Source organism: Carettochelys insculpta, chromosome 4 (assembly GCF_033958435.1).
Source record: "Carettochelys insculpta isolate YL-2023 chromosome 4, ASM3395843v1, whole genome shotgun sequence".
Classification (NCBI taxonomy): Eukaryota; Metazoa; Chordata; order Testudines; family Carettochelyidae; genus Carettochelys; species Carettochelys insculpta.
Genome location: NC_134140.1, coordinates 1,537,829 through 1,663,375, shown reverse-complemented (window position 1 = coordinate 1,663,375; position 125,547 = coordinate 1,537,829). Strand labels below are relative to the sequence as shown.

The window sequence follows — 125,547 nt, the reverse complement described above, 5'->3', positions numbered from 1 at the left end:
GACCCCGTTCCTCACACATTTGGGCCTGTATCATTCTCGTATGTGACGTTAGCAATACACACGCTATGTCTGTCTATCATTTTAAATACGTTCATGAGGGCTAATAATGGTGTCTCTAGCACTATGATGACTGGGCAACCAACCTGATGGCTTCTAAATGACTTTGTTTGACCTGTAGGTCTGGAAAGTGGTTGGTCTAGAAAGCCATGTGACCCTACCACTGGTATGGACCTCCATTTGGGAATTCAGGAATTTTGGAATTTTTCCATGCGGTGGGGGAGAATGCTAAAGCAAAGTGTCCCTGTCCTGGAGGAAAGGCTATTTAAGCAAGGGGAATCTTTCAGCTCCTTTGTCTTCAGCCAGCCTTGGAAACGGCCAGACACCCACTAAGAGGGAGAGAGCACTTTATGGTGAACTGGAAACCCAGGTCAAGATGAGATTTTTCCTGTCCTGAAGCTTTCACCTGTTGTAAGAACTGCTGTTCTTACGGGGTAAAATCTTATATATAACTAGATTCTTAGTGGACTAAGAACTAGCTATGTGTTTCCTTTGGTTTTAATCATTCACTTTGATCTGCCTATTTTTTCTTATAACCACTTCAATCCTACTCTTTTTCCTGAATAAAACTCTTTTGTTTATAACCAAGCCCAACGTAAGTAATTATTGTCTGGGGATGGCTACCACTGTGCTTCCCTAATGAGCCCTCTTTGTGCAGATCTTTTGCACAGAGAGATGAATTTATTTACAGTTTCCATCCCTTTTGGGCATTGATTTCCAGGGGGCTTGTGTGATGGAGTAGTGGGAGGAGTGCATGTGTGAGACTCAGGCTGCATGTGTGTGAGACAAGCAGAGCAGCTCCCAGCAGGTAAGGATGACCCTGAAGCTATAACCTAGGCTGGCAGGTGACACCTCAACCCTGAACAAAGAGGAGGGTGGAGCGGAGCTGGTTTTGAATTGGAGGTGGCAGTTAGAGGCTGGGCGGAGAGGGAGCTGGAAGGCAGCCAGCCTGAGGAGTGGAGAAGCTACACTCCAGAGGGGCACCCCTCAGGCTCCTCTCCCCAGGACGGGTTGCAATGACTGTATCTGACTGCTGCACTGATGCTTCTGTGAGAAACTGGGCTTCTGTTGCCTAATAAACCTCCTGTTGTACCTGCTGAGTGAGAGTCACTCCTGCCAGTGGACGGAGTGCAGTGCATGGGGACCCCTGAACCCCACTACACTGGTGTTAGAAGTGGGATGAACTGCAGCCATGGATGAGCTCCCGGCGGTGGCTGACTGAACACAGGAGAAGGAAGGAGCCTCACAAGAGCTGGAGGTGCCGGAGTTGGAACAGAGCAATTCCTGCATCTGCTGCTGGTGAGTGGATACCCCAGGAGACAGTGGGGAGATGGATTATACCCGACTCCTGAAGGCAGAGCTAGCGGGGCTGTGCAGAGAGAGGGGCCTGACCATGGGGAAGACGACCAAGGCCCAGCTGATTGCCCAGCTGGAAGTGAATGACCGATCCGGGGGGCCAGAGCCTGTCCCGGCAGGAAGTGTCCGGTCACCCTCGGAAAGCATTCCCGATTCTCTGACAGGAGCAGGGGCTCGACACCGTCAGACAGACACAGTACCCACCAGGTTGCACTCAGCTAGCGGTGGTCCATCGCGGGCAGAGTCCCCCGCCGCAGAGCTGCGACGGCTGGAGCTCGAGGTGTCATTAAAGGAGCTGGAGCACCAGGAACGGGAAAGAGAGCGTGAGCACGAGCGCCAGCTACAAGCGAGACAGCGGGAGGAGAGAGAGCGAGATTGGGAGCATGAGCGGGCCATGGCAGAGGCGAGACGCCAAGAGGCCCCAGCTGCGGTAAGCGGGGAGAGGGCCAGACGGCTCGGGGTGGCCAGTCACTTGGAGACGCGCGTGCTGGCCCAGTGTCAGGACCCAGGGGACATGGACGAGTTCTTTACCGCCTTTGAGCGAGCCTGTGAGTTGCACGAGGTTCCCCCAGCCAAGTGGCTCCGTCACCTCACCCCCTTGCTGGGCCAGAAGGCCGCAGCGGTGCTCAGCCAGCTGGAGGGGCTGCAGCCTGGGGACTATGAACGGGTCAAACAGGCCCTGCTGCATAAGTTCGGGCTGACTCCGGAGATGTACAAGAAGAAGTTCCAGGAGGCGCAGAAGAGGCCAGAGGAAACCCATGTAGATACAACCGCCCGCCTGAGGCAATACTACCAGAAGTGGGTGTTCGGGATGGGAGCCCAGTCCGTAGAGGACCTGATCGAGCTGGCGGTCCTGGAGCGATTCTACGAGATGTGCTCACCTGACTGTGGGAGCACGAGAACCTGGTGGCCGGGCCTCACTCGCAAGGCAGAATGACCATACACTCCATCTTGGAACACTATCATACAATGGCGGGAAGGTCTGAAGTCAGGCCAGGAGAAAGAAATCAGAAAGTTGACAAGTAGTTGGAGAGTCCCCAAAGAGAACATCCTGACAAGCAGATAGTAAGCCCCCAAAGAGAACAGCTGGGGCTAGTAGCTGGAAGCCCCCCCAAAGAGAACATCTTGGTTGTACAACATCAGAGGGTCCCAGGGGAGGTTCAGAAAAAGACCAAGGACAGAGGAAATCTTGTAACATGTTCTAACAGGCCGGGAGGATAGAAAGCCCAAATTAGGTAACAAACGCTTTAATTGGCCAGGTATTGAACCCCCAAGTAAGAAACAGTATAAAAGGTGATTTAGCAGGAATAAGGGGGTGGGCTCCTGGACACAAGGCGGAGGCTAGCAACTTCCAGTCCAGACAGCAGAGCCCGGCCTGATCACCCGGACGTCACCACCACGAAAGGTCCCAACCAAGCCGTATCTCTGACTTGAAGGGCCGCTGTAACGTAGTTATTGGTGAGATGTGGGAGCATTGGATGTTATTGGTAAGTCACATGTAATTATATATAGTTATATGTAACCTAGTATTTAGCTTATGCCAAATAAATAACTATCTATCTATATATATATATAACAAGTGTTAAGTAATTGTAGTTACGAATAAATGAATAAATCACTATTGGTAAATACCACTAGCTGGTCTAGCTGGGTCTGTATAGAGAATTATTGGGACTTAGAACAGCCACAGGGCATTGTGGTGTTCACAATCGGAGTGTTATTGTTCCTGGTACTCATAATACTGTGGAAACCTAGGTTTTAAAGTGAATACACTGAATCACATATTGCTGCTACACTATATCAGGCTGCTATAAAGGTGGGGTGGTTGGTCCTGGGCCACCCGACTCCCCCCGCTGTATCACACCCCACGTGCACCCACGGGACCCGGAGTAGGTCGGCACATCGTCACTGACCTGAGGGTGCGGCTCGTGGACCGGAGGTCTGGGGATTCACACAATGCAGGGAAACTGGCAGATGACTTCACAAACAGCCGGGCCAGGTTTGAAAGTGAGCCCCACAGAGAGAGGGAGTCCCGGAGGGAGAGGGAGTCCTGGAGAGACTGAGAATCTCAGAGAGACCGGTTCCTGACCGTACGACAGAGGGGACCACCTCTTGGGCGAGCCCAGATAAGAGGGGCTGGCCACCCACCCCCCAGAGAGCCAAGCAGAGCCTGGAGAGAGCAGCCGGCCCGAGGGACACAATAAGACCCAGGCTGCTATCGCTGTGGGTGAAAGGGGCATAGAGCAGCCCAGTGCCCCAGGCTCCCAGACAGGTTGAGCAGGCCGGGGGGTCATGGAGTCAACTGGGTGGAGTCCCAGAAGCCAGAGGGGCTGGCGGCCAAGGCGGGTGGTGCTGACAATGGGCACTCGGATTGGGCCGAGTCCGCCCCACAGACCAGCTCCTCAGGGGGACCAAATGCTCAGAGGTCAGTTTACAGAGTGGGGGCGGCACTACCTCTGTGGAGCAAGTGTCTCAAACACCTCGAGGTAGACAGGAAAAAGGTCACTGGGTTCTGGGACACAGGCGCCGATGTGACGCTGGCCCGACCCGGGGTGGTGACACCGGGCCGCACGATACCCAATTCCCACCTGACGATAACAGGAATTGATGGGACCCCTTTCAAGGTGCCCATGGCGAGGGTGCACCTGAAATGGGGGAAGAAGGAAGGCCCCAAGGAAGTGGGCGTGCACAGACATTTGCCGGCGGATGTACTGATGGGGGCTGACCTGGAGAACTGGCCAGGTGAACGCCCTCATGCCCTGGTCCTGACCCGTAGCCAAAGAAAACGAGGGGTGCGCTCCCCAGATTCAGGGGTACAGGCCCAGCCAAAGCCACAGAAGCCACAGGGGCCAACCCTGAGAGAAAGGGGGCCCCTAAAAACCAGATCTCACAGGCCAGGGGTGCTGGAGCCAGGCAGGGATGGGGAAGTAGCATCCGCTCCTGCCCCAGCCGAAGAATTCCAGGCAGAGCAGCAGAGAGACCCCTCCTTGCAGAAGCTGAGGGAACTGGCCAGTCTCAGCCCAGCTCCACAGCTGGGGGAGGGCTGCAGGGAGAGATTCCTGTGGGAAAAGGGATTCCTGTACCGGGAATGGGCTCCCAGGTGCAAAGCAGAGCCATGGAAGGTCCACAGGCAGCTGGTGGTTCCCCAAAAGTACCGGCGCAGGCTGCTGTACCTAGCCCATGATGTCCCGATCGCAGGACACCAGGGGATCCACCACACCAGGGAAAGGTTGTTACAAAACTTTTTTTGGCCAGGGATCTTTGCAGCTGTCCGTCTGTATTGCCTGTCCTGCGATCCCTGCCAGAGGGTGGGGAAGAGCCGGGACAAGGGGAAAGCTGCCCTGAGGCCACTGCCCATCATAGAGGAGCCTTTCCAGAAAGTGGCTATGGACATAGTGGGACCCTTCAGCAAGGCAACGCGTTCGGGGTGGTAGATTTTGCCACGCGATACCCAGAGCCAGTGGCCTTGACCTCTGTCGACGCTGACACCGCGGCGGATGCACTGCTGTCCTTTTTCAGCAGAGTGGGGTTCCCCAAGGAGGTCCTCACAGATCAGGGGTCCAACTTCACGTCGGCCCTGCTGCAAAGCTTGTGGGACAAGTGTGGGGTCCAGCACACCTGGGCCACAGCCTACCACCCACAGACCAATGGGCTGGTGGAGAGGTTCAATGGGACTCTGAAGCAGATGCTGAGAACCTTCATGAATCAGCACCCCCACGACTGGGACAAGTACTGACCGCACCTGCTGTTTGCATACAGGGAGATGCCCCAGGAATCCACAGGGTTCTCCCCCGTTTGAGCTGCTGTATGGAAGAAGGGTACGGGGACCCCTGGACTTCCTCAAAGAAGAGTGGGAGGGGACGGCCTCTCTTGAAGGGGAGTCCGTAGTACAGTATATACTGACCTTCTGGGAAAATCTCACCGAGCTCATGGGCCTGGCCAGGGAGAACCTCTCCATGGCCCAAAGGAAGCAAAAGGTCTGGTATGACCATAACGCCAGGGCCCGAGCCTATGCCACCGGGGACCAAGTGATGGTCCTTGTACCTGTGCAGCGGAACAAGCTGCAAGCGGCCTGGGATGGCCCCTTCAAGGTCTTCAAACAGCTAAATGACGTGAATGATGTGGTGGAACTGTCGAACTGGGCCCACAGCCACCAGGTCTATCATGTGAACATGATGAAACCTTACTGGGACAGAGAGAACTTGGTGCTGGCCGTGTGCAGGCACTGGGAGGGGCAGGGGGACGATCCTTTGGTGGATTTGCTCAAAGGAACTGGAGCCGGCTCCTTGCTGGAGTCTATTCCCCTCTCAGACCAGCTGACCCCTGCCCGGCAGACAGAGATCAAGGAGGTGCTGCATTCACATTCACAGCTGTTCTCGGACAGACCCAGACGCACTGACCTGGCTGTCCACCGAATAGAGACAGGCACCCACGCCCCTATCAAGTGTGTGCCATTCAGAGCCACAGGGAAGACGGCTCAGGACATAGAGCGGGAGGTTGAAGACATGCTGGTTCTGGGGGTGATCCAACCCTCCTCCAGCCCCTTGGCCTCTCCAGTGGTGTTGGTCCCTAAAAAAGATGGGTCTGTTCGGTTTGGTGTGGACTATCACAAGCTTAACGCCATCACTGTATCGGACACCTACCCCATGTCCAGGCCTGATGACCTCTGAGACAAGCTGGAGGGAGCCCGTTACCTCACCACCATAGACCTCACCACAGGGTACTGGCAAGTGCCATTAGATGAACATGCCCGGCTCAAGTCGGCTTTCATCACCCCGTGGGGCTCTACAAGTTCCTGGTCCTGCCCTTCGGCCTCAATGGGGCACCCGCTACCTTCCAGCGTCTGGTGGACCAGCTACTGAAAGGGATGGAGAGCTCTGCCCTGGGTTACATGGACGACATTTGCATCTTCAGCCAGACGTGGGAGGACCGTGTGTCCCAGGTCAAGCGGGTGCTGGACCGACTCCAGAAGGCTGGGCTGACTATCAAGGCAGGGAAGTGCAAGGTGGGAACGGCTGAGGTGACCTACCTGGGCCACAAGGTGGGCAGCGGCTGCATAAAGCCGGAGCCAGCTAAAGTGGAGGCTGTCAGAGACTGGCCAACACCCCAGACTAAGAAGCAGGTCCAGGCCTTCATTGGGATGGCGGGGTACTACCGGAGGTTTGTGCCCCACTTTAGCTCCATCGCAGCCCCCCTCACGGAGCTGTGTAAAAAGGGAAAGCCTGACAAGGTGGTCTGGACCGAGCAGTGCCAAGAGGCCCTCTGCGCGCTGAAGGAGGCTCTGGTCAGGGCCCCAGTGCTGGCAAATCCAGACTTCAACAAACCCTTCCTGGTGTTCACCGATGCCTCAGACGTGGGGCTGGGGGAGGTGCTAATGCAGGTGAATGACAAAGGGGAGAAACACCCCATCGTGTACCTGAGTAAGAAGCTGCTGCCCCGGGAGCAGAACTGCGCGGCCATAGAGAAGGAATGTCTGGCCATGGTGTGGGCGCTGGGGAAGCTGCAGCCGTACCTGTTTGGACGGCGTTTCACTGTGTACATCGATCACTCACCCCTGACCTGGCTGCATCACATGAAAGGGGCCAAAGCCATGCTCCTGCAGTGGAGTCTGCTCCTGCAGGACTACGACATGGAGGTGGTCCATGTGAAGGGGAACAACACCATAGCCGATGCCCTGTCACGCAGGGAGGGCCCCGAACTTCCCCAGGTCACTGGCTAAGTGACCCCGCTCAGTTCGGTCTGGAAGGGGGGAGACATGTGATGGAGTAGGGGGGGGAGTGCATGGGTGAGACTCAGGCTGGATGTGTGTGAGACAAGCAGAGCAGCTCACAGTGGCTAAGGATGACCCTGAGGCTATAACCTAGGCTGGCAGGTAATACCTCAGCCCTGAACAAAGAGGAGGGAGGAGCCGAGCTTGTTTTGAATTGAAGGAACAGTTAGAGGCTGGGGGTAGAGGAGGCTGGAAGGCAGCCAGCCTGAGGAGGGGAGAATCTACACCCCAGAGGGGCACCCCTCGGGCTCCTCTCCTCAGGAGAGGTTGCAATGACTGTCTCTGACTGCTGTACTGATGCTTCTGTGAGAAACTGGGCTTCTGTTGCCTAATAAACCTCCTGTTGTACCTACTGAGTGAGAGTCACTCCTGCCAGTGGATGGGGTGCAGTGCAGGGGGACCCCTGAACCCCATCACAGCTTGCCCTTGAACTGCATCCTCCCAAAGCTTGGGCAAATCAGTGTCTGCATTGCTCTGCTGGGGTGGGGGGGCAGTAACCCCAACTCTGCCTTTGCTAGGGGAGACCAGAGGCTCTGATTCAGCAGGACAGGGTGGTGGGGAGCCCCAGAGAGCGAGAAGGTGGGTGTCAGTGGCACGACCTGCTTAAGAATCTGCATTTATCGCTCTGAGGGCTGACAGATTCTTGTCCTGAGACGAGGGCCAGTGTTATTCAAGTTACTCTGTAGCTGGGAACCCTGAAGGGTGCAGTTGGTACACACACCGTAAGGAGGCTTGTGTGTTTGCAGAGGTAGTTTGCTAAAACATGTAGTGCAGTCACAGATCCCCAGCGTAGTTAGAGATGAGATGCTGCACAGCGTCCATCTGCACTTCCATGTACTCCCCCTTGTAGAACACCTCAAGCACAGGCCTGACTCCATGCGTGTTCTGGGGCTGGAGCAACCTCCTCTCACCCTTACTAACCCTGGGTGTTTCCTATGGATCAATACCTCAGTTTTCTCAAGTTCTCGCCCCAGAGAAGAGTTTGTTGCAATGGCCCCTTTGTGGTTAGGTGCCCTGTTTGCTATTGCTGCCCTAACCAGTTGTTTCAGTTCTTTGCAAATGGTGTCTCCCGGTTACACTGAAAAGGGGACAAACTCAGGCATTGGAGGACTGGGCCAAAGAAATCTGATGCGGTTCAACAAGGAGAAGTGCAGAGTCCTGCACCTGGGGTGGAAGAATCCCAAGCGTGTTACAGGCTGGGGACCGACTGGCTTAGCAGCAGTACGACGGAAAGGGACCTAGGGGTTATGGTGGATGAAAGGCTGGATCTGAGTACACAGGGTGCCCTTGTAGCCAAGAAGGCTAATGGCATATTGGGGTGCATTAGGAGGAGCATTTCAAGCAGATCTAGACAGGTTGTTATTCCCCTCTATTCAGGGCTCATGAGGCCACATCTGGAATATTGTGTCCAATTTTGGGCCCCCCCCCAGTATAAAAAGGATGTGGATTTGCTGGAGCAGGTTCAGCGGAGGGCAACAAAAATGACTCGGGGGCTGGAGCATAAGACCTATGAGGAGAGGCTGAGGGACTTGGGCTTATTTAGTTTGCAGAAGGAAAAACTGAGGGGTGATTTAATAGCAGCCTTCAACTTCCTGAAGGGGAGCACTAAAAGGGATGGAGAGAGGCTGTTCTCAGTGGTGAGATGGCAGAACAAGGAGTGATGGTCTGAAGTTATACAAGGAGAGGTGTAGGTTGGATAAAAGGAAAAACTATTTCCCCAGGAGGGTGGTGAAGCACTGGAATGCGTTGCCTTGAGAGGTGGTGGAATCTCCATCCCTAGAGGTTTTTAAGTCTCGGCTGGACAAAGTCCTGGCTGGGATGACTTAGCGGGGGTTGATCCTGCGTCGGGCCAGGGACTGGACTCGATGACCGCCTGAGGTCCCGTCCCGCCCTGGGATTCAATGATTCATGCACCTGTGCCCGTCTGCTGCAACTCAGCATTTGTGAGCCCTCCACTTTCACCCATCGACATCCAGCAAGGTGAAAGGTCCCAGGTCTGCCTACTTTGCCTTCGCTCAACATACAGAGAGTGGCCTGTGTCAAAGCTAGACTCGAAACTCACAGCTCGTCAGACCACTCTGTTGATTAGCAAAGCTGCTCTGCTAATACATCCAAGAGCATGAGTCCCTCCACCTGGGGCCTGGGTCTCTTAATTTATACAGCACAAGAAAGTGATTCCATAAACAAAGAAAAAGCCAGACTCACACTCATCTCACCCTGAGACCAGTCATGTACCTTCATTTGCATATCACCTTCAGCAATCTCCTGTTAATGATGCTCTGGTTACCTTAATTAATTACCACCTAACACCTAGTGCTCTGGTTCCTGCTTTCCCAGGCACACCTGGCTCCATCCAAACCCACCCTGCATTCCTACACACAGCATCAACAGAACTTCCCCTTCTTGAGCTCAGAAGCAACATTGTATCAGTGTGTGATTTTTATAATATAACTCTTATACTTCTTACATTACAATAGGAACAGAGAGTAACCTCTCTCCGCTGATCCCACTTTGGAATTCCAAAGGAAATGACAACAACTACTGAAGGAACTCCTTGCTGCTACTCGGGACCTCATTCACTCAGACACACCATCTGAGCCGCAGCCTGGATTATTCTATTTACTTCCCAAAATCCACAAACCTGGAAACCCCGGACACCCTATCATTTCAGGTATTGGCACCCTTACCACCGGACTATCCAGTTACGTGGACTCCCTCCTCAAGCCCTATGCCACCAATACTCCCAGCTATCTCCGAGATACCACCGACTTCCTGAGGAAATTACAAAACATCGGAAAAGTTCCTGATAACGCCATCCTTGCCACCATGGATGTAGAGGCTCTGTACACTAATATTCCACATAAAGACGGATTACAACCAATCAGGAATACCATCCCTGATGCCACCACAGCCAGTCTGGTGTCTGACCTCTGTAACTTTGTTCTCACACACAATTATTTCTGATTTGGGGACAACTTATACCTCCAGATTAGTGGAACTGCTATGGGCACCCGCATGGCCCCACAACATGATAATATATTTATGGCTGACCTGGAACAACGATTCCTCAGCTCTCATCCCCTATTGCCCCTCCTCTACTTAAGATACATTTATGACATCTTTATGATTTGGACCCATGGTATAGAGACTCCAGAAGAATTCCACAGAGACTTTAACAATCTGCACCCCACCATCAACTTATGCCTCTATTACAACACGCAAGAGATACATTTCCTGGACACTACAGTACTAATCAAGGATGGCCTGATCAGTACCACACTGTACGGAAAACCTACTGATCACTATACTCACCTACACCCTTATAGCTTCCTTCCTGCACACATAACTAGATCCATTTTTTACAGTCAAGTTCTTAGATACAATTGCATTTGCTCTGATCCAACTGACAGAGACAAAAAACTACAAGATCTCTACTAAATATTCATAAATCTGAATTACCCACCAGGAGAAGTAAAAAAACAAATCGACAGGGCCAGACGAATACCCAGAGACCAGCTACTCCAAGATCAGCCCAAAAAAGCCAAGAACAGAACACCACTGGTCATTACCTACAACCCCCAACTCAGACCACTGCAACGAATTATTAAAGACCTACAACCTATCCTTAATCAGGATGCCACACTCCAGAAGGCCCTGGGTGACAGGCCTGTTCTCTCCTATAGACAACCTAACAACCTTATGAGGATCCTCACAAACAGCCACAGTCTATCCCACAGGAATACCAGTCCTGGAACCTTTCCCTGCAACAAAGCCCACTGCCAGCTTTGTCCACATATCTTCTCTGGAAATACCATCACTGGACCTAACCAGGTTACTCACAGAATCACGGGCACTTTCTCATGCTCCTCTACTAACATCATATATGCCATCATGTGCCAACAATGCCCAGATGCTTTGTATATTGGACAGACTTCTAACTCCCTTAGACAAAGGGTTAATGGGCACAAAACAGACATCAAAACACTCCAGGTCCACAAACCAGTTAGTCGACATTTTAATGGAATGGGGCATTCTGCCAATGACCTCAAGGTCTGTGTGTTACTCAAAAAAAAACTTTCGCACCGCTCTTCAAAGAGAAGCAGCTGAGCTGGCTTTTATATTCAAATTCAGCACATTAACACGTGGTTTAAACTGGGACGGGAACTTTCTGAGTCACAATAGGGGCTCGTCTGCATACTTTGCTTAATCTAATCCTTGACCTTTCCCCCCCCCACCCCTCCACTCTCTGATTTGCTCACCTGGATCATTTTTTTCTGATTTGTCCTCCTTGATTACTGTTTTTGGTTCTCTGTGCCTGAAATATTGAGTCTGTTCTGGTCTGGCTCTGGTCTGAAGAAGTGGGTCTGTCCCACGAAAGCTCACCGCCTAATTAACTATTTTGCTAGTCTTTAAAGTGCTACTTGACTGCTTTTTGTTTTTACATTATAATGTAACTCTTATACTTCCACACCTGTACGGCCCTGGTGTTACAGCCAAACTGCTTTACTATCAACCTGCTATAGCTATTATAATAAAGAAATACGCAAAGCCGTAAGGCAATAAGAAATCGGTAAGAAAAGCCATCCAGGGAAGCAGGTTAGCTCAATGGGCTACACCAGTCTGCAAATCCTAGTGGCAAAGATAGTCCAGGCCAGGCGGGCCCCAGGATGGCTCTGAATTACTAGAGAAGGGCCTCTCTCAGGTGCCCCACTGGTGGCTCTTGTGGAAATGTTCAGGGTCCAACTGATCACTACCCTTAAGCTCAGGAAGGAATTTTCCTCTGGATCAGACTGGCAGGGACCCTGGGGGCACATAATTTCCATCTCAATCTGCAGCCTGCTCCATGGGCACTTGCAGGTTAAATACTAGACTCTCTGAAGCCTTTAACCACCATGATTTGAGGGTTTCGATGACAGTCAGAGGAGGGGTTCTGTGGGCTGCGATGGGAGGGAGGTCAAACTAAACCACAATGGGCTCATCTGGCCCACAAGTGCCCAGGCACTACCTCTGCAGCCAACCATTTTCCTGGGCATTATCCTGATGGGTTATGTGGGGTGTCCACCAAAAGCTAGCTGGTTGGTGGGTGGCGCAGGAGCTGCTGTGTAACAGTCAAGGGCAAACTCAAACCCAGGCCCTCTAGAGCCCCGTGCAGGAGCCTCTGCAGTGCGAGCGAAAAGCCAGCTGACTCTGGGCTGCAGAGGAGACCCATTCTGTCCCTGTGGAAGTGGCGTAGGCGCCACCACGGGGGACAGTGTCCCCCAGCCAGCAAGCGTGCCGCTCACATTTCTGTGGGAACTAGTTTCTGAGCTAAGTCAAATGGAGAGTCTCAGGTTGCAAGGCTGCTGACAGGACTCCTCACCTGCGGCAAGGCCGGCCTGGGGGCTAACCAAGCCAGCACCGAGAACAGTAGCTAATCAGGGAGACAGCACTTCGGCCTGGCCTACACTGCAGGGTTATGGTGCCGGGAGTTAGCTGGCATCGGCCTCCTTGTGAAATTTATACCTCTGACATAAGTGCCCTGGGGTGGTGCCTGGAGCTGTCCCAGAGGTGCCCCACATCAAGGCACATGTGTCCTCTGGGGCTCTGGCTGCAAGCACCCTACATGGCCTCATGCCCTGTATGGAGATACGGGCTAACCCCTGTCAGCTTCGCAGCGATGCATCTCACTCTTCCTATGGCGAGGAACTTTCCTTCCTTCTGCAAGTCGAGATCCAGTGACAGCTCCCAAGCAGCATCTCCCAACGGAAGAAGGAGCACTGGAGCAGAGTCACGCTGGGGCCAGAGGGTTGGCTTTGGTGTTTGAATCTGACTAGAATGCATATGATGACGGTGACAAGTCCAATGCTTTGCTTATAAGCTCTGTGTGCTTCTGCTTCAGCCTGCCAGCCCGCGTCCACATCAGCAGGAAAGAATGGCTTGGTGGTAGATAACCTACAGGAGAGCTGATAAGTGCCTACTGTAATATCAAAGCAGAAACAGACCACAACTTCCTAAGGTCATTTCTTTTGTCTTAGGCCATGTTTTGATCGCAGCATTTGCCATAAGGTCTTGCTCCTTGTCTGCATTACAAATTGGTCAACTGGATTGAGCAGTGTCCTTGGCCTCTCAGGCTTACCAGTCCAATACTGTGACCAACCAATCCACACACCCAAACTTTCTTGGTACCCCTCTTCAAGTGCCCAACTTACAACTCAGTCCAGTCCATGCAGGCCCTGACACATCACCTGGTGCATTCCCTCACTGAGCCTGAGGCAATGCCACCTTTGTGCTGGTCTGGTGTTCTGCTTGCCCTGCCAGCTGCCTGACCGGCTGCCCACCAGTTGCTCCTGCCTACTGCCCGCTGCTGCTCCTACTGGGTGCCTGCCAGTTGCACCTCCCAACCACCTGCTACTTCTCCTCCCTGCCAGCTGCCCACTGGTTCTCCTACTGGCCACCCGCTGATGTCTTGTGGGTTTTGTTGTAGGCAAAACCCCATCGTTCCAGTTCTCCATAGCTTCAGCTACCGGATCTTTCAGCTCACAGTGGCATTCAGCTCTGGGCTTAGCCACAGCATCTCAGTACCCACCACCATGGATACTCACAGAATAACTATAGACCCATCTTTAGGTCTACCTTTCAACAGGGTGGAGGGCAGGGGGAAAGAACCAGTCTTACAGCTGTATAATCAAAAGACTTCCAGCCAGCTGGTTCAACCACTATCCCTCCCCCGCTTTCTTACCTCACAATGCTTAAATGGAGGGAGCCCTATGCAATCCATATCTTACACAGGAGTGGGGGTACAGGACAGTCATCACAACAACTTTAAGCATTGGTGAGACACCACAATTCTTACGCTGGGTGATAGCATAAACTGTGACTTTACAACGTGTTGTTTACAATAGACCAAAACCTCTTTGCCTCACCTGCTCCCATCAAGCTTTGTTTACAAGGCATTATAAATGCACATCTTTGTATTTTCATGCACACGATCGCTGAAGGACACATTTCCCAACTCCGTCAACAGTATTGAGCTCCTGCTGGAACATTCCTTGCACTAAAAAAACCAAACAAAAAAGCCCCTCGGGTCTGGTTGGACGGTGTTTGTTTTGTGTATCTCAACACGTGATATTGACACTCGGTAGGTTTTGCTGCTGGCACCAGGGTGGGAGCCACCTGGCGGGGGAGGCGATGTGTTTACTGAACTAGCTTTGATGGGTGAAAGAGACCAGCCGTGGAACCCCACCGAGCTCTTCTCCAGAGCTCTGGAGCCCACATGGGTGAAATGGAAAATTATAAAAAGACAGAACCGTAAAGAACCCGGTTACACAAAGCTGGCCCAGGTGTGCTCTGCGGAGCCTGTTCCTAGCCAGAGCCGCAGGGCCGGCACGTCGCAGGAGGGCGGGGTGGGGCAGAGCCTCTATTCCCACTGGAGTGTTCTCAGGCTAAGGCCTGACTGAAATTAAGTCCCCCCAGTCCCATGGTACCCCAGCTCCTCCCAGTGGCAGCAGGAGTCGGTGCCGCCCGGTGGGTGGAAGACGTTTACCAGTTGGTTAAGGGATTAAGACGGGAGGAGGGAAAGTTTCATCAGTTTTGATCTGGCTGCAGTACGGAAAACGACACCACCGTGCCAGGCAGCGCCGACTGGGCCCTGCCCTAAGGGATTTCAGTGTACTGGTAAGGGCAACCAGCAGGGCCGACAGCTTCGCCAGGCCCTGGGCCAGTCTGGGGGGCCCTGCTCTGCACCCCCAGATGGGGCGTGGCCTGGGGCAGGAGGGGTGGGGCTGGAGCTGGCTGACTGCTGTGCTTCCCCTCCTGCCCAGCTGGCTGCCCACAGGTGAGGTCCTGTGGGGTGGGAAGTGACCAAGACACCTTAATTGGTGGGTTGCCCTGAGCAGCAGCACTGCCTGCCCTGGTCACCGGCTGGCAGTGATCGGCCTGAGCCCGCGGCTGGAAGCTGCCGGCAGACAAAGCCCCAGGGGCGGCGAGGGTAAGTGCTGGCCAGGGAGGGCCGCTCACGAGAGCTGCAGATGGAGGCACGGTTCAAAGTCCCACCCGAGCAGCAGCACTGCCTGCCCTGGTCACCGGCTGGCAGTGATCGGCCTGAGCCCGCGGCTGGAAGCTGCAGGTAGACAAAGCCCCAGGGGCGGCGAGGGGGGGTGCTGGCCAGGGAGGGCAGCTCACCAGAGCGGCTGATGGAGGCACGGTTCAAAGTCCCACCCGAGCAGCTTGTGTGTCATGCACCCTTCCTAGCCTGCAACCCCCGTGGGAAGCGGCTGTTTCCTTCTCTCCTGGCTGACCTCCCACTGCAGTGGGCAGCAGCAGCAGCAGCAGCAGCAGCTCCCGCCTCCCCCCAGCGCTTTGGGGTATATGCTGCTTGTTCACCTCTCTCAGCCTGGGCCCAGGTGGCCTCCAGCAAGCAGGGGCAGGAGCTGGGCAGGCAGAGCCTCACTGGCAGATGGGTGGGGGTGGGGACATCAGGCAGTGCCTGTGCCCCTGGGTGGGATGGACGGCAGCCTCCCAGGTTAGTCGAGTGCTCACTGTGCAGAGCTAACACTGTGCTCCAGCCCTGCCAGCAGAGCCGGGAGAAGAGCAAACCCTCCCCTGCGCAAGTGGGGCTCCTGGGTGGGGGACAGACCTGCTCTGGCCTGTCACACAGGGCTGCTGCAAGCCACAGCCAGCCAGGCAGCACACAGAGAGAAGCTGCACTCCCACGCTCTCCTCCTTCAACGCCCACCCGCCCAGCTGCCGGTCCAGGTCAGCAGCAATACCAGCAGCACCTGCTCCACCCCTCCTCACCCAGCTTTAACAGGGGCCCTCTGCCCTGGAGAGACAGGGGAACCCCCCTCCCATCCCCTCCTCCATCCACCACTGCAGCTCCCGCAGGGCCAGAGGAATGATCGGAGAGCAGTGAATGCCTCTCTCCCCCCCACCTCTGGCTGGGCTGGCTGCAGGTAAGGGCCAATGGGATGTCTCCAGTGTGTCTCCTGGAGTGGCATCCCTGCTCACCCTGGTCAAAGGCTGGCTCTGCCAGGAGGCCAGAGTAGCTGTGGAGGGCACTGAAGCGCTAGCACTCGCCATTTCACTGTAGGGCGCCTACTCACCCGGCTGCAGCCACCAGAAGTCAAGGAGGCCTTCAGGTCTTTTTTGCTGGAGGAGTGGCTCTTAGAGGCAATCCTAGACACCTTCGCAGTACTGGACACACTTGGAGACTCAGTAACACTCCTCCTGAGGGCTCTGGTGACTGAAAGCTCTTTGAGAGAGACCTAGTGGTCTTGCTCCTCTCAAGGGTAGCCCTTCAGGCCGAGGACGTGGATACCATAAGCACAGTTGCAGATGCTTCCTCTTCTCAGGAAGAAAAACCAATTCATGGAGTAGGATTTGCCATAAAAAAGGAACTGACAAAGAGGCTAACTTAATCCTGGTCAGCGTCAATGAGCATCTCATGACTCTCCACTTGAAGCTTGCCAAAAAACAACAGGCAACTATCAGGAGTGCTTATGCACCAACTGTGTGTAGGGAATGTGGCAGAAGGAACACAATGCTGCTGAAGGCTGGGAGGAATGTGTCTCCCAGCGGTCATCTGCATGAGAATGCAAAGGGCTGCAGGGGTGATGCTGAGGCTGGGAGGAATGTGTCTCCCAGAGATCATTTGCATAAGAATGCAAAGGTGTGCATGTGTGATACCTTTTCAGGCAAAGCCTAATGGGTAGCAAGTAAGCCATGAGATTTGGTCTATTGTAAACATGTAGTTGTAAAATCACAATTTAAGCTGACACTTAGTGCGGGAGTTGTGAGATCTCACCAATGCTCTGGGTTGTAGGGGGGGACAGGGCAGTTGCCATAGCTGCATAAGACATTGATTACCCAGAGCTCCCTAGTTTAAAGTATTGTAAAGGAGGAGGGGAGGGATACTGGTTGAGCCAGCTTGTTGAGTGCTATGGCCCTGCCCATGCCCTGGCCATATAGCTATAAGCCTGGCTTGACTAACCCTCCCCCCGCCCCATTGAAAGATAGAGCTGGATACTAAGGTGGTTATGAAACCCCACACTAGAGGTACCAAGAGCTGAAATCACAGAGTAGCAGCTGGGGCTGTGCAGAGCTGAAGTCACAGAGTGGCAGCTGAGGCCACACAGAGCTGAAATCACAGGGCTCTGCCTCAGGGTGATCTCAAGTAGTGCGGTTGGGAGAGATGACGGCAGGCGGCCGGTAGGAGTGGCGGCAGACGATGGTGACCAGTGGGTGGCCAGTAGGAGCGGCAGCGGACAATGGTGACCGGTGGGCGGCCAGTAGGAGGAGCAGCGGACAACGGCGACCAGCCGGTAGGAGGAGCGGCGGACGACGGCGACCGGTGGGCGGCTGGTGGCAGCAAGGGGAGGCGGCAGACAAGTGGACAGCTAGTATTGCCCTGGTGATGTATCTGCGGGCTTTGGGTTTGGGACTGCACCGCAGAAGGTTCACCCTGTAACTGTGTGTGGGGTAAAGGGCCAAGAGCCCCCGCAAGAGACTTGGTTCTACTGTATATGGGGCTGGTATCTTGGTAAAGGGGTTGTCTCTTCTTTGCTTAGATATACTGCATCTGTCGCTGTAACCTTGGGGTAGGTTACGGTCATTAAACAAGCCATTTCTATCTCAGACTCTGTGCTTGTGAGGGGGGGAGAACCGCCTTACAGGCACCCAGCACAGGGGGGTAAAATTGTCCCAGGCCACTGGGTGGGGGCTTGAGCCGGTTGGTTGTATCCTTGACAGGAAAACCCCACAGGAGTTGAACCTGGCCCTTCTGGCAGGCATCTGGCATTAATAGAAGGGTTACATGTGGATGCCAAGATGACGTGAAGGAGAAGTTCTACACTCAGGTGGGCACAGTCCTGAATGACATTCCCAAAGACAAAAACAACAAGAAATCTTGTGGCACTTTATATCATCATCATCAATAACCGTGGGCCCAGCGCCCTTTGGTGTCTGGTGCCTCTCTCACTATTTCCTTCCATCTTTCCCTATCCAGCGCAGAGCGGCTTAGTTTCTGTAAACTAGCTCCGCACCAATCTATTATATCATCTACCCATTCTCTGTGGGGTCTGCCTCTCCTATTTGAACCATCCATTATGCCGAATACCCGGGTCCTGGTTTTTTGTTCATCCTTCATTCTGCAAATATGTCCAAATAGTTGTAGCTTCCGTTTTATAACCTTCTGCAGCAGGTTCTCCTTCAGCTGTATCTTCCTATATAATTCCTCATTGGTGACCTTCTGCATCCATCCTATTCTCAGAATCTTTCTATAACAGCTCCTTTCAAACGCCAATATTCTTCTTTTCCAATCTTTCCTTATCACCCATGTCTCACATCCGTACAACATGCTGCTGAATACACGTTTTCAAGATGCCCAGCTTCGTTCCTAAGCTAATTGCTTTGCTTTTCCAGATCTTATCCATCGCCTTCAAACTCGCTCTTGCTTTCGCTATTCTAGTCGCTATTTCCTTCTTACAGTCTAGATCATGTGTTATGTTGCTCCCCAGATATGTGAACTTCTCTACATTTTTCTAGTTCAATACCATCAACACTGATCTTCCTTCCTATTTCCTTATCTCCAAATACCATTGTTTCTATTTTATCGATGTTCATAATCAGTCCATACCGCTTCCCTTCTTCGTTTAACACCCGCGCCATTTCCGCTAGTTTCTCCTCATCTTCCTCAATGATAACTACATCATCTGTGAACCTCAAGTTGTGAATTCTTTTCCTGTGCACAGATATCCCTTCTACCTCTTCCTTGATCTTGTCCATCTCTCTCTCCAGATGTGCAATGAAGATACTTGGCGATATTGGATTTCCTTGTCTCGTACCTCTACTTGTTTTAAACCAACTTCCCAACCCCCTCCATGTTCTCACCGCTGCCTCCGCACTGTCATTTATATCTCTCAACAACTGTATCAGTCTGCTATCCACTCTGTCTGACTCCAACACCGCCCAAGTCACTTTCCCGTCTATACTGTCAAATGCCTTTTGAAAATCAACGAAGCAAGTGTATACGATTTTGTTCTTTTGTCTGACGATGTGCCGACCTACTCCGGGTCCCGTGGGTGCGCGTGGGGTGTGATACAGTGGGGGGAGTCGGGTGGCCCGGGATCAACCACCCCACCTTTATAGCAGCCTGATATAGTGTAGCAGCAATATGTGATTTAGTGTATTCACTTTAAAATCTAGGTTTCCACAGTATTATGAGTACCAGGAACAATAACACTCCGATTGTGAACACCACAATGCCCTGTGGCTGTTTTAAGTCCTAATAATTCTCTATACAGACCCAGCTAGACCAGCTAGTGGTATTTACCAATAGTGATTTATTCATTTATTCGTAACTACAATTACTTAACACTTGTTATATATATATATATATATATATATATAGTTATTTATTTGGCATAAGCTAAATACTAGGTTACATATAACTATATATAATTACATGTGACTTACCAATAACATCCAATGCTCCCACATCTCACCAATAACTACGTTACAGCGGCCCTTTAAGTCAGAGATACGGCTTGGTTGGGACCTTTCGTGGTGGTGACGTCCGGGTGATCAGGCCGGGCTCTGCTGTCTGGACTGGAAGTTGCTAGCCTCCGCCTTGTGTCCAGGAGCCCACCCCCTTATTCCTGCTAAATCACCTTTTATACTGTTTCTTACTTGGGGGTTCAATACCTGGCCAATTAAAGCGTTTGTTACCTAATTTGGGCTTTCTATCCTCCCGGCCTGTTAGAACATGTTACAAGATTTCCTCTGTCCTTGGTCTTTTTCTGAACCTCCCCTGAGACCCTCTGATGTTGTACAACCAAGATGTTCTCTTTGGGGGGCTTCCAGCTACTAGCCCCAGCTGTTCTCTTTTGGGGCTTACTATCTGCTTGTCAGGATGTTCTCTTTGGGGACTCTCCAACTACTTGTCAACTTTCTGATTTCTTTCTCCTGGCCTGACTTCAGACCTTCCCGCCGCTGTATGATAGCATTCCAAGATGGAGTGTATGGTCATTCTGCCTTGCGAGTGAGGCCCGGCCACCAGGTGCTCATGCTCCCACATGCCCCTTTGGCCGTGGCTGAGCGAGCAGGACCTCTACCTCCACATCACTACTGCTATTAGCAGCTAACAACGGCTCAGTATCTGCATGGAGGGCGAGAGAGTTGACCTGAGTCCCTATTGAGGTTATCCTGTGTATAAGTTGACACCCCAAAGAAACGACAAATAATAATGCTATGAGTATTATGCAAATAGACCAAAATAATTGTTTTAACCCTCCCAATCCAAATATGGATGGGATACCACCAAACCATTTGTCCCACCAAGATGCCGCCTCTCTGGCCTGTTGACCGATTTGTTCTATATCCTGGATTATATCACTTACATTTTGCTTGATTGACTTAATTTCAAAACAACATTGTCCATTAAATTGTGGATACTTGTTACCTAGCCATTCACAAAACCCATTTTCTTTAGCAAGTAAATAATCTAATGCCCAGTGATTTTGCATAACATAGGTACGAATTTCTTCCATTTTATCATTTGTTAACCCTAATGCTTCTGCAATTCTATTCCCTAAATGTTCTATACTTACGCCTAAAGCTAATATTTGCTCCTGCATAACTAGGTTACCTAATGGATTAAAGCTAACAATAGCTTGGGCTGTTTTTGATACCCAAGTTTTAAAAGCAACCCAACCATCCGATGTCCAACCTCGCTTTTTCCGGCCTATAAATCGTGATTCGGAATTCTTTCTGGTATAAATGGTGCCACCAGAAATTGCTAGTTTTCCTATAGTACAGCGACCGATAGGGTACTTCGGCAATGTTGAATGAGCCTGACTCCCACAAATCCAAAACCAGGCTGGGGGTAAACTGTTTTGTTTTATCCACTTATGTGCCAATAAGTGGTCGGGAACTTTGGCCTGTGGCCATGTATTATTAAACCTGTGCCACCATGGGCATCCGCCCAGCACACCCTGATTTTGCGTATTTTTGGCCTTACTTTTGGGTGAGTGACCCAAACACGTCATGGGGTTTATGATGGTAGCATTAAAGTGCTTAGTGGAGTATTTCGTAATATTACACCCCCGTTCAACCATATCCAATTGCCGAAAAACCCCGTTGGCTGCAAAAAATGCTGGACGCGACTTATCATTATTACACACATCTGCAAGCGATAACCAATGGGTATTATTCTTGTTAACAAAATTATCGGTTACATTTATATTTGAATGATTATATAACTCAAACAGCGAAAGCGTCAAATTACAGTTTTGTTGAAACCCAACAAAAATTGGCTTGTAATCTTCTCGCTGTTCTCCAATACATCGATATATTGTCTCATGTAAACGCGGAAAATCCCAACAAAAAGTTCCTTCTGGGGCAGGGGTATGCGTTATAGCCAACGTTATAAGTGTACTTGCTCTGGAATTTCTTTCTTGATAATCGGGGAAATATCCGAGGTTAGTAGAACTGAAATTAGAACTGTTCATAAACACAGGGTCCAATCGAAATGGAGCCTCATTAGCAGAGGGTACTTTGTTAGTACAAACTACACATTCAGTGGCATTGGCTAAAACTGCAAATGCAGCTGCCCATAATTCAACAGTATTGGTGGAGTTTCGTGCTGCCGATTTCCATATGGGATTGCCGCTCCCAGCATGAATTAGGCTGACCTGTAATAAAACACATTAGGCTCAGAAAATTATCCTGGCCATATGGTTAGATTATATGTTACAAATTATCTTCTGCTAAGCCAATTGTGATGCACCAGCACTTCCCCTTTGTGCTGTAAGCGAGTTACCCAATAGGTATTAGGGTATTGGGCCTGTTGTATTATCTTTCCCTCCTCTGGGATTGATCCCTTCAGTTGGGGTATATGAACCCATACTAACTCTTCTGCCGCAAACTTTCCTTGCCACGGCATTGGGATTTTGGGCTGCAAATCTGGCCACCTTGATGTTTGCTGGTTTAAATTAATAAGTACCTTTGGCAAAATTAAATCCCATCCCTTATAACCTTTTCCTTTGTTTTCTGTTTTAATTCCTAATTTCAGTACCCCTATTTTTCGTTCTACTACACCATTGCTTTGGGGATGGTATTGTAAATGAACATGATGTTTGATGTTATAAAATGTAAGCCACTGTTCTAGTTGGCATGCAGTGAATGGTGGTCCCCCATCCGTTTGAATTTCTGTGGGTATTCCCCAATGTGCCACTGCCTTTTCAAGGCCTCTTATTACCTCCTTGGCTGTTGTCCTTCGCAAGGGCAAGACCCATGTTTGTCTGCTTCCCAGATCGACTATTACCAGCCCCTTGGGGTATTGACAGGCCCCTTCTAATGGTCCCATTAGATCAACCTGCCAAACTGTTCCCGGTTTGAATTCTTCAGCTGCAAAAGCACCTTTGTCATGGGCGATCGTCCCCATGGATTTTTCTGATTGACACACAAAACACTGCCGTCCTGCATGTTCCCAAATATTCAGCGGTATCTCCGTTTTCCCCACTATCTCCCGCTGGTATCGGTGATAGTTCTTTCTAGCCCCATAATGTCCCCATTCATTATGTAACCAGTTTGCTAACCATTGCACTTCCTCCTCTGGAACCTTATTAGCCCCTACTGCAATGGGCTGTTGTGCCTGTTCGTCCACAAATTTGTGAGCCCAGTAGGTATCTGGCCTATGGGACCGTATATGCACTATATATGCTCGGTGATACCTTTCCCTAACACTTTGTAACATTTTTTCCCACCTGTCTCGATTTAAATCTGCAGTTCCCTTACCCGTAGCTATAAGGATGATATAGTGTGCATCAACTCCCATAATTAACCCCTCCTTTGGTGAATGCTTCTCCAATGCATGTTCTACACCCATAAAGAATGCCTCAGCTTCTGCATGCTGAGCTCCGTGCTTGAAAGGCAATGCTTTAACCTCTACAGCTTCACACTTTACACAGTACATTGCTGCTCTATCCTGTCCCCCCTTTGTGCTCCCATCTGTAACTATCCACGGTTGCCCTACTGCTTCGCAAAACACAGGGCGGGTAGTTATATCCTCCATTTCATTAATCTGATCCTTAAGCTCCCAATTTCCCCAAAAATATTGGGCCTGTGTTGTTAGTTGTGCCCAGGTGCGCAGGGTCCCGGAAAAATCCGGGGCGGGGCAGTCCGGTGTAATCCATTTTAATGCAGTTATTAAAGGAGCTTCTATAATTCCTACGTGCCCCTTTGACCAGAATTGCAAGTGTGCAAGTCCCAACAACAGCTTCCCTAACGGCCCATAGTTTCGTTCTGATCCATTTATGCTCCATTGCTCCAAATGTATTATCTTGCCCCTTTGAGTTGTCGTGGTTAAAAAATGGTCTGCGGTCCATGCCAGCCATATAGTTATGGGAATCTCCTGTTTCACCCTGGATAGGGTTAACGGCTGGTTACTAACTTCAATAAGTTTTGTCAACGCCTCTGAATCCTCTGTGGTCCAATAAAATGGGTGTTTCTTAGTGACTTTTTTCTGCAATAGCCTAATTGCCCAATTAATTTCTAGGGGGAGAAACTGTCGAATATAGTTTAATTCTCCTAAGATTTGTTGTACTTGTTGTTTATTCTCAGGATGCTTATTTTCCCACTCCTTTAATCGTCTGTCTTTTCCTTCCCTTGGCCTAATGCCATCAGAGTCTATTTGCAGGCCCAGGAAAGAGAACTCTGTTTGCACGACCTTGGAGGACTTATCTTCACTGACCTGCCATCCATTCAGTTTTAACTGTTGATATACCTTATTTAGAAGCCTTTGTGTGGTTTCCCTCTCCTCTCCAGCAACTAAAATGTCATCTACGTAATTTAACACAACCGTTCCCGGTTCCTCCTTTATCTTACTTAAAGTCTCCGTCAACTTTAAACTGCACACTGCTGGGGAGTTAACATAGCCTTGAGGGCAAACTTTCCATTTATATAATTTCCCTAACACTGAAAAGTTTAAGATGCCCTGATCATCCCTTAGGGGGACTTGAAAAAACATGTCCTTAAGATCAATACTCGCCCCATATCTCAGTTTCTTAGACTGTAACATCTTCCAGAGTTCCGGTAAGGTATATGGTGTTGTAAATTGTACCCTTTCTACTTGTGTATTAGCCTGTCTGTAATCCACCACCGGCCGGTACCCATCACCACTCGGCTTCCTTATTCCCCACCCGGGAGACAGAAACCTTGACTCTGGTACTAACTCTATTTTTTGTTCTGACAGCAATTTCTTTAATAAAGTTCTTATATGCCCTTTCCCTTCCTCTGGGGTAGGAATTAGTTTGAACTTCCACGGACTCCCGTTAACTACTTTTGGACTATGCACTGAAGCACTTTCTAATTTTACTGGTAAGGCCTGCCATATTAATGTCTTCAGGCCCAGTCGTCGAATCTCATTTACCCCTAGTAAATTTTCATGCCCTATAATAGCTGTAATCTTATAAAATTTATTACCCCTTTTAACCTTAACCATAGCCATTTCTGCGGCTTTTACTTCGTGCAGTCCCTGGACCCATAATTTTTTCCCTAATTTAGTGTGTGGGACAGATGGCTTAATTACTGAAACCTGTGCACCCGTGTCTAACAAAAATCTGATTACTTCCCCTTCTATATGTATTTCAGTGTAGGGCCTTGTGTCTCGATTAAGCTCGGTTACTTCAGATACGGCCCTGTCTGAAGCAACCCCTAATCGTTTTTTGCCTTGTCGTCTGCCCCATTCTTCCCCTTCTCACTGTCTCCGTAAGGGACAAAACCCTTCGATTTTGCCAAGGTGAATTGCTCCTCCGGACTCAATTTTCTCAGTTCACTTCTTGTAAGATTGCTGTTATTCAGCAAGAACCCAAATACTGCCCTTTCAAGGGGGGAAAACTTTTGCTCTCCCTCTCCTTGCTTTCAGTTCTGCCTGCTCTCGCTTGCTGCTAGGACTTTTGTTTCCCCTACGCTTGTTGGAAACTTGAGTTTGCCTGTGACCGTAAACAAAGTACCCAAAGGACGTCCGACTACTGTCTGCAGCCACATGAGATCTCCTGCTGTAACCCCTGCTGCCTCACCAGCCCCTTCAACAGCTACTGCACTAACGGGTACTTGAGACGGGTCTGCCAAAAACAAATAAGGACGGGGATTGTTAGCCTGAGCTGCTGTTAGTCCTAAGGGGTGTTGGCGAGCTTGCCACATGATAAATGACATGCCAGCAATGGTATTTATCAGCTCCTCCTTGGTCCTAATTGATCCCAACGGTATGTTAAACATTTGTAACGTGCCTTCTGTCATCAAGGAGACGACAGCTGGGACAGTAACGGGCCATTGGGTGTTATCCTCTATCTCCCGGCTATTCGCAACACCCCCTGACCATCGAGAGTTTCGCACTAAATATCTAGCCTCTTCTTTATCTACTAGATCTGATCCAAACTGTAATACTAACCGACCTAACCACTGAGGCAACGGTTCACCGGGTTTTCTGCTAGTGCTGTCTAACAACTCTTTCCGTTCCCCCAGGGTACGCGTCCGTAACACAATCTTAGTAGTTGTTCCCCCGGTTTGATTATGCTCTGTTCGCATGACTGCTATAGGAAATGCTCGTACTACTCCTGTCCCTTCAGCCATAGTCTGCTCACGTTCCCCTTTTCCTATGCTACTCGGTCCTTCCCCCTTTTCCTTCAGCTGCCTGAGATCTGGATACAACGTCGGGGCTGAGGGGACCGCTGACTCAATCACCGCTGGGGGATATGGGGGGGTGGCTCTCTCAGAGGAGCTGACTCCCCGAGCTGGGTGCCCCCCTTCTCTACTTCCCCTAGTCCTCCTGGTTTTTTCTCCAGAGCAGATGTCTTTTCCTGTCCCCTGACCAACGACCTAGCCAATCCTTCTGACATGTCTAGGGTGCATAACAACTTAACAAATTTCTCTGCCACGATTTTTAATAATCGCCTCGGGTCATGATCATCTGCTTTTACTTTATGAGCTATTCGCACTTCCCAACACTCCTCGGCTGTCTCTACCAGCAACCTATGCGCTTGTCCCCCGTCTCCCAAGGCATATTTCGGAAACCACGGGTTCTTTTCTTTTGTAGCTCTCTCTACACATCCTAAAAACACTTTATAAGCATGCATCTGATTCTGCTTGGGATCCAGCGGTTTCTGTATCCCTTCCAACTGCAACTTCTTCTTTTCCTCCCTGGGATAAAACCTCGACCCTGGGTGTTTTCTTAAGACACAAGCCAGTCCCTCAACTGACACTCTCATAGTGTACTTCCTGTCATCCCCCTTATCAAACAGACATACACCAAGTCCCTCTTCTCCGCCCTGCTCGGTTTCCAATTGATGGAACTGAGCATGATAAAATAACTCCTCAGGCTTTGACTCCCTCCCTGTCGACTCCCACGGGCATCCACGTCCCAAGGGATAAGACCCTTGACCTCCTGTCAGTGACGCCATGACGATGTGCCGACCTACTCCGGGTCCCGTGGGTGCACGTGGGGTGTGATACAGCGGGGGGAGTCGGGTGGCCCGGGATCAACCACCCCACCTTTATAGCAGCCTGATATAGTGTAGCAGCAATATGTGATTTAGTGTATTCACTTTAAAACCTAGGTTTCCACAGTATTATGAGTACCAGGAACAATAACACTCCGATTGTGAACACCACAATGCCCTGTGGCTGTTTTAAGTCCCAATAATTCTCTATACAGACCCAGCTAGACCAGCTAGTGGTATTTACCAATAGTGATTTATTCATTTATTTGTAACTACAATTACTTAACACTTGTTATATATATATATATAGTTATTTATTTGGCATAAGCTAAATACTAGGTTACATATAACTATATATAATTACATGTGACTTACCAATAACATCCAATGCTCCCACATCTCACCAATAACTACGTTACAGCGGCCCTTTAAGTCAGAGATACGGCTTGGTTGGGACCTTTTGTGGTGGTGACGTCCGGGTGATCAGGCCGGGCTCTGCTGTCTGGACTGGAAGTTACTAGCCTCCACCTTGTGTCCAGGAGCCCACCCCCTTATTCCTGCTAAATCACCTTTTATACTGTTTCTTACTTGGGGGTTCGATACCTGGCCAATTAAAGCGTTTGTTAACTAATTTGGGCTTCCTATCCTCCCGGCCTGTTAGAACATGTTACAAGATTTCCTCTGTCCTTGGTCTTTTTCTGAACCTCCCCTGAGACCCTCTGATGTTGTACAACCAAGATGTTCTCTTTGGGGGGCTTCCAGCTACTAGCCCCAGCTGTTCTCTTTGGGGGCTTACTATCTGCTTGTCAGGATGTTCTCTTTGGGGACTCTCCAACTACTTGTCAACTTTCTGATTTCTTTCTCCTGGCCTGACTTCAGACCTTCCCGCCGCTGTATGATAGCATTCCAAGATGGAGTGTATGGTCATTCTGCCTTGCGAGTGAGGCCCGGCCACCAGGTGCTCGTGCTCCCACATTGTCGAGCTTTCTCCGCTATCAGTCTTAGTGCCAATATCTGCTGTATGGCACTTCTATCTTTTCTGAACCCTACTTGCTCATCTGCTATATGTTCTTCTATCCGCGATCTTAATCTCTCAGTCAGTATCATAATCAGCACCTTACCTAGATGACTCATTAGGGCAATCATTCTATAGTTCTTGCACTCCAGTGTACTTCCTTTCTTGGATATTGTCACGAGCACAGATCTTGTCCATTCCTTAGGCACCTTCCCTTCTTTCCATGCTATCTTACATAGTCGGTGTATTTCCTGAATCATGCTTTCTCCACCATATTTGATCATCTCTCCCGTGATTGTATCATTTCCAGGGCTCTTGTTGGTCTTTAGTCGTTTCACTGCTTTTTCTACTTGCTCCTTTGAATATTGGTCTTGCTCTCGATGCTCAGGGGAGATATCTCTTTCAATTCTTCAACCAGTCTCTCTGAGACACAACCGTTGCATCTGATGAAGCGGGTCTTTGCCCACAAAAGCTTATGCTCCAAAATATCTGTTAGTCTATAAGGTGCCACAAGACTTCTTGTTGTTCTCGAAGCTACAGACTAACACGGCTACCTCTCTGATACTTGTCCCAAACAGAAGATTATTCCCCTGAGGATATCAATGCCAGGAATGGAAGAGACTCGTTCCTCTAGTAGTAGTAGTAGTAGTAGGCATCCTTCAGTCTGCATAGACTATGGATCGCGCCCTTTATAGTTTCAATTGAGGACTTCATTTACAGCGTCTATTGTGACTATAAAGACCCACACGAGAGTGACAGTCCTTGCTGCATCTCTTGCAGATGTAGTGGGTGTCTGGCAAGTCCTTATTGTGCTTTCTGTGCACTCGCTTCTCTTCTGCTAGCTGTCTGATCTTCAACTCGCCCTTCTGAAGGCCCTTGTGTAACCCCTGCCTCCATCTGCTGCGGTCGTCTGCTAGTTCTTCCCAGTTGTCCAGCTCGATGTCTACCTCTCTGAGGTCTCTCTTGCAGACATCTCTGTAGCGCAACTGGGGGTGTCCGGGAGGTCTTTTGCCAGAGGCTAGCTCACCATACAGGATGTCTTTTGGAATCCTTCCATCATTCATCCTGTGGACGTGGCCAAGCCAGCGGAGCTGACGCTGCCTGAGGAGGATGTGCATGGTTGGGATTCCAGCTTGCTCGAGGACAGCGGTGTTGGTCACTCTGTCCTTCCATGATATTCCAAGGATGCCCCTGAGGCAGCGCAAGTGGAAGACGTTCAGCCTCTTTTCCTGGCGGGCATACAGGGTCCACGTCTCGCTGCCATAAAGGAGGGTGCTGAGGATGCAGGCTCTGTAGACTTGCATTTTGGTGTGAGTGTACAGCTTGTTGTTATTCCACACTCTCTTGCTGAGTCTGGACAGAGTTGTGGCCGCTTTTCCGATCCTCCTATTTAGCTCAGTGTCCAACGACAGGGTGTCAGTGATGGTGGACCCGAGGTAAACAAACTCAATGCCAGGAATGGAAGAGACTCGTCCCTCTGACAGACTGCCATTGGGAAAGAAGGAGTTGGTGCAGGCCTCGCAAGGAAAGCAAGAGAAAACCACTGACCGTCACATACAGCCCCCACCTAAGGCCTCTCCAGTGCATCATCAGTGATCTGCAACCCATCCTGAACAATGATCTTTCACTCTCACAGACCTTGGGAGGCAGGCCTGTCCTTGCCTGCAGATAGCCTGCCAACCTTCAACAAATCCTCACCAGCCACTACAAATCACAAACCAGGGACTCTAGGCCTGGAACCAGCCCATGCAACAGTCCTCGCTGCCAACTCTGCTCACATATCTACACCAGTGAAATCATCACAGGACCTCACATCAACCACACCATCAGGGCTCCTTTACCTGCACATCTACTAATATAATATATGCTATCATGTGCCAGCAATGCCCCACTGCCATTTACATTGGGCAAACTGGACAGTCTCTCCGCAAAAGAATAAATGGACATAAATCAGACATCAGGAAGGGTAATGTACAGAAGCCTGTGGGGGAACACTTCAATCTCCCTGGACACTCAAGCTGTGTCTACACGTGCACGCTACTTCGAAGTAGCGGCACTAACTTCGAAATAGCGCCCGTCGCGGCTACACGTGTCGGGTGCTATTTCGAAGTTAACTTCGACGTTAGGCGGTGAGATGTCGAAGTTGCTAACCTCATGAGGGGATCGGAATAGCGCCCTACTTCGATGTTGAACATCGAAGTAGGGACCATGTAGACGATCCGCGTCCCGCAACGTCGAAATTGCCGGGTCCTCCATGGCGGCCATCAGCTGAGGGGTTGAGAGATGCTCTCTCTCCAGCCCCTGCAGGGCTCTATGGTCACCGTGGGCAGCAGCCCTTAGCCCAGGGCTTCTGGCTGCTGCTGCGGCAGCTGGGGATCCATGCTGCATGCACAGGGTCTGCAACCAGTTGTCGGCTCTGTGGCTCTTGTGTTGTTTAGTGCAACTGTGTCTGGGAGGGGCCCTTTAAGGGAGCGGCTTGCTGTTGAGTCCGCCCTGTGACCCTGTCTGCAGCTGTGCCTGGCACCCTTATTTCGATGTGTGCTACTTTGGCGTGTAGACGTACCCTCGCAGCGCCTATTTCGATGTGGTGCCGCGCAACGTCGAAGTTGAACATCGACGTTGCCAGCCCTGGAGGATGTGTAGACGTTATTCATCAAAATAGCCTATTTCGATGTTGCTACATCGAAATAAGCTATTTCGATGTTGGCTTCACGTGTAGACGTAGCCTCAGTGGCAGATTTAAGGGTGACAGTTCTGATACAAAAAAAAATTTAAAAATCAAATGGAGAGAGAAGTCTCTGAGCTGCAATTTATTTGCAAATTTGACTCCATTAACCGTGGATTAAACAGAGACTGGGAGTGGCTGGCCAGTTACAAAGGCAGTTTCTGTGCTCTGGGTGCTAATAGCTCCCCATTAGACTCTGACAAAGGCTCACATCCCCCTGTCTGATCTGACTTGTTTTTTCCTCTTTTGATAACTACTGTTGATACTGGGCCATTTCCACCTTGCTGAATAGACCTTGTCAGCTCTGGCCCTCCCTCTTGCTGGAACCCCACTCTTTAAATACTCCTCTGAAGCCACTCCCCTACTCATGCATCTGATGAAGCGGATCTTTGCCCACGAAAGCTTATGCTCCAAACTATCTGTTAGTCTATAAGGTGCCACAAGACTTCTTGTTGTTCTCAAAGCTACAGACTAACATGGCTCCCTCTCTGATAACTCCAGTGGAGTGCTCCACCTTACCAAATGTGCGGAACAAGAGCGTGTCATCACAAACATGCTAAACTGCTCAAGATGGTCAACACCAAAGCAGACTGTGAAGAACTTCAAAAAGATCTTACAAAACTGATTGATTGGGCAATAAAATGAAATGTAATGTGGATGTAAGGAACGTGCCAGCAGGAGCTCAATACTGCTGAAGGAGTTGAGGAATGTGTCCTGTAGAGATTAGCAGTAGGCATCTTTCGATCCCGAGGGATCATGGGTTTGCGCCCCAGCTGGACTGATTCGAGCAGCGTCTTCTGTGGCTGTGCAATCCAATCCGGGAGTGGCAGTCCTTTCCGCACTGTGAGCAGCAGTAGGCAGATGTCGCTCTGGTATCATGGGCATGGATCTTCCTGAGGGCTCTCCTGTCTTCCGCTTCCTTCACCAAGGTAGTTTCATACATAACAAGAGCTTCCTTCACTCCCTGTTTCCAGGCATGCCTGTCTAAGGTGAGCGAATGCCAGGTGCTCACACTGATAGAGAGAGCGCTGAGGTCACGCTTGCACGTGTCCTTGTAGCGCAATTTAGGTCGCCCTTTCGGCCTCTTTCCAGACGCCAGTTCGCTGAAGAGGAGGTCCTTCAGTATTCGGCCATCAGCATCTCCCTCCTCAGTACTGTGGGGAAGTTATTTGCACATGTTGTCCTGAAGAGGCTCAATGTTCTTGCGGAGAGAGTCTACCCTGAGTCTCAGTGTGGGTTCAGAGCTGAATGGTCCACCACAGACATGGTTTTCTCTGTTAGGCAACTACAAGAAAAGTGCAGGGAGCAGAACAGACCTCTGTATATTGCATTCATCAACGTGACTAAGGCTTTTGACCTCGTCAGCAGAAAAGGTCTGTTCGCGATTCTGGCTAAGATCGGTTGTCCCCCAACTCTGCTCAGCATTATTAGGGCCTTCCATGAAGGCATGAAGGGGACCGTCGTATATGACGGATCCACATCCGAACCCTTTGAGATTCTCAGCAGAGTGAAGCAGGGGTGTGTGCTGGCTCCAACAGTGTTCGGCATCTTCTTTGCAGTTTTGCTCAAATATGCCTTCGGAACTGCTACAGAGGGCTGTGATGGGGTTCAGGGGTCCCCATACACTGCACCCCGTCCACTGGCAGGAGTGACTCTCACTCAGCAGGTGCAACAGGAGGTTTATTAGGCAACAGATGCCCAGTTTCCCACAGAAGCGTCAGTACAGCAGCCAGAGACAGTCATTCCAACCCGTCCTGGGGAGAGGAGCCCAAGGGGTGCCCCTCTGGGGTGTAGCTTTCCCCCTCCTCAGGCTGGCTGCCTTCCAGCTCCCTCTCCCCCAGCTTCTAACTGCCGCCCTTGATTCAAAACCAGCTCGGCTCCACCCTCCTCTTTGTTCAGGGCTGAGGTGTTACCTGCCAGCCTAGGTTATAGCCCCGGGGTCATCCTTAGCCACCGGGAGCTGCTCTGCTTGTCTCCCACATCCAGCCTGAGTCTCACCCATGCACTCCCCCAACTCCATCACAAGGGCATCTCTCTCTGCATGAGAATGGACAGCAACCTCTTCAAACTGTCGAGGCTTAGAGTGAAGACCAGGGTGCTTACGAAGCGTCTAAGGGAGTTCCTTGTTGCTGACGGTGCAGCTATTGCTGCTCACACTCAGCAGGAACTGCAGTCACGCATAACTCGCTTTGTGGATGCACGTATGGAATTTGCAGAGATTATTTCCATGAAAACACAAAGGTGTGCATATGTAATGCCTTGTAAACAAAGCCTCATAGGGCAGGCAAAGCAAAGATGTTCTGTCTACTGTAAACACCATGTTGCTGTAAAGTCACAATTTATGCTATCACCCAGTTTAAGAATTATGGAGTCTCAACAATGCTTGAAGTTGTGGGGGCACAGGGCAATCACCATGACTGGGTAAGATATGGATTGCAGAGGGCTCCCCACCTCTAACACTGTGTGGGTGTGAAAAGGAGGGAAACATAATCGTTGAACCTGTTGGTTGGAAGCTTTTTAGTTATACAGCTGTAAAACTGGTTTGACTAGTTCTCCTCACTTCTCCCCCGTTCACAGGTAGATCTGAAGATGTGTTTATGGTTGTTATGTGAAAATCTACTCTGACGGATGTGGAGGTGCTGAGATTAGGCCCAGAGCTGAATGCCACTATGAGCTGAAATCACTGAGAGCTGGAATCACAGTGTTCTCCCTACAGCAAAACCCACAAGGCAGCAGCAGATGGGCAGATGGTGCGACCAGCAGCGGATGGATGGACGGACGACGCAACTGGCAGCCAGCCAGCAGGAAGAGCAGCAGCGGACAGACAGTGTGAGTGGCGTCCGGCCGGTAGGAGGAGCAGCAGCAGATGGATGAACAGACGGATGGCAGAACCGGCGGCTGGCCGGTAGGACGAGCAGCGGACGGACAGCAGGCATGACCGGCAGATGGCCAGTGGGGCAGCTGGCAGGGAGCAAGCGGAATGCCGGCCCAGCGTAAAGCAGGCATTGCCTCAGGCTCAATGAGGAAATGCGTCAGGGTGATGTGTCAGGGCCTGCACAGATTGTTCTAAGTGGGGCATTTGAAAAGGGGGACACAAAGAAAGTTTGGACGTGTGGATTGACTGGTTACGGTACTGGACTGGTGAGCCTGAGAGGCCAAGGACACTGCTCAATCCATCTGAGCTGGGACAGTTACTTGAGGGTTGGTTATGAGCTCTGGGTGTGGAATTTTCCCAAGCTTATGCCATGAGACTTTTCTGCCTCTTTCATTAAAAGTTTCTTTTCTACACTCAGACTCTGTGCTTGCGAGTGGGGAAGAATTGCCTCACCGAGGCACCCAGACTCCACGGGTGTGTGAATTTCCCAGGTTACTGGGTGGGGGCTCAAGCCAGTTGTGTGAGATGGATGAAAAGGAACCCCTAGATATTGAACCCGGACCTGGCTGCCAATCTGGAAGCTGTCTAGTGGGTGTCACTGACATCTGTTCTTGCTTCACTGCTATTCTAGGTCTCTATCAACATGCTAGAAGAAAACAGAAACATGCTGCCTGAAATGCCGAGTCAGGTCTAGGTATAGTCTGGCCACCAAGGTAAGCTGGGCTCATCTGAACTACCTTGGCTTTAACAAGCAGTCTGGGAGCACCTTACCTACTAGCAATTTTATTTGTTAGGTGATGAGCTTTCAGGGGTCAGAATAACCTGTTGGAGTGGGTCTGATCCACAAAAGCTCATCACCTAATAAATAAAATTGTTAGTCTTTAAGGTGCTACAGGACTGCATGGTTTTTTTTTATGAAGGTACAGACTAACACAGCCATTCCTCTGAGACTATTTGCATTTGTTTTAATGCAGCTAAAAAGAAAGTCACAGATCTGGGTCCCGCTTATGGAGTGGGGAGGTTTATTTTGGAAAGCAGTGACTTTGAAAGGGACTGGTGCCCTGGGTCACCAGCTCCCCAGGTGCTCCCACAACAATGCAGTAGCTACCAGAGAACATATGCTCCTTGGGTTTATAAGCAGGCTACTGAGTAGAGAGAGTGCAATGTTAGTACCAGTCTGTTTGGCAGTGCTGAGACCATCGCTGACAGTGTCCGTTTCTGGTGCCCACAATTTAAAAAGGAGCTGGACTAATTGGAAAGGGATCAGAACAAGGCTACTGGAAAACCTGCCTCACACTCAGACTGACCAAGCCTCCTTTTCATAAATCTCTTGGATAGTCTAAACAGATTGGGCTTCTTGGGTCTAGCTGCAGCACCAGCAGCCCCACAACTGGGGGAACCACGGGCCCCACCCTCTCCATGGCCATCTCCCTGCCATGCCTCTTCAGCCCAAGGCCCTACTCCAGCAAAGCTGGAAACCAAAGCGGGCCAGGATTTGCGGTTCCTCCACTTACCCTGGTTGGGGTGGGAGCAAGAGCAGCCCCCGGCCCATGACCCTGCCCTGTGAGCCCCCTGCCCAGGGCATGGGTAGAGTTCACAGCTGCCCACAGAGCTCCGATCCTACTCCGACTCTGGCCAGGGAACAGGGCCTCAGAGCTGCAACCTGAGCATGGTACGAGCCACGCTGTGAGGAACCCCCGTCACTCCAGTTACCTGCGGCACAGGGACAGGGAGTGGGGATAGGGGCCAGGGCAGCCCTTGGTCTCCCACACCAAAGGCAGGTGGAAAATCCACAGCTTCCTGCGCTCTCAGGCTGGGCTCCAGCTGCCAGTGTGGCTGGGACAGTGGGACCTTAGAGGTAAGTGGGTGGCATGGCAAAAAGTGACAGAGCCATTGCCTCGTTTCCTCCCACCTCCCCTTCAATTCCAGCACCAATGTCTATCAGTACCTATGTGAGGAGGGTCTTTCTGGTACCAGGAGAGTCTTATAGCTAGCAGTCAGAGGCAGACCAAGATCCAAGGTGACAAGCTGAAGTCAGTCAGAGTAGAAACAAGGCACATCTTTTACACAAGCCAGTGGGACCACTTCCTGGGGGGTGTCCTGGACTCTCCATCACAAATGTCTCTTTCTGCAAGATCTGCTTTATCTAACCCAGGAATGCCAGGGTTGAGGCAAGAATCACTGGGTGAAATCCAGGGGCCCAGGCTGGGCCGGAGATTAGAATGTGATCAGAATAATCCTGTCTGGCCTTAAAACTCTATGAAATGCCAGCTGCAGCCTTTGCTCTGCATTCTGTGCCATGGCACCTCAGACTTCTCCTTAACCATCCCATTACCCCTTTCGAATGCTATGCCATTCCTCACCATGGCCAGTTTAGTCCCCACAGTTGTACCAACGCAAGTCTATGAAGAAGCAGAGTTCTAGGTTTCCTGACTCTGGTGTATTACACTTTGCAGCCATAATGTGCCATTGGCGGAGCTCTCTGTACCAAGTGGGGCTGGTGATACACTGTGTTTTGACATGGGTGGGCTCAGGGTTTTCATGCTAACCAGTGAATCTCAGCCTGCAATCTCCTGTCACTCCACGACTCCCATGCACACAAGGATCAGGGCGATGGGTGTGCTATACAAAGCTAGCTGGCTGGCTGGCTGGACCACTGGTCTAGAGAGACTCAGTGACGAAAGGGGGCAGAGGAACTGTAGCAAGGTGCAGTGGCCTCCCCCTGACTCAGAGGCAGAGGAAGCCGATGCGAGATGCTGGTGGGCAGTCCCTGAGGCAGAACGCCTGTGCCCTGCACCTCAGAGCACAGTACCTTGGGCCAGAAGGACTGGGGTGGGGCTCGAGGCCCATTAAAGGGCTGGCCTCTAAGCAGGGCAGGGGGCTTTGACCAGGCTCCTGGGCACCAGGACCAGGGGACCCAGCCCCAGCTGCCGAGACCTGCCCACCACCTGCTCAGCCCAGTAGCCTGACTTCCCTGATCTACTGGGGCCCTTGTGCTTGTGGTGGGCCCCCTCCCCCGAGGCCCTGCCAGGGCCAGAGAGACTGCCTGTAGCCAATTACCCTGGGGTCCCAGGTGACGGTTCTGGAGTCCTGCCTGACGCCCGCAGCGCTGAGGCCTCCAACTGCCTGGATCCCATGGCCCTGCCCAGCTGGTGGACTACCCAAACAACAATCAAGATGTCCAACTGGCCAGACTTGCCAAGTGCTACTTACCTGGAGGATACCCACCACCCTGGACTTGCTGATCAATCCAACTCGGGCCCAGTGCCGGTGGAAGTAGGAAGTGGCCCAGGGGACGCTCCACCTGAGCCCATGGTAGTGTGTTGCAGCCTGGATCCCTACTACCCAGCTTTGGGTGAGAGCAATCGTTAGGGCCCTGGGCCGGGAAGCAGCGGAGTGGGGAAGGCCTGCATCCCCCACCCACCCGCAAGAGAGGCAGCCCCACACCTCTCCTGAGCCACCCTGTTTTGGTGGCTAGCTCTTTGCCTGCCGCCCCGCACTGAACCGAAGGCTGGATCTCTAAACTCTGCCTGCCCTCGGTTCAGGGTGGGGTGGCAGGTAAGCAGCTCGGAAGCCCAGCCCTCGGTTCAGGGTGGGGTGGCAGGTAAGCAGCTCGAAAGCCCAGCCCTCGGTTCCGGGCAGGATGGCTGTGGAGCAGCTCGGAAGCCCAGCCCTCGGTTCAGGGTGGGGTGGCAGGTAAGCAGCTCGGAAGCCCAGCCCTCGGTTCAGGGCAGGACGGCTGTGGAGCAGCTCGGAAGCCCAGCCCTCGGTTCAGGGCAGGACGGCTGTGGAGCAGCTCGGAAGCCCAGCCCTCGGTTCAGGGTGGGGTGGCAGGTAAGCAGCTCGGAAGCCCAGCCCTCGGTTCAGGGTGGGGTGGCAGGTAAGCAGCTCGAAAGCCCAGCCCTCGGTTCCGGGCAGGATGGCTGTGGAGCAGCTCGGAAGCCCAGCCCTCGGTTCAGGGTGGGGTGGCAGGTAAGCAGCTCGGAAGCCCAGCCCTCGGTTCAGGGCAGGACGGCTGTGGAGCAGCTCGGAAGCCCAGCCCTCAGTTCAGGGCAGGACGGCTGTGGAGCAGCTCGGAAGCCCAGCCCTTGGTTCAGGGTGGGGTGGCAGGTAAGCAGCTCGGAAGGCCAGCCCTCGGTTCAGGGCAGGACGGCTGTGGAGCAGCTCGGAAGCCCAGCCCTCGGTTCCGGGCAGGACGGCTGTGGAGCAGCTCGGAAGCCCAGCCCTCAGTTCAGGGCAGGACGGCTGTGGAGCAGCTCGGAAGCCCAGCCCTTGGTTCAGGGTGGGGTGGCAGGTAAGCAGCTCGGAAGCCCAGCCCTCGGTTCAGGGCAGGACAGCTGTGGAGCAGCTCGGTTCAGGGCAGGGCAGCAGGCAAACAGTTTAGAGGTCCAGCCCTCGGTTCAGTGCGGGGTGGCAGGCAAAGAGCTAGCCACCTGTGGGAGCATGAGCACCTGGTGGCCAGGCCTCACTCGCAAGGCAGAATGACCATACACTCCATCTTGGAACGCTATCATACAACGGCGGGAAGGTCTGAAGCCAGGCCAGGAGAAAGAAATCAGAAAGTTGACAAGTAGTTGGAGAGTCCCCAAAGAGAACATCCTGACAAGCAGATAGTAAGTCCCCAAAGAGAACAGCTGGGGCAAGTAGCTGGAAGCCCCCCAAAGAGAACATCTTGGTTGTGAAACATCAGAGGTCCCGGGGGGGAGGTTCAGAAAATGACCAAGGACAGAGCAAATCTTGTAACATGTTCTGACAGGCCGGGAGGATGGAAAGCCCAAATTAGGTAACAAATGCTCTAATTGGCCAGGTATTGAACCCCCAGTAAGAAACAGTATAAAAGGTGATTTAGCAGGGACAAGGGGGTGGGCTCCTGGACACAAGGCGGAGGCCAGCAACTTCCAGTCCAGACAGCAGACCCCGGCCTGATCACCCGGACGTCACCACCACGAAAGGTCCCACCCAAGCCATATCTCTGACTTGAAGGGCCGCTGTAACATAGTTGTTGGTGAGATGTGGGAGCATTGGATGTTATTGGTAAGTCACATGTAATTATATACAGCTACATGTAACCTAGTGTTTAGCCTATGCCAAATATATATATATATATATATATATAAGACAAGTGTTAAGTAATTGCAGTTACGAGTAAATGAATCAATCACTATCGGTAAATACCACTAGCTGGACTAGCTGGGGCTGTATAGAGAATTATTGGGATGTAGAACAGCCACAGGGCATTGTGGTATTCACAATCGAAGTGTTATTTTTCCTGGTACTCATAATACTGTGGAAACCCAGGTTTTAAAGTAGATACACTGAATCACTTATTGCTGCTACACTATATAAGGCTGTTATAGCGGTGGGGTGGTCGGTCCCGGTCCACACGACTCCCCCTGCTGTATCAAACCCCACGCGCACCCACGGGACCTGGAGTAGGTTGGCACATTGTCATGGCATCATGGACAGGATGTCAAGGGTCTTATCACTTGGGATGTGGATGCCCGTGGGAGTCAACAGGGAGGGAGTCAAAGCCTGAGGAGTTATTTTATCATGCTCAGTTCCATCAATTGGAAACCGTGCAGGGAGGACAAGAGGGACTTGGTGTATGTCTGTTTGATAAGGGGGATGACAGGAAGTATACTATGAGAGTGTCAGTTGAGGGACTGGCTTGTGTCTTAAGAAAACACCCAGGGTCGAGGTTTTATCCCAGGGAGGAAAAGAAGCAGTTGCAGTTGGAAGGGATACAGAAACCGCTGGATCCCAAGCAGAATCAGATGCATGCTTATGATGTGTAGAGAGAGCTACAAAAGAAAAGAACCCGTGGTTTCCGAAATATGCCTTGGGAGACGGGGGACAAGTGCATAGGTTGCTGGTAGAGACAGCCGAGGAGTGTTGGGAAGTGCGAATAGCTCATAAAGTAAAAGCAGATGATCATGACCCGAGGCGATTGTTAAAAATCGTGGCAGAGAAATTTGTTAAGTTGTTATGCACCCTAGACATGTCAGAAGGATTGGCTAGGTCGTTGGTCAGGGGACAGGAAAAGACATCTGCTCTGGAGAAAAAACCAGGAGGACTAGGGGAAGTAGAGAAGGGGGGCACCCAGCTCGGGGAGTCAGCTCCTCTGAGAGAGCCACCCCCCCATATCCCCCAGCGGTGATTAAGTCAGTGGTACCCTCAGCCCCGATGTTGTATCCAGATCTCAGGCAGCTGGAGAAAAAGGGGGAAGGACTGAGTAGCATAGGAAAAGGAGAACGTGAGCAGAATATGGATGAAGGGATGGGAGTAGTACGAGCATTTCCTATAGCAGTCATGCGAACAGAGCATGATCAAACAGGGGGAATAACTACTAAGATTGTGCTAAGGACCCATACCCTGGGGGAACGGAAAGAGTTGTTAGACAGCACTAGCAGAAAACCCGGTGAACCGTTGCCCCAGTGATTAGGTCGGTTAGTATTAAAGTTTGGGTCAGATCTAGTAGATAAAGAAGAGGCTAGATATTTAGTGCGAAACTCCCAGTGGTTGGGGGGTGCTGCGAATAGCTGGGAGGTAGAGGATAACACCCAATGGCCTGTTACCGTCCCAGCTGTCGTCTCCTTGATGACAGAAGGCACGTTACAAATGTTTAACATACCGTTGGGATCAATTAGGACTGAGGAGGAGCTGATAAATACCATTGCTGGCATGTCGTTTATCATGTGGCAAGCTCGCCAATACCCCTTAGGACTAACAGCAGCTCAGGCTAGCAATCCCCGTCCTTATTTGTTTTTGGGAGACCCGTCTCAAGTACCTGTTAGTGCAGTAGCTGTTGAAGGGGCCGGTGAGGCAGCAGGGGTTACAGCAGGAGATCTAATGTGGCTGCAGACAGTAGTCGGGCGTCCTCTGGGTACTTTGTTTACGGTCACGGGCAAACTCAAGTTTCCAACAAGCGTAGGGGAAACGAAAGTCCTAGCAGCAAGCGAGAGCAGGCAGAACCGAAAGCAAGGAGAGGGAGAGTGAAAGTTTTACCCCCTTGAAAGGGCAGTATTTGGGTTCTTGCTGAATAACAGCAATCTTACAAGAAGTGAACTGAGAAAATTGAGTCCGGAGGAGCAATTCACCTTGGAGAAATCAAAGAGTTTTGTCCCTTACGAAGACAGTGAGAAGGGGAAGTATGGGGCGGACGACAAGGCCAAAAACGATTAGGGGTTGCTTCAGACAGGGCTGTATCTGAAGTAACTGAGTTTAACCGAGACTCAAGGCCCTATACTAAAATACATACAGAAGGGGAAGCAATCAGATTTTTGTTAGATACGGGTGCACAGGTTTCACTAATGAAGTCATCTGTCCCACACACTAAATAAGGGAAAAAATTATGGGTCCAGGGATTGCACGAAGTAAAAGCTGCAGAAATGGCCATGGTTAAGGTTAAAAGGGGTAATAAACTTTATAAGATTAAAACTATTATAGGGCATGAAAATTTACTAGGGGTAAATGAGATTTGACGACTGGGCCTGAAGACATTAATATGGCAGGCCTCACCGGTAAAATTAGAAAGTGCTTCGGTGCATAGTCCAAAAGTAGTTAACAGGAGTCCATGGAAGTTCAAACCAATTCCTACCCCAGAGGAAAGGAAAGGGCATATAAGAACTTTATTAAAGAAATTACTGTCAGAACAAAAAATAGAGTTAGTACCAGAGTCAAGGTTTCTGTCTCCCGGGTGGGGAATAAGGAAGCCGAGCGGAGACGGGTACCGGCTGGTGGGGGATTACAGACAGGCTAATACACGAGTAGAAAGGGCGCAATTTAAAACACTATACACCTTGCCAGAACTCTGGAAGATGTTACAGTCTAAGAAACTGAGATATGGGGCGAGTATTGATCTTAAGGACATGTTTTTTCAAGTCCCCCTAAGGGATGATCAGGGCATCTAAAAAACTTTTCAGTGTTAGGGAAAATATATAAATGGAAAGTTTGCCCTCAAGGCTATGTTAACTCTCCAGCAGTGTGCAGTTTAAAGTTGACGGAGACTTTAAGTAAGATAAAGGAGGAAATGGGAACGGTTGTGTTAAATTACATAGATGACATTTTAGTTGCCGGAGAGGAGAGTGAAACCACACAAAGGCTTCTAAATAAGGTATATAAACAATTAAAGCTGGATAGATGGCAGGTCAGTGAAGATAAGTCATCCAAGGTTGTGGAAACAGAGTTCTCTTTCCTAGGCCTACAAACAGACTCCGATGGCATTAGGCCAAGGGAAGGAAAGGAGAGACGGTTAAAGGAGTGGGAAAATAAGCATCCTGAGAATAAACAACAAGTACAACAAATCTTAGGAGAATTAAACTATATTCGACAATTTCTCCCCTTAGAAATTAATTGGGCAATTAGGTTATTGCAGAAAAAGGTCACTAAGAAACACCCACTTTACTGGACCACAGAGGATTCGGAGGTGTTAATGAAAAATATTGAAGTTAAGTATCAGAAGGGTAGCCGTGTTAGTCTGGATCTGTAGAGCAACGAAGGGTCCTGTGGCACCTTATAGACTAACAGAAAAGTTTAGAGCATGAGCTTGAGTTAACGAAAGCTCATGCTCTAAACTTTTCTGTTAGTCTATAAGGTGCCACAGGACCCTTCGTTGCTATAATGAAGTTAGTAACCAGCCATTAACTCTAACCAGGGTGGAACAGGAGATTCCCGTAACTATACGGCTGGCATGGACCGCAGACCATTTTTTAACCACGATAACTCAAAGGGGCAAGATAATACATTTAGAGCAATGGAGCATAAATGGATCAGAACGAAACTATGGGCCGTTAGGGAAGCTGTTGTTGGGACTTGCACACTTGTAATTCTGGTCAAAGGGGCACGTAGGAATTATACAAGCTCCATTAATAACTGCATTAAAATGGATTGCACCGGATTGCCCCGCCCCAGATTTTTCCGGGACCCTGCGCACCTGGGCACAACTAACAACACAGGCCCAATATTTTTGGGGAAATTGGGAACTTAAGGATCAGATTAATGAAATGGAGGATATAACTACCCGCCCTGTGTTTTGCGAAGCAGTAGGGCAACCGTGGATAGTTACAGATGGGAGCACAAAGGGGGGACAGGATACAGCAGCAATGTACTGTGTAAAGTGTGAAGCCGTAGAGGTTAAAGCATTGCCTTTCAAGCACGGAGCTCAACACGCAGAAGATGAGGCATTTTTTATGGGTGCAGAACACACCTTGGAGAAGCATTCACCAAAGGAGGGGTTAATTATGGGAGTTGATGCACATTACATCATCCTTATAGCTACGGATAAGAGAACTGCAGATTTAAATTGAGACAGGTGGCAAAAGGTATTACAAAGCGTTAGGGAAAGGTATCACCGAGCCTATATAGTGCATATACAGTCCCATAGGCCAGATACCCACTGGGCTCATAAATTTGTGGACGAACAGGCACAACAGCCCATTGTAGTAGGGGCTAATAAGGTTTCAGAGGAGGAAGTGCAATGGTTAGCAAACTGGTTACATAACAAATGGGGACACTATGGGGCTAGAAAGAACTATCACTGATATCAGCAGGAGATAGTGGGGAAAACGGAGATACCGCTGAACATTTGGGAACATGCAGGATGGCAGTGTTTTGTGTGTCAATCAGAAAAGTCCATGGGGACGATCGCCCACGACAAAGGTGCTTTCGCTGCTGAAGAGTTCAAACCAGGAGCGGTTTGGCAGGTTGATCGAATGGGACCATTAGAAGGGGCCTGTCAATACCCCAAGGGGCTGGTAATAGTTGATCTGGGAAGCAGACAAACATGGGTCTTGCCCCCAAGGAGGTAATAGGAGGCCTTGAAAAGGCAGTGGCACATTGGGGAATACCCACAGAAATTCAAACGGAGGGGGGACCACCATTCACTGCATGCCAACTAGGACAGTGGCTTACATTTTATAACATCAAACATCATGTTCATTTACAATACCATCCGCAAAGCAATGGGGTAGTAGAACGAAAAATAGGGGTACTGAAATTAGGAATTAAAGCAGAAAACAAAGGAAAAGGTTATAAGGGATGGGATTTAATTTTGCCCAAGGTACTTATTAATTTAAACCAGCAAACATCAAGGTGGCCGGATTTGCAGCCCAAAATCCCATTGCCTTGGCAAGGAAAGTTTGCAGCGGAAGAGTCAGTATGGGTTCATATACCCCAATTGAAGGGACCAATCCCAGAGGAGGGAAAGATAATACGACAGGCCCAATACCCTAATACTTATTGGATAACCCGCTTACAGCACAAAGGGGAAGTGCTGGTGCATCACAATTGGCTTAGCAGAAGATAATTTGTAACAAATAATCTAGCCATACAGCCAGGATAATTTTCTGAGCCTAATTTGTTTTATTACAGGTCGGCCTAATCCACGTTGGGAGCGGCAATCCCAAATGGAAATCGGCAGCACGAAATTCCACCAATACTGTTGAATTATGGGCAGCTGCATTCACGGTTCTAGCCAACACCACTGAATGCGTAGTTTGTACTAATAAAGTACCCTCTGCTAATGAGGCTCCATTTCGATTGGACCCTGTGTTTACGAACAGTTCTAATTTTAGTTCTACTAACCTTGGATATTTCCCCGATTATCAAGAAAGAAATTCCAGAGCAGGTACACTTATAACGTTGGCTATAATGGATACCCCTGCCCCAGAAGGAACTTTTTGTTGGGACTTTCCGCGCTTACACCAGACAATATATCAATGTATTGGAGAACAGCGAGAAGACTATAAGCCAATTTTTGTTGGGTTTCAACAAAACTGTAATTTAACGCTTTCGCTGTTTGAGTTATATGACCATTCAAATATAAATGTAACCGATAATTTTGTTAGTAAGAATAATACCCATTGGTTATCGCTTGCGGACGTGTGTAATAATGATAAGTCGCATCGGCATTTTTTGCGGCCAACGGGGTTTTTCGGCAATTGGATATGGTTGAACGGGGGTGTAATATTACCATACACTCCACTAAGCACTTTAATGCTACCATCATAAAACCCATGATGTGTTTGGGTCACTCACCCAAAAGTAATGCCAAAAATATGCAAAATCAGGGTGTGCTGGGCGGATGTCCATGGAGGCACAGGTTTAATAATACACGGCCACAGGCCAAAGTTCCCGACCACTTATTGGCACATAAGTGGATAAAACAAAACAGCTTACCCCCAGCCTGGTTTTGGATTTGTGGGAGTCAGGCTCATTCAACGTTGCGAAAGTATCCTATCGGTCGCTGTACTATAGGAAAACTAGCAATTTCTGGTGGCACCATTTATACTAGAAAGAATTCTGAATCACGATTTATAGGTCGGAAAAAGTGAGGTTGGACATCGGATGGTTGGGTTGCTTTTAAAACTTGAGTATCAAAAACAGCCCAAGCTGTTGTTAGCTTTAATCCGTTGGGTAACCTAGTTATGCAGGAGCAAATATTAGCTTTAGGCATAAGTATAGAACATTTAGGGAATAGAACTGCAGAAGCATTAGGGTTAACAAATGAAAAAGTGGAAGAAATTCGTACGTTATGCAAAATCGCTTGGCATTAGATTATTTACTTGCTAAAGAAAATGGGTTTTGTGAATGGCTAGGTAACAAGTATCCACAATTTAATGGACAATGTTGTTTTGAGATTAAGTTGATCAAGCAAAATGTAAGTGATATAATCCAGGATATAGAACAAATCGGTCAACAGGCCAGAGAGGCGGCATCTTGGTGGGACAAATGGTTTGGTGGTAGCCTGAAGGAGTTTTGCCTTCTCCCTCCTACATGTTTCCCAGGCCTGGCTGGGCTCTTGGCATCTAGACGGAACACCTGCTCTCATGTAGGCAAGCCGCCGGGAGCTGTGTTGTTTTGATTAGGTGTTTTTGAGAGTCCATGTTCAAGGACTGGGAGGATTGATGTGGCTTTTTTAGAGATAGAAGTGCTGAGCCAGTTATATTGTAGCTGATTGTAGCTGACTGCTTTTCTCATAATAATGTGCTCTCACTTGGTTATAAAAGCTGTGAGAATAATAAACTCAGGGCCTTCAGACTATAGAACTGTTGGCCCCCTGCTGTCTATGTTCGTCTTTGTCTTTCATCCTTCGCGGTATCGCACCTCTGGGACCTGTCACTAAAAAGAAATACAACATCTGGCGCCCGAACAGGGACACGGAGGTGAGAAGCGTCCATGCGGCGAGGAAGGTGTATCAATACCGGAGGGACCGAAGAGGATTTCTAGACCGGGTGAGTCAGACCTTCGGGATTTGGGCAGGGTTAAGATGGGGAATTCCCCATCTTCTTACTCCTCTTATATTGAATTGCTTCAGACTTTACTGAAAAGCTCAGGAGTAAAAGTAAAACAAAGTACATTTCAGAAACTTTTTGATCTTATTTGTAAGCATTGTTATTGGTTTACCCCTAGTGGGAAAGATGCTCTAGATTTAAAACAGTGGAGATTGATTATGAAAGCCCTGCGTCGAGCGCACCAAAAAGGGGAAATCATCCCGCTCCCCGTTTGGTCTCTTTGTAATCTTGTAGTCCGTGCCTTAGAGCCGTTGCAGTCTGGCTCTGAGGACGGTTGCTCCCTCTCCCCGGACTCTTTAGCAGAAAGAGGAGCCAGACGCGGGGTTCCCAAGGGAGATGGGATCTTATCGGAGGAATCAGGAGATTCTAGTGAGGAGGGCCAAGAGGATCAGCCTATTACAGGAGATGAAAAGACAGGGAACTTTGAACAGCAGAAAAATCATACTGCCCGTGAAACATCATCGGGCTTTTTCCCTGTTAGTGTTCGTGTGGCTCGGCCGGAGCCCGATTTCCCTCCCCCCCCCGCCTTCCCCGCTTTCACCGCCTACCAAGGAGGAAGGCCCCAATGGGGCTTTATCAGAGGAATCATGGTTGCAGCTCTGTAAGCAGAGAACTGCTTGTAAGCTAAAAGAGAAAAAGGAATATTGGAGCAGTCGTATCTGGCTGTTAGAAACAGCTCCTTGGACAAAAGCCCAGATTATAAGACCTTGAAGAAACTGCCCAAGTCTGAAAGCTTTAGTTCAAGTCCTTAACTCTTTGTGGTACAAAGTGTAGTTATGTAAACATTTATGTTGTGGTGTATGTGTATGTGTCATGGAGTTTTGTTCACATTAATTGTTTTGCTAACACGTGTTTGTGTCTTGTTATGGAGTTTTGTTCAATGTTGTCTGTCTGTTTGTTTGTTTGTCCTGCTGGTGCATCCATAAGGAGGGGACGCCTTCCGATATGGACACCTTTCACTATAGGAATAAAAGATCTAAATCCCTTTAGTGATACTTAAAATGGTAATATCCAATAAAATGTCACTCTGGAAAATAAGCATGTGATTTGAGGTTAAGAGTAAGTGAGTAAGTCCTTAACTCTAAAGGGTTTGGAGAAAATTCAGAGTGAGTAACTTGCAGAGTTTAGAAAGAACTAAGCATATTTGTAAATGGAATATTCCAATATGCAACCTGCCACCCCAAAGGGGGTAGAAAAGTATTCTTTTGTCTTTCAGAAACACAGAGAAAAGCTGGTAGTTACTGAAGAACAACCTAAACATCATGAATCTCGTTTTAAAATGAAGAATGTGGTTTTGTATTTTATGTTTGTGTTTATTTTATTAATAGCATTATTAAATTGTCTCTGTTGGTAAGCTAAAATACAAATGGACTTATGAAAACAACATGGTCTGTATATTGCTGCCTTATTAAATGCCTTGGCTGGCACACCAGCTAAAGCTGCAGACCTTTCCCCCCCTTGGGCCGCTTCACTGCTTCCCATTTTTATAGATTCCCAGTCTCCTATTGCAACCCTTATTGATATTGTATTATTTTAAGATCAGGCCCTAAATTCAGAAGAAACTATTTAGAGACTGGATTAATGCCTTTTGCATTCTGAACACCTTTGGTGCTCCCCGGACGGCCGCCTGGTTGCACCCAAGGTCCTTCTCCTTTATTTTGCTTGCATGCACCACAGCCTGACTCATGTAAGCGAAGCAGGGAAATAATTACTGCTGTTTAAGCAAATTGGTTTGCTTCCAAATTCTCCTAAGTAGCCCAAACTATTGTCTGGCTTGCCCTGTCTGCCAAGCCCACAATATGGGCAAACCTGTAAAGACAGTTTTGGCAACCAGATTTCTGCCTTTAGGACTGTTCCTGAAGTTATAAATGAGCTTCATTTAGCTATCCAAATGTAAATATTTTAAAAGTTGTGCTGGTTATTGTTTGTTTGTTCTCGGGATGGGTAGAGGAATGTCCATGCTGGAAAGCTGATACGGCACAGAACTCCACCTTAATTAAGGAATCCCTATGGAAGGTGGGAATGCCTAGTGAGTACCACCAGGCCACCCAGCAACCCCTAAGTAAAGGGCATGTGTTAGCCCAGCAAAAGAATAACACCCTGGCTGCACAGCTAAATAACCTGGCAGATGCAGCAGCCCAGATCTCTGCCACCCAAGTAAATTGGAAACGTTTGTATCTATGGCTACAAGAGACTCTGGGGCACACAGGGAGTGATGAGCTGGTATGGTAAGCACATATCAGGGGGTGGCCTATCACCCACCAACAGGCTAGAGACCTGTTGCAAGCCTGCACTATCTGTGCTATAAACTTGAAAACACACAGCTGAAGGACAGCGATTTGCCAGACTAAGAGATGGGAAAATACTATGGGCAACCTGGCAGGTTGATTACATTGGCCCACTTCCTACTACCAGGCAAAGGTGTAAGTACCTCTTGACTGGAATGGAAGTTGTTTCAGAAATTGGTTTGCATACCCTGCCCCATTGGCAACAGGACTGTTCACAATTATGGGACTAAACTGCTTAACAGCAATTGTCCCAGCACCCCATGAAATCCAGTCTGACAACAGCTCACATTTTAAAAACAAACCCCCTATCCAACAGCATAGTCAAGCGCTGGAATGGGCTATTAAAAAGCCACTTGAGGCCCACGGCTGGCACTTGGGAAAACAGGCTGGATAAGGTGGTACAGCAACTGAACAACCGACAGACCCCTATGGGCAGTCCAATCAGCAGAGGATTTTTCCCTATTGGGAGAAATTTCTCAACTTCGGCTGTGCCACTCAAGGACTCCAGATCTAATCCTGGAGATACTGTTGTAATTAAACACCCCAGCCTGGGAACACAGACTCACGTACTGCACTCTTACAAAGGTGGGGGTGTAGACTGCTTTAGACTCTAAAAGGGAACCAATAACCATTACCGAGGCTTGGATCACATCCAAGACCGGCTGACCTTGTGTTTTCTCTCCAGAAAAGAAGGAACCACCTGGAATGCACATTTCCCTGGGAGGAAGCAAGGCAATGGCCACCTGTAACATCAGTACACACCAAAGAATTTTAATGTATATAATATATGCATGTTGCATGGAGTAGCTAGAAAAACAAAAAGGGGGAGATGGAGGAGTTTTGCCTTCTCCCTCCTACATGTTTCCCAGGCCTGGCTGGGCTCTTGGCATCTAGACGGAACACCTGCTCTCGTGTAGGCAAGCTGCCGGGAGCTGTGTTGTTTTGATTGGGTGTTTTTGAGAGTCCATGTTCAAGGACTGGGAGGATTGATGTGGCTTTTTTGAGATAGAAGTGCTGAGCCAGGTATATTGTAGCTGACTGCTTTTTTGGTTATAAAAGCTGTGAGAATAATAAACTCAGGGCCTTCAGACTATAGAACTGTTGGCCCCCTGCTGTCTATGTTCGTCTTTGTCTTTCATCCTTCGCGGTATCGCACCTCTGGGACCTGTCACTAAAAAGAAATACAACAGTAGCCCATCCGTATTTGGACTGGGAGGGTTAAAACAATTATTTTGGTCTATTTGCATAATACTCATAGCACTATTACTTGTCGTTTCTTTGGGGTGTCAACTTGTACGCAGGATAACCTCACCAGGGACTCAGGTCAACTCTCTCGCCCTCCACGCAGATACTCAGCTGTTGTTAGCTGCTGATAGCGGTAGTGATGTGGAGGTAGAGGTCCTGCTCGCTCGGCCACGGCCAAAGGGGCATTTGGGAGCACGAGCACCTCGTGGCCAGGCCTCACTCGCAAGGCAGAATGCCATACGCTCCATCCTGGAACGCTATCATGCAACGGCGGGAAGGTCTGAAGCCAGGCCAGGAGAAAGAAATCAGAAAGTTGACAAGTAGTTGGAGAGTCCCCAAAGAGAACATCCTGACAAGCAGACAGTAAGTCCCCAAAGAGAACAGCTGGGGCAAGTAGCTGGAAGCCCCCCAAAGAGAACATCTTGGTTGTGCAACATGAGAGGTCCCGGGGGGGAGGTTCAGAAAATGACCAAGGACAGAGGAAATCTTGTAACATGTTCTGACAGGCCGGGAGGATAGAAAGCCCAAATTAGGTAACAAACGCTCTAATTGGCCAGGTATTGAACCCCCAAGTAAGAAACAGTATAAAAGGTGATTTAGCAGGGACGAGGGGGTGGGCTCCTGGACACCAGGCAGAGGCTAGCAACTTCCAGTCCAGATAGCAGACCCCGGCCTGATCACCCGGACGTCACCACCACAAAAGGTCCCACCCAAGCCATATCTCTGACTTGAAGGGCCGCTGTAACGTAGTTGTTCGTAAGATGTGGGAGCATTGGATGTTATTGGTAAGTTACATGTAATTGTATACAGCTATATGTAACCTAGTGTTTAGCCTATGCCAAATAAATAAATATATTTAAGACAAGTGTTAAGTAGCTGTAGTTACGAATAGATGAATCAGTCATTATTGGTAAATACCACTAGCTGGACTAGCTGGGGCTGTATAGAGAATTATTGGGACTTAGAACAGCCACGGGGCATTGTGGTGTTCACAATCGGAGTGTTATTGTTCCTGGTACTCATAATACTGTGGAAACCCAGGTTTTAAAGTAGATACACTGAATCACATATTGCTGCTACACTATATAAGGCTGTTATAGCGGTGGGGTGGTCGGTTCCGGGCCACCTGACTCCCCCTGCTGTATCAAACCCCACGCGCACCCACGGGACCAGGAGTAGGTCGGCACATCGTCACCACCAAAACAGGGTGGCTCGGGAGAGGCATGGGGCTGCCTCTCTTGGGGGTGGGTAGGGGGACGCAGGCCTTCCCACTCCACTGCTTCCTGGCCTGGGGCCCTAATGATTGGGCTTCCGAGCTGCTTCCCAGCCGCCCCACCCTGAACCGAGGGCTGGGCTTCCTAACTGCGGGCCTGCCTTGGGCAGTCCATTAAAGGGGACAAGGCCCCCAGGGTTGGCCAGAGGCTCAGCAGGGCAAGCTGCGGAGACCTGCACTGCGTAGAAGGGGCAACTGCCGCAGGCCGGGGATGCTACAGGAACATTTCATTAAGCAACCTCCCTGCTGCAGCTGGGCGAGGTTGCAGCAGGTAAGTTAATAGCACCTAGACAGCATGTAGCCTTGGGGCCAGGCTGTGCCCTCTGATGGGCTGGTCTGCAGGGAGGTGGAGCCAGAGCAGTCAGTGAGGCGTGCTGTGGGTGCCTGGGATTTATTGTTACCAAGAGCTGGGGAAGAGGAAGGAGTCAGCACAGGCAAAAGTGGATCCCTTGTCACATTTACCAGCCAGTTACCCCACTAACAGGCCTGCACAGTATCCGCAGCTTAGCGGCGAGACACTGCTGCACACCACGCTGGCGCTCTGCAGCAGGCTGGTGATGGTACAGCACACCTTGCCAGTCCTGGGAGCGTAGGGCTCACAGCATGTATGCTCCACTTACAAGCACTGTGGCCCTGAAGTCATGGAGGATGTGAGCAGAGCCACCGGGTGCACCTGAGGCGTATGATCACAGATGAGCTGCTCCACAGCGACTGCAGGCAGTGGCAATCTAGGGCGGATGGGCCCGAGACTTCTTTGGAAGAGCCCTCCCCCTCCCTCCTGGTGCAGAGCACCATGGCAGGACCCATGCATCACTCTGCTGCTGTCCTGGATTGCCACTCCTGGGGCTGGCTCCATGGAGTCCACCAGGCTGCTGGGTTTCCAGTGGAGATGGCTGCTGGATTCAAGGCTCCTCACTGTGGAAGGCAAATGCTGTGTTCCCTTGTCAGGGTGACTCTGACAGAAAGCCTGGGCCAGCTCACCACCCAGCTTGGGCCCTGTGTCCTGGAGCAGCTTAGTGCTAATGAGCGCTCCCAAACCTGGCCCTTGGGCTGCACAGCTGTGGGACTTCGTACTTCTCCGGCCACGCCCGTAGAGGGTTTTGAGAACTTCCTGCTGCTTGGCCTCAACATCAAGGCTCAGCACCTCCACCTGTGGCTTGATCCAGTGCTTAGGGAGACGGGCTGGGTCCAGCTTGGGCATGGCGATGGCTGTGCCAAACTCATCGTACATCACCCCCTTGATGTTGGGGGGCCTGCCAACCTGGATCTTCAGCAGGTTGCTGCAGGACAAGGGCAGGAGCTGGGGAAGGTTGCCAAGATCCTCCTGTGGCAATTCCTCCGGCAGGGTCTGGGAGAGCTGCTTCGGGAGCAGCTTCTTCTCAGTCTGCTCTAGGTGCCTGGTGTTGCTCTTCAGGCCAGCGGAACACAGGGACCCTGGATAGGGCTTGTGTGCTTTTCTAGTCTTGGGCCTGGGGGGCGGGGCTGGCCGGGGAAACAGATGCTGTGCCCTGAATGACTTTGCCAGCTTGACTCCCTTCTTCTCCAGAGGCTGCACCGAGAGGGAGCTCGCTGGTGCCTCAGGGGTTCCTGGGTAGGACCACATCTCCTCATGGGAAAGTGTTCCATCAGGGAGTTCGTCCAAAGACACCTGCAGGAAACAGCCATTAACATAAAGAGGGAGCCTCAGGCTCACAGGCCGGAGAGGGGCCACCAGACTCAGGACAAGCTATGGCCCCCTCAGCAGCCCAGCCTAGGCCATTTCTTCATGCCTCAGCAAACAGGTGAAGTGCAAGAGCCAAACCACAGAGCAGGGGTGTGTGGGGTCAAGGTCTTCTGTGTTGGAAAAGGAGATGGTTGGTGAGTTCGTAGTGTCATCTCACTCCTAACAACACCTCATGGAAACATCCTGGTCCAAATGGACTGGCTTTGGCAGAATGGGGGTGAGAGCTGACTCTGCTCTTCATCCCGCACTTCTCCTATACCCCTCCTGCCCAAGGGGCTTCAAGAAACATCCTGCTGCTGCTGCTGCAAGGGCCCAAAGCAAACAAACACCCTTCGTCCCTATAAGTTCTGAGACTCCCAGCACTCCAGTGAAGCTGTAGCTTGGATGGGGAAAAAGTCCAAAGAAATTAGGAAGCTTCTGTCAGAACCCAGTCCAATGCCTGAGCCACATGAATGTCCTTCCTTTCATGGGGGTGAGGCCCTCACACCTCTGCTCCAAGGCACTGAGTAGGTGAGACAAAATTTGCATTCTGGCTAGCGGCTGTGCTGGGCACAACTCCCCCAGTCAAAGCCAGACTCTCCCACACTCCGAGGACAAAGCCCTGGGTGCAGCAAGCACTCACCACAGGACTGCAGCCAGTGGTAGTGGCACACTTCTCTTATCTCAATAGGCTGGAACTTTCCCCAGCCAGTAAGTAGCAGCTTAAAGGGGCCAGGACATCAAGAGGCCTATGAAGGCTGGGACTGTGATAACTGTGGGTCTTGCAAGGTTGTTTCTGTGGCCTCACACCTGTCAGGCCTAGGCCTGTATCTCAGTGGATCTCCCTGTGTTGTGGTGCTCCAGGTGAAATCAAGCCCTAGAGTACTAGTCAGATTGAGGGCAGTATCCAGTCTCATCTCTTGAGCTCTGCCAGTCCCAGAGTGCATTGCTCAAAGGACTGGCCCTCAGGGGCAGCCTGCTTCTCTCACGTTTACTCCCAGTGCTTTCACACACACCCAGGCCCAGTGCTCCCCAGGTAAGCCCTGGTGCTCAAGTGCCTCTCTCACCTGTGGGAACAGGGTCAGACTGCTTCGGATGACGGGGACTGAGCCCTGTGCCCATGAGTCTGTCACACAGGCCATTGGCTCTTCCTCCTCCTGCCAAGTGGCGTCTTCCTCCACGGTGGCCTCCCCCTCATCCCGTACCAGGAAGCGCCATTCAGCAATCTGCAGCATAGCGTCCCGGGCCTGGCTGATGGTGAATGGGATGCACTGGCAAAGCAGAGGAGAAATGCAATGAACCCAGCACGTCCCACTTGCTGCCTGACTTTGGCTAGGAGTGAAGCAGGAGACTCGGCCTATAAACACACCCTCAGCCATGAGTGTGTCCTTCACAACCCTCACTGTTCATGTCACCTCTGGCTTTGGTCCACTGAAGCTAAGAGAGTCCAAGTGGGTGCAGCTGTAGCCAGGAAGTGTTCGGCTACCCTGTCCCACCCAGCCTGACAGACAGCCTGTAATCCAAGCTGCAGGAAGCTCAGGGTGCCAGAGCTATTGTCTCCATAATGGAACTGAGAGGAGAGTTGAAGCCAGGAGGGAGATTCCCATTCTACTTAGATTTCACATCATAAGAACATAACATAAGAACGGCCATACAGGGTCAGACCAAAGGTCCATTTAGCCCAGTATCCTGTCTGCCGACAGTAGCCAATGCCAGGTGCCCCAGAGGAGGTGAGCCAAAGACAATGATAAAGCAAATTGTCTCCTGCCATCCATCTCCTGCCTTCAACAAAAGGCTAGTCACCATACCTCACCCCTTGCTAATAGCCATCTATGGACCTAACCTCCAAACATTTATCGAGCTTTTTTTTAAAACTCTGTTAGAGTCCTGGCCTTCACAGCGTCCTCTGGCAAGGAGTTCCACAGGTTGACTGTGCGCTGTGTGAAGAAAAACTTTCTTTTACTAGTTTTGAACCTGCTACCCATTAATTTCATTTGGTGTCCTCTAGTTCTTGTATTATGGGAACAAGTAAATAACTTTTCTGTATTCACTTTCTCCACACCATTCATGATTTTATATACCTCTATCATATCACCCCTCAGTCTCCTCTTTTCGAGACTGAAAAGTCCCAGTCTCTCTAGCCTCTCCTCATATGGGACCCGTTCCAAACCCTTAATCATTTTAGTTGCCCTGTTCTGAACCTTTTCTAAACGCCAATATATCCTTTTTGAGGTGAGGAGACCACATCTGCACGCAGCATTCAAGGAGTGGGAGTACCATAATTTTTTATAGGGGAAGTAAGATATTCTTCATCTTATTTTCTATCCCTTTTTTAATTATTCCTAACATCCTATTTGCTTTACTGACTGCCGCTGCACACTGCATGGATGTTTTAAGAGAACTATCCACTGTAATTCCAAGATCACTTTCCTGATCTGTTGTAGCTAAATTTGCCCTCATCATATTGTATGTATAATTGGGGTTATTTTTCCCAATGTGCATTACCTTACACTTACCCACATTAAATTTCATTTGCCATTTTGCTGTCCAGTCACTCAGTTTGCTGAGATCTTTTTGAAGTTCTTCACAGTCTGCTTTGGTTTTGACTATCCTGAACAGTTTGGTGTCATCTGCAAACTTTGCCACCTCACTGCTTACCCCTTTCTCTAGATCGACGAATAAGTTGAAAAAGATTGGTCCCAGGACTGACCCTTGGGGAACGCCACTAGTTACCCCCCTCCATTGTGAAAATTTACCATTTATTCCAACCCTTTGTTTCCTGTCTTTTAACCAGTTCCCAATCCATGAAAGGATCTTTCCTCCTATCCCATGACCACCTAATTTACATAAGAGCCTTTGGTGAGGGACCATGTCAAAGGCTTTCTGGAAATCTAAGTATACTATGTCTACTGGATCCCCCCTATCCGCATGCTTGTTAACCCCTTCAAAGAACTCTAATAGATTAGTAAGACACGGCTTCCCTTTACAGAAACCATGTTGACTTTTGCTCAACAAATCATGTTCTTCTACGTGTCTGACAATTTTATTCTTTACTATTGTTTCTACTAATTTGCCTGGTACTGACATTAGACTTACCGGTCTGTAATTGCCAGGGTCTCCTTTAGAGCCCTTTTTAAATATTGGTGTTATATTAGCTGTCTTCCAATCATTGGATACCGAAGCTGATTTAAAGGATAGGTTACAAACCGCTGTTAATAGTTCCGCAATTTCACATTTGAGTTCTTTCAGAACCCTTGGGCAAATACCATCTGGTCCCGGAGACTTGTGACTGTTTAGCTTATCAATTAGTTCCAAAACCTCCTCTAATGACACTTCAGTCTGGGACAGTTCCTCAGATGTGTCACCTATAAAGGACGGCTCAGATTAGGGAATCTCTCTAACATCCTCAGCTGTGACGACCGAAGCAAAGAAATCATTTAGTTTTTCCGCAATGGCATTATCTTCCTTGATTGCTCCTTTTATGTCTCTATCGTCCAGGGGCCCCACTGCTTTTTTAGCAGGCTTCCTGCTTCTAATGTACTTAAAAACATTTTACTATTGTTTTTTGAATTTATGGCTAACTGTTCCTCAAAATCTTTTTTGGCTTTTCTTATTACATTTTTACATTTGATTTGGTAGTGTTTACGTTCCTTTCTATTTTCGTCACTAGGATTTGACTTCCACTTTTTAAAATATGTCTTTTTATCTCTCACTGCCTCTTTTACATGGTTCTTAAGCCACGGTGGCTCTTTTTTAGGTCTCTTACTGTGTTTTTTAACTTGGGGTATACAGTTAAGTTGGGCCTCTAATACGGTGTCTTTGAAAAGTTTCCATGCAGCTTGCAGGGATTTTACTCTAGTTACTCTACCTTTTAATTTCTGTTTAACTAACCTCCTCATTTTTGTGTAACTCCCCTTTTTGAAATTAAATACCAGAGTGTTGGACTGTTGCGGTGTTCTTCCCAACACAGGAATATTAAATGTTATTATGTTATGGTCACTATTCCAAGTGGTCCTGTAATAGTTACCTCTTGGACCAGATCCTGTGTTCCACTCAGTACTAAATCAAGAATTGCCTGTCCCCTTGTGGGTTCCTGTACCAGCTGCTCCAGGGAGCAGTCATTTAAGGCATCAAGAAATTTTCTCTCTGAATCCCTTCCTGAGGTGACATGGACACAGTCAATATGTGGATAATTGAAATTCCCTATTATTACTGAGTTTTTTATTTTGATAGCCTCTCTAATCTCCCTTAGCATTTCAGCATCACTATCACTGTCCTGGTCAGGTGGTCAATAATATATCCCTAGTGCTATATTCCCATCAGAGGAAGGAATTGCTATCCATAGTGATTCTATGGAACATTTTGATTCATTTAGGATTTTTATTTCATTTGATTCTATATTATCTTTCACATACAGTACCACTCCGCCACCCGCTCGACTCATTCTGTCCTTCCGATATATTTTATATCCCGGTATGATCATGTCCCACTGATTGTCCTTATTCCACCAGGTTTCCGTGATGCCTATTATGTCAACCTACTCCTTTGATATGAGGTATTCTAATTCACCCATCTTATTAGACAGACTTCTAGCATTTGTGTAAAAGCACTTTAAAAAACTACCACTATTCATATACCTGCCCTTACCTGACGTATTGGATTCTTTTATATGTGATTTTTTCTCATCTGATCTGGCCGATACTCTATCATCTCCCTTCTTCTCTTTCTGACTGAATTCTAGAGAATCTCTATCAATGGAGTCTCACCTAAGAGAAGTCTCCATCCGATCCACGTGCTTCTCCGCACCAATCAGCTTTCCCCCATCTCTTGGTTTAAACACTGCTCTCCGACCTTTTTAAATGTTTCATGCCAGCAGCCTGGATCCACCTTGGTTTAGGTGGAGCCCATCCTTCCTGTATAGGCTCCCCCTACCCCAAAAGTGTCCCTGGTTCCTAATAAATCTAAACCCATCTTCCCTACACCATTGTCTCATCCACGCATTGAGACTCTGAAGTTCTGCCTGCCTACCTGGCCCTGCACGTAGAACTGGAAGCATTTCTGAGGATGCCACCATAGAGGTCCTGGATTTCAGTCTCCTTCCTAGCAATCTAAATTTGGCCTCCAGGACATCCCTCCTACCCTTTCCTATGTCACTGGTACCTACATGTACCATGACCACCGGCTCCTCCCCACTACTGGATATAAGTCTGTCTAGATGCCTTGAAAGATCCGCAAGCTTCGCAGCAGGCAGGCAAGTCACCATACGGTTCTCCCAGTCATCACAAACCCAACTATCTATATTTCTAATGATCGAATCACCCACTACTAACACTTGCCTCCTCCTAACAACTGGCGTTCCCTCCCCCAGAGGGGTATCCTCAGCGCGAGAGGATACCATAGCACCCTCTGGAAGGAGGGTCTCAACTATGGGATGGTTTCCCTCTGCCCCCATTGACTGCTCTCCTTCCCTGAGCCTTTCATCCTCCTTAACAGCATTGGGGCTGTCAGATTGGAGGTGGGACAGCCCTACTACATCCTGGAAAGCCTCATCAACATAGTTCTCTACCTCCCTTAGCTCCTCCAGTTCAGCCACCCTGGTCTCCAAAGCCTGCACTTGGTCTCTGAGGGCCAGGAGCTCCTTGCATCGAGTGCACACATACGCCACCCGCCCACAGGGTAGGTAATCGTACATATTACACTCGACGCAATAAACAGGATAGCCCCCGCTCTGTTGCTGGTCTTCTGCCTCCATTTCCTTCTCTGATTTAGTTTAATTCTATAAGGGGTTTTTATGTAAAAGTTTCAGAGGGGGATGTTATAAAAGATTTAAGGATGTTAGAAATAACTAGCTCTCTCTAAGTTCCCCCTCTAAACTCCCTCCTGTTAGCAGTCGCCCTGTTTGCAAGAGCCCCGGTCGCAAGCATATCACATCCGTGGCCATGGTGGCCGAGTGCCTAATGCTGGGTGCAGGACATTACAACCCACCAGAAGATGAGTGTGACTCACATGTACTGACAGTGGAGCTGGAATGGGGTGCATGGATCAATAGGAGAATGAGAGCAGAGATTCTAGTAGCTCTCAGCATGAGGGAGAGGGCAGCCAAGTCAAGACACATGGAGGCCACTGCAACATGGCCTCATCTACCCTACAAGCCCTATTTCTTATGGATGTAAAAGTCTGTCCTGGCTCTCGGCTCTGCTTTCGTCCCTCTTCATGAAGGAAGCAGCAGCACAGGGCTGCTCTAAACCAGATGGCTTGGGCCCTCAAGACAAACACTTTCTCTGAAGCCCTTCCATCTGTTCCTGGGCTGCTTGTTTTCACAGGCCTAGTGTTCTCAGTGCCTCCCTACAGAAGGCAGACAGGAGCCAGGCCCAGCAGCTGGGCTGTTCAGATTCAGCCTGGACAAAGCCCTGAAGAGCGGCTTATTGGGAACAGCCCTGTCCTGAGCCTGAAGCTGGAACCAGATAGAGCTGTACGATCTCTAGCACTTGGCTTCCATAGAAAGGAGAGGCCTGGCACACTCTTACCTGTCGAGCCAGGTACACTTTATGACATTCTTCCATCACCTGGTCTAGCATCCAGGCCAGGATATCCTCCACTCCATCCTCTCCTTCCTCTGTGTTGACCAGGGAGATCCATTCTGATTCAGAGAGGCGCCCAGGGACAATATCCACTTGAGGGATGGGTACTGTGGGGGGGCGCAACTTCTCTGCCCGTGACTTGGAGAGAGGTACCCGGTCCCGGGACGTCATTTACTAAAGGGGAAATAGGACAGCGCCTGTCAGCACCATCTCATTAGTACTGTACCAGGGAAAACGAGAGACCTGGGGCTAAACAGGTCCCTGGGCTGGAGATAACAAGTGAAGGATCAATCCAGGATGCCCCAACAAGGCTTACAGGCTATATGCAGCTCCTGGCACTATACTCGGTGGCCCACAGTCACATGGATGCATAGCGATAGAGATTGTTAGACTCTGGAGATGGTGCTGATGCCACTCCTCACTGGTGTGGGACTGGCAAGAAGGATCTGGCTTATGTGAGTGTTGTTGTGGAACTTCCAATCCAATCCCAGGAGACAGCAAGTGCTAATGGTGAGAGCAGCAGTCTGAGTGAGACTCAGGATTCCTGGGTATTTGACTGTTCTGCAGGAAGGACTGTGCTCTAGTGGTATTCCCTACCTTCGTCACTGGGGACCCGGGCTGGCCACAGAATGCAGCGGGGTTCTGACAGGTGCAGCTGGGACAGGGAGGACAGGCAGGTGGTGATTCAGTAGGATGAAGAGGCTGCAGGCAGGGGCTGGCAGCTCTGCAGCATGTTTGTGCTCTGTTCAGGTAGCGCGGTGGTGCTAGCACGGAAGGGAGGAGGGTGGGATCAAGTGGCAAGGGCAAACTCACGTGGGGAAACTAAGGCAGAAGGGGGCCACTGACGGAAACAACAACAGAGCACAACTAGAACGGAGGAGTGCTGGCTCCCCAACGCATAGCAGGTCACCGCCTCTCCTGCCACTTCAGACCTGTCACCTCAGAACCATTGTGTCCTAACAGCACCTCACCATTGTCACCCCATGGCAATATCCCCCTCCCCACCACAAAGCAACCCAACATGCAGCACTGCCCGCCCCACCCGCAGCCATGGCCCCCGACCCCACTGCTCCCCCACTCGCAGCACTGACCGCCCCACCCCCAACCACGGCCCCCCCGACCCCACTGCTCCCCCACTCGCGGCACTGACCGCCCCACCCCCAACCACGGCCCCCCCGACCCCACTGCTCCCCCACTCGCGGCACTGACCGCCCCACCCCCAACCACGGCCCCCCCGACCCCACTGCTCCCCCACTCGCGGCACTGACCGCCCCACCCGCAACCACGGCCCCCCCCACCTCACTGCTCCCCCACTCGCGGCACTGACCGCCCCACCCGCAACCACGGCCCCCCCGACCCCACTGCTCCCCCACTCGCGGCACTGACCGCCCCACCCCCAACCACGGCCCCCCCGACCCCACTGCTCCCCCACTCGTGGCACTGACCGCCCCACCCCCAACCACGGCCCCCCCGACCCCACTGCTCCCCCACTCGCGGCACTGACCGCCCCACCCCCAACCACGGCCCCCCCGACCCCACTGCTCCCCCACTCGCGGCACTGACCGCCCCACCCGCAACCACGACCCCACTGCTCCCCCACTCGCGGCACTGACCGCCCCCTCACCGAGCCGGCTGGAGCTCCCGCAAGCTCCTCTCCCAGGCCTCTGCCGGCTCTGCCCCTGTCACCTTGGCAACGCCTGCGGGCCCCGTTTAGTGACGTAATCGCTCTGCGACGCCCGCGTCTTGACAACACGCTACGCCGTCGCCATGGCTGCGGGGGACACGGGGTGAGCAGGAGCGATCGGGGCCTTTTCCCGGCTCAGAGCCCGCCCTGTGCGCGTCTCTCCGGCCCCGCCCGACCGCCCCCCCGCTCACTGCCCGACCCCCCCACCGGCCCCCGCTCCGCTCACTGCCCGCGGCCCCCCCACCGGACCCCGCTCCGCCCACTGCCCGACCCCCCCACCGGACCCCGCTCCGCTCACTGCCCGCGGCCCCCCCACCGGACCCCGCTCCGCTCACTGCCCGACCCCCTCACCGGCCCCCGCTCCGCTCACTGCCCGCGGCCCCCCCCACCGGACCCCGCTCCGCTCACTGCCCGCGGCCCCCCCACCGGCCCCCGCTCCGCTCGCTGCCCGCGGCCCCCACCGGCCCCCGCTCCGCTCACTGCCCGCGGCCCCCCCACCGGCCCCCGCTCCGCTCGCTGCCCGCGGCCCCCACCGGCCCCCGCTCCGCTCACTGCCCGCGGCCCCCCCCACCGGACCCCGCTCCGCCCACTGCCCGACCCCCCCACCGGCCCCCGCTCCGCTCGCTGCCCGCGGCCCCCACCGGCCCCCGCTCCGCTCACTGCCCGCGGCCCCCCCCACCGGACCCCGCTCCGCCCACTGCCCGACCCCCCCACCGGACCCCGCTCCGCTCACTGCCCGCGGCCCCCCCACCGGCCCCCGCTCCGCTCGCTGCCCGCGGCCCCCACCGGCCCCCGCTCCGCTCACTGCCCGCGGCCCCCCCACCGGCCCCCGCTCCGCTCACTGCCCGCGGCCCCCCCACCGGCCCCCGCTCCGCTCACTGCCCGCGGCCCCCGCAGGATGTACCGCAAGGAGCGCAGCGTGCCTCTGAAGAGCAGCAGCTCGGCGCTGTACAACAACCTGAGCGTGCTGCCCCTGCGCGACAAGCAGCTCACCTACTTCGCCGCCGTGCATGGCAGCACCGTCAGCCTGGCCAGTGCCTCGGCCGATGGGCTCAGCGTCTCCCAGCGCCAGCTGCAGGCCAAGGAGGGCGGCCTGGCGGTGAGCACCTCCATCCTCACCCAGGTAGGGCCAGGGCTCCTTCCCACCAGGTGGGACACCCGGTGCCAGACAGGTGGGCTGTAGTACTGCCTATGTGACGGCCCTGCTCCCCCAGCAGCTTTAATCTGCCCCTCCAGGGTGAGCCCTGAGCGTGGGTGGGGCGGTCATCTTTTCCCTCCTTCTCAGTTGGGCGCCATGTCTCTGAGGGTTCTTTCTTCTCATTTGGGGGGCAGGGCAGTGAGGGTTTGGGTGTTTTTGCTTCTCGCTGTGTGTGACTCCTGACCCAAAAAAAGTATTTCCACCCCTGCCCTACACAGGTGAGTTGCTATGAAAGCTCATCAAATCAAAAGCCTTCTGAGCCCAAAGGACCAGCCACATTTCCAAGTCAAGTTCTGCCTTAGATCTGTGCCATCCTCTCAGCGTCTCAAATCTTAGGTTTATTTTTATAAGAAAGAGAAGGAAAGTGTTGACTGAAATTGTTAAAGAAATAACATTAGATACATACCGTTTATAACTCAGACCATAGCCAAGGAGCATGCCATGCCAAACCCTGAGAAATCTAAAGGTATATTCAAAAAAGCAAAGACAGGATGAGAGTTAAAATTGTTAAAGGAATCAGATTACTTACACCAGTTGATAAATTGGTACAGGCGCATAGCGGAGATGGAATAACCTGACAACTTAAATCAAGTCCCTGGAATATCTCTTCTGTTAAGGTGGGTCACCTGTCCTTTCAGTCTTCAGTTCATAGCAGAGATCCTCCAGAGGTGAGAAGCCATATTGAAGGCAAATGGGGACACCACCAGAGTCCTTTTGGTAACCCTGACCCTAACCCTAACCCTAAATTGCTCAGGGACTCCCATTGCCACCTATGGAAAAATACAGCTACAAAATGGAGTTTGGAGTCACATGAGCAAGTCCCCTACCCATGCCTGGCTCAGTGCTTTGCAGATGGACACCATCGGCCACATTGCAGAGTGAAGATTTCCAGAAAGCCCTTTCACTGCAGTTGGTGCCTCCCAGGCTTCATTGTTTATTGATTGTTCCTTGATGGGCCAATCAACCTGAACAGCCTTTCCCAGGCACGCTGGCTGGCTGCTCTGTGCGTGTTACTCCAGGAGCTAACGTTGGAAATACTGACACACGGCTACTGTTCACAGCTTCAAGAACAAAAATAATACATGTGTACAAAGAGTTCTACCATAATTTGGAAATCATAAAGTTTCTATGTAGGGGTTCCAGGAGTGTGTCCGCGGCACACTTGATTACCTCTGGTGGTATACCATCCTGGCCAGGGGCCTTTCCTGCTGCAATGCTGTTGATGGCTTTCTTCAGTTCACCCACAGTCGGTTCCTGATCCAGTTCGTCCATTACTGGTAGGAGCTCTACGGCATCAAGGGCTGCGTCAACCACAACGTTCTCGTGTGAGTACAGCTTGGAGTACTGCTCAACCCAGCGCTCCATCTGTTTGGCTTTGTCAGCGATGACTTCACCAAATTTGGATTTCAGAGGTGCCATCTTGTTCTGGGTGGGTCCTAATGCCTTCCTCATACCCTTGTACATTCCTCTGAGATTACCAAAGTCGGCACAGGTCTGGATGCTGCTGCATAGCAGGAGCCAGTGGTTGTTGGCACAGCACCTGGCTGTCTGCTGTACTGTTCTTCTGGCCGCTCTAAGTGCTTGCTGGGTACTCTGGCTCGGTGAGCGTTTGTACTCCAGGAGTGCAGCGCGCTTCTTTTCAATGACTGGAATCATCTCATTGGAGTTAGCTTCGAACCAGTCGTTCGTGTTTCTAGCTCTTCTTCCAAACACCAACAAGGCCGTGTTATAAACTGTATCCTTCAGATGTTGCCATTTGGATGTCACATCAGTGCCCCCAGGGCCTCTGCACAGATTTTCCTGGAGGGTCTCTCTGAACTTTTCAGCTTTCTTCGAGTTTGCCGTCTTTCTGGCATCAATGCGGGGCCTTCCGGCAGGTTTAGAGCGCTGCAGCTTCTTGGGTCTCAGCTTGAGCTTGGAGCAAACTAGCGAGTGATCTGTATCACAGTCAGCACTATGATAGCTGCGTGTCAGAAGGACATTTTTGAGGTTATTACGCCTAGTGATGACCACGTCTAGTTGATGCCAGTGCTTCGAGCGTGGATGTCTCCATGACACTCTGTGCTGTGGCTTCGTTTGGAAGAATGTGTTTGTGATGCACAGATTGTGGTACGTGCACAGTTCAAGGAGACGCTGTCCATTGTCATTCATTTTTCCCACACCGAAGTATCCTAAGCAGGAAGGCCATGAGGAAGGCCTACATGAGCTACTGTGCCTGTGCTGGAAAGAGGGTGAGGTTCCACAGGATATGCGCGACGCTAACATTGTAACGTTGTGTAAGAGCAAAGGAGACAGAAGCGACTGCAACAACTACTGTGGAATCTCCCTCCTAAGTGTCACTGGTAAACTGTTTGCTCGTGTCATCCTTGGCAGACTCCAGAAGATTGCTGAGAGGGTGTATTCTGAATCACAGTGCGGATTCCACGCAGAGAGGTCTACCGTTGACATGGTCTTCTCTCTAAGGCAGCTGCAGGAGAAGTGCAGGGAGCAGAGGAAGCCACTCTACACAGCCTTCATCGACCTGACCAAGGCCTTTGACTTGGTCAGCAGGGATGGTCTGTTCAAACTGCTCCACAAGATAGGCTGGACTCCACGGTTACTCAAGATGATCCAGGTGTTCCACGAAGACATGAGAGGAACCATCCAATATGACGGCGCATTATTGGATGCTTTCAGAATCAGGAGCGGCATCAAACAAGGATGCGTGCTTGCTCCGACATAGTTCGGGATCTTCTTCGCACTCCTCTTGAAGCATGCCTTTGGATCTTCAACAGAGGGCATCTTTTTGCACACAAGATCTGATGGGAAACTGTTTAACTTTGCAAGGCTGAAAGCTAAGTCTAAGGTGAGGGAAGTCCTCATCAGAGACATGCTGTTTGCAGACGATGCTGCTGTAGTGTCTCATACAGAAGACCAGCTTCAAAAACTGCTGGATCGGTTCTCCAAAGCGTGCAAGGACTTTGGGCTTTCCATCAGCCTAAAGAAGACAAACGTACTTGGTCAGGATGTTGCTGAATCCCCATCAATCAGCATTGACAACTATACTTTAGAGGTCGTCCACGAGTTCGTTTACCGTGGGTCCACCATCACTGACACCCTGTCGTTGGACACTGAGCTAAATAGGAGGATCAGAAAAGTGGCCACAACTCTGTCCAGACTCAGCAAGAGAGTGTGGAATAACAACAAGCTGTACACTCACACCAAAATGCAAGTCTACAGAGCCTGCATCCTCAGCACCCTCCTTTATGGCAGCGAGACTTGGACCCTGTACGCCCGCCAGGAAAAGAGGCTGAACGTCTTCCACTTGTGCTGCCTCAGGCGCATCCTTGGAATATCATGGAAGGACAGAGTGACCAACACCGCTGTCCTCGAGCAAGCTGGAATCCCAACCATGCACACCCTCCTCAGGCAGCGTCGGCTCCGCTGGCTTGGCCACGTCCACAGGATGAATGATGGAAGGATTCCAAAAGACATCCTGTATGGTGAGCTAGCCTCTGGCAAAAGACCTCCCAGATGCCCCCAGTTGCGCTACAGAGATGTCTGCAAGAGAGACCTCAGAGAGGTAGACATCGAGCTGGACAACTGGGAAGAACTAGCAGACGACCGCAGCAGATGGAGGCAGAGGTTACACAAGGGCCTTCAGAAGGGCGAGATGAGGATCAGACAGCTAGCAGAGGAGAAGCGAGCGCACAGAAAGCACACTAAGGACTTGTCAGACACCCATCACATCTGCAAGAGATGCAGCAAGGACTGTCACTCTCATGTGGGTCTTCATAGTTACAGTAGACGCTGTAAACGAAGTCCTCAATTGAAACTATAAAGGGCGCGATCCATAGTCTATGCAGACTGAAGGATGCCTACTACTACTACTAAACTTTCTATAGACACCTTTCTTGGCCCACTTTACACAAGACTGGGTGTAAACCTATACCGGTGGTTGTAACAGTAATATTGGTGTTCATATTACAGTCCAGTAACATGACACAGGGTTGCACTGCACACCTGCCCTGCTCCAATGCCAGGGGGAGCCCATCCTTAATGCTGGGGTATAAACAAGAGCAGCTGTGTTGCCAAATCTCTGGGAGTGCCCTGGAATCTCCAGGAATTAAAGGTTAATTTTAAATAAGAACATAAGAACATAAGAATGGCCATACTGGGTCAGACCAAAGGTCCATCGAGCCCAGCATCCCATCTGCCGATGGTGGCCAATGCCAGGTGCCCCAGAGAAGGAGAACAGAAGACAATGATCAAGTGATTTATCTCCTGCCATCCATCTCCTGCCCTTGTTATGAAGGCTAGGGCACCATACTTTATCCCTGGCTAATAGCCATTTATGGACCTAACCTGCAAAAATTTATCAAGCTCTTTTTTAAACCCTAATAGAGTCCTGGCCTTCACAGCCTCCTCGGGCAAGGAGTTCCACAGGTTGACTGTGCGCTGTGTGAAGAAAAATTTCCTTTTATTAGTTTTGAACCTACTACCCATCAATTTCATTTGGTGTCCCCTAGTTCTTGTATTATGGGAAAAGGTAAATAATTTTTCTATATTCACTTTCTCCACACCATTCATGATTTTATATACCTCTATCATATCGCCCCTCAATCGCCTCTTTTCCAAACTGAAAAGTCCCAGTCTCTCTAGCCTCTCCCCATATGGGACCCTTTCCAAGCCCCTAATCATCTTAGTCGCCCTTTTCTGAACCTTTTCTAATGCCAATATATCTTTTTTGAGGTGAGGAGACCACATCTGCACGCAGTACTCAAGATGTGGGCGTACCATAGTTTTATATAGGGGAAGTATGATATCTTTTGTCTTATTATCGATCCCTTTTTCAATAATTACTAACATCCTATTTGCCTTACTAACTGCCGCTGCACACTGCGTGGATGTCTTCAGAGAACTATCCACTATAACTCCAAGATCCCTTTCCTGATCCGTCGTAGCTAAATTTGACCCCATCATGTAGTACGTGTAATTTGGGTTGTTTTTTCCAACATGCATTACCTTACACTTACCCACATTAAATTTCATTTGCCATTTTGCTGCCCAATCACTCAGTTTGCTGAGATCTTTTTGTAGTTCTTCACAATCCCTTTTGCTTTTGACTGTCCTGAACAACTTGGTGTCATCTGCAAACTTTGCCACCTCACTGCTTACCTCATTTTCTAGATCATTGATGAACAAGTTGAACAGGATCGGTCCCAGGACTGACCCCTGGGGAACACCACTAGTTACCCTCCTCCATTGTGAAAATTTACCATTTATTCCCACCCTTTGTTTTCTGTCTTTTAACCAATTCCCGATCCATGAAAGGACCTTTCCTCCTATCCCATGACCACCTAATTTACATAAAAGCCTTTGGTGTGGGACCGTGTCAAAGGCTTTCTGGAAATCTAGGTATATTATGTCCACTGGGTGCCCCTTGTCCGCATGTTTATTAACCCCTTCAAAGAATTCTAACAGATTAGTTAGACACGACTTCCCTCTGCAGAAACCATGCTGACTTTTGCCCAACAATTCGTGCTCTTCTATGTGCCTTGCAATTTTACTCTTTACTAGTGTTTCTACTAATTTGCCTGGTACTGATGTTAAACTTATTGGTCTATAATTGCCAGGATCTCCTCTAGAGCCTTTTTAAAATATTGGTGTTATATTGGCCGTCTTCCAGTCATTTGGTACCAAAGTGGATTTAAAGGATAGGTTACAAACCACTGTTAATAACGCCGCAATTTCACATTTGAGTTCTTTCAGAACCCTTGGGTGAATGCCGTCTGGTCCTGGAGACTTGTTACTATTCAGCTTATCAATTAATTCCAAAACCTCCTCTAATGTCACTTCAATCTGAGTGAGTTCCTCAGATTTGTCACCTAAAAAGGCTGGCTCAGATTTAGGAACCTCTGAACGAAAGACTTATGCAATGAAATTTCCAGGAATTTGTCCAACCAAAGTTGGCATCCCTAAGCACTAGCAGTTTCCCCTAAGGGTCGGGCACCCCAGTAAACACAGACCAACAGGACTGCAGAGAAGTGAGGGGTGAGTTCAGGGCAGGGGATCAGGCCCACTGAATCCTGTCCAGAATAAGAGCGTGCTGGGGAAAGACCCAGAGGCAGTGTAATTGAGTGAACAGGGGACGTGTAAGAAAAGGCTCCTGGTTATCTTCCCTAGTCTACAGTAACTCACTGTGGGCATGTGACTTTGCCTCACTTCCCGTCATACCTAGGAGGTGACAATACTCACCTTCCTCCCAGCAGAGGCCATAACAACCTTGGTAGAACTGTAGGGACAGTTTGTGGGCAAGACAGGTCCACCCTAAATGACTCTAATCCAGCCAACATTGTGCCTCAACCACATTGCCCCGAAACACTGCCCAGAGAGCAACCTCTTCCAGCCACTCAGTGCTGTTGGAGGAGCCCTAAGTGAGGAGAGGAGTGGGGAGGGGTCTTCATAGTTTGACTCTAGCATCTGGGATCCTATACACTAGGGTTTAACTCCTGACCCTCTCTCCTGGTGAGCGGTAAAGGCTTCTTGCTCCTCTCCCCTCTCTGCCTGCTCCTCGCTGACTTTCTGTCATAGATTATGAGGCCAGAGACCAGTGTGATTGTGTAATTTGATCTCCTGTATGGTACAGGCCAGAGACGTGCCCCTCAGTTTCTACAGCAAAACTTGCAGCAACACAGCCAGTTTGGATTTAAAAATCGCCAGTGACGGAGAAGCTCCTGTGATCCTGGGGAAGTTGTTTCAGTAGTTACTAATGCTCACTGTTACAAATGTGCATCTTCCCACGTTGAACATCTCTAGTGCCAGCTTCTAGCTATTGGATTATGTTACATCTTCCTCTTTTGGATTAAATAACCCATTACTAAGTATTTGTTCCCCATGTAGGTACTTTAATCAAATCCTCTCTTAACTTTGGACAAGCAAAGTGAGTAACTTAGAAACAAAGCTGAGTGTCTTGAAAACATGTATTCAGCAACATGTTGTGTGGATGTGAGACATGGGTGATAATGAAAAATTCGAAGAGAAGGATATTGGCATTTGAGAGAAGTTGTTACAGAAAGATCCTGAGACTAGGATGGATGCAGAAGGTCGCCAACGAGGGGTTATATAGGAAGATACAGCCGAAAGAGAGCCTACTGCGGAAGGTGTGATGGGGTTCCGGGGTTCCCATGCACTGCACCCCGTCCGCTGGCAGGAGTGACTGTCACTCAGCAGTTACAACAGGAGGTTTATTAGGCAACAGATGCCCAGTTTCTCACAGAAGCGTCAGTACAACAGTCAGAGACAGTCCTTCCAACCTGTCCTGGGGAGAAGAGCCCAAGGGGTGCCCCTCTGGGGTGTAGCTTTCCCCCTCCTCAGGCTGGCTGCCTTCCAGCTCTCCCTTTCCCTAGCCTCTAACTGCCACCCCCCCGATTCAAAAACCCAGCTCAGCTCCTTCCTCCTCTTTGTTCAGGGCAGAGGTGTTACCTGCCAGTTGTAGCCCCAGGGTCATCCTTAGCCACTGGGAGCTGCTCGTCTCGTCTCTCACATCCAGCCTGAGTCTCGCATTTGCACTCCCCCCACTCCATCACAGAGGGTTATACAACGGAAGTTACAGGTATTAGGGCACATCTGCAGAATGAACAACGAATGAAAAATCAAGACCCTGGTATTCGGCATAATGGACAGTTTGAATAGGAGAGGCAGACCCCACAGAGAATGGACAGATGATGTAGCAGATTGGTGCAGAGCTAGTCTACAGAAACGAAGGCACCCCGCACTGGACAGGGAAAGATGGAAGGAAGTAGTGAGGGAGGCATCAAACACCAATGGGCGCTGAGCCCACGGTTGTTGATGATGATCTCTTAACTTTCTGTTTTAGCCAAATAGACTCAAAGAGCCCAATCTATCACTGTAAAGCAGTGGCTCCCAACCTGGGGTCCACAGACCCCTGGTGATTTGCAAGGGTATTTCAGGGGATCTGTGGGGGGAAAGGGAAAAGGAAAAAAAAATGATAATAGAAAATAGAATTGGCTTTGATGGGGGTCCACGAACGGTTGCGGGGGTTACTGGGGGTCCATGCTAGGGAAAAGGTTGGGAGCCGCTGCTGTAAGGTGTCCTCATCCTGGGATCATTCCAGTGTCTGTTCTCTGAGTCCCCTCCCAATTTATCAACAGCCTTTTTGAATTGTGGAGACCAGAGCTGGACACAGTGCTTCAGCAGCAGTCAGAACAATGCTGAATATAGCCTGGTCAAACAACTGCTGTCTTCTAGCTCGAGATTCCTTCTTATGTGTTAGAGCTTGGTCACATTGTCACACATGGAGCTTGTGTCCAGCTGATTATTTACCACAATCCCAAAATCTTCTTCTGAGCCACTGCCGGCAAGTACCGCCTATAGTCTTTGTTCCCCAATCTCTGCATTTAGCCATATCCAAACAAACATTGCTGGTGGCTTCCAGCTTACCAAGAGTTCCAGATTGCTCTGAGTCAGTGACCTGTCCTCTTTGTTATTTATCACTCCCTTACATTTCTGTGTCATCTGCAGATTTTATCAGTGAAGATTATGGTATTTTCCAGGTCACCAATAAACATGTTAAATAATGTAGGGGCCAGGAGTGCCTGCAGAACTCCCCTCTCCCCACAGAAATACATCTACTTGACTATACTCACACTGTGGAGCTATTTCTGGATACCAAGGTATCCCAAAATAGTAATTCCGCAAGTAGGACATGCGCTTGGTGTTTCAAAATATTTTTCAAAATACCATGTGCGCTATTTTGGCATCCCTCTACCCCTTGTTGCGGGAGGAGCAAAGGATGCCTGGAAATAGCCTGGTATTTCAAAATAGAATATGCACTTTGCATAGCGCAAATTACATCTCTTATTCCAAGGTAATGGCACAATGTGGACATAGCCAACGTTACTATTCCTCATTTAGAGTTATACTGCGGGGCCTACCAGTTAGCCAGTTTTTAGTGTTTGACACGTTAATTTATGTAATTCTAGTTTTTAATTAAAACATTTTGTTGTATCAGCTCAAACAATTTGCAGGAGTCTAAATGTATTACATCAACACTATTACATTTATCAGCCAATTTTGTATTTTTATGTAAAAGAAGATAAGTTAGTGTGACAGGATTTTTTCCCCCAAAGTTGAATTAATTATAGTATCTTCTTTTGGTTTGTTAGTTACTGACTACTCTGTTAGTTACCCCAATCATAGCACACTACAACTGGAAGGGACCTTGAGAGGTCATCGAGTGCAGTCCGTGTCCTAATGGCAGGACCGAGCACCGTCTAGACCAGGGATTCCCAGCCTGTGAGTCGGGACTCAAACATAGGTTGCCATTGGATTTTCTAAGGGTCATTGGCTGGGCATGTCCAAGCCACATGTGGGTCTTTAAGGGGCCATTTGTAGCTCCCACGGCTGCTGCCATTCACTCCTCCGGCTCCCAGTCCCTGCCCTGTTGCGCTGAAATGGAACTCAGTTGAACTGATGTAACAGTTGTCAGGGGGGTGGAAGGGAGTAGGAGGGCTGAGGGGGGCCACGGGAAGGAAGCAGTGGCAGCCTGGCACAGAAGCAGCAGGCGGCAGCAGCGGCACTTGTGTGAGGTAGTTGGGGGGCGTGTTTGGGGGTTGTGAGGGGTTTAAGCCTGGGGGCAGTTTGGGGCTGTGAGGGGTCTAAGCCTGCGGGTGGGTGGTGATTTGGGGTTGGGAGGGGTTTAAGCCTGGGGGCAGTTTGCGGCTTTGAGGGGTTTAAGCCTGGAGATGGGGGTTGGGAATCAAGATTTATAAAAAAAAAAAAAAAAAATTCCCTGGGGAGAACACCCCCCAACACCCCGTTTTTGAATTGCCTTGGGTCACAAAGTCTTACTGAATTGTCAAAATGGGTCATCGTCTTGAAAAGATTGGGAACCGCTGGTGTAGACCATCCCCAGTAGATGTCTGTCTAGCCTGCTCTTACATGTCTCCAGTGGTAGAGATTCCACAACCTCCCTAGGTAGTTTATTCCAGTGTTTGACCACCGTGACAGGTAGCAAGTTTTTCTTAATGTCCAACCTAAACCTCCCTTGCTGTAGTTTAAGCCCGTTGCTCTTTGTCCTATCCTCAGAGGCCAAGGAGAACAATTTTTCTCCCTCTTCCGTGTAACCCTCTTTAAGGTACTTGAAAACAGCTATCATGTCCCCTCTAAGTCTTTTCTTTCCTAAAGTAAACAAGCCCAGTTCTTTCAGACTTCCGTCATAGTTCGTGTTCTCTAGACCTTTCATCTTTCTTGTTGCTCTTCTCTAGACCTTCTCCAATTTCTTTACATCTTTCTTGAAATGTGGTGCCAAGTGCTGGATACAATACTCCAACTGAGGTCTAATCAGCACTGAGCAGAGTGGAAGAATGACTTCCCATGTCTTGCTCTCAACTCTCCTGTTAATGCATCCCACAATCAGGTTTGCTGTTTTGCAACTGCATCACACTGTTGACTCTTATTAACTTGTGGTCCACTGTGACCCCTAAATCTCTTTCCACAGTGCTCCTTCCTAGACAGTTGCTTCCCAGTCTGTATGTATGAACCTGATTGTTCCTTCCCAAGTGGAGCACTTTGCATTTGTCCTTATTAAACTTCATCCTGTTTACCTCAGACCATTTCTCCAGTTTGCCCAGATCATTTTCAGTTGTGACCCTATCCTCCAAAGCAGTTGTAAGCCCTCCCAGCTTGGTATCATCTGCAAACTTAATAAGTGTACTCTTTGTGCCAATATCTAAATCGTTGATGAAGATATTGAATAGAACCAGTCCTAAAACAGACCCCTGTGGAGCCCCACTTGTTATGCCCGTCCAGTGTGATGGTGAACCATTAATAACTACTCTCTGAGAAAGGTTATCCAGCCACTTTTGCACCCACCTTATAGTAGCCCCATCTAAGTTGTGTTTACCTAGTTTATTGATGAGAAGAGCATGTGAGACTGTATCAAATGCCTTACTAGAGTCTACGTATACTACATCTAGCACTTCTCCCTTATCCGCAAGACTTATCTGTCAATGAAAGCTATCCGATTAGTCTGGCATGATTTGTTGTTCACAAATCCATGCTGGCTGTTATCTGTCACCTTACTTTCTTCCAGATGTTTGCAGATGAATTCCTTAATTACTTGCTCCGTTATCTTTCCTGGCACAGAAGTTAAACTGACTGGTCTGTAGTTTCCTGGATTGTTCTTTTTCCCCTTATTATAGATGGACACTATGTTTGCCCTTTTCCAGTCTTCTGGAATCTCTTCTGACTTCCAGGACTCTTCAAAGATGGTAGCTAAAGGTTCCGATACCTCCTCTATCAGCTCTTTGAGTATTCTAGGACGCATTTCATCAGGCCCTGGTGACTTGCAGGCATCTAATTTTTCTAAGTAATTTTTTTTTTTTTTTTGTCCTCTGAACCTACCCCCTTCCCACTAGTATTCACCATGTTAGGGATTTCTGCATTGGACTTCTTGGTGAAGACCAAAACAAAAGTCATTAAGCACTTCTGCCATTTCCAGGTTTCCTGATATTGTTTCTCCCTCTTCACTGAGCAGTGGACCTACCCTATCCTTGTTCTTCCTCTTGCTTTTAATGTATTTATAGAATGTCTTTTTGTTAATGTCTCGAGCCAGTTTAATCTCGTTTTGTGCCTTTGCCTTTCTAATCTTGCCCCTGGATACATGAAAATAAGCAAGCAATGCATCCTTTGTAATTTCTCCTAATTTCCATTTTTATATGACTTCTTTTTTATTTTGAGATCGTGCAAGATCTCCTGACTAAGCCAATTTTTTTTTTTTTTAACCATACTTTCTATCTTTCCTATGCAGCGGTATAGTTTGCTTTTGGGGCCTTAATAATGTCTCTTTGAAAAACTGCCAGATCTCTTTAAGTGTTTTTCCTCTGAGTCTTGCTTCCCATGAGACCTTACCTACCAGCTCTCTGAGTTTATTAAGATCTGCCTTCCTGAAATCCATTGACTCAATTTTGCTGTTCTCCCTTTCGCCATTTCTTAGAAGTGTGAACTCTATGGCTGTGGCCACACTTGGCCAAAACTTCAAAATGGCCATGCTAATGGCCATTTCGAAGATTATTAATGAGGCGCTGAACTGATTATTCAGCGTCTCATTAGCATTAGGACGCTTCTGGCCGTGGTGCTTTGAAAGCACCACTTTTGAACGTATGAGGCTCAGCATGGTTACACGGGAGTCCTTTTTGAAAAGACCTCACACATTTCGAAATTTCCTTATTCATCTCAGGTGAGGGGAATAAGGGGATTTCGAAATGTGCGCGGTCCTTTTGAAAAGAACCCGCGTGTAGCCATGCTAAGCCGCGTACGTTCAAAAGTGTCGCTTTTGAAGCGACACAGCTGGAAGTGTCCTGATGCTAATGAGGCACTGAATATTCAGTTCAGTACCTCATTAGAATCTTCCAAATGGCCATTAGCACGGCCATGTCAAAGTTTTGGCCACGTGTGGCCACAGCCTATGATTTAATAGTCACTTTCTCTGAAACTGCCTTCCAGTTCCAAATCCTCAATCAGTTCCTCCTTATTTGTTAAAACCAAATCTAAAGCTGCTTCCCCCAGTAGCTTTTTGCACCTTCTGAAATAAAAAATTGTCATCAGTGCCGTCCAAGAACTTGTTGGATAGCCTGTGCCTCGCTGTGTTAGTTTCCCAACATACGTCTGGAGAGTTGAAGTCCCCCATCGCCACCAAATCCTGCCCTTTGGATGATTTTGTTAGTTGCTTAGAAAAAGCCTCATCCACCTCTTCTACCTCGATGGGTGGTCAGTAGTAGAACCCTTGCATGACATCACTCTTGTTTTTGTTTTTTACCCCTTTTAACCTAACCCAGAGACTCAACACATCTGTCTCTTGTGTCTATCTGCACCTCAGTCCAGGTGTGCACATTTTTAAAATATAAGGCAACACCTCCTCCCAGTTGAGCCTGCCCATCCTTCCTGAGTAAGCTGCTCCCTTCTGTACCATTATTCCAAACATGTGTATTATCCCACAAAGTCTTTGTGATACCAATTATGTCATCATTATATTTATTTATTAGGGCTTCAAGTTCTTCCTGTTTATTCCTGTACTTCTTGCATTTTGTATATAGGCCTCTGAGATATTGATTTGCTTTTGCCCCTCAGTTCTGCCTAGTCCCTCTTTGTTTCTCTGCTATTGTAGTCCGTGATCCCTCCCGTTTCCAGCCCAGCTCCAAGGTCTCCAGGTTTTTTACTTACCTGTGGGCTTTGGTCACCTGTCCCCATCAAACATAGTTTAAAGCCCTCCTCGCTAGGTTAGCCCATCTGGATCCAAATATGGTCTTTCCAGTCCTCAAAAGGTGAACCCCATCCTGCTTAGCAGTCCTTTTTGGAATAACACCCATGCTCGAGGAAGCCAGCGCGTTCCTGGCAACACCATCCTTGCAGCCAGGCATTCTCCTCCAGGATGCACCAGTCTCTGCCTGGGCCCCTACCTTTGACAGGAAGGTTTGAGGAGTATACCACCTGCGTTCCCAGCTGCTTCACCCATACTCCCAGAGTCCTGTAGTCACACTTAATCTGCTCTATCATTTGTGCCCACATGGATGAGTAGCGTGGGGTAGTAGTCAGCAGGGCAGATAATCCTTGACAATGCCTCTGTAACATCTCAGATATGGGCTCCTCACAGGTAGCATGCTTCTTAAGAGGACATGTCAGAACAACAGATGGGTGCCTCTGTTCCCTTCAGAAGACATTATCTTGGCTGGGATAAAAATATAGGCCCATCAGCCTGACAATTATCTAGTTCATCCTGTTTATCTTTTGAAAAAATGGCAAAAAATTAACTTTTCTCTCGAACTTCCACAGTGTGCCAAGACTTTTTTTTTTAATGTGTGGTCCAACTAGCTCCTCTGCCAGCTTTTTTAAAAACTGTTGGGTGCATCTTCTCTGAACCAGCTGATTTAAAAGTGGCTAGTTTTAGTAGCTTCTGTTTAATATCCTCCAGAGACACTCACAGGAAAGAAAGATTGCTGTTGCCATATGATGAGATTTCATCATGAGTTTCTCCCCAAATGCAGAACAGAAATATATTTATGGAACACTTCTGCTTTTTTTCATTAATGTTGGTAATTCTACCACTTCCTTTAGTGATAGATCAATACTATTGTCAGGATTCTTTTAACTCTGTTGGCAATGTAGTTCTCTTTGTGTCCCTGACTTCCTGTCCGAATTGTCTACAGTTTCTAACGTTTGATCTATGTTCATTCATTGCTCTGTTGGAAGCCATCTTGTATAGAAGCCATTTCACATTTCTTACTTCTGCCCGCACACAAGAGCCTGAACTTTTCCTGACCTGTTTGGGAGTGGCAGGAGGATGAACTCGATGGAACGCATTAATGAACTCTTTGGATTTGGGGCTCCAGCCCCCTGGTAGCTGTTCCTCCTGGCTGATAACAGTTTTCTCTTTGAAAAGTGATTGACGTTTCTCTAACTATTTGCCTCTGCCACTGGGTTTGTTTGTGTCAGGGTATAAAATACTAGAGTGAGCCACATCACGCAGCCTTGCTGGACCTGGTTTTACTGGTGTCCAGTTTGGCTCATCTGTTGCCTTATTGCATTCGATAAAGCTGAGTAGTAGTAGGCATCCTTCAGTCTGCATAGACTATGGATCGCTCCCTTTAAAGTTGCAATTGAGGACTTAATTTACAGCGGCTGTTGTGACTATAAAGACCCACACGAGAGTGACAATCCTTGCTGCATCTCTTGCAGATGTAGTGGGTGTCTGGCAAGTCCTTATTGTGCTTTCTGTGCGCTCGCTTCTCCTCTGCTAGCTGTCTGATCTTCAACTCGCCCTTCTGAATTTGGAATCCTTCCATCGTTCATCCTGTGGACGTGGCCAAGCCAGCGGAATCGATGCTGCCTGAGGAGGGTGTGCATGGTTGGGATTCCAGCTTGCTCGAGGACGGCGGTGTTGGTCACTCTGTCCTTCCATGATATTCCAAGGATGCCCCTGAGGCAGCGCAAGTGGAAGACGTTCAGCCTCTTTTCCTGGCGGGCATACAGGGTCCATGTCTCGCTGCCATAAAGGAGGGTGCTGAGGATGCAGGCTCTGTAGACTTGCATTTTGGTGTGAGTGTACAGCTTGTTGTTATTCCACACTCTCTTGCTGAGTCTGGACAGAGTTGTGGCCGCTTTTCCGATCCTCCTATTTAGCTCAGTGTCCAACGACAGGGTGTCAGTGATGGTGGACCCTAGGTAAACGAACTCATGGACAACCTCTAACGTATAGTTGTCAATGCTGATTGATGGGGATTCAGCAACATCCTGACCAAGTACATTCATCTTCTTTAGGCTGATGGAAAGCCCACAGTCCTTGCACGCTTTGGAGAACCGATCCAGCAGTTTTTGAAGCTGGTCTTCTGTGTGAGACACGACAGCAGCATCGTCTGCAAACAGCATGTCTCTGATGAGGACTTCTCACACCTTAGACTTAGCTTTCAGCCTTGCAAGGTTAAACAGTTTCCCATCGGATCTTGTGTGCAGCAAGATGCCCTCTGTTGAAGATCCAAAGGCATGCTTCAGGAGGAGTGCGAAGAAGATCCCGAACAATGTCGGAGCAAGCACGCATCCTTGTTTGACGCTGCTCCTGATGCTGAAAGCATCCGATGATAATGCGCCGTCATATTGGATGGTTCCTCTCATGTTTTCGTGGAACAACTGGATCATCTTGAGTAACCGTGGAGGCCAGCCTATCTTGTGGAGCAGTTTGAACAGACCATCCCTGCTGACCAAGTCAAAAGCCTTGGTCAAGTCGATGAAGGCTGTGTAGAGTGGCTTCCTCTGCTCCCTGCACTTCTCCTGCAGCTGCCTTTAGAGAGAAGACCATGTCAACGGTAGACCTCTCTGCGCGGAATCCGCACTGCGATTCGGGGTACACCCTCTCAGCAATCTTCTGGAGTCTGCCAAGGATGACGCGAGCGAACAGTTTACCAGTGACGCTTAGGAGGGAGATTCCACGGTAGTTGTTGCAGTCGCTTCTGTCTCCTTTGTTATAAAGCTGAGTGTTAGCCACTTAAACACAGAGAAGTCTTTTGCTTCAACACTATTGATGTCCCCTTCTTCCATTTGGTGCATATTACAGCTGCCTTAATTTCCCTCTAAACCAGGTTGGTTTTTAAGCAGCACAGCCTTCTTCCTCAGATGTGGCTTTTTGGCATCAGGTGTGATGTCCGTAGCTGCGTCTTTCCTGGTTCAAGGCTCCCTTCCAGCTGATGTGGCCTATAATCATTTTCTGCTTTGTGGAATTGGTTGGATGAAAGCACCAAGTTTCTCTCTTCCTGCTCTGGACTGTTGTGTTTGACACTCTGAATGGGATAAGCATGGTCCTTGTGATCAGCTCTTCTTTAGCTGCTAGGACAAGGTATAATGCAGAATTCCTCCGTGTGGACTACAACAACTCCTTTCCCTCCAGGCCTCCTGGTGTGTCCTGCCTTCTCGGGTTCTCCTAGTCCTGACCTTTCAGAAAGGTATCCAGGTAAGGGCAGGCCTGGGGGGAGTGGGTGGGGCTGTGGTGAAGAGCTCTGTGTACAAGGCCAGTGGCCTGAGCTGCAGGGCAGTCAATGAGGACACGACTATCCCATAGCACCCCCTGCTGGAGCACCTGGCTCTGCAAGCACTTCCTGCCTGGGTTTCCCTTCCCCAGGGTTTTCCGTCCCTCCCACGGTCTCACATGGCTCAGCCCTCCAAGTGGCTCATTCTCAGAGTCCAGGCCCCTTCCAGAGTAACAAAAGTCTCAAACAAAAGATTCTTCACACCCTACTTCCGCCCAGCCTCCAAGCTCAACTCCCTGTCCCTCAAAGTCTCTGCGTTCTGGAGAGAGTTCTGCTTCCCTGTGCTCCTTCCCCAGGAAAACACCTGGCCCTGGGCCCTGTGACTCCTCCGCCATCAAGCTGTGTTCTTTCTGCCTTTTTATAAGGCACTGGACGTTCAGGCTGTCACCCCAGTTAGTCCAGCCATCTCAGGCTGGGTGACAGCTTGTTATGGACCAGGGACAGTGGTGCTGGAGTTATGGATGTGGCCCCTGGTTGAAGTAATTGTAGCAACCAAATGCATCGCTCCCTTCATGAATGACTTCACAGTGGTGGTCAATGGCTTTCAGCACTCCCCCTGTAACAGCAGTCCCCAGGCCCCTGCACAGATGTGGCTGCTTGAACAGGGCTGGCTAGCCCTAGGCCCCATGGCTCATCGGGGGCAGCTACCTGTTACAAGGAGGCCTTTGTGTCACCTATGCTGGGGTCCCAGCCCAATGGGTGCCTGCAATGACTCTGCTGAGTTGACCAGGTTGTTTTCACTCCCCAGATGTACGAGTCAGATGGCTCCGTCATGGTGTATTGGCATGCCCTGGATGTCTCAGACCCACCACCAGGTACAGAGAGATCCCAGCTGGGGCAGCACTGCAGCAGTGGTCTAGGGAGGAGAGCTCTCTGCTGCCAAGAACAACCTTGGAGGCTTTCCTGGGCAGGGGCAGGATGGACCATGGGCCTGGAGTTTGTGTTGGTGCATCAGTGTGTCACCGTTTGGTTCAGTCCACCCTTGGAGCCAGGAGCCCGTAGGAGGCTGGGCCCAGGGAGCCAGCAGAAGGGAGATCCTGGATTTTTTATGATATTCTACTGCCATGTTGTACAGGCAGTTAGACAAGAACTCCAATGCTCTCTTCTGGCCGGGCAACCTGTAATTCTCTGTGATCCAGCCTTAAATCAGGGTGTCTGAGCACCCCACACTTAGTGGCCCTAACTTTCAAAACCATCCTCTTTGTGGTCTGGGGTCTTCATTGAGCAGGGGGGCAAAGCTGCTGTGGGGTGTAATGGGACTTTCATTTCTTTTCAGCACAGGCAGTGTTTGCTCGAGGGATTGCAGCAGCCTGTGAGCGCTTCATCTGTGTGGGTGAGTTGGGTGAAGGGAGCAAGGGGTGAGATCTGTGCTACCTATGGCTGCAGTAATGGGTCACGCAATCGGCTGATACCAGGAGATGAGAAGTGGAGGGTCACCCCTCAGCTGCCGAGTGAGGGGGCTGGGCTGTGTCACAAAACAGGCATTGCTGCACAATTGATCAGGCTGGCAGCAGGTCCCACACAAGAACTCAGAGAACGATTAATTTCCACAGCAAAAATTATTTTTATTGCATGTGTTTAAATTAGTAGTTTGAAAATTTAAATTGAATAGTTAACGATTAGAAAGCAAATCAAAAGTAATTTGTAGCTTGAGTGGTTAATGGTCTAATTTTTATCCCAATTTAACAGCCTAATTCTTATTCCAGTTAAATACATACACACTCATAAACCCCTTCACACATACACTCACTCACCCTTCGAGACTGGCCAGACCCCAGGTGCAGTAGAACCCCGAGATACGCTCACTCAAGTTGTGCAAATCTTGGGTTGACACAGCTCTGAGCGGCGGGGAGCTGGCGCTTGGCTCCAGGCTGCCCGCCACTCAGGGGAGCTGGAAAATTGACCAGTGCAGCAACGCTGCTCAGTTTCCCGGCTCCTGTGAGTTGTGGCCAGCAGTCAAGTCAGGCGCCTGCTTCTCCCTACTCATAGGAGCGGGGAAACTGACCAGTGCTGCTGCGCTGCTCAGTTTCCCGGCTCTGGTCAGTGGCTACAGCTGAGAGCCTGACTCTGGGCTGCCCACTGGCAGAAGACAGGAAACTGATCAGAGCTGCTATGCAGGTCAGTTTCCTGGCTCCCCCGAGTCATGCGAAATTTGACTTACGTGAGGTTGCGCAAGAGCGCAATCGCCGCTTATGTCGGGGTCTCCTGTAATGTTGATTAGTTGATTGAGGCGAGTGTCTGACATGCACATCACCCAAATATGCTGACCTGATGGACTCTGACTTATGTGGCAAATTGTGGTAATATTTATCTTCTTGGTAGGAGGCAGTCTAGAAAGAGAGCTGTTTGCTTCATTGGTCGTACCCCTCAATCCAGGTGGGGTGCTTGCCCAGGGCCAATTTTGGAACATCTGCTTCCATCACCCCAATTCTGCCTGCCTCCTTGTTTACTGTTTTATCTGGGAACTGGCCTTCTTTTGCTTTTCTCAGCACACACAATTTTGTTCTCAAAGTTGTAAACAAGTCCATAATCCACCGGGGCACTGGCTCAGACCCTCAGCGATGAACAAGGCCATAATCCACCAGGGCGCTGGCTCAGGACAGCCTCTCTTCAGCCCACTTCCTGTCACTTCACTCATGCCACCCATTCCCACTACTCACTCATGCTAACGACCTATGGTTCATGGCAGCTGCGCTCTGTGGGACATGTGGGCCCAAGAGGGTAGAAAGACGGGTCTCTTCAAGCACCTGCTGGGTTTGCTCCTCAACCTGGAGAGGCTACTGAGGTGAGGGCTGGGGGGAGTGGGAGGGCCTGGTCTGGAGTGGGCATGGGAGGGTGGTTCCCGGGGGTCGAAGACTCATAGGCTGGTTCCTCAAACAGAGGGGCGGGGGCTGGGAGCTGGCTGCCAGTGTCATCTCCCTCACTTGTTCACAGGGACTTCATCGGGCCTGGTGCTGGTGTTTGACATCCCCAGCAAGGGAACAAACATCACACTGAGCGAGGTCCTGGAAGAGCATCGCGACTCCATCACAGACATCGCCTCGGAGGTCGGTGAAAACCCGGTATGGGGCGCCCAGCACTGCGCATGGCTCCTCTCCCAGGCTGAGCACTACTGGTTGGCTGTCCAAGCCAGGCCAACTGCCTGACTACAGCTGGGCAGCCAAACGCTGGAGCAGCTAACTAGGTCCCTCTTCCTCGGGGGATGCCCACAGCCAGCTAGAAACCAGGCTGTCCTCCCTTCCCAGGCGGGAAGTCGAGTCACATGCGCTTCCCAATGGGTGAGACAGCTAAGACCAGGCTTGCCAGCAGTGCGGGGAGGGCCGTACAGTGCCCCAGGGGTCAGTACTGCCTCCTTGCTCCTACCCAAACACAGCCGTAGCCAAGACACTGACCCCCTCCCAGAGCTGCTATGGTCCCTGCAGGGTGGGGGCTCCAACCCTTCTCTCACGCCTCTCAAATCCATGTGGTGCACAGGGCTTTCCCCACCGGTGTCCATCCTTGGCAGTTTCCTGCTACAGGCTGGGCTTTCTCACCTTACTTGGCTTGCTTTCAGTTCTTCTGTTAGCCCTGGGCTACCTCATTGCCTTCCCCTGCAGCTCCCGCTCAGGGTCTCTTCTGTCACTTCAGGCAGGCCTCTGCTCCAGGAGCACCCTCGCTCGCTCCAGTTTTTTTCCATTGTTTCTTGTCTGTTTGTGTTTCTTTCCTCCTCCTGCACCTCCTCCTTTCTGGCGTCTGATACACAGGGCTTGCCTAAAGCATCTGAGAACTTGGAGTTCAGCCAGAAGGGCTTGCCAAGTCGCCGGGTCTCAGTGCCATACTGTAAGACTAACTTTATGATGCTGTTAAATATTCAGCATTCAGTTGGGGGGTAAAGATTTCTCTCCCTTCAGATCATTACACCCCAAACCAGCGAGATCAGTAAGCCCCAGGGGTCTGCAGCCAAACCAGCGAGATCAGTACGCCCCAGGGGTCCGCAGCCAAACCAGCGAGATCAGTACGCCCCAGGGGTCCGCAGCCAAACCAGCGAGATCAGTACGCCCCAGGGGTCTGCAGCGAGAAAAGCCATGTTGTCAAATTTGCTTACAACATCAGTCCTTCAAGAACCACAATGCACGTGAATCTGAGACCATCCTTAATGAGTAACATCAAACCGGCCTTTTGTCACCCCTCTTTTAAGGGCACCACCCGTAATGATTTGTACCAGCTAGAAAGTCTGTTACTTTCATACCTGGGTTGGAGAGCAAATGAGGACAAGGAAAACACTGTGCTTGGGAACAGGCTCTTTAGCAGGAAGGAGCAATGTCACATCAACCTTCCACTTCCCGCCCCCCCGATTCTCAGGCTGTACCCCCCGATCCCCAAACCCTTCCCTGTCTCCAGGCTCTACCCCCCCGGTCCTCAAACCCCTCCCCGTCTCCAGGCTCTACCCCCCTGGTCCCCAAACCCCTCCCCCTCTCTAGGCTCTACCCTCCCCAATCCCCAAACCCCTCCCCATCCCCCGGCTGTACCCACCCACCGGTCCCCAAACCCCTCCCCGTCTCCAAACCCCTCCCCATCTCCAGGCTCTACTCCCCTGATCCCCAAAGCCCTCCCCGTCTCCAGGCTCTACTCCCCTGATTCCCAAAGCCCTCCCTGTCTCCAGGCTTTACCCTCCCCGATCCCCAAACCCTGCCCCGTCTCCAGGCTCTACCCCTCTGCCCCCAAACCCCTCCCCTCTCCAGGCTCTACCTCCCGCACCCCCGGTCCCCAAACCCCTCCCCATCTCCAGGCTCTACCCGCCCCCCCGGTCGCCAAACCCCTCCCCATCTTCAAGCTTTACCTGCCTCAGCCCACAAATCCACCCCCCCATCTCCAAGCTTCACCCCATCCCCAGGCATAACCCCTGTCAGCCCCAAACCCACCTCCCTGTCCCGCAAACCCTTTCCTGCATCTCCAGGATTACCCCACCCCAGCCGCTGGGCTCCTCCAGCTGCGTGTGGGGCGGCTCCTTGCCCTTCTTGTGGGGAATCTTGGACAGCTCGAGCTCCAGGGGCCTGGTGCAGTGCCATGTGCTCGCACTCAGCCAGCCGCAGGCAGTACTGCTCGGTCAGCTCTGCGCACTGCTGCTGCTCCTCCACCGTCGCCACCTCCTCTTCCTTCTTCTCAGCGGGGCTGCAGGGCTGCACCAGGGGCAGACTCAGCTGCCCCTCCCCACAGGTCTCCTGCAGGCTTAGCGCTCCCCCCCGCAGCACGCACAGCTCCCTGACCTGCCGCTGCTGGAGCAATGGAATGAAACGTCCGTGGTTTAATGACCAGATCCCTCCCGCCGCCCTGCCAGCCATTAAACTGATTACGTGTAGTTCTACCATTTCAGTGGCAGCAGGGCAGGGAGCCGGAGGAGGAGTCAGCGGCGGCAGCATCTGGAGCCACAAGTGACTCCTTAAAGAGCCACGTGCGTCTTGGAGCCGCAGGTTGCCGACCCCTGGTCTGCGAGATGCAAAGGTCCACGTGGCCCTTACCCTTCTGACTGGGATGTCTGTGTCTGTTCCATCTCCCGCTTTGCCAAGATGCAGGAAACATCAGCCCTCCACCACGCCAGGCCCAGAAAGTGGCAGTGGTGTTCCTTGTTGCTGTTGATTTTCAACCCTCTTAATTGGGCCTAGGCCTTGAGAGGCTTTGGGTTAGCTTGTGTGTCTTGATGGGTACAGGAGAGCAAGTTGATGTCAGCTGCAAAACTGGGTCCTCTAATTCTTGTGTGAAAGTCCATCGTCTGCCCTGCAGTTGTTCTGCAGTCTCATCCCCAAGCCGCTCTCAGTAAAAACCTCAAAGGTGTTATATAGCACCCTTGTCTGCCCCATCTGGTTACACCATGGGGCTGCCTTGTCACGGATGAGCTGAATGATGTTCACAAATTTCTAAGGGGTTCCATAGTGGCGTAGCAGCTGCCAGGAACTTGTTTTAGCCACGATAAGAAAGGCTTTTGGGCATCCTACTCATCTCACACGAAGCAGACTGCCATTTGGTTGAGAGTTCTGGGGTGATATGGATACTCTTTGATCATCATGATTTCTCCTGTCTTCTCTTGTTTCTACTTACCATAACTGGCCCGTACCACTGTCCATATTCTCTCTGGAATAGCACATTTGAACAGCTCCCTTGGGTCTCCTTCCTTGGACAGCTGCACCATAGGACCATTTTCCCATATGTTTGCTGTTTTCTCTTCCCAGATCTTTTGTAAGAGGCCTCTCAAAATGGCTCCTGTGTTCTTCACATCTGCTATGAGACCCTTCTTTCTCTGCAGCCAGTGTGAATCAATTGGCTGCCTTCTCTGGCCTTTGTTCTGGGCCCACAATGTCTCTCTGCTTTAGCTAGGGTCTTGGGCTCCGGCTTACCAATCAGGCGCTGCCTCACTAAGCTAAGACAAAGGAGGCCAGAAGACGAGGTTTTTGCTAGTGCAGTGCCAGTCACTGAAAGCGTGACGGCAGAGGGCAAATGGAGATGGCTAAAGGAATCTTTTGCCCAACCCTCTGAAGTGCTGGGATTTCGTAAGGCTCAGCGCCCCAGCTGGGTAACTGACTGAGGTGCCACGGCAGGGAGTAGGAGACAGGCGCAGAACTGAACTGGAACAGGACGAGCCGCAGCAGGAGGAGCACGCTGCGAGGGCAGAGGCTGAAAAGGGTGCTGGGAGAGTGGCCCAGGCCTCTGCAGCACTAGCTGCCACAAAGACACTTGTCCCTCCCTAATCAGTTGTCAGGAAGAAAATAGCAAGAGCCGGCAGCCCGCTCAGACACTGAACTATGGCATTGACAGAGGCAGTGTGCTAGTCAGTTACTTAGCGTAAGCCCACTGCCAGCGGGGTGGCTCTCAACGCCTCCCTGCACTCAAGGCCCTTTACCAGAGTCATAGAATCATTGCTGGAAAAAAGCCTGGACGCTGTGTGTGCAGCAAGCAGGAGGGTTTATTACACACAGCTGGTGGGGTGTCACCTCACCTAGCAGGCTTGGTGATCACCACCAGACAATAGGTCACAATCGATTATATAGATCATTGATGGGCGGGGAAAGACCACGGCATGGGTAGGGTCTAGCAGCAAGCCGAAATGAGCACAATAAGCCAATAATCTAAAAAGGTTACAGAGTACCCCCGCCCATTGCTTATAGAGCATCTTCTCTCTAGCACAAGAGGTTTTCCCTCACAAGTTATTAGAACAAAGCAGACATGCAATAACATCTTTGTGTCGAATTGGATGGATGATGCATCTACAAGAGCAACGATGGCACCTGTAGATGGGCACAATCAGGGGTGCTTATCTAGAAGATTAAAGCAAAAGAGACAGTAACAGCACAGAGCAATAACACGCTTGTTTTGAGTACCAGTCTGGGATGGCAGAGGAGAGAACGCCACATCTCGGTTCTCATACACAGGGCCTCTCCTTGGAATGTGGTTGCTGAGGCAACTATCCCTCCCTTCAGACTCCAAGGTCCTGTCCAAGGTGGGACGGCCTTCCCTGGGTCTTGTGAGTGAGATGGGGGAGCCCACTGGGGTAGCTTTCCACTCATGCTAACTGGGCTTCTGTATTATAGGATTACAGGCCTACTCCAGACTTTTGGAATCAAACAGGGGGTCTTTAGCACAAACCATGGCCTGCCTCGGGAACTTTCACTCTACAACCATAGAATTCTGGGGGCTGGAAGGGACCTCAGGAGGTCATCTAGGCCAGCCCCCTGCTCAAAGCAGGATCAACCCTAAATCAGCTTAGCCATGACTGTGTCAAGCCAGGACTTATAAAACTCTAGGATGGAGATTCCACCACCTCTCTAGCAACGCATTCCAGTGCTTCACCACCTTCCTGGTGAAGTAGTTTTTCCTAATATCCAACCTACACCTCCCCTCTGTAACTCCTGACCATTGCTCCTTGTTCTGCCATCTGACACCACTGAGTACAGCCTCTCTCCACCCTCTGTAGAACCCCCTTCAGGAAGTTGAAGGCTGCTATCAAATCACCCCTCACTCTTCTCTTCTGTAAACTAAATAAGCCCAACTCCCTCCGCCTCTATTCATAGGTCCTGTGCTCCAGCCCTTTAATGGTTTTCATTGCCCTCCACTGAACCCTTTCCAGTGTGTCCACATCCTTTCTATACTGGTGGGAGGGCCAGAACTGGACGCCTTGCTCCAGATGTGGCTTCACCAGTGCCAAGTAGAGGGGAATAATAACTTCTCTAGATCTGCTGGAAATGCTCCTCCTAGTGCACCCTAGTATGCCGTTAGCCTTCTTGACAACAAGGGCACACTTTTTACTCATATCCAGCCTCTCATCCACTATAATCCCCAGGTCCTTTTCTGCTGCACTGTGACTTAGTCAGTCGGTCCCTAGCCTGTAACAGTGCTTGGGATTCTTCCATCCCAAGTGCAGGACTCTGCACTGCTCCTTGTTGAACCTCACCAAATTTCTTTTGGCCCAGTCCTCCAATTTGTCTAGGTCACTCTGGACCCTGTTCCTACACTCCAATGTATCTACCTGACCCCTTAGCTTAGTGTCCTCTGCAAATTTGCTGAGGGTGCAATCCATCTCTTCATCCAGGTCATTAATAAAGATGTTGAACAACGCTGGTCCTAGACCTGATCCTTGCGGCACTCCACTTGAAACTGACAACCAAACAGACATTGATCCATTGACTACTACCATTGGGCCCATCCACCAAACCAGCTTTCTCTCCATCTTACAGTCCATGTATCCAACCTATTTCCTCACCTTATGGACAAGAATGTTGTGGGAGGCTGTATCGAAAGCTTTGCTGAAGTCAAGGTGTATCACATCCACCAACTTCCCCATGTCCACGGAGCCAGTTACCTCATCATAGAAGCTAATCAGATTGGTGAGGCATGACTTGCCCTTGGTGACTCCATGTTGACTACTCTTGATCATGTTTGCCTCTTCCAAGTGCTTCCAAATGAATTCCTTGAGGATCCCCTCAATGATTTTCCCAGGGACTGAGGTAAGGCTGACCAGTCTATAGTTCCCTGGATTGTCCTTCTTTCCTTTTTTAAAGATAGAGACTTTATTTGCCTTTTTCCAATCATCATTCCCTCAGTACCCTTGTATGCATTAAATCTGGACCCCTGGATTTGTGTGTCTAACTTTTCTAAGTAGCTCTTAACCTGTCCTTTCCCCGCCGAGGGCTGCCCACCTCCTTCCCATACCTCATTGCCTAGTGCCATAGGTTGGGAACTGATCTTGTCCGTGAAGACTGAGGCAAAAAAAGCATAGAGCACGTCAGCTTTTCTTACATCACCTGCCACTAGGTTACCTCCCCCATCCAGTAACAGCCCCACACTCTTTCTGATCACCATCCTATTGTTAACATGCCTGTAGAAACCCTTCTTGTTACCCTTCACATTCCTTGCGAGCTGCAATTCCAGTTGTACTTTCGCTGTCCTGATGAGATTATTCCCCAGCATTCTCCAGCCATATATTGATACTCTTTGGTCGTCTGGCCACATTTCCATTTCTTACATGCATCACTTTTGAGTTTGAGCTTGCCAAGGATTTCCCTGGTAAGCCAAGCTGGCTGCCTACCATGTTTGCTTTTCTTACTATGCATCGGGATGGTTTGTTCCTGTGCCTTCAGTAAGACCTCTTTAAAATACTGCCAGTTCTCCTGAGCTCCTTTCCCCCTCATATCTGTTTCCCAAGGGATCCTGCCCACCAGTACCCTCAGGGAGTCGAAGTCTGCTCTTCTGAAATCAAGGGTCTATATGTTACTGCTCATCCTTCTTCCTTGTGTCAGGATCCTGAAATCTACCAGCTCATAGTTGCTGCAGCCCAAGTTGCCACCTACTTCTATTTCTGCTACTAGTTCTTCCCTGTTTGTGAGCAGCAGGTCAAGTTGTGCAGGGCCCCTGGTCGGTTCCTTCAGCTCTTGTACCAGGAAGTTATCCCCAACATTCTCCAAAAGCTTCCTGGATTGTCTGTGTGCCTCTGTATTGGTCTCCCAACAAATGTCTGAGTGATTAAGGTCTCCCATGAGAACCAGGGCCTGTGATTTGGAAGCTTCTCTGAGCTGCCTGAAGAAATCCTCATCGACCTCGTCTCCCTGATCTGGCGTCTGTAGGAGACACCAACCGCATCATCATCTCTATTGCTTCTGCCTCTAAGCTTGACCCAACGACTCTCAACTGGCTTTTCTCCCTCCATATTCTGGAGTGCTGAGCACTCGTACTTCTCTGTCACACAGAACACCACTCCACATTTTCTCCCCTGCCTGTCCTTCCTGAACAGGTCATGGAGTGCTGAGCACTCGTACTTCTCTGTCACACAGAACACCACTCCACATTTTCTCCCCTGCCTGTCCTTCCTGAACAGTTCATGGAGTGCTGAGCACTCGTACTTCCCTGTCACACAGAACACCACTCCACATTTTCTCCCCTGCCTGTCCTTCCTGAACAGGTCATGGAGTGCTGAGCACTCGTACTTCCCTGTCACACAGAACACCACTCCACATTTTCTCCCCTGCCTGTCCTTCCTGAACAGTTCATGGAGTGCTGAGCACTCGTACTTCCCTGTCACACAGAACACCACTCCACATTTTCTCCCCTGCCTGTCCTTCCTGAACAGTTCATGGAGTGCTGAGCACTCGTACTTCCCTGTCACACAGAACACCACTCCACATTTTCTCCCCTGCCTGTCCTTCCTGAACAGGTCATGGAGTGCTGAGCACTCGTACTTCCCTGTCACACAGAGCACCACTCCACATTTTCTCCCCTGCCTGTCCTTCCTGAACAGTTCATGGAGTGCTGAGCACTCGTACTTCCCTGTCACACAGAGCACCACTCCACATTTTCTCCCCTGCCTGTCCTTCCTGAACAGTTCATGGAGTGCTGAGCACTCGTACTTCCCTGTCACACAGAACACCACTCCACATTTTCTCCCCTGCCTGTCCTTCCTGAACAGGTCATGGAGTGCTGAGCACTCGTACTTCCCTGTCACACAGAACACCACTCCACATTTTCTCCCCGTCTGTCCTTCCTGAACAGGTCATGGAGTGCTGAGCACTCGTACTTCCCTGTCACAGAACACCACTCCACATTTTCTCCCCCGTCTGTCCTTCCTGAACAGGTCATGGAGTGCTGAGCACTCGTACTTCCCTGTCACACAGAACACCACTCCACATTTTCTCCCCTGCCTGTCCTTCCTGAACAGGTCATGGAGTGCTGAGCACTCGTACTTCCCTGTCACACAGAACACCACTCCACATTTTCTCCCCTGCCTGTCCTTCCTGAACAGGTCATGGAGTGCTGAGCACTCGTACTTCCCTGTCACACAGAGCACCACTCCACATTTTCTCCCCTGCCTGTCCTTCCTGAACAGGTCATGGAGTGCTGAGCACTCGTACTTCCCTGTCACACAGAGCACCACTCCACATTTTCTCCCCTGCCTGTCCTTCCTGAACAGGTCATGGAGTGCTGAGCACTCGTACTTCCCTGTCACACAGAACACCACTCCACATTTTCTCCCCTGCCTGTCCTTCCTGAACAGGTCATGGAGTGCTGAGCACTCGTACTTCTCTGTCACACAGAACACCACTCCACATTTTCTCCCCTGCCTGTCCTTCCTGAACAGGTCATGGAGTGCTGAGCACTCGTACTTCCCTGTCACACAGAACACCACTCCACATTTTCTCCCCTGCCTGTCCTTCCTGAACAGGTCATGGAGTGCTGAGCACTCGTACTTCCCTGTCACACAGAGCACCACTCCACATTTTCTCCCCTGCCTGTCCTTCCTGAACAGGTCATGGAGTGCTGAGCACTCGTACTTCTCTGTCACACAGAGCACCACTCCACATTTTCTCCCCTGCCTGTCCTTCCTGAACAGGTCATGGAGTGCTGAGCACTCGTACTTCTCTGTCACACAGAACACCACTCCACATTTTCTCCCCTGCCTGTCCTTCCTGAACAGTTCATGGAGTGCTGAGCACTCGTACTTCCCTGTCACACAGAACACCACTCCACATTTTCTCCCCTGCCTGTCCTTCCTGAACAGTTCATGGAGTGCTGAGCACTCGTACTTCCCTGTCACACAGAACACCACTCCACATTTTCTCCCCTGCCTGTCCTTCCTGAACAGGTCATGGAGTGCTGAGCACTCGTACTTCCCTGTCACACAGAACACCACTCCACATTTTCTCCCCTGCCTGTCCTTCCTGAACAGGTCATGGAGTGCTGAGCACTCGTACTTCCCTGTCACACAGAGCACCACTCCACATTTTCTCCCCTGCCTGTCCTTCCTGAACAGGTCATGGAGTGCTGAGCACTCGTACTTCTCTGTCACACAGAGCACCACTCCACATTTTCTCCCCTGCCTGTCCTTCCTGAACAGGTCATGGAGTGCTGAGCACTCGTACTTCTCTGTCACACAGAACACCACTCCACATTTTCTCCCCTGCCTGTCCTTCCTGAACAGTTCATGGAGTGCTGAGCACTCGTACTTCCCTGTCACACAGAACACCACTCCACATTTTCTCCCCTGCCTGTCCTTCCTGAACAGTTCATGGAGTGCTGAGCACTCGTACTTCCCTGTCACACAGAGCACCACTCCACATTTTCTCCCCTGCCTGTCCTTCCTGAACAGGTCATGGAGTGCTGAGCACTCGTACTTCTCTGTCACACAGAGCACCACTCCACATTTTCTCCCCTGCCTGTCCTTCCTGAACAGGTCATGGAGTGCTGAGCACTCGTACTTCCCTGTCACACAGAACACCACTCCACATTTTCTCCCCTGCCTGTCCTTCCTGAACAGGTCATGGAGTGCTGAGCACTCGTACTTCTCTGTCACACAGAACACCACTCCACATTTTCTCCCCTGCCTGTCCTTCCTGAACAGGTCATGGAGTGCTGAGCACTCGTACTTCTCTGTCACACAGAGCACCACTCCACATTTTCTCCCCTGCCTGTCCTTCCTGAACAGGTCATGGAGTGCTGAGCACTCGTACTTCTCTGTCACACAGAGCACCACTCCACATTTTCTCCCCTGCCTGTCCTTCCTGAACAGGTCATGGAGTGCTGAGCACTCGTACTTCCCTGTCACACAGAACACCACTCCACATTTTCTCCCCTGCCTGTCCTTCCTGAACAGGTCATGGAGTGCTGAGCACTCGTACTTCCCTGTCACACAGAGCACCACTCCACATTTTCTCCCCTGCCTGTCCTTCCTGAACAGTTCATGGAGTGCTGAGCACTCGTACTTCCCTGTCACACAGAACACCACTCCACATTTTCTCCCCGTCTGTCCTTCCTGAACAGGTCATGGAGTGCTGAGCACTCGTACTTCTCTGTCACACAGAGCACCACTCCACATTTTCTCCCCGTCTGTCCTTCCTGAACAGTTCATGGAGTGCTGAGCACTCGTACTTCTCTGTCACACAGAACACCACTCCACATTTTCTCCCCTGCCTGTCCTTCCTGAACAGGTCATGGAGTGCTGAGCACTCGTACTTCCCTGTCACACAGAACACCACTCCACATTTTCTCCCCGTCTGTCCTTCCTGAACAGGTCATGGAGTGCTGAGCACTCGTACTTCTCTGTCACACAGAACACCACTCCACATTTTCTCCCCTGCCTGTCCTTCCTGAACAGTTCATGGAGTGCTGAGCACTCGTACTTCCCTGTCACACAGAACACCACTCCACATTTTCTCCCTGCCTGTCCTTCCTGAACAGTTCATGGAGTGCTGAGCACTCGTACTTCCCTGTCACACAGAACACCACTCCACATTTTCTCCCCGTCTGTCCTTCCTGAACAGTTCATGGAGTGCTGAGCACTCGTACTTCTCTGTCACACAGAACACCACTCCACATTTTCTCCCCTGCCTGTCCTTCCTGAACAGTTCATGGAGTGCTGAGCACTCGTACTTCCCTGTCACACAGAACACCACTCCACATTTTCTCCCCGTCTGTCCTTCCTGAACAGTTCATGGAGTGCTGAGCACTCGTACTTCTCTGTCACACAGAACACCACTCCACATTTTCTCCCCTGCCTGTCCTTCCTGAACAGTTCATGGAGTGCTGAGCACTCGTACTTCCCTGTCACACAGAGCACCACTCCACATTTTCTCCCCTGCCTGTCCTTCCTGAACAGGTCATGGAGTGCTGAGCACTCGTACTTCTCTGTCACACAGAGCACCACTCCACATTTTCTCCCCTGCCTGTCCTTCCTGAACAGGTCATGGAGTGCTGAGCACTCGTACTTCTCTGTCACACAGAGCACCACTCCACATTTTCTCCCCTGCCTGTCCTTCCTGAACAGGTCATGGAGTGCTGAGCACTCGTACTTCCCTGTCACACAGAACACCACTCCACATTTTCTCCCCTGCCTGTCCTTCCTGAACAGGTCATGGAGTGCTGAGCACTCGTACTTCCCTGTCACACAGAACACCACTCCACATTTTCTCCCCTGCCTGTCCTTCCTGAACAGTTCATGGAGTGCTGAGCACTCGTACTTCCCTGTCACACAGAACACCACTCCACATTTTCTCCCCTGCCTGTCCTTCCTGAACAGTTCATGGAGTGCTGAGCACTCGTACTTCCCTGTCACACAGAGCACCACTCCACATTTTCTCCCCTGCCTGTCCTTCCTGAACAGGTCATGGAGTGCTGAGCACTCGTACTTCCCTGTCACACAGAGCACCACTCCACATTTTCTCCCCTGCCTGTCCTTCCTGAACAGTTCATGGAGTGCTGAGCACTCGTACTTCCCTGTCACACAGAACACCACTCCACATTTTCTCCCCGTCTGTCCTTCCTGAACAGGTCATGGAGTGCTGAGCACTCGTACTTCTCTGTCACACAGAGCACCACTCCACATTTTCTCCCCGTCTGTCCTTCCTGAACAGTTCATGGAGTGCTGAGCACTCGTACTTCTCTGTCACACAGAACACCACTCCACATTTTCTCCCCTGCCTGTCCTTCCTGAACAGGTCATGGAGTGCTGAGCACTCGTACTTCCCTGTCACACAGAACACCACTCCACATTTTCTCCCCGTCTGTCCTTCCTGAACAGGTCATGGAGTGCTGAGCACTCGTACTTCCCTGTCACACAGAGCACCACTCCACATTTTCTCCCCTGCCTGTCCTTCCTGAACAGGTCATGGAGTGCTGAGCACTCGTACTTCTCTGTCACACAGAGCACCACTCCACATTTTCTCCCTGCCTGTCCTTCCTGAACAGTTCATGGAGTGCTGAGCACTCGTACTTCCCTGTCACACAGAGCACCACTCCACATTTTCTCCCCTGCCTGTCCTTCCTGAACAGGTCATGGAGTGCTGAGCACTCGTACTTCCCTGTCACACAGAGCACCACTCCACATTTTCTCCCCTGCCTGTCCTTCCTGAACAGGTCATGGAGTGCTGAGCACTCGTACTTCCCTGTCACACAGAGCACCACTCCACATTTTCTCCCCTGCCTGTCCTTCCTGAACAGTTCATGGAGTGCTGAGCACTCGTACTTCCCTGTCACACAGAACACCACTCCACATTTTCTCCCCTGCCTGTCCTTCCTGAACAGGTCAGACCCCTCCACGACCATGCTCCAGGTATGCGAATCGTCCCAGCAAGTCTCCATTATTCCAGTCACCTCACACTCCCTTGTCTGTGCCAGGGCCTCGAATTCTCCCTGTTCGTTCCCAGGTTTCTGGCACGCGTGTACAACCACCTTGGCTCGTTAGCTGATTGGCTACTTTCTCCTTTTGAATCAGGGGTCCTGCTTTGTTGTTCCCTCCACCTTCCCCACTTACTGCAGGGCTTGTCACCATCCCCTGGGGAACCTAGTTTAAAGCCTCCTCACTAGGTTCGGAAGCCTGCCTGTGAAGATGCTTTTCCACTCTTCGTTAGGTTGATACCCTCTTCCCAGCAATCCTTGTTCCCGAAACAGAGCCCCATGGCTGAGGAAACCAGATCCCTCTCTCCGACACCACCTGCGCACCCACGCATTTACCTCCACGATTCAATGATCTCCACCTGGAGCCCTTCCTTCAGCGGGGAGGATGGACGAGAACACCACCCGTGCTTCACATTCCTTGATCTTCCATCCCAGAGTTACACAATCTGCAGTGATCCGCTCCAGGTTGTTCTAGCGAGTGGCTGGTTCTTCTGGGTCAAACCCTGTTCAAGCCCTTCGTGTTTCTGCTCCCTCCCCACCTCACGCTTTCCCACCGGGGCCACAGCGCATTTCAGAGGAGGCTGCCTGTAAAACTCTTAGGGATGAAAGAGAGTTAGGGTCAACTCCTCAGTCAGCTGGCTCATGGGTGTCCTTGTGTGGCATGCCATGGCTGGAGCAGGGACACCACTCAGCCTTCATGCTCCAAAGCCCAGGCCCTATGCACTGGGCCCAGGCTCCTCCACCCACTGCTAACAGGGTGGGGGAGGTGGCTGACACCCAGCTCGCTAGTGATCCAGAGAAATGTGTTTGTGCCTCTGTCTCCTGGGAGCTGGTCGGCTGAGGGGAGTGGGTTAGGGAGCAACTTGCCAGCTCTTGTGAGCAGAAACCGTTTGGCTCCTGTCTCGGAGCTTTCCTAATTGCGGCCCTCTGGTTGGGTGAGAGGCGCTGACGCTGTGTCTTGGCTGGTTGCAGGATGGAGCTGTTGACCTAGTGACTGCGGATGACTCTGGAGCCCTGTGTGCCTGGAGATCCGAGGAGGAGTTCTCTCTGCTCACCAAAATCTCTGCTTTTGGGTAAGGCGAGGAGAGGAGACGGGGGGCAGCGCCCCAGGCCTTGCTCAGGCAAGTGGGGTGAGAACCTGCAGGCCGTGTGCTGCGGGCAGAGCAGCCCAGAGCAACCCTTCCCCATGTCTGCTTGGTGCCCAGGTGGAGCTGCTCCTCGGTGAAGCTGTGGAACGGGGTCATTGCTGCTGGCTATGGGAATGGGCAGATCCGGCTCTATGAGGCCTTGAGTGGGGCCCTGCGTGCCACAGTCAATGCCCACGCTCGCTGGATCTACGCCCTAGACCTGGCACCCCTGACGGGGAAGGTAAGCCTGCCCCAGGCTGCATGCTCCCCCTGCATGCCTGCTGAACACAGCTTGGCTCAGCTCCCCAGCCACCCTGGCGGACCTCTCCACACCCACGTAGGCCGGGGGGCACAAACATCCCAGTGTGTTCTGCCGCCTTTTGCCCAGGGAAGGAGTCAAAGGCCACACCCTGCACCCCAAAGCCAGCGTGCCGGGCTGCAGGCTTCAGCTGTCTGTCTGCTGAGCACAGCCCCAGCGCTGAGGCTGGCGGAGCCCCTCACTGCCTGTTCTGCCTCCCTGTGCAGCTGCTGTCAGGGGCTGAGGACTCCTACGTCCAGGTCTGGAAACTCAGCCGGCGAGCGGACCCGGGGGACATCGAGGTGAGGGCCACTACTGAGGAGGCTGCGCCCTTGCAGGGAGCAGTGGGAGGTGCTGGGCAGACAGACCACAGGGAATTGAGCCCACAGCTCCTTCGGGCCAGACCTGGCTCTGCCACGAGCGTCAGCACATCGTGGTTCCTGTGTGCCTCAGCTTCCTCTCTGTGAAATTCCACCACTGCCACAAGGGGTTGTGAGGCTGAGCTGGGGGCTACATATGGTAGTGGGGCAGCAAGGCCCCAGAGGGGCCTGGGGCAAGACTAGGTGAGGGGCTTGTTCCCTCCCCCCACTTCTCCATCCCCCCTGCTGCTGCTGTGGCCTCTTTCCTGAATCCATGCACCCTCCGGCACCTTTTGGCTCCTCCCTGCCCCCGTCCCCATTCCATGATCCACCGCCCCCACGCCTGGTTCAGGACTCCCACGTTCAGTTCCCTCCAACTCTGCCCAGCGCTGCCCATTCCTGCTGTCCTCCCAGCTGATCCAGACCCTCCCAGTTACACTCTGAGCCCAGCCAGTTCTGCCCCAGCTCCCCGTGCATAACCCTCCCACACCCGGCACTCTCCACCCCCCACCACAGCCAGCGCTTTCACCTGGGGGCTCTCACCTCCTCGGCGCCCCTCAGCACTGCAGCCCCCAGCATCTCTGCGCGCCTTTGCCAGGAGCTGATGCCAGAGGGTCCCCGTGCTCCCGTCACCCTCCTGTCCCAGGAGACTGGCGTGTCCTGGTCTCCAGTCGGTCCCCAGCAGGACCACACCTGTCACAGTTGTGCCATGGAGGTGCTGAGTGTGATCTCCACAGCGGCACCTGTCCTGTCGCCTGAGCAGCTCTCTCTGTTCTCCTGCTCTTCTGCCACCTCCTCCTCGCCACTTACCCTTCTGCGCCGCAGAGGCCCGGGCGTGCCCCCGTGTGGCCCTGGTGTCTCTGGGGCAATCCCAGCCGCCCGCACGCGGGTGAAACGCTCCTGCACTCCAGGGGGTCTGGCTGGCCTGGGCTGTGGAGTCCCAGGCACTGTCTCCTGCCCCTGCAGATCGAGCACTGCCATTCAGAGTGCGTGACTGACACCCAGCTGTGTGGCGCCCGCTTCTGCGATCCCGAGGGAAACTCCTTTGCTGCGACTGGCTACGACCTCAGTGAGATTGTCCGCTACAGCCAGGTCTAGGCCGTCCCGCTGCCAGGGGCTCGCAGCGCAGGCCAGGCCCGGCCAGGCCGTTCCCAGGAGGGGCGCTGTGCTAACAGGCTGGCACACCTGTGCCAGAAGGAGGCGGGGGCGCTGGGCAGAGACCCCTGGCTCCCAGGGCCGCTGCAGGCAGACAGGCAGAGGATCAGACATGTGGGAGCTGAATTGTCCAGAGCTGAGCCGGGCCCCTCAGCCCTGGGGAGATCGGCCATTGACATGGGGGGGATGTGCATGAAGAAGTAGGGGACAGCACGGCTGTGGCAAGATGAAACCCAATCCCTCTGGCCCGAGGTCTGCATCCGCCCCCGTGGCTACTCATTGTCCTCCCCTGGGGCAGGCAGCTGTCCCCACCTGCCCAGGGCTGCTCTGCCTGGCCCCTGCGGGCTGAGACATCCTCTGTTCCAGACCCCGGAGAGGCCAGAGCTGGTTCAGTAGCTGGGGAGGAGCCATCCTTCATGCCAAGGCTGGAGAAAGGACGTCCTGCTCCCAGGGGCCTGCCCGCTGCAGTGCTTCGTCGCCGGGGCTTGGCATGGGCACAGCACAGCGCCGCGAGACCGCAGCTGGGGCCTTGTCCTGGGGCACTGCCGGGTCACAGATCTCGGTGGCGCCCCGTGTTACCGGCTCACAGAGCCGTCGGCGCCGGAGTCAGCCGGCGCTACGAGAGGAGCCCTGGGCTGGGCCGCAGGGGGCCTGGGGCTAGGTCTGACTCTGCCATGGGCCTGCTGGGACCGTGGGCCAGTGGTTGCCGCTCCATGCCCCATCTGTAAATGGGCCAGCTACATACCGCCTCGCCCTCCCTTGTGACAGGCTGCGCTGGATAAACCCTAGTGCCGGTACCTGGCCAGACTCGGGTTTGCCTCCTCTGTGCAGGTGCCCAAAGGGCGCCCCAGCTCTGCGACCCCCCAGCGGGCGGCTGCTTGGCCTGACCTGGCAACAGCTGCTGCGCTCGGCTCACCCGGCTCCTCCCAGGCCAAGGCCTGACCTCGCATAGGCCGGGCTCCAGGCCAGGCTCAGCCCTGGGTCCCGCCCGGCTGCACTTTGGGACGGGCTGCAGCCCCCTCCTGCGCCAGCTGCCGGGAAGGCCCTCCCCTGCGGAGACCGAGCGGTGAGGCTGGGCGCAGGGCCCGGTCCCTTGGAAGTGCTTGTTGCTCCCCCCTGCAGGGCAGCTGTGCCTCGGGAACCTGGCAGCACAGGCTCCCCGGCTGGCTGGGCGGGCTGAAGGACGGCTCTTCTGCGGGGCAGGCCTGCGGCTGGGCCCTGAGCAGGGGCCTCTGGCTGAGCCAGCCTGGTGCTGGAGGGGTGAGCCTGCTGTCTGCAGCATGGCCCAGCGCCGGGCACGGCTGGGTCACAGCCCAGAGCCGCCACACCGTGTCATGCAACACGCTTGGAGGCGGCCGTGCACAGTGTTTGTGTGTGTGTGTGTGTGTGCGCGTGTGTGTGTGTGCGCGTGCGCGCACATGTTTAAGTGCATGTCCATGTGTAAGTGCATGTCTGTGCGTGCACACGTGTATGCATGTGTGTGTGTGTGCAGGTGTGCCTGTGTGCATGCACACGTGCAGGTGTGCCTGTGCGCGTGTGTGCGTGCATGTGTGTGCATGCGTGCATGTGTGTGCCTACTGTGCGTGCACCTGCCGTGTGTGTGTGCGTGCGTGCAGGTGCACCTGTTGTGCATATGTGCACGTGTGTGCGCGTGCCTGTTGTGTGTGTGTGCGCGCGTGTGCTTGTTGTGCATGTGGGTGCACTTGTTGTGCATGTGCACTCGCTGCTGAACCACTGCCCCCCCGAGGCAGCTGCATTTCACACGTGGGCGCTGGGGAAGTGAACTTTGCTCTCTCCTGCAGCCCAGGCCCCAGCAGAACGCTTGGCACCACTGCAGCCCTGGGCCCCTCTAGGCCCCTGCGCTGGAGCCCTGCTTGGCCTGGCCCTGTGGGGCTGCTGGAGGCTCTTGCTCTGCCCGTGGGGACTGGGCTGGCTGGGGCAGTGCAGGGGGACTCCTCGCCCCTGGCGTGCTGGCGCGCCTGCGTGGGCAAGGGAGCAGAACCCTCCCTTGCCAAGGGACGCCCTGAAGGCCAAAGCTGGAGCGGGCTCAGAAAAGCACAACCTCAAGTCCTGGCAGCAGGGTCCATGGCTGGCTGTTAGCCACGCCGGGCAGGCCCCCACCTACCCCCCTTCCAGCCATGCCGGGCAGGCCCCCACCTACCCCCCCTCCAGCCACGCCGGGCAGGCCCCCACCTACCCCCCCACTTCCACCCACTCCAGGCAGGCCCTCACCTACCCCCCTTCCAGCCACGCCAGGCAGGGCCCCACTTACGCCCCCCTTCTAGCCACGCCGGGCAGGCCCCCACCTACCCCCCCCTTCCAGCCATGCTGGGCAGGGCCCCACCTACCCCCCTCTTCAAGCCACGCTGGGCAGAGCCCAGGCTGGGTCACTATTTGCCCAGGGCTCTTCACCAGCCGCAGCCAGGAGCCTGGGCTGTCCCTGTGCGTGGGGGGCGCTGTGCTAGGCACTCCGGTGTCAGGGAATTGAACCGTCCCTCGTGTGCCCACAGACTCCTGCCTCTTCCCACGAGTGCCCACCGGGGCGTGATGGCATTAACCAGTGACTGACAGGTCCTCCAGCCAGTAGCTGCCCCCCACCACCAGGGTCGGACATGCTGTGCCTTAATCCGTCAGCCAAGCCTCTATGTAACCCGCTCCAAGCACGCCCCACGGGCAGTGGTGGGGTCCCAGCCCTGTCCAGCCGGGGCACGTAGCGGGGCCCCTGACCCTGCAGGCAGAGCAGGATAGCAGGCGCTGCCCCAGCCCAGGGAAAGTGGCAGGGGCTCCCTGGGCTGTCACAGCCAGGGAGGGGGCCTGGCCTGGCCTGGCCCTGCAGCAGGGCAGGAGCAATGCAGCTGGCTCTCACCCACGGCGATCAACCAGCAACCCTGTGGCAGCTGGTCTGAGCACAGGGGCTGGTCTGAGCTTGGCTCTGTGCTGTGAGACATGGGGCACCACCTGCCCCCCAAGGAAGCTGGGGGGGAGCAGCCACAGGGCTCCCAGCCCCTGGGCACCCAGTGTCCCTTGCCATGGGGAGGGGTGGCTCCTGCCTGGGGGGCTCCAGCATCTGCAGCTGGCTGCCCCACCCCACTCAGGCCTGTGGGCTGGGATGGGTGTGGCGGAAGGCCCCTTGCCTCTGGGCACAAGAGGGGCCAGTGCCCCCACGGAGCCAGGCCCAAGCAGCAGCAAAACCCACCTCTCCACAGCAGAGCCTGCCCTTACCTGCCTGTCTCCCTGCGCTGTGGACAGGGGCGGCCGCCAGGCTCCCCGGTAGCATGCACAGGCCTGCTGGCTCTGCTCCCAGAGGGGTGGGGCGCAGCTGGGTGCGTGCTGCAGGCGCTGCCTTGGCCGTGGGAGCCCGTTACAGGGCCAGCCTGGAGAGCAGTAGCGAAGGGGCAGCAGAGCCCTGCCTGAGGGATCCAGCCCCAGGCCGGGGGCACCCAGTGCAGAGCCTGCTGGGCCTGGCTCACAGGCCCCCCCCCCCCCCCCACGAAACACCCCTGGAAGGGCAGGGTTGGGGCACCGGGCACCAGCCGCAGCCCCTGTGCCAGCTCCAGGCTGCGCTGTGGCCACGCGGGAGGCCCAGGGGAGCCTGCGGCTACCCCGCCGAGACGCGGGCCCACTACCCACCGCATTAACCCAGCCCTAGCCCCCTGCAGCACTGCCCCCGGGGGCACAGGGCGGGCCTGCCACCCCTGCTGAGCGGGGCCCGGCTCTCGGACACAGGCGCGTTTCCGCCCCTCCCTTTGGCACTGCGGCCTGTCTGCTGGGGGAGCGAGCGTTACACCGCAGCACGAGTGGGGTACAGCTGGGCCGGGCCGGGCCGGGGCAGGAGCCCCCGTTACACCGCGCCCAGGGCGGGTGCTGCCGTTGCACCGGGGGGCACAGGCCGCTCACGCCAGCAGCTGAAGCCCTGGGGAGCGAATGGCTGGCTGCGGAGGCCCGGCTGCACCTGGCAGTAAAGCCAGCACCGCCAGTGGCCTCCTGACCCGTTTACCACAGGCCAGGGAGGCCCTTCCAGCATCGGCACGTCTCAGAACACACTCGCGTTCTCCGACAAGCGCTGCCCAGGCCTACGGGCCGGTCCGCAGCCCCCCTGCACAGGGCAGACAGGCTGGGCAGAGCCGGCTCGTGGCTCGCAGAATCCATCCAACCCACGCAACTGGCCCAGCTTCCCCCAGCCCAGTAGACCCAGCCGGCCCACTCCCGGAGCTCTGTCAGCGCAGAGCAGAGGCGCAGGATGCTGGCGTCCAGCCCCCCGCTCCCCACCCGAGCAGCCCGCAGCCACTCGTCCCACCTCTGGGCAGGGCACCCCGCCTGCCCAGGTACCCCAACCAGTGCTCCACCCCTGCCGGGAAAGAGATTGTCCTAATAGCCACCTGCGCCTCCCCCTCTGCAAGGTCAGACCACTGCTGCTGCTTCTGCCCTCTCCGCCCCCTCCGGAAGCTGGAGGCTGCTACTAAATCACCCCTCCGTCTTCTCTTCTGCAAACTAAACAAGCCCAAACCCCTCAGCCTCTCCTCGGAGGTGATGTGCCCCCCTTGTTCTTGTCAGCCGCTGCTGCAGCCTCCCCGTGTGTAGTAGGGGAGCCACACCTGGCCCCACACTCCAGTGCTGAGGAGTAGGGAAGGATCACTGCCCATCAGCCGCCAGCAATGCTGCTCCTAATGCAGCCCAAGGTGCCCTTAGTTTTCCTGGCCCCGGGGACACTGTTGGCCCCTATCCCCCTTCTCGTGTGCTGCTGAACTGCTGCTTAGCCGGTCGGTCCCCAGCCTGGAGCTGTGCTCAGGGAGTTCTCCCACAGCCATGGCACAGCCCTGACACAGCCAGCCCCAGGGCAGCGCCTGGGCCCACCCCCTGCCCAGCCCAGGATATCACCAGAGGGCTCTTCCCCTGCAGCAGGTTCTCCCCCGGCCAGCCAGCACCAGCGGGCAGCAGAGCGAGCTGGCTGGGCAGCTCCCGGGCGTGGAGGGCTGGGTACCATGTGGCATGACCGAGCTGGGAGCAGGCTGGGGCTGGGGCTGGGGCTGGCTCCCACCCCTGCAGCTGGCACCAAGCCCAGGGAGGCGGCTCTGCACTGACCAGCCATGCAGCTGGGGGGTTGCTCACATCCCAGGCCGGGCACTACGCCCCAGCCAGCTCGCGGGGAAGGGGAGGACAAGGCAGGCAGGCTGAGGAGAGCTGGGTACGGTGCAGCCAGTGGCAGGGGCACCTGAGACACTCCAGGGGGGCGAGGTGCCCGGGAGAGCGCGTCTAAGGGCAGCGGGGCCCCGGCCGGAGCCTGGGGGAACAGCCCTGACAGCCAGGAGTCTAGGCGGCTGTCCCCACCCCTGCCAGGGCTCCCACTGCCACAGCTGGCAGCTGCTGGGGGGCCACAAAGTCCTGCTGTGAGGCCTGCAGGCTGCAAGGGAACAGCGCCACCTCCCCCATGGCCCAGCTGGGCCCAGGCTGCCCCCCGCAGCCCCTCTGCACCGCAGGCCCAGGCACGTTACAAAAGCTTTTTATTCCAAGGTTAAAACAGTCCGTGGCTGCGCGGTGCAAACGGCCGGGCTGGGCCGGCTCACAGTGGTGAAACGGGGATACAAAAAGCCCTTTAGCCAAGGGAGGGAGCCCTAGAAAAGTGTAAACCCTGGTGCGGCCGCGGCCGGAGGGGGAGCCCGGCACACGTGGGGCAGTTCCCTTAGGGCACCACGTGTGGAAAGGGGGCAGGGCCCCCGGGCAAGGCTGGGAAGAGGCTCAGCATGGCAAAGGCACAGAAGGGGCAGGCAGGGGCTCCAGGCAGCCCCTGTGGCCACACCAGCCCAAAGGGGGAAGGGAGCAGCTTCTACCCCTCCCCCCCCACCAGAGAAAACTCCCGTCCCTCCATAGACCCCAGCTCCCCTGGGCCAGGAGAAGCCCTCAGCCCTGTGATCCCCCCTCCCTCCAGCAGCACAGGGGAGCCGGGACCGGGTGCTGCTCCCGGGCCTCTCACAGGCACAGGGGGCTCCTACCTAGCTACACCCCCTGCCCCTGCCCCTGCCCCAGCGTGACCAAGCCCTGGGGAGGGGCACACCCCTCCAATACTGCTCGGTGTGAGGTAGCCCCCAGTTCTGCCAGGTGTGGGGCCCCAGCCCCCCACGCCGGGGCCCAAGGCACGGCAAAGCTGGGGGAGGCACCGCCGTAACCCAAGGGGGAGCGCGGCACGCCTGTAACCGTGCCCAAGGCAGGGGCTGGGAAGCGCCTGCTAGGCCCCCCTGCCAGGGGCACGAGGCGGTCCAGGCCCCCAGCCCTAGGAGACGTGGGGCGAGGGCCGCCAGAAGCACCACTTGCTGCGGGTGCGCTGCTTGTGCAGCAGCTGCTCCTCCAGCTCCCGCTCCTTCTTGGAGCGCAGGTACAGGTCCTCCTCCTTCAGGTACCAGACGGGCGGCCAGCGGTGCCTCTCGCAGTGCGCTTTGTTCTCTAGGGGCCGAGAGAGGGGCAGGTCAGCCCCTTCCCCGCGGCCAGGCCAACTGCCCAGGCTCCCCCAGCCAGGGACCTGCAGCAGAGCTGCCCAGGGAGCTCCCCTGCCCCCAGCCACCTCCCCCCCCGCTGCTTCCCCTTTGGGCCTAGGGCTGAGATATAGGGGAGCAGCGTGACCCCAGCGCTGCGAGAGGGGGAGGGGCCCCATGGAGTGCAGATTGTCTATGGGGGGGGGCAGAACCAGACCAGCCTGGGGGGTCTAGTCGCACCCCTGCTCCCAGCAGCAACAGCCCTAACTGAACCATCCAGCCAGAGCTGGGGGGAGCCCAGGCGGCAGCCTTCTCGGGACAGCGATCCACCCCAGCCCCAAGTTACCCAGCCCAGCGCTGCGCTGTGCTGCCCTGCCCTGCTGAGATGGGTCTGTCCTGAGAGCCAGCCTGGACCTCCCCCATTGCTCCTCGGTCTGCCATCTGCCCCGAGAACCCCCCCGCCACTTCAGGCAGGGGCAGGCTGCTATCACATCCCCTCCTTTCTCTTCCGCCCCCCAAGAGGTCCAAAGCCCTCTGCCACAGCTCAGCAGGCACCTGCCCCACAGCTTTGCTGCCCTCCCCTGGACTGTCCACATCCTTGCTGCAGTGGGGGCCCCAGAGCTGGGAGCAATGCTCAGGCTGTGGCCTCACCACGACCAAACCAAGGCGAGTAATGACTTTGCTCAGCTGCTGGCAATGCTCCTCTAATGCAGCCCAAGATGCCCTTAGCCTCGTGGCTAGCAGGGCACACTGGTGGCCCCACCCTCCAGCTGTGCTTGGGATTCCCCTGTCCTCCGTGCAGGGCTCTGCGCTGGTCCATGGGGAGCCTTACATTTCCTTTGGCCCATTCCCGCAACTACATCTAGGTCACTGTGGACCTGGGCTACGTGGGGCTCACCAGAACCAGTCGCCCCCCAGCTAACCACAGCACCGCACCCCAGTCCCAGGGAAGGGAGGTGGTCTTCCCAGGAGCTGAAATGCAGCCGCACGCATGTACTGGAAGGGGCAAGGGGGTGGTGAGAGTAAAAGATTCACTCCAGCCTGAAATATCCCCAACTCTGGGCAATGGCACCTCCCTTGGGGATGAGCAAGAGCTGGGGGGAGACCAAGAGCTGAGACGGAAGGGAAGGGGCAGGACCCTAGGAGAAGGGGGGCTGTTACCAGGGTCACAGGGCAGGACCCCCCCCACTTACAGCCCCCTTCCACGCCAAGCCGGGGAGGCTGGCACACGCCTGCGCCTGTTGGCCGCTGAGATGCCCCGCTCGCCGTCCCGTGGGGGACATTGCTCAGAGCCATCCTGCCCAGGTGTGAGACGCGAAGTCCATTCCTGTCACCCGGGCTCTAGTGGCACCGGCTCTGGGCCAAGCGAGGTGCGGAAGAATGTTGGCAGTGCCCTCACTGGGGCGGTTACCTGGCTGGCTGTGCCAGGGCTGTGGCTGAAGCAGACATTTGCTCAACAGCTGTATTAGAAATGGGGTAGTGAGGAGTTTCACAGCAGGAAGTCTGATCACCTCCCCTGGCCACAGTGAGGGACTAGACAGAGACGCAGCCCTCCAGGTCCAGCACGCAAGAGGGACTGGGACCTGCTGGTGAAACCAGCGACCACTGGAAACATGCCATGGGGCCCACCTGCTCAGGAGATAACCCAGACGCCATGGGAGATGACATGTCATTTTGGGTTAGATCCAAGTTATGTTGACCTGGGGATGTGGCTGGACCCTTTAGGGCCCAGAAGTACACGTGGGGAGCTGGTGGAATAGGTTTTAAGCCGAGAATAGGGAGCTGGTGGCCTGGATATTTTAGGAGCAGCTGGAGAGTCGGGGGGTTTGCTCGGGTGGCTTCTGGCTGCCAGTGGGTTGACGTGACAGAGGTGTTGTGCCTGGTTGGATTTGCCCTAGTGAGAAGGACATCCCAGCCTGGGCTGTCAGTGGCCCGGACTTAAGCACATTACTCAGGATTGGTTCACTCAGCTGTGCCCAGAGCCCCCTATCATATTGCACTGGGGCAGGGGGCAGCCAGGTAGGATCACGTGCAGGGGGCATGTGCTTGGGAACAGGGAGAGGGAACTTCTGCTGTACAGGCTCCCAGGGGTTCGGCTTCCCTGGCCCCTAGCACCCCACTTCCAAGGTCCTGGCAGCCCCCACGCTGCAGGCCGGCCCCTACCTGGTGCCATGTACTTCATCTCCCTGGGGAAGCGGCGGCAGATGCTGTTGTAGTTGGTGCAGATGTAGTGAAGGCACCAGGCTGCCAGCTGCTGAGCATTGTGCAACTGCAAGAGAACAGCAGGCAGCTGACAGCTGGGAGAGGGCCCCTGCCTGCCCCAGCTGGGGGCTTGGTGCCCAGGGACCCAGAGCATGTGGGCAGCCAGGGCCTCACCCCACCAGGCATCCTGCAGCAGCTCTAAGCACCAAGCCAAGGGCCAGGCTGGTAACACGCTGGGACCCCCAGACTGCACCTGATTTCTGTGCAGGAGGCACAGGGCATGGGACCCACATCCCAGCATGCAATGCAGCAGGCTCCACCAGTCACACCTCCACCCCCTCTGCCCTGTGGTGCCCCCAAGGGGCCCCCTGTGACTCCTCCCCACCTCCAGCTGGGGCAGCCGCACTGGCAGCAGGGGTCGGGCTGCCCCTCCAGTCCCTGGCCGTGGCAGAAGCAGCCGGGTCATGCTGCTTCCCTCTGCAGCAAGGGAGGTGAGAGTCCCACCCCCCACAGCACCACGGCTGCCCAGACCCCCCACGGCGCAGGGCCGGGGTGGTTGGACCTCTGCCTGCTGGCCCCTCCCCGTCAGTGTCAGGGCACAGGACCCCCTCCACGACCCTGCCAGCTGCCGGAAGCGTCAGACGGGCTCAGCCGGTGCCCCTGCCCCAAGACAGCTCTTCCCGGCCCCGAGCAGGGGAAGGGAAGCCACGGGCCGACCCCGTACCTGAGTCAGCTGCAGGTAGATGAGCACCTGCTCGTCGATCTCCACCTGCTGCACATAGGCGCGGAGCAGCTCATCCACGGCGTGCTGCTCTGGGAGGGCCGAGACGAGGAGCCTGAGCTGGGGCGGCAAGGCCCAGACCCCAACCCCGACCCGCCTGGCACGGACGGGGGGAGGGCGCCCTCGGGCTCACCCCCAATGCCAGCTGGTTGGGTGCTTCTGGAACGGCATGGCCCCTCCCCACCTGCCCCGGCAAAAGCCTGCAACCCTTGTGCCAGGCCAGAGAAGGCCACATGCCGGTCGGTCTCACCTGGGGCCGGGGCCGGGGCCAGGACCAGCCACCCCCTCCCCAGAACCAAGGGCAGCTGGCTGCAGCCTAGCCATGGGCAGCCACCCCCCTACCCCCAGGCCTGGCTCCACGGAGTCAGGTGCTGCTCCTGGGGCCCTTACCCAACAGCTGGCACACGAGGGGCAGAGCCCACAGCCGCTGCCAGCCTCCTTATCTCACCTGCAGCCTGCGGGGCCCTGCCCTGAGCCTCACCGGTGAGCGCCTGCAGCCGGGGCAGGCACAGGCGGTTGCTTAGGATCAGGAGCTCTGTGGCGTCCAGGTCGGGCGTGGGGGTGAAGTGCCCCGTGCAGAGGAACTCGAGGACGGCCCGCAGGCAGGCACACTTGGTACCAGGCAGGGAGACCTGGGAGGAGAAGGGGAACCTAAGGGACTCACCCCAAACAGGCAGATGGGCCGGGTGGGCCTGCGCTCCTGCAGCCCCTCCCGCCCCACGCGGCTCATTCGCTCCCCGGCCTGGCTGGGGAGCACGTCCGTTTTCACCCCCCAACCAGTGGGCTGGTGAAGGCTCCATCTACCAAGGAACCCCGGGGGGGCCGGGCTGAGCCCCAGCAGCGCTGCTTCTCCCCAGGAGCGGCCCAGCCTGCTCCTAGCCCACGGGGAGCAGTCAGAGGAGGTGGCGGCTGCATGCAGGCATCCGGGTCTGGCCCCAGCCCAGCCCAGCCCTGGCACCCGCACGAGAGTCCCAGTTTATCGCCGATCACATGCTGTGGCTCCCTCTCCCTCTGGCAGGGGAAGGGATCACATGACCCCACCCCTCCGGTCCATGTTCAGCCCCAGGCCACGCCAGGAGTAGGCAGCAGCTCCGACTCCCGCCCCTGCCGGGGGCCTCTTCCTCGGGGACCCCCGCCCCCGCCCCCGCCCCCAGCGCTGCCCGGCCCTTCGCTCCCCGCGATCGCTCAGCTGCCCACCCCTCACCTCCGCTGCGTAGCTCTCCCGGAAGTTGCCGCAGAACATGGCTCCCATCCAGTCACAGCCTGCAAGCAGCAGGGGCTTGTGGGCCGGCACCGACCCGTCATCCACCAGGAACACGACATCTGGGGCAGGGGAGGGGGTTAGCGCTGCCTGGCCCCACCCCAGAGACTGCAGCCAGGGCCGACACGTGCAGGGCCAGGCCCGGTTTTACAGTACCTGCGGGGGCGCTGGCTAGGAAGAGGGACCCCCACAGGGCAGTGGTGAAGTGCTGGGGAAAAGCACCAGCTGGGTGCTACAGACCCTTACTCGGCACCTGCCCTGGCCCAGGCACGCGACCTGTGGGGGGCCCTAGCCCCTGCCCTGCCGAGACCCAGCTGTACCCGCAAAGACGCCTTGGCCTGCCCCCCCCACCCCTCCCCAACGCCCCAGCCCAAGGCCCCTGTCCCCACCTGCAAAGACGCCCTGGCCTGACCCCCCACCCCTCTCCAACGTCCCAGCCCAGAGCCCTGCCCCCACCTGCAAAGACGCCCTGGCCTGACCCCCACCCCCCGACACCCCAGCCCAGAGCCCTGCCCCCACCTGCAAAGACGCCCTGGCCTGACCCCCCACCCCTCTCCAACGCCCCAGCCCAGGGCCCTGCCCCCACCTGCAAAGACGCCCTGGCCTGCCCCCCACCCCCCGACACCCCAGCCCAGGGCCCTGCCCCCACCTGCAAAGACGCCCTGGCCTGACCCCCCACCCCTCTCCAACGCCCCAGCCCAGGGCCCCTGCCCCCACCTGCAAAGACGCCCTGGCCTGCCCCCCACCCCCCGACACCCCAGCCCAGGACCCCTGTCCCCACCTGCAAAGATGCCCTGGCCTGACCCCCCCACCCCTCTCCAACGCCCCAGCCCAGGGCCCCTGCCCCCACCTGCAAAGACGCCCTGGCCTGCCCCCCACCCCCCGACACCCCAGCCCAGGGCCCTGCCCCAACCTGCAAAGATGCCCTGGCCTGCCCCCCCCAACCCTCCCCAACGCCCCAGCCCAGGGCCCTGCCCCCACCTGCAAAGATGCCCTGGCCTGCCCCCCCCAACCCTCCCCAACACCCCAGCCCAGGGCCCCTGCCCCCACCTGCAAAGACGCCCTGGCCTGCCCCCCACCCCCCGACACCCCAGCCCAGGGCCCTGCCCCCACCTGCAAAGATGCCCTGGCCTGCCCCCCCCAACGCCCCAGCCCCCACCTGCAAAGACGCCCTGGCCTGCCCCCCACCCCCCAATACCCCTCTCCAATGCCCCAGCCCAGGGCCCCTGCCCCCACCTGCAAAGACACCCTGGCCTGCCCCCCACCCCCCGACACCCCAGCCCAGGGCCCCTGCCCCCACCTGCAAAGACACCCTGGCCTGCCCCCCACCCCCCGACACCCCAGCCCAGGGCCCTGCCCCCACCTGCAAAGACGCCCTGGCCTGACCCACCCCCCACCCCTCTCCAACGCCCCAGCCCAGGGCCCCTGCCCCCACCTGCAAAGACACCCTGGCCTGCCCCCCACCCCCCGACACCCCAGCCCAGGGCCCTGCCCCCACCTGCAAAGACGCCCTGGCCTGACCCCCCCCTCACCCCTCTCCAACGCCCCAGCCCAGGGCCCTGCCCCCACCTGCAAAGACGCCCTGGCCTGACCCACCCCCCACCCCTCTCCAACGCCCCAGCCCAGGGCCCTGCCCCACCTGCAAAGACGCCCTTGCTGAGGCACTCCTTGATGCGGTTGGCCCGGCGCACATGGAAGGCCTTGGTGATCTCCTGGTTCATGAAGCTCTCCTTGTTGAGCACGTTGGCCACCATCATGCGCAGGTCAAAGACCTCCAGCAGCTCAGCGATGGTGGCCACCTGCATGAGGTCTGTGCGGCCCTGATCCAGGTGGCCCGTGTAGAGGTACTCAAGCACTGCCCGGAAGGGCCCCGGCTGGACCAGCTCATCCATGTACACCACCGTCATCTGCTTCTCCCGATGGGTCACGGGGTCCTGAACCAGCTCCAGCTGCATGCGGACAAAGCCCCGGCCCCAGCCTGACAGCTCCTGGCCCCCGGCCCCCAGGGGCTGCGAGTCCTCACCCTGCACCAGCCACAGGGGATCGTCACTATGCGAAGTCCTGAGGGGGGCCTGGGTCCCCTCGCCCAGCGGGCCCTTCTCCATCTCCAGGCTCTTAGTCCTGGCAGCTGGCTCCTTGGCCACCTGCTGCTCCGCACCAAGGGCCTCCCCAGCCGGTGTGGCTGGCCGCTCCCGGCTGAAGAGGTCATAGAACTTGGAGCAGGAGGTGGCCAGGTAGACACGGTGGGCGAAGACACGGTGCCCCCCCTGCAGCTGGAAGACCACATCGGCACAGAGCGGGGTGCAGAAGAGGGCTGCAGGGCCCTGGCCGCCGCTGGTGAGCGGGTCGGGGATGTGGATGACCGGCGGGGGCGGCTTGGGGGGCAGGAAGGGCGCCTGCAGCAGCGGCCTCTGCATCTTCTTCAGGTGGGACTTCCAGAACTGCAGATGGCGGCGAGAGATGAGGGCCGCCCGGATGGCGTTGTCAAAGACATCCTTGATGCCGAACTGGGCCACCACGCTGGTCTCGTAGTACGGTACCCCCAGCTCCTTGGCCACCTCGTGGCCCCGCTCCGGCGGCAGGATGTCCGTGGGTCTGATGGGCCTGGCAAGGGAGAGGAGCTGGCAGGTCACCTCTGGCCCAGACAGCCCGGGGGGGACTCGCGTGCCCAAACGGAAGTAGCTTGGCGTGGGCATCTGCTCCGCGTGGCTAGTGGAGCTGTGCTTCCCTTAGGGACCGTGCAACCCTCTGCCAAAGGCTCCGCCAAGCTGTGGCAAACCGCCCCGCCGGTCAAGGGCCGCCAGGAACAGCCGTTGGGCCCCACGCCGCAGGACGACACCGGGAAGCCTGGCAGCAGCCATACCGTAACCCCAGAGTTTTCCACCGTTGCCACAGCAACATGGCACCGCGAAACCCACAGACAAGTACCAAGGCAGGCTGCCCTGCCACGGCCCTCTGGGCCCAGTCCTGCACCGGGGCACCGCAGCGCGGCCGGCAGAGCCCAGCCCCACGCGAGCTGACGCGCCGCAGGCTGGTAAGAGAAGAGCGCTGCAGAGCGCCAGCCTGCCCGCACGCCACGTCTCGGCCGTGTTCTCAGCACCGTGGCGTCTGGCCGCCTCCCCTGCCAAAGAGCCCAGGGCCCCCTCAGAGGCGCAAGGCCTGCGCCCAGTGCGGGGGCCGCCAGCAGCTGGGCAGGACCTGGCTCTCAGACACACACGCGCCCCGGTGCTCCCTCGGCCGCCCTGGGCACGGGCTCCCTTACTTGGCCAGTGGGCGGCGAGCGCGGTTCACAGCCTCCAGGTCGGCGTAGCGCAGGTCCAGCTGGCAGCCCACCAGCACGATGGGGGTCCGTGGGCAGAAGTGCTTGATCTCCGGGTACCACATGGTCTTCACGTGGCGCAGGGAGTTGGGGTTGGCCAGGGAGAAGCAGAGAACCACCACGTCGGACCTGCAGGCAGGGGGAGAGATGGGGCAGGCAGGCAGCAAGTCAGCAGGCCCCGATGTCAGCATAGATCTCCCCGGCGCGAGCAGAACCTGAGCGCCACGTCAGGGCTCCTCTGCCCACCTGTCTCCTGGAACAGGGTAGGTCCTGCGCCTGCCCCGGCTGGCGTCCCAGTGTTACGACTGCAGCAGCAATTTCTGGGGGCGGGCACATCTGCCAGGAAGCCTTGGGGGGCAAGGGGGCTCCTGTGACCTGCCCCAGGCACACCCAGCTCTCTCGGCCCAGCGGGGCAGCTCAGAGGGCGTGTGATGGAGTGGGGGATACCTGTGTGTGTGTGAGTGGCTCACACAGGCTGTGGGGCTCCTGCTGAGGGTAACCCTGACGACCAGGTAACACCTTTGTACTGCAGACAAAGCAGGAGGTGGAGCCTGAGGGATTTGAATTGGAACTGGGAGTTGGAAGCAGTGAGTCTGGGCTGAGGGAGAGAGAGACAAAGGAGGGGGCAAGGCCCTGGCTCTGGGGGCCCCTCGGGGCCTCCTCTCCCCAACATGGATTGGACTGGCTGTCTCTGCCTGCTGCACTGACTCCTCTGTACGATGCTGTGTCCTGTCGGCTAATAAACCCGCTGTTCTCCTGCTAAGTGAGAGACTCTCCTGCCTGCGGACAGGGTGCAGAGCTTGGGGGACCCCAGAACCCCATCACACTGGTGTCAGAAGTGGGATATTCTGCACCCCGAGGATGGAGCATCCAGCAGTAAGTGACCGGGGCCCCGGAAGAAGTGGGGCCTGCAAGACCCAGGTGTGCTGAAGGGCAGTGAGGTGCAGTTCCCCAAGGCGGAGGGGCCTGCGGCCAAACCCAAGCAACTGCGGTCGTGGTCCTCGAGAGGGGGTGTCACACCCGAGGAGGGGTTACTCCTGGGAATCTGTTGGAGTCGGTCCCAGAAGGTGGAGGGGCCGAGACCCCAACCCCCAGGAACAAGTGACCCCTGAGGAGGCTGACGCTGAATGAGTTCTTCCCAAGACAGGGTGCTCATGGTCCCTGAGAGCGGGTGTCACACTGAAGAAGGGGTTCCGCTGGGAGTCTGTTGGAGTCGGTCCCAGAGGGCAGAGGGGCCTACGGCCTAACCCCAGGCAGCTTGTGACCCGCAAGGAGCCTGGCACACTGAAGGGATTCTTCCAGGAAGCGTGGGGTGCAGAGGGCATCAGCCTGAGAGCCTGCAACCACGCTCAGCAACTCCGCTGTGAAGTGGCAGCACCTGGAAACCGAATCGAGATTAAAGAAACTGGACAAGGCAGCGTGGATGTGCAGTGGCGGAGCTGAGGGCTGGGGAGAATCCTGCAGAGGTGAGCCCGGATCGGGGCAGGGAACCCTGGACTGCATGGAGCTCTGAACCCTGAGTGGCCTGCCACAGCTCAAGGAGGGAAGGAGCGATTCCAACCCATCATCTACTAGTGGCCAAGACAGACCTGCGAAGAGTTTTCCAGGCCTGGGCCAAGGAAGGTCCCTGTGTGTCTGTGCAGGAAAGCAGCTGATCCACTGGGAATGGCAAGTTGTCTGTGAGAGAAGCTGCTCCACCTTCTGTGTGTGTGTGGAGACCAGCCGGGGGGCTGGGACAAAGGAGAGAGTGTCTCCCATTGTCTGTCTGTGTTGAACAACAGCAGCAGCAGCCTGGGGAGAGAGCAGAGCCTGCGTTTGGAAAAGGTGCCAATGAGGAAACTAGCCCATTGTCTGAGGAAGATTCACCAGCCTGGGGTGGCTGGAGAAGGAACCACCAGAAAAGAGCATTCCAGGTGTGTCTCTGAATCCAGCCATGGGGGCTGGAGCAGAGGGAATGGCTCCGGGATGGGCAGTGGTGTCCCTGCTAAGGACACTGGTCCTTGGTGCAAGAAAAGTGCTTCTGCTTCTGGGGAAGTGAATCCTTTGCCTGAGCCTGTGGGGGCTCGAGATGGAGCCAAGGTCCCAGAGCTGGATATGAGGGCAGCTGAAGCCCAGATGGGAAGTGGGCCTGCCTCTGTGTCTCTCAGGGGGGATGATGCTTTAACTCGGTCTGATCCAGTTAGTATCATCAGGGAATCCCAGAGACCAGACGATTCTGGTACTTGTTCTTTGCCTGATGCTGAGGTGTTACTGGGAGGGGGTGAGAGGACTCTGTCCTACCAGAGTCATCCTCTCGCCAGGACACAAGAACAGACGGGCAATGGAGTTACGCTGACTGATGAAGATAAAGGAGCTGGTAGCAGAAGGGAGGAAAGGGATCCTGACCTTCTGTCCGGTGGTACTGGCTGTCTGCCTGGAGGGGGATTACGTGGGAATCTGCCTGATGGGCCAGAAGTGATCCTGGGCGTAGGTGAAACCCAGGAGCTGGTTGTGGCTCAAGGGAGCAGTGCCCCTGTGGAGCCAAACAGGGGTGAGTTATTGTTTGGGGAAGCTCTTAAGGAAGAGAATTTCCCTGAAACTTTTCCTGACCCGTCTGTGGGGACTGCAGAAAATGGGAGTGAGGTGAAGGAGAATGAACAGGAAAGGTGCTTGTCTGTAAGCACCAGAGCAGCCCTTTGCCTGGGGAGAAGTTTGTTTCAGCTCCTGATGGCCAGGACCTGCCTCAGTATGAAACCACTGGCTGTGCTCTGCAAGGGTCCAAAGCAGGCAGGGTAAAAGTTTCTCAGGAATTGGAAGCTGGTGCAAGTAAAGTGAAAACTATCAGGGAATGTGAGCAGCCCTGTGAGAACCAAGTAAAACAGCTGCACAGTCAGTCTCTGTAGGATGCAGGAGAGGGCCAGCAATTCCCCATCTCCAGATGGTGGAAACACTTATATTCTTATACTGGACTCCACTTCTGATTCCATGGGGAGGCAGTAGTTGGAGGTGGAAGGACAAAGGAGCTTTGGGCCTGGTGGGCCAGTAAGGGATAAACAGGGATTCCTTCATGTGGATTCTGCGTCTGGGACTCACAAAACAACTCTCAGAAAGCAGTTTGGTTTGCAAATTTCCAGACTGGTAGGGAGGGGGCCGTCTCCCTGAGATCATCAATGGCCCAGCTCTTGTTAGAAGGGAGGGCACAGCCAGAGAGATCAGATTTCCACCCCAGGGGGCAAGAGAGAAGATTAGAACTTGATGGTGCTAAGAAAGGCCTCAGCCATTTTTCCCCAAAATACCAGATTCTCAAGGAGGTTACACAAAAGTTGTGGTCTACCAAAGAGCAACGTAAATGTGCAGTTGCAATGGGGTTGTTCTGTTACTCACGCTGACTGCTGTAACCAAGGGGTGCTGCTACCAAAAGCTGTAGAATTGTATCATGTACTGAATGTTTGGAAAGAGCCATTTGACATGATGACATGGATGTAGAAACATGAGTTGTATGTTGAAGGAGTCTGTAACTCTGAAATGTCACCATTGTTCCCTGTAACTAGTCTTGCAACCTCTCACATGAGGAGGAACATTCCAAACCTATTGTGTGGCATGGAAGGGGAAACTGAGGCACACAACCATTTTGGTGGTCTGGCTAAATGCCAAGGGTGGAAGCATTTGTACCTTCTTTTACTGGACTGTAACTGAATTCCAGACATTGGCCGGAGCAGCTGTATGGACTGGTGGTCAGATGGGGCAGGACCCAGACCACAAAAGACCTGTTTGATCTGTTGGTGCTGCAGCATCTGTATGGGCTCTGCCTGCCCGACTTGAGAACGTGGCTGATGGACCGGGGCCGAAGCAGGGAGACCGACCAACCCAAGGGAACTAAAGGGACTTGCCCGGCTGCATCACATGAAAAGGGCCAAGACCAAGCTCCTGACTTGGAGCCTCCCCCAGCAGGACTATGACGTGGAGGTGGTGCACATCAAGGGGAGAACAGAGGGTACAGCCAATGCCCTGTCACAAAGGGAGGGCCCCGAACTTCCCCAGGTCACCAGTTGAGTGACCCCGCTCAGTTCGGTCTGGAAGGGGGGAGAGATGTGATGGAGTGGGGGATACCTGTGTGTGTGTGTGTGGCTCACAGAGGGTGTGGGGCTCCTGCTGAGGGTAACCCTGACGACCAGGTAACACCTTTGTACTGCAGACAAAGGAGGAGGTGGAGCCTGAGGGGTTTGAATTGGAACTGGGAGTTAGGAAGCAGTTAGTCTGGGCTGAGGGAGAGAGAGACAAAGGAGGGGGCCAGGCCCCGGCTCTGGGGGCCCCTCGGGGCCTCCTCTCCCCAACATGGATTGGACTGGCTGTCTCTGCCTGCTGCACTGACTCCTCTGTACGATGCTGTGTCCTGTCGGCTAATAAACCCGCTGTTCTCCTGCTAAGTGAGAGACTCTCCTGCCTGCGGACAGGGTGCAGAGCTTGAGGGACCCCAGAACCCCATCACAGGGCGGCTATTCCAGGAGTCCTGGGGGGCCACCCCAGGCAAGCCAGCAGGGTCCAAGACCCCAAGAGCCGCTGGAACCTCCCAGCCAGGGTGATCAGAGAGCCCCAGCCCAGGGACCCTACGCTGGTCGAGCTGGGGGAACCCCCCAGGGCCAGGGAGTCAGAACCCCTCAGGGCGGGGGGAGCAGCCCCATGACAGCTCAGCCAGGGAAGCATGGAGAGGGGGTTCCCAGCCACTGGCACTCAGCAGCTGCCCGTGGCTGGGGCCTGTCCAGGGTGACTGGAGAGGCCCACCCAGCGGGGCCCCACCACCCATTGCCCGGTGGGGCGGGGGCATGCCCTGGAGTGGGTCTCCAAGCCTGCCCAGAGCACATGGTCCTGCCCAGTCTCCGCAGCCCCCGGCACAAGCGAGATGGCCGCCCCGGGAGCGATGCCCAGCAGGGCCGGCTGGCAGAGTGCCCCCGGTGAAGCCACATGGGGAGCTGGCCCACAGCACCGGTGGCACTAGAAGCCAGTCCTAGAGCCCCAGCCACGGCACGAGGCTAAGCACAGCCAGGCTGAAGGCCCAGATGTGGCAGGCAGTGGGCTCATGGGGCCTCTGCCTGGGTGCCACGCCAGGGCACTGTGCCTCTGGAGGTGCCCGGTATTCTGCTCACAGCTCTGCAGGTCGCACAACGCCAGGGTGTCGGGAAGAGCTGGCACGAGGCTCATAGCGTACCAGACACGGACTAGGGCAGGAGCCGGGCGTCCCAGACAGCTCAGCCATTTACTCCCCTGAATTTCCTGTGCAGCTGTCAGACAGCAGCCACACTCCACACCAGAAGTGGCTGCACTCCAGTGCTAGGCAACACTTCCCATGAAGTGCTTGGAAGTACACCGGAGACACCACAGACAGGAACCTTGCCATGGAGCAGCTGCCAGCCCAGGGGGAAGGTGAGGCTCCCACCTGCCTGGCAACCCCCAGCCAGCACCCCCCCACCTCCAGAAAGGTCACTCGGGTTTGGCCAGGGGTGCCCAGGCAAAGCAGAGGGCTGGGACATGAAGGTGGGACACCCAGCATACATGTGGGACTCCCACGGGAGTCCTGCTGCCCCAGGCCCCCTGTGAGGACGCAGGCGGCAGACTGAGCCACCCCCGGGCTGGTTTGGTTTTGGCGGTGCCTCTCTGGAACGTGGCTGGGAGACACATTTAGATCCACGCCCACAGCACAGACCAAGCAGCTCCTGTCCACCCCCACAGGAAGCCAGCCCAGGCCGAAGCAGCTCCCTGCAGGGAGGGCACCCCCCTGCCCCCATCCCAGCACGACACCAGGGTCTCCAAGCCAGGCGGCCGGCTGCAGAGCCGCGGCAGGGTGGAGACGGCTCAGCGCTGAGCAGCACGGACGTGGGGCCTCTCCAGAGCCAGGCCCGCCCCACTGTGGCGCACACAGAGCCAGGGCTGGGGGAGAGCACCCCAAGCAGCTGCAGAACCAAGGCTGGCTGGCTCAGCCAAAGAGGGCGTGGAGCCTGGCTAGAGCGAGTGGGGAATCTTCCCCAGAGGGCACTGCACCCCCAGGGCACTGCAAACTAGCCAAGGCAGCCTCGCTTGGAGCCCTGGGGCACAAGGGCTGTTCCCAGGCTGCTCAGCTCTGCCTGGGGCACCGGGGCTGAACACCAGCCCCCTCCTGCCCGAGGGCAAGAGCAGACTGCTGGCCCAGGGCAGGCACTCCGCAGCCCCGAGCAGCGCAGGCCTGGACCCACACCGGGGCCCACAGGAATGGGGAGAGGCCCAGGGCACCCCTGGGGCCCACCTGTGCAGCACCCAGCTGGAGAGCCCCACAGAGCCCCAGGGTTCTTCTGGCCAGATGTCCCAGGAGAACCCCCCCGCCCCCACCCCGCTGTTACTGGAGCTGGCTGCTGCCCCCAGGTGCTGAAACCAAACACTCCCAGGCAGCGGGGAGGGGGCCGGAGGGAAGAACCACGTGCCCCGGGCACAGTCCAGCAGCCCCTCCCCCTCAGAGCAGCTGGGGCCAAGTGGCACCAGGGAGCCAGGAGCCCCGCAGCTGAGGGGCCAGGGCAAGGCTGGGGACAGGCCGCATGGCCCCGCTGTGGAGGGAGGTGCCCAGCCAGGGGGCGGGTGCGTCCACGCAGCACCCCCGCCACTCCAGAGCCGGGCTGGGGCCCTGCACAGCCCCCAGGCTCCCACCTGCCATAGGCGAAGCGCCTGTCCTTGTGGTGGTCCCCGAAGGTGTCCCAGAGCCGCAGAGAGACGCTGACCTCATCCACCACGTCCCGGGAGCGTTCCAGCACCTGGCAGGGAGAGCACCGTGAGCGCCCAGCCAGCCCCGGCCCCGGCCCCGGCCCCAGCCCCGCCCCAGCGCTCCCCGCTGCACCCACCTCCTGGCACACGCGGTACTGGTCGATGGCCCACACGGTGGGCACGTGGGTGGCCAGCAGCTGGTACTGGGTGAGGGTGGCATTGCAGGCCCTGGCACAGATGAGACGCGTCTTGCCCACGGCGTTATCCCCGACGACCACGCACTTAATGGTCTCAACGTTGGGGCGCTCATAGTCCAGATCTATATCCATCAGGGCACGGCTGCCCGGGAACGGGGTGGGGGTCACTGCACAGCACGGGGGCCGTGGGCACTGCCCCTGCAGGCAGGGGACAGCGGGGGGGGGGCAGTCCCATGGCACTGCCTTTGGGGGGAGCGGGGGGCGGTCCCGGGGCGCTACCCCTGAGGCCGGGGGGGATGGTCCTGGGGCACTGCCTTTGGGGGGGGCAGCGGTCCTGGAGCGCTGCCCCTGTGAGTGGAAAGCAGCAGGGGGCCGTCCCGGGCGGGGGGGGGGGGCGGTCCCAGGGCACTGCCCCTGCGGGCGGGGATGGGGGGGGCCGTCCCGGGGCACTGCCCCTGCGGGCGGGGGGGATGGGGGGGGCCGTCCCGGGGCACTGCCCCTGCGGGCGGGGGGGATTGGGGGGGGGGGGGCCGTCCCGGGGCACTGCCCCTGCGGGCGGGGGGGATTGGGGGCGGGCGGTCCCCGGGCACTGCCCCTGCGGGCGGGGGGCGCGGTCCCCAGGCACTGCCCCTGCGGGCGGGGGCGATTGGGGGCGCGGTCCCGGGGCACTGCCCCTGCGGGCGGGGGGGGGCGGGGGGCGCGGTCCCTGGGCACTGCCCCTGCGGGCGGGGGGCACGGTCCCCGGGGACGCCCCTGCGGGCGGGGGGCGCGGTCCCCGGGGACGCCCCTGCGGGCGGGGGGCGCGGTCCCCGGGGACGCCCCTGCGGGCGGGGGGGATTGGGGGGCGCGGTCCCGGGGCACTGCCCCTGCGGGCGGGGGGGGGCGGGGGGCGCGGTCCCCGGGCACTGCCCCTGCGGGCGGGGGGGGGGCGGGGGGCGCGGTCCCCGGGCACACCCCTGCGGGCGGGGGGGATTGGGGGCGCGGTCCCGGGGCACTGCCCCTGCGGGCGGGGGGCGCGGTCCCCGGGGACTGCCCCTGCGGGCGGGGGGGGGGCGGGGGGCGCGGTCCCGGGGCACTACCCCTGCGGGCGGGGGGGGGGGGCGGGGGGCGCGGTCCCCGGGCACTGCCCCTGCGGGCGGGGGGGGGGGCGGGGGGCGCGGTCCCCGGGCACTGCCCCTGCGGGCGGGGGGGATTGGGGGCGCGATCCCGGGGCACTGCCCCTGCGGGCGGGGGGGGGCGGGGGCGCGGTCCCGGGGCACTGCCCCTGCGGGCGGGGGGGGGCGGGGGGCGCGGTCCCCGGGCACTGCCCCTGCGGGCGGGGGGGGGGCGGGGGGCGCGGTCCCCGGGCACTGCCCCTGCGGGCGGGGGGGATTGGGGGGGGCCGTCCCGGGGCACTGCCCCTGCGGGCGGGGAGGATTGGGGAGGCGGTCCCGGGGCACTGCCCCTGCGGGCGGGGGGGATTGGGGGGCACGGTCCCGGGGCACTGCCCCTGCGGGCGGGGGGCGCGGTCCCCGGGGACTGCCCCTGCGGGCGGGGGGTGCGGTCCCCGGGCACTGCCCCTGCGGGCGGGGGCGATTGGGGGCGCGGTCCCGGGGCACTGCCCCTGCGGGCGGGGGGGGGGGCGGGGGGCGCGGTCCCCGGGCACTGCCCCTGCGGGCGGGGGGGGGGGGGGCGGGGGGCGCGGTCCCGGGGCACTGCCCCTGCGGGCGGGGGGGATTGGGGGGCGCGGTCCCGGGGCACTGCCCCTGCGGGCGGGGGGGATTGGGGGGCGCGGTCCCGGGGCACTGCCCCTGCGGGGGGACCAGGAGTTGGGGGCGGGCGGGGGCCCCTCACCTGCCGGGGGTCCCGGGGCGGCTCGGGCCCCTCACGGCACCGGCGCGGCCTCCCGGCCCATGGCGCCCGCCCCGCTCGGGCAGCGCAGCCACCGCCCCGGCCAGCCCGTTGTCCCGCCGCCGCCGCCAATCAGCGCCATGACCCCGCCCCCAACCCCGCCCACGGCCCCGCCCCTCCCGCTAACAAAGGCGCCTCGCTGGGACCAAGCCGCGCCCACAAGCCCACGTGACACGGCAGGCCCTCGCCTGAAGGCGCAGACCCCGCCCGCGGGGCCGGTCCGCCTCTTAAAGGGGCAACACCTCCCTGCGCGGCCCCACCAGTCAGCTCCCGCCCCGCGACCCCCCTGCCACCCCCAGTGCCCAGCCCCCTGCTCCTGCCCCACACCCTCCACTACCCCCAGTGTCCAGCCCCCTGCTCCCGTCCCCCGAGCCTCACAGCACCCAGCCCCCCACTCCTGCCCCGGGACCCTCCAGCCCACTGCTTCCACTCCCACCCTGTAACCCCCCCCACAACCCACCCCCAGTGCCCAGCCCCTGCTCCTGCTCCTGCTCCCACCCCATGACCTGCCCCAACAGCCGGGAGTCAGGGCCCCTTGGTGTCTCTGCCAGCTGTGGGAGGGGAGTGGGGCCCAGTGGTTAGAGTGGGGGGGTCTGCCAAGCCTGATCCAGGGGAGACTCGGACCTGGGGACCAGGACCTTGGCTGTCCTGCTGACGCTGGGCCACTGTGGCAACTTCCCGGGCACCCCCAGGAGACTCCCCTCCTGGCCCACATGGCTGCCTTGAGGGTCCCACGCTCTGGCGGGGGCAGGGGAAGGTTTACACCCCAAAGCCACCCCGGCCCTTGGAAAGGCGTCCAGCCCAGAACCGAGGGCACCTGCCATCCCCAGCGCCGCCAGGCACCCCAGGGCAAGACCTCGCCGGGCTAATGGCGCAGCTGTGTCAGGGCCCACGGGGGCGAGTGTCGGCGAGCGCCCGGCAGCAGGACTGCCCTGTGCCCCAGAGACGCTGCATTTGGGGGGAGCTTGGCTGGGCAGGAGAGGCGGCGCCTGTGGGGGTGGCAGGGCCCTTTCTCAGCACTGGGCAGGGGACCAGCTTTGGGGCCCCTCTTGGTGGGCCTCGGGGGGCTGAGGAAGAGCCTGGGGCCTGGGGTGCAGCAGGGCCCAGGCCTGCCGGGGCCAGTTCTGGCTGCCCTGAACCCAGGTGATGGGGAGGGCTGCCACCTTCCTAATCCCCCCAGCTGAACACCCTTCCCCCACCCTGCCCCGAGGCCCTGCCCCCCAATGTTCACTGGCTGGGGTAGGGGGTTGGGAGTGGCGTCCCTGCCAGCCCTAGGCACGTGGGTAGCTGGGGAGGGGCTGTACACTGCCCTTGAACGTGTAGATGCCGCCCCTGCAGCTCCCATTGGTCACAGTTCCCAACCAATGGGATCTGTGGAGCCAGCACTTGGGGAGGGGCAGCATGTGGTGCCTCCCTGGCTGCCGATGTGCTGAGGGGCTGTGGGGACCTGGTGGCCACTTGTGGGACCTGGGCGGAGCCAGAGCGGGCGGGGACCTGGGCAGAGCCAGGGCGGGCGGGGACCTGGGCAGAGCCAGAGCAGGCGGGGACCTGGGCAGAGCCAGGGTCCCTGCTGTGCCACCAGCTGGATATTGAGTAGCCTGGTCAGCTGCACTGGCGGTAGATGCCAGGGTCCCCTTTGGCCTGGGAGTGCCCATAGAGCCACGCGCAGGGTGGTGCTGGGAGCCAGGGGCTGCTCTGAGGGTGGCACGCAGAGCGGACGCGGCACTAGGCTGGCTCAGGTCCCTAGCTGCAGGCACCCGGCTGTCGCAGGGAGCCAGCCTCTGCTCTCCAGCGGGTCCCTGACCCAGGCTGCACCTCACCAAAGGGAGGGCAGCAGAGCCACGCTGAGACCCACACTGCTGCATGCCGACATGGAAGGGGACAGCGCCTTGGTAACAGCTGGGTGGCTGCACACTGGGGCACCTGCCAGGCAATGGACAGGGGGTGCCTAGCCCCTGCCCACTCCTTCCTGGGCTTGAGAAGCCCCATCTGTAGTAGGTGTGGGGTGATGGCCCCAGCTCCTGGGCCGGCATGTGTCTCCGGGGCCTGATCCAGCACTTGCCCACATCTTCCAGCCCGGCATCTGCCTCCAAGGGCCGGAGATGAGCCCCGCAGCCTGTGGCAGACGGCTGCCAGCCTGGCCAGGTGCTCCCTCCGGGCAGGCTGGGGAAGGGAGGGTGGAAGCAGCAGCCCGACGCTGGGCTTTGCTGTCAGGGGGACGCTGCGCTGCCTGGCCCAGACAAGCTGTCCCTGGTCTCTCCCCTCCAGGTCCCTGTGTGCAGCGTGGGGGCCTGGCAGAGGCATTCCCAGCCGAACCTGCCCTCCCCCTCCAGCCTGTCGTGCCATGGGGAGCTCAGGGCACGGTCTGCCCCAGTGGTGCCTGGGACCCTGGGCACAAGCAGCCTCTTCCTGCTGCTCTGGGCAGCCTCCCTGCGCGCCTGAGGGGCAGCGTGCGGAGATGCACATCTCCGGGCCACGGCTGCCCATCCCTCGGCCTCCCTCCGTGTACCCACCTGGCCTGGCCCAGTCGTGGGCATCGCCGAGTCCCAGCCCTGGCTGGCAGCACTGGTGGCCAGTCCTGGGCCCCTCCTGGCACCTTCCTCCTGCCTGTGGGGTGAGGGTGGGTGTCCCGCAGGAGCCCGGCCGGGCAGGATTGCACACTCTGGGCAGTCGCGCTGGTGGCTGGGATCAATGCAGATCAATCAGCCAGCTCTGCTCGGAAGGCAGCGACCCGGCAAAGGGACACAACTGGCGCGTGGGAGCGCTCAGTGCCCCGCTGCCTGTCGCCAGGCCAGGCATAGCCCCAGGAGCTCGCAGCCAGGGCCCCTCACACTGTCAGGTTTGGGGGAGCCAGCCAGCCAGGCCGGGCGAGCAGGGCCACGGGGGAGTTTGCGATGCGGCTGCATTGACACTTCCACGGGAACTCAGCCACGCCACCGCCTTGCACACACACAGGGGCCCTGCCCCCGCTTGCACACCTGCCACTCGACAAGTACCCCAGGAGGGCGTGAGACAGCAGCTACTGAAGTTAAAGAGCTTTAGAGCAGCAGGTCTGCATAACGTACATCCAAGCGCTTTAAAGCACTGGCTGAGGAGCTGGCTGGCCCCGTCGTGTGCTGGAACAGGGGGAAGCTGTCAGGCGACAGGGATGTTGTACCAATATTTAAACAGGGTAAAGGGGACGACAGCCTGGCAGTCTGACATCTGTCTGGGCAAGCTCAGGGAGTGGCTGGCAGGGACTCGAGGCAGTGTTTGCCATAGGCAGGGTTCTGTGGGTGTGTGACTTGGCACCGCTGACATTGCTGCTAACTGGAAAGCTGTGGGAGAGACACGGCCTGAGCCTCGCTGACAGAGAGATGCAAAGAGTCCCTGTCCGGGGGGATGATCACTGAATGGGCGTTTCTGGCTGGGCCTCACAGGACACCATTTGTGGCCGGGGCTTCTCACGTGTGGACATACGGCCCTTAACTCGTGGCTGATCAAATTTGCAGCTCACACTGGTGCTAGGAGGCTGGGAGCAGTGGAGCGGGCTGGTCACTGCACAAGAGCGGTCCGGGTTGCTGGTAAGCCCGTGCTGTGCTCTCACTCAGCCAGCTGCAGGAGCAGAGTCCCGTCTACGCTCCCCTTGGCGCTCTGGGCTGGGAAGCAGTGACGGAAGAGCCTTGGGGGCGGTGAGCACCAGCTGAACATGAGCATCCAGTGGGATGCTGTGGCCCAGAGGCTGACGTCATCCAGGGGTGAGCCCCAGGAGTCTCCTGTAGGGGAAGGCAGTTACCTGTAGGGCCCCCCAAGCTCACAGCCCTGAAACATGCCTCATGGGCCAGGAAACCCCCTTGGCAGGCTTTTACCCCGTGCTATGCAGATCCCAGGGCCTCAGAGTCAGCCCGGGCTCGGCTTCGTCCGCAGGGCCAGGGGGACCTGGCACATGGCAGTAGCAGGGGTCACCCCCTCCCCTGCATCCCCATAGCAGCAGGAGCCAAGGGAAGTAAAGCAACCCAGCAGCCTGCTCCACCACACCCCACCCAGCTGGGCTGCTCTGTTCACTGCGGCAGGGGCAGTGGACTGCTCACCCCAGAACCCAGCTCGGCACTCACCCCCAGCGGGCTGGATCTACAGCGCTCCAGTGACTGAGTCTAGGTAACCTGAGATGAACTGTCAGAGACTCCCAAGAATCAGCAAATAACATCGCTGGCTGCACCAGCAGTTGTGACTGGTGCATGTAAAGTATCGATCTAACCGCCTTTCTCTCCAGCCCTGTTCTTTCTTTTGTATTACTAAATCTTTAGATATTAGCTGTAAAGAACCGGTGAGCGTGTTGTGTGGGCAAGATCCAGGCATATATTGACCAAGGCCTGGGGCTGGGGCCTTTTGGGGCTGGAAGAATTGTGCAGTGCTCGTGAACCAGGTTTAATAACCACTCACCTGAATTTGGAGGTTGATGGGCTGGGCTGGTGCAGCAGCTGGACAGTCTGTGGGTTTGCTTGTGTAACCCTCCTGCTGGAAGGAGTCAGCAACACCCAGGGCTGGGTTCAATATCTAGGGGTTCCTTTTCATCCACCTCACACAGAACCAACTTGAGCCCCCACCCAGTAGCCTGGGAAATTCACCCCCCGGGCACCTCGGAGAGGCAATGCTCCCCCACTCGCCAGCACACAGTCTGAGTGTAAAAGAGAAACTTTTAGTGAAAGAGGCAGAAAAGTTGTTTGGCATAAGATTGGGAAAATCCCACACCCAGGGTGCATCTACACTAGCTGGCTACTCCGATGTAGCCAGCACAATGTCGAAATAGCACGCATCGCCTCTACACGTGCCATGTGCTATTTCGACATTGAAATTGACGTTAGGCGGTGAGACGTCGAAATCGCCATTGCCATCCGAAGATGGGAACAGCGCCCTGCTTTGACGTTCAACGTGGAAGTAGGGTGTGTGTAGACGATCCGCGTCCTGCTACTTCGAAATAGCGGGGTCCTCCATGGCGGCCATCAGCTGAGGGGTTGAGAGACGCTCTGTCGAGCCCCTGCGGGGCTTTATGGTCACCGCGTGCAGCAGCCCTTAGCCCAGGGCTTCTGGCTGCTGCTGCTGCAGCTGGGGGTCCATGCTGTGTGCAACTGGTTGTTGGCTCTGTGGATCTCATGCAGTGCAGGGCAAGTGTGTCTGGGAGGGGCCCTTTAAGGGAGCAGCTTGGGGCTTTGCTGGCCCCTTATTTCGATGGGGAGCGCTTGTGTGTGTGGACGCTCCACATTTCCTTCTGGGGAGGCTCCTTTCGATGTTCCCCGTCGCGACTTCGACGTTGAACGTTGACAGCGCCAGCCCTGGAGAATGTGTAGACGATACGCGTCGAAGGAGCCCATTTCGATGTCCTTACTTTGCAATAGGCTACTTCGACGTAGTGTGCTAGTGTAGATGTAGCCCCAGAGCTCATAACCAACCCTCAAGTAACTGTCCCAGCTGAGCTGCATTGAGCAGTGTCCTTGGCCTCTCAGGCTCACCAGTCCAGTACCGTAACCAGTCAATCCACACACCCAAACTTTCTCTGTACCCCCTTCAAATGCCCCACTCACAGCTCGGTCCGGTCCGTGCAGGCCCTGGCACAGAACCTGACCCCTTCCCTCACTGCACCTGAGGCAATGCCCGCTTTGCACAGTCACCTGCTCTGCTTGCTCCCTGCCAGCCGCCCGCTCCCTCAGCCACCCGTGGCCGAGCTCACCGCTGTAGGTTTGCCCCAAGGACAAACCCACCTGAAGTAGAGTCTCCTACAAGATACAAACGCTATTACGCAGGTCCATCTCCTCCTGGATGGGCAGAGCTAATCAAAGCAGGCACAACCAAGGCACCCAGCTGGCTGGCTCAACCCACACACCTCAGCTGTGTCTACACGTGCCGCCAACCTCGAAGTAGCGGCACTAACTTCGAAATAGCGCCCGTCGTGGCTACACGCGTCGGGCGCTATTTCGAAGTTAACTTCGACGTTAGGCAGCGAGACGTCGAAGTCGCTAACCTTATGAGGGGATCGGAATAGCGCCCTACTTCGACGTTCAACGTCGAAGT

General features: G+C 54.4%; 3 protein-coding genes and 2 long non-coding RNA genes across 11 annotated transcripts; 2 read left to right on the top strand and 3 right to left on the bottom strand.

Annotated features, from left to right (window-relative positions):
- Positions 1-37,087: 37,087 nt before the first annotated feature.
- LOC142012282 (uncharacterized) lies at positions 37,088-48,965 on the top strand. Of its 2 annotated transcripts, none has more exons than XR_012645298.1 (2): positions 37,088-37,564; positions 43,639-48,965. It is a non-coding gene; the product is annotated as an uncharacterized LOC142012282 (long non-coding RNA). The 2 variants fall into 2 exon arrangements; XR_012645297.1 differs by lacking the exon at positions 37,088-37,564 and adding an exon at positions 37,581-38,304.
- A 153-nt stretch (positions 48,966-49,118) lies between these two features.
- Positions 49,119-60,455, bottom strand: C4H2orf81 (chromosome 4 C2orf81 homolog). Of its 3 annotated transcripts, none has more exons than XM_074992149.1 (4): positions 60,336-60,455; positions 58,596-58,823; positions 53,136-53,339; positions 49,119-52,014 (listed from the first exon to the last, which is right to left on the bottom strand). In XM_074992149.1, exons 2-4 carry the CDS (start codon positions 58,818-58,820, stop codon positions 50,983-50,985), a joined length of 1,461 nt encoding a protein of 486 aa, XP_074848250.1. In that variant the 5' UTR covers positions 58,821-58,823; positions 60,336-60,455; the 3' UTR covers positions 49,119-50,982. The 3 variants fall into 3 exon arrangements, with proteins under 3 accessions (XP_074848250.1, XP_074848249.1, XP_074848251.1); XM_074992148.1 differs by having other exon boundaries at positions 60,274-60,413; XM_074992150.1 differs by lacking the exons at positions 58,596-58,823; positions 60,336-60,455 and adding an exon at positions 54,585-54,632.
- Positions 60,306-97,478, top strand: WDR54 (WD repeat domain 54). 2 transcript variants are annotated; one of them, XM_074992153.1, is made up of 10 exons: positions 60,306-60,436; positions 61,231-61,456; positions 77,970-78,032; positions 78,857-78,923; positions 79,385-79,441; positions 81,043-81,170; positions 94,711-94,811; positions 94,944-95,106; positions 95,391-95,465; positions 96,489-97,478. In XM_074992153.1, the coding sequence occupies exons 1-10, from the start codon at positions 60,417-60,419 to the stop codon at positions 96,618-96,620; spliced, it is 1,032 nt and encodes a 343-aa protein (XP_074848254.1). In that variant the 5' UTR covers positions 60,306-60,416; the 3' UTR covers positions 96,621-97,478. The 2 variants fall into 2 exon arrangements, with proteins under 2 accessions (XP_074848254.1, XP_074848255.1); XM_074992154.1 differs by lacking the exon at positions 77,970-78,032 and having other exon boundaries at positions 60,400-60,436.
- LOC142012281 (uncharacterized) lies at positions 83,026-96,476 on the bottom strand. Its single transcript, XR_012645296.1, has 4 exons — positions 96,066-96,476; positions 94,075-94,333; positions 86,840-87,126; positions 83,026-85,397 (listed from the first exon to the last, which is right to left on the bottom strand). It is a non-coding gene; the product is annotated as an uncharacterized LOC142012281 (long non-coding RNA).
- Positions 97,479-102,161: 4,683 nt separating the features above from the next.
- LOC142012274 (rho-related BTB domain-containing protein 2-like) lies at positions 102,162-119,579 on the bottom strand. Of its 3 annotated transcripts, none has more exons than XM_074992135.1 (10): positions 119,443-119,579; positions 117,550-117,751; positions 117,359-117,462; positions 110,651-110,836; positions 109,028-109,992; positions 107,332-107,450; positions 106,576-106,759; positions 106,071-106,159; positions 105,308-105,413; positions 102,162-103,115 (listed from the first exon to the last, which is right to left on the bottom strand). In XM_074992135.1, the coding sequence occupies exons 2-10, from the start codon at positions 117,739-117,741 to the stop codon at positions 102,946-102,948; spliced, it is 2,115 nt and encodes a 704-aa protein (XP_074848236.1). In that variant the 5' UTR covers positions 117,742-117,751; positions 119,443-119,579; the 3' UTR covers positions 102,162-102,945. The 3 variants fall into 3 exon arrangements, with proteins under 3 accessions (XP_074848236.1, XP_074848238.1, XP_074848237.1); XM_074992137.1 differs by having other exon boundaries at positions 106,609-106,759; XM_074992136.1 differs by having other exon boundaries at positions 117,550-117,807; positions 119,443-119,540.
- Between the last annotated feature and the right edge of the window lie 5,968 nt (positions 119,580-125,547).

Excerpts from the sequence above, each read along its gene's own strand:
- C4H2orf81 (XM_074992149.1), bottom strand. The coding sequence starts at position 58,820 with ATGACGTCCCGGGACCGGGTACCTCTCTCCAAGTCACGGGCAGAGAAG. Across the intron at positions 53,340-58,595 it reads AAGTGTACCTGGCTCGACAG|TGCATCCCATTCACCATCAG; the intron begins GTAAGAGTGTGC and ends CTGCTTTGCCAG. Across the intron at positions 52,015-53,135 it reads GTCTGACCCTGTTCCCACAG|GTGTCTTTGGACGAACTCCC; the intron begins GTGAGAGAGGCA and ends TGTTTCCTGCAG.
- LOC142012274 (XM_074992135.1), bottom strand. The coding sequence starts at position 117,741 with ATGGATATAGATCTGGACTATGAGCGCCCCAACGTTGAGACCATTAAG. Across the intron at positions 110,837-117,358 it reads AGGCGCTTCGCCTATGGCAG|GTCCGACGTGGTGGTTCTCT; the intron begins GTGGGAGCCTGG and ends CCCTGCCTGCAG. Across the intron at positions 105,414-106,070 it reads TCTACCTGCAGCTGACTCAG|TTGCACAATGCTCAGCAGCT; the intron begins GTACGGGGTCGG and ends GTTCTCTTGCAG.
- WDR54 (XM_074992153.1), top strand. The coding sequence starts at position 60,417 with ATGGCTGCGGGGGACACGGG. Across the intron at positions 79,442-81,042 it reads TGAGCGCTTCATCTGTGTGG|GGACTTCATCGGGCCTGGTG; the intron begins GTGAGTTGGGTG and ends ACTTGTTCACAG. Across the intron at positions 95,466-96,488 it reads CGGACCCGGGGGACATCGAG|ATCGAGCACTGCCATTCAGA; the intron begins GTGAGGGCCACT and ends CTGCCCCTGCAG.